A 144179-nucleotide genomic window follows, 5' to 3' on the forward strand; every position below is an offset into this window, starting at 1 on the left:
ACTTTGCTCCTAGAGGTTGAAGTGAAGTTTGAACTAAATTCTACATGACTACAACATATTATTTTCATATCATACTGCCTCTCTTTGGATAATTACTTTGGAAAAGGGGGAATATATAACTGAGGATACCCATGTTTAGAGAAACACTAATTTTTTTTTAACCCATCAGAAGAAAAGCCAAGCAAGAAATAGAAGTAACTGGAAGTTGCTTTCAGACTCTCAAGTAAAGGCTGACATGATAATGCAAAATAGTATTGTATAGCAACAAGCAATTATAATATGGATATACCCAAATCAAATACCAATATACAATACTTTTATTTGGTAAGCTTCAGCACTTCTTACCAACATAACTACACCAACCTTCCAAATGAGTTAGGGTAGGCATTAAAAATGGGGAAATAAGAGAGATCATGTTAGGATTCTTGTTAATCATTTTATTTGTCACATCAGATGTTAGACGTTATCTTAAAAAGTCACATCTGGACATCTTCATGCTTGTAAATACTTAATAATTGTGGAAAACTGCTTAACTATGTAAGTGTTGTTTACGTTATTCAGCACGATGCTAGCCACCAAATTTCCAAGAGAGAGAGAGAGAGAAAACAAAAACCCTAGCAGAACTAGAGGAACTCAGTTGCAGCTCTTGTGGGATTTACATTTTAATTTAGGGTTTCCTAAGGAGAGGTAGAGTATGCTATAGATTATAGTACATGGTCTTTGGAACCTGGGCTGTGAACTTGCCTCTCCACTTGCTATATGTCTGACTTTGGCATCTCGATTTTGGACTCAATTTCCCCAGTTGAACCATAATTGTTGGCCTCGAAAAAGCTCACGTTATCTAAGTTTCAATTCAGGTGCACACACCATGGGATGACACTAAGGAAATGTTACACTGACACAGAGGAGGTTTTTTCCCAGTTTTCTTCCCCTTGGTACCTGTCATGATTCAATACATGATTTTACTCCCTGTTCAGCGAGGAACTGGGGCATGTTTTTCACTGCAGCTTAGTTGTCTGGGTGTGCCTGGGGAGGCGTCACAAAGAGCCTGTGAAAAGGTCCCTACCTACAGCAAGGGAGCTGGAAGGAACCTAGGAAGGGCACTGCGGCCAAACGTTCGGTTTCGGATTGTTCTTTGTGCCAGTAATCATTGAGCTTGGGTTCTGCAACTCGCAACCAAAAGCCCAAAGTCACGGAGCTGTAAATTTTCTGCCATATCTTAGCCGTCCCCACACTCCCCGCCCCACCGCACCCTCAAGCGTGAGTGAATACGCAAATAAGGGTTTTTCAGGCGTCCGCAGGAAGAAAGGAGGGGTAGGCAAAGTCGAGGCTGGACGGGCCCTGGCACCGCTGAAGCGCAGAACGCCCGAGCCCTCAGCCACTAAAGTTAAAAGCCGGCGGTCCCGGGCCGGAGGAGGCCCAGGCGAGATGCTGGACGGGCGGGGACCGATGGGGGGCAGCAGACCACAGACGCGCACCCAGTCCACCCCCGAGGCTTCCTCTTGTCCCGAGGCACCCCCCCTCCCCCCGCGTCTCTTTTGGTTTCGACCTGCCGACTGGGAGGGGCCGCGGACGCCATTCCCACAATGCTCTGGGCGTGCCGCCGCCGTAGCTGCCGCCTCCGCTGCCGCTAGTGGAAGAAGATGGCGGAAGGCGGAGCGGCGGATCTGGACACCCAGCGTTCTGACATCGCGACGCTGCTGAAAACCTCGCTCCGGAAAGGGGACACCTGGTAGGGGAAAGATGTTGAGGTGGTTGCAGTTGCCTGAGGACGGTGGAGGACTGGGCGGGAACGGCGGGCTGGTGTGTTTCTCTAGTGACAGGTGCGGGCAGGTCCGGCGGCGGCCGCCTTAGGCAGCAGGATTTTGGGGCAAAGGTTAGACCCGAGATGAGGGCTAGGGTTCTTGGCTTGTCGGTGCATGCTGAGAGGTATGTGGGGAGCGGCGTCGGTAGCTCGTGCGGGTCCCTTCGTCGTCCTTCCTCCCGTAGTGCCGCTCCCACCTCAGGCCTTCCCGAAGGATAGGTTGTAGTCGTTCGGCGTGGGTTTTACACTATTTTGACAGGTCCTCGTTTTATAGCTTATCGTAGTCTCACTCGCTTTACTTTTCCAATCATTTCCCTTCCCGGCATTGTCGGCATCTAAGTTCCCCTTTATTCTGATTCTAGTAGGCTTCCGGGAGTCAGGCTGCAGGATGTTTGCGGTCTGTACTACACAGGTGGCATATGTCAGGGCTCTACTTAAGAGAAAGAAACCTTAATTTCCAGGTCCTTGTGAAAAGGAGGGAGAGGAGTAGGGAACCTTAAGCTTAAGAGAGATACCACGTGGTCTGGTGCTCTAGTGGAGGCTTGGTAGAAGCCGGCAGTATTTCTGTTAGAAGTGCAGCCCTTCCCTCCTGTTTGAAGGATAACATAGGCCTGCAAAAAGTAGATAAGTCTACTTGAGGCTTAAGTAACTTGCTAATATTCAAACTTGTAAAATACTGTACTTAAAATACTGAAGGAAGTGTGTGGAGATTTTAATACTTGAAGCCACAGCAAGGGACATCCAGAATAACTTGAATACATGAATATTTAACATAAAGGGAAAATACTTTTTGGAAGAAGGATAGTGTGCTTCTTCATTATAATAAAAAATTTTCACGTCCCTCTGTCATCAGAACAGTGATATATAATTCACAGTGGTTTTTTTTTCCCTCGTACTCCAGTGTGACTTAATGGAAGGAGTATAATAAGATTTAAACTTATTTCACTTAATTTATTCCATCACTTAACTTGCAATATGACTTTGAGGCAAATTCATGTAAGTCATTGCACCACAGTATCTTCATTTATAGAATGCACCTTAACAATTTTATTACAGGGGTTATATTTAGATTCAATCAAATATTCCAAAACATGTAATACCTATGAAATAGTCTCAGTTACCTTTTTATCTCTGCCATTGACTCCTGACCAAATGCTGTAGTATTGGAGTAGTTATCAAATAAGCTAATAGTTGGCAGATCTGGGACTTGAATTTAAGTACTTTGATCTAAGCCTTAGTACTTTTTTTCCTACTTTGTTATGCTACATACTGTGTTTCTGTAATGAAAATCCCTAGGGGTGCAAATATACACTTGTTGCTATACAGCAAATGTGGACTTACAAATGACTTAATAATCATTTTTGTTCATACTGGAACGTTGTTCCTAAGATGTTTATTTTTGAGGAGATTTTGAGCATTTCCTAGGACACCTATGTTTACCTTGGCCTGTGAATTTTTAAAGATGAAATCAGGCCTTCTTTATTGTGTGCAAAAGAATATCCTTTTTAAAATTTTTTTAAATATTGTTTAGTTGTCAATGGATGTTTATTTTATTTATTTATAAGTGGTGCTGAGAATCGAACCCAGTGCTTCACACATGCTAGGCAAACGCTCTACCACTAAGCCACAAACTTAGCCCTGCAAAAGAATATCTTTTAAAAAATTTAATTCACTCACCCTGTTACTGTGTCTTAAAATATAAATGTGGATATCCATAAAATATAAATCTTTGAATTATAATATATATTAATGTCATGTTTTGGGTATATTGAGTAATGATTGGTTGTGTTTACAGTATGATAGAAGCAATAGGTTGAGGCATTGAAGTCTGGTATTTTTCAAATGAGTGTATTTTTGCTTTTTGGCAAAGTTACTGAAAATCATTTTTAGAGTAGGTCCATATTCGAGTCATTTCAATGCTTTTATTTTAAAGAAAACAGGGCACAGACATTCAGGTATCTGTGGAAATTTTGCAAGTTTGATCCACACATTAGTTTTCTCTTTTATTTAAAGGAAAAAATACAGGCAAAAAAGGTATTGGGGAATTTCAGAAACCAATTTGGTTTATCCATGAGCCACTTTACTCGCCAATTAGCAGGTGAAACCTGTCCAAAAAAAAAGAGTGTAAAGTAAAAACTTGATTATAAAGGAAAATAATCTGATAAATAGAAATTATATAATGAACTCATGAGTACAGAACTGATAAGAATATTTAATAAAAATAATTTAGTTGTTAGGCAAATTTTTGAAACTCATTAGAAAGTTTTTATTTTTAGGGCCACTCTGTAAGTCTCTGGATTAATCTTTTATAGGTATTTGGGCAAATTCTGTCATATTAGAGCTGAAACTACCCTTAACAAAAGTGGAATATTTTCCTTACCACATACATAAAACCATCTCAGAAAGACTGTGCTGCTAATAAAAAATGGTAGGTTTATCATAAAGTTTATTTACTCTTGAGAGATTGATACAGGTATTTAGAGTTAGAATCAAATGGATTAAATTAGTTCTTGAGCACTTTGTAAATAAGACTTTTTCCTAGACCTCTAGTAACTAACTCCAGTACCTAGGCAAGTATAAAGATTTATTTGCTCTTGCATGAATACCAGAATTCTGCTCATTTGTAAGCAGTGAATGATTTTTATATATAAACCAATATTCTACAGGTGAAAGTAAATTAGGTAAGTCTGAGATGAAGAGGCACATACCACTGTGAAGTAGTAGAGAGAGGAAAGTAACACCAGTTAGCAAGGGAAGTAAGTCAGTAGTCTCATTATGCTATTTGTTGATCTGTTTGCATTATAATGAGATTCAGAAAATCATGAACAAGATTAAGCTAGAATTTAGGAACTATATAAAAAAAAGACTTAAAAATCTCAAAAATGTTAAGACTGATCTAGGTAAACAGATGAGTTACAAGGAAAGTTACTGGTTTGGAGGTTTCTTTTAAAATAGACCTATTGAGAACAAATAAACATTTATCAAAATGAAATCACTGCTTTATTTTCCCCAATTTACTAACTGGCATTCATCTACCAATCATTTTCAGTAATTTTTTGTTCTGTTTTGTTTTCGTTTTTGGTGCTGGGGTTTGAATTTGCTCAGACCTGAAAGGCAATTACTGAGCTACATCCCAGCCTTTTATATTTAAATTTTTACTTTGAGACAGGATCTCACTAAGTTGTCCAGGCTGTCCTTGTACTACTGGTCATCTTTCTGCCTTAGCCTCCTGAGTATCCGGGATTGCAAGTGTGTGTGTGACCTTGCCTAGCTTCATTTTCAGTAATATTTATGTCTGATTATATTTAATGCTAATGTGTAGCTAAATATTATGTGTCATTTTTGTGTAACCCATAGTAACTCTATTAGGTTTTAGGTAACTTTGGAAAGTAATGTTTGTTAACTTGTATTTAGAATCATTTAATATGTCTTTATTTTTGTTTCAATAAATTGCCAAAGAATTTCAAAGATAAGTGAAGTTTTAAATAGGAACCCTTGATTTCAGCTTTTAGAGCTTTCCCTCTATTTTGCAATTTTACTTAGAAATCTTTAAGGTTTTATTGTTCCCTTATGTTTATGTCACTTTGACACAGAAAATAACTTTATAATCATAAATCAGTTAATAATGTAAAGGGAAATTATACACTAACATGAGTTCCAAATTGTTTAGTATGTACTTAAGAAAATTATACATTACTATTTAAATTAATTTTAGTTGTGCCAGGGTGTTTACTATTAAGTAGGATACTTATGCTATTTACAGGAAATGAAACAAGACAGCAAAACTTTTTAATACTGGTAAATGGGTGAAACTAAGGACAGAAATAATGCCATTAAAACACATTTTTTCACAATTTAGTTGTTTAAACATCTAGAAAAGCATTTTTTTCATACTTTAAGCGTTTTCTGTAAGTTCATTAGTGAATCAAGGATTAATATACCCTATTTAGCCAAGAAAATTCAGTACTAGTCAGTGATTTCATTTATGTAGTTTGTGACATTCAGGCTTGATTTTGTACTATTTTCCTATTAGCACACGCAAGGTATTTTTACAAAATAGTTCTATGTTAGTTACTAATCTTGCTTGTACATAAATATAATAAATAATAAGTTTGTCAGGCATGACCTACAATGTTACATTTAAGAATACTATGTGCCAATTACTGTTATACACATAGAGACAGATTTGTTTACTCTTCATCACAATTCAGGGCACTTCATATTTGACAAAATAAGAATCCATGGCTCAGGGAGGTGTTCACATGGTGGTTCAGCTGGGATTTGACCCTAAGTGGTCTGGTTTTTTTGTTCATTCCCTTAACTTGCTGAACTAAACTTGCTCTTATTTTAAAGATTCATTTAAGAGAGTTTTAACTGTAAAAAGAAAAAGAAGGACTTTTTTTCCCCCCTCTTTAAAGGAAGTCTATTTTATATTTAGCTGCAGAATTCTACCATTTTATCCCACACTTGTCTCTTGTGACTGTTCAATTTAGATATGATGGAGTATGTGGGAAATCTTAACATCTTGCTTCTGGAAATTAAAACATATTTAAAGACTGATAGGTGAATAACTGAATATATAGAACAGATATAATCTTGTTCTGAAAATACCTTCAAACAAAAGAATCTGGGATCATTTATTGTTGAGCTTTTAAATTTTAATTGTTTTATCAATAAGCATAAGCTTTTATTAGTGGCAATATGCCTTTTTCTCATAGTATTTTACAAAGATAACACAGCAAGAAGGTAGTAAGATCTTTAGGGTATTTTATTTTAGTATTTTGTTTATAATTTAAAAGTATTGGCTTACTGTAAGCTATAGGTACATGAAGTTCTCTTTTTGGACTACGAATCCCTAGAATTAGTCCAGTATGAACAACACAGTTATTAATATTTGGTGTTTTATGTTCCATGTTTATCAACTGATATTTTTCAAAAATACTTCATATAATGAATTTTTTAATTTGAAGAACATTTTTAAGACAGTGGAAGGTATAGGTGTAGTCTTAGGATCTTAGTTTTTCTAAAAAAATGACAGTCTCAGTAGCATTACTGCTGATATAACAATTTTGTTATCTTGGTCATTGGATATGTTCATTTTGTTTAGAGAGATTTTTTTTCCTCACTTTGAGAATCACTTTATTAATAAGCATTAATTATTTGGTATAGCTCAGTAGTAGATTGTAGTGAGATACCAGGTTCAATCTTAGCACTGCATAAAAATAAATGAATTAAATAAAGGTATTGTGTCCATCTACAACTAAAAAATAAACCAAAAAAAAGCCTTTATTATTGATGAAAATGAATTGGGATGAATGTGTTCGTGTACTCCTGTAATCCCAGCTACTTAGGAAGCAGAGGCAGAAGGATGGCAAGGGGATGTGGCTCAAGCGGTAGCGCACTCACCTGGCATGCGTGCGGCTCAGATTCGATCCTCAGCACCACATACAAAGATGTTGTGTCCGCCGAAAACAAAAATAAATAAATAAATATTAAAGTTCTCTCTCTCTTAAAAAAAAAGGGAAAAACTCATTGAGTTTATTTAAAAAAAAAAAAAAAAAAGACGAGCCTGGGCAGGTTTAGTGAGACTCTGAGAGAAAGAGGGAGAAGAGGGGAAAGGACAGGAAGGAAAAAAAGAAAAGTAAGTTGAAACTACTGGTATATTGGCAGAGAAGTAAGGGGAAGGTTAAAAACATCTTAGGTTGATTACACATATTATCTGATTTTATCCTCAAAATAAGGATCAAAATATATGTTTATATTTCTTTCTTATAGGTGAGGAATCAGAGAAAAAAATTGGCTTGCCTGTGGTTCACTATTGATAATACCACTATCAGTAAACATTTTTGAATGTTTATTCTGTGCTAGTCACTATTTTAAATGTTTTACACTTGTGTGTCCTTAAAGTACATGTCCTTATTTACCTCATTTTTTGTTTGATGATTTCAGAGCTAGTATGAATACCTGGTTATAATCTTAAAATTATAAATACTGTCAATTTTCCCTTAGTATTAAAAATGGTTTTATGCTATCACTACTCAAATGTAATTCAAACAATATTTCACATCCTCCTTAGTCTCCACATAGATTTTTTTCTTTTTTCTCCCCTGAGTAATGTCAGTTCAATTTGTGCCTTTTATTTTCATTTCCTCAGTTATCAATGTAGTTCACACTCTGGCTCATTTATTGCCCTGAAATAATTTCTCCAGATTCTTTCTCACATCTATTCTTTAAACAGGAAATGTATTATCCAGTTTACTATTTAGAAAAAGTCACTATTTAGAAGCCACATCATAATATTGATAGATAGTGACCTCTCTTTTAGATACAGATTAAAATTAAGTATCTGAGGAAAGGATCAAGAACATGTCTCCAAGCCAAGTGCTGTGGCGCACTCCTGAAATCCAGTGGCTCTTGGGAGGCTGAAACAGGAGGATCCTGAGTTCAAAGCCAGCCTCAGCAAAAGCAAGGCACTAAGCAACTGAGTGAGACCCTGTCTTTAAATAAAATACAAAATAAGGCTGAGGATGTGGCTCAGTGCCCCTGAGTTCAATCCCTAGTACAAAAAAGAAAAAAAAAAAAAAAAACAGGTCTCCAATAAGAAGGAAATTTATTCAGCTTGTGTTCTAAGATAGAAAACCCATCTTTCTTTCATTCATTTATATATATATATATGTATGTATATGTATATATATGTACGTATATGTATGTATGTATATGTATATATATGTATATGTATGTATATATTTGTTGGTGGACTTTTATTTTCTTTATTTATAATGTGGTATTGAGAATAGAACACAGTGCCTCACATGTGCTAGACAAGTGCTCTACCACTGAACTACAACCCCAGCCCACTTTTACTACATTCATGACTAAGATTCCACATGTTTTCTTTATAGCTTTCCAAAAAGAAAAGGGAAGTAATTACTAATTATTCTGAGAGAGCTAAGAATGCTAACCATCCCTTCCACTCTCCTTTTAATTTTGACAAGACCCAGGTATTAGTGTGATAATTCCCACCCTTAGAGACACACCCATAGAAAGGACTTCTTTTGTGAAAGAAGTCAAAGGATCTCACTAAAAAAGCCCCAAAGTGTCTCTGAAGCCAGGCTAGTCATAGTTCCAGGGAGTCAATTAAATCAAAACCTTAGAGCATTAGAGCCAAAATTAATTGCTTGTGTAAAAGAGCATTAGGTTTCTTTATTATGGTAAAATAAACTTTTAATGACTTATTGTTTTCTATTTTCAATTGTGTTTTTAGAACTTATTGAAGAGCTTTATCTTTGATAAAGATGGAAAATGTTGTATCTATAATACCTATATATAGATGTAGGTCTATAGATATATTTTGTGGTATGGTATCCGTGTTACAGGGGATTAAACCCAGTGGTATTCTACCTTTGAACTGCATCCCCAGACCTTTTTTAATTTCTTATTTTGAGACAGGGTCTTACTAACTTGCCAAGGCTGTTCTCAAACTTGTGATCCTCCTGCCTCCCTAGTAACTAGGATTATAGGTGTACACCAATACATCCAGCTTTATGTTCATTTATTTTTATGGCTTTCAAGCTGAAGAATTTTTCTATTCTTGTTAGAAAGTACAGCTAAGTAGTTACATGTACCATATAGCTGTGGCTGTGGTTTACAAAAATATTGCTCATTTACTATTTTTTGGTTTAGATCTGGAATGTCCCCCAAAAGCTCAGGTGTTGAAGACCTAGTCTCTAGTGCAGCAATTTTCAGAGTTGGGGCTTTGGGGAAGTGATTGGATCTTGAGGATTCTGACATTATCAGTGGATTAATCCATTAATAGCTAAATAGACTGTGGGGAAGATGGGACCTAGTTGGAAGAAGTAAGTCCCTGGGAGTGTACCTTGGAAGGATTTATCCTCCATCTCCCTCTCTTTCCCTGCTTAAGTGGTAGTATTGTACAGATACAAAAACAGGTTGCAGAGTTAAGTATACATGGTCATATACTTGGTCAGTGAGTTTCTAAGTTAGGCAGTCCAACTCTGAAACCTGCATTTTTAGTAAACTGTAGCTATATTGCCTTCCTGTGCATGAGAGATTTATATCCAGATTATGGGAGCAACTTTTTGAGCAATGAATACCCAGAAGTATTGAAATCAAGAAGTAACAGGTTTGCCATACTAGATAAATATTTTTATCTGTTATGAGAAACCTATAGAATTTCTAAGTCTCCTTGTCTGTTAACCTATGCTTTCCTACTTCCCACAAATTATTTACCTTTTCTTGCCTTATTGGCTTTATACATCATTCCTATTATTTCATATACATTTTACTGATTCCTGATTTTCTCTTACTTCAAAACTGAGCTCAAGCTGGGATCAGCGCATGTGTAATCCTAGTGGCTAAGGAGGCTGAGATAGGAGGATCACAAGTTCAAAGCCAGCCTCAGCAACTCAATGAGATCCTGTCTCAAAATAAAAAAATTAAGGGAACCTAGGGATGTGGCTCAGTGGCTAAACACCCCCAGGGTTCCATCCCTGGTACCAAAACAAAACAAAACAAAACCCACAAAAAAAAAATCTCAATAAAGTCATTCTCAATAATTTCATCCAGATCTATGGCCCCTTCACTCTTTGCTTTTTAAAGAAATACATACATGATAACAAATTATATATACATTTTCATATGTATATAAACAGCTTTATTATGATTTAATTCACATACAATACAGTTTACCTATTTGAAGTATTCATAATCAATTCATAATCAATTCTAGAATATTTTCATTATCCTAAAACAAAACCTCCTACACACCAACAGTCATCTCTCATTTCTCCCCAAACTCTTATACTGTAGGCTATCATGAATCTTAATTTCTGTTTTTATGAATTTGCCTATTCTCGATATTTAAATGGAATTATATGTGTGATTTTTGTTTCTCAGTTCTTTCACTTAGCATAATGCTAATGTTCATCTTGTAGCATATATCATTTCTTTTCATTGCTGACCATTGGTTATATAAATTCAATAATTTATCATTTTTATTTCAATTTTTTTTAAGTTCAAATTTTTTAGTTGTCAGTGGACCTTTATTTTTTATTTATTTATATTTGGTGCTGAGAATCTAACCAGTGCCTCACACATATTAGGCAAGTGCTCTACCACTGAGCCACAATCCCAGCCCTCAAATTTTTGTCCATTGTGAATAATCCTCCTATGAACGTCTCATGTGCAGGTTTTCATTTCTCTTAGGTATACCTTAGAGGAATTGCTAGGTCTTTATGTTTAACTTTTTGAGGAACTACTATACCATTTTACATTACCACTAGTAGTGTATGAGGGTTCCAGTTTTTCCACATTCTTGTCAGCACTTGTTAATATCTGTCTCTTTTATTATAGTCTTGTTAGTGGGTGTGAAATGGTATCTCGTGGTATCTCATTGTAATTTTGATTTTCATTTCACTGATAATTAAAGCGTTGAGCATCTTTTCATCTCCTTCTTAGTCATTTGTATATCTTTGGATGAATATCCAAATCCTATGACTATTTTAAAAATCTGATTTTTTTCTTTTTATCATTGAGTTGTAAGAGTTTATATGTTCTAGATACAAGTTACTTATTAAATAAATGATATGCAAATTTTTTACTATTCTGTGGGTTTTCTTTTCACTTTGTGTTCATTGAAGCACAGAAGTTTTTATTTTAATGCAGTTCAGTTTTTTTATTTTGTCATCATCATGTTGTGTGTCATGAATTAGAAGCCTTTGCCTAACTCAAGATCATAAAGACATATTCCTTATTTTCTATAAATTTTATGTTTTTAACATATATAAGTCTATGATCCAGCTAAGTTAATATTTTGGGAGTGTGGTATGAGGAAGTGGTCATTTCATTTTTTTGTATGTGGATATCCATTTTTATCAGCTCCATGTATCAAAGACTATTCTTCCCTGTGTACTTGTCTTGACACTCTGCTCAAAAGTCAGTTGATTATAAAAGTAAAGGTTTATTTTTAACTTTCTACTCTATTCCATTAAAATATGTCTATCCATATTTTTGAAATTTGAAAGTAATGAGTCTTCCAACAAGTTATTTTTCAAGTCTGTTTTGGCCTTCTTATTATATTGAAATGTTATTTTTTAATATTCTTAAATATGTGTCAACATTTCATTAGCTCTTATAAATAGCATCCTCCTCTTTTTAGCAATTTGTCTTATTATTGTCTCTCATGGAAATCTCCTCCACTCTTTTCTTAGAGATATCTGGTATGGTAATATTTACTCAGTGAATGTTGTATGTCATTTAACCCACAGATCTCTCACCAACTCTTATCCTTATTCCCCAAAGGCATAAACACTATCTTAAGAATATAGGTAAATATGTTAATTATCAAAAAGACATTTACAGTGTGTATGGAAGAAGGTAGTACAACAAACTCTGCACCTAGAAAATGGCATGGCATGCTACAAGGGGGTTAAACCTAAATTAATCTTTCAAGTGGAAAGGCAGTCAGATACCATGTAAAAATGTCTGAAAACATTCAAAATGAATCAGGCATGATGGCACATGCCTGTAATCCCAGCTGCTTGGAAAGCTGAGGCAGGAGGATCCCTAGTTCAAAGCCAGAAGCCAGCCTCAGCAACTAAGCAGGGCCCTAAGCAACTTAGTGAAAGACCCTGCCTCAAAAAAAAAAAAAAAAAAAAAAAAAAAATTAATCAGGGGACCTAGGCATTCAGCTCCGTGGTTAAGCACCCCTGAGTCCAATCCCTGGTTTAAAAAAAAAAAAAAAGAAAAGAAAGAAAGAAAGAAAAATTAAGCTAATATGTATATTGTTCATGGAAATAGTTATGTAAGAAAAATATAAAAGGTAAGTGCTAAATTCTGGGAAACAGTTGCAAAGAGAGGGATGTGTAGGTATCTATGTATTTGTAATAATTTTCTTTAGCTACATAGTTTGGGTATGCACATGAATGTTTATTATTCTCAGAATTATAATATGTGCCAGCATATGATACAATTTTTTCTTAAAGCAAATTTGGTTGTAAGAACATTTTGTTTTGAGAAATTCCCAATTTTTCTTAGTGTTTTCCTTCCTCCCTCCCTTTTTTTTTCATTATTTTCTCTTCCTTCCTTATTTCCCTCCTACCCTCCGTCCCCCATTCTTCTACTGTAAAACAATTAAACACATTAGCTCAGAAAATTTATATAGTAAAAATCATACATTATTAATTACTGTTTCCTTCTTGATTCACATATGCTTATCCAAATTTACATGTCAGATAGAGGTACAGGATATACTTAGTAGAGGGAGGCACACTTAGCTATCAGTGATCACATATATGTAGTCTGGATGCATAGTTTATAAAACAAACGTACTCTGACCTCCTTCTCAAGTTGCCTATTTGTCTTGCTTTAGATTTGAAAAGAGGTCATAAAAATTAGTTCTTGCTAACTGATGAAGTTAATATGGAGAACAGAAAATAGGTTAGAAATGCTTGAAATCTGACAGTTGAAGATAAACCAGGCCATTGGTTTATTTTAAAATAATTCAGTTTTCTTTGGTTAAGTTTTACTGAAACAATGAAATTCAGAGTTTTAGATATTTTATTAAATAAGGAAATTAGTCAAAAGAATGAATTAATATCCCAAACTGTTCATGCTCTTAATTCTACACAAGGTAGTTATATTTTTTAAAGTTAAATGTGCTACATTGTATTAGGCTGAGATTGTTGTGTATTTTCTTATGTATAAGAAATTATAAACTAGATCTTATATATAATATGCCTACTGTGCAAAGAGAAAGGTAGGATTTTTAAAAATAAGCAATATTATATTTATGTGTTAGTTACCCTGGAACATCTATCTGGAAGCTGTCAGCATAAACATGTACAAATTAATACACACATACACACAGTGTCATATATATCTAAAAGTAAGGAAGCAAAGAAACCCCGGGAAGGAAGAAAGACAGATGTATATATCTTCCTTTTATACCACTCTGGCTTCTTAAATCCTGCTATTGGGATTTCTTCACATTGTTTTTTTTTTTTTTTTTTTTTTTTTTTAAAGAGAGAGTGAGAGAGGAGAGAGAGAGAGAGAGAGAATTTTTAATATTTATTTTTTAGTTCTTGGCGGACACAACATCTTTGTTGGTATGTGGTGCTGAGGATCGAACCCGGGCCGCACGCAAGCCAGGCGAGCGCGCTACCGCTTGAGCCACATCCCCAGCCCCTTCACATTGTTTTTAAACTGTTATATCCAGGACTATTTCTGAATCATTTATTGGTCCCTATGTATCTTTCTTACATTTGCTTCTAGGGTGATATTCTTCTGTTTTGCCCTCCCTTGCCTCCACAATAAAAATCTTAACTTTTTTAGTTCTTATGATAGCTTTACTGCATTTAAAGAATGTCTTAAGGGATTCCACCTCTTGGGTCCCCTTCTTCTTCCTGGAGAAGTCTTTTCTGCTGTCCTTTAATAAACTTCTAATTTCTCCTCTGAAAAAAAAAAAAAAAAAAAAAGAATGTCTTAAATTTGACTCGGATGCCCCCAGCTTTTCTGGAGCCATTGAAAATTATTTCATCCAGCCCACAACAAAACTGTGATCTTTGGAGGCCTTTTAAATATTCAGCACCATACCATTTAGACCTTTTTACTCTTAGTAATATAACTTTATGTAGATTTGTTATTTACTAAGCTTTTCAAAAGCATGTGATTCTCCCAGTAATCTTGTGAAGTATTCCCAGTGATCTTCATGAAATTTAAATCAAACATATCTCTTCACTGTTGAAAATCATTCAGTAGTGTCTAGTACACTTAGGATAAAATCTTTTATCATTTCTTTAAAGATACTTAAAGACTGTATAGTCTTGATTTTAGTCTACCCTTTCAGTCTTATGTAGCTTTTACCTCTTATTTTCATAAATACCAACTTGATGTAGTCAGTTCCTCCAACATAGAAAATTCCCAGAGTCCTTCTGACTGTAGCATATGATGTTCATCCAGTTTAGATAGCTTTCTTAACTTTCCTAGAGTAAATTTCATTCATATGCTAAAAATGTTATTGTTTGGAGAAATTCTCCTTTATTTTAAAGAGCACCCCTATTACATGCTTTCATTGTTTTGGGTTCTTTCCTTCATAGTTTTTACCACATTTACTGTATGTCTCTTCACTGGACTCCAAATTCCACAAACATAGGGACTTTGACTATTTTACTTACCACTTTATATGTACTAGCACATACAAAGTAGGCCATCAATATTTTTTTTGAATAAATGAATTCTCATTTCTAAGATAAGCAATTTAAGGATTTTATTTTAATTGTGTAAGATGTCACAGCAAATAATGTCAGAATCTACTGGCCTGGTTTCAGGAGATAAGAAAATGTATAAACAAAAGAAATTGTGAGAACAAGTTGAGATTGGGTTTGAAAAAGTTCATCCACAATTTAGTATATATCACAATTCTAGAAAAGCTCGTAAAAGAAAAATAGTGGGTTTTGTGGGTTATCTTAAATAAAACAAAAGCATGACTTTCAGATAGCCATAGCATTGAACACTCGGGCTTTTTGTACTAAGTTCCTGATAGGTGAAGATCTAACATTCACCAAAGATACATTGCTTTGAAAATACTTTCTCAAAATAAGTAAAATGGATAAAAAAGTTAGATTTTGCCTTTAAATTTAAATGTGTTTTATTCTTACATATAGCTTAGTAATATATCTTCTTTATAAAAAGAACTCTGTCATAATGAGGGAAAGTTGTATATGATTTTTTATAGTATCTGTTTTCTATTTAAGTCTTTCTAAATTAATGAAATTTAATCCATTTTGTCCCACCATCCCATATATGAAACACCTATAAAAATTTAATATAGTATATAGTAGATATATAATATATAATGTAATTATATAATATATTTATATAATAAGAATATAACTATAAATTATAATAATGTTAACTGTATTGATATTATATATATGCTCTAGATTTTAATTTCCAACCTCTTTTAATGTACCTATATCAGTTGTATTGAAATATTCCCAGAATAGGAAAGTTGAAAATTAATGGGTTTAAATGAGTGTTAACTTTTTTGAGGGCACATTGAAGTAGGAAGACCTATTTATTGTACTAGATTGGGAAGTAAATGAGAGTTGAGGAAGAAGATTGTAAGACCAAGTCAGAAAAACGAGAACAGAGGAGAAAATGAGTATGTGAGTTTAAAGATGGTGTTGAAATATGCTGAGTGGGAATAGTCAGAAGAAGGAGAAAGAGGGGGGATAGGAGCTGTCTGTGGAGAAAGTTTCCAAAGAGGCAGAAGGAAATTGGATCCAAAGCAAAGAAGCAAAAATTTTTGGCCTGGGATTTAAGAAGAATTATATTGTCCACCAATATATAAGGGAATCTCTTGAGATTAATGTGTGGTACCGTGGAGTTATACAAAAAAATCAAGGTTTGCTTTCTTGTATGGAAGACAACAAGGTAACAAGATTGTTGAAGTTAGAGATTAGTGAAGATTCAAAAAATTATTGGGAATGACGGAGATTATGCCATAGTCAGACAGGAGGATTGCAGGTAGTCTTTAAAGGACTTGATAGATTGAAAACTATAGATTTTTAGAACACATGAGATTTTCTTTAATAATTTTGAGCCCAGAATAGTATTGATATCATATTTTCATGTTGATGTACTAGTACGGAAGAATCAAGATAAATGACCACTGAATTGTTACCCACTGAAATGGGGAAATGATGGTGATTAAGCCACAAAGGTCTTAATCATAAATGAAATGATGTTCTTGATTATATGTTAGTATATTGACTTCATAACTTTTTATGTGTTTCAGTAGTATACAGAAGTATTTCACCTTTGATCTCATCTGTGAAGCACAGACTCCTGTATAGAAAATTAAAATTAGTCTCTTAGTCACAAAAAAGTTAATTATTACTTGCATTTTGGACTATTCTAGATGTTTACATATTAATAATTAAAATTAATCTTTAAATTTTAGATGATTGTAAGCTATAGTCTATTGTAATATTTGCTCCTAAAGTTTGATCAGCTTCAAGTCAGTAAACATGTCAATTTTAGGATTTTTCTATTGTTTATAGTTTTCCAAGATATCAGGAATAGTAATCTCTACTTTATATGCTTCTCCTTTGTTATGAGCAGTCACTCCATTTTTATTTTTCTGGCTTATTTACTGGTTGTTCTAGTTATCAAAAGGAAATAATTTCTCACGACTGAATATTCTGATAAATTAAAAAATGATCACAAATGAATCATACTTTTCTAGTGACAATTCTTCAAGCCTCATAGGGATTTTTTTTGTTACAATCTAATACAAGTTCATCTGTTTAGAAAACAATAAAAATATAAAAGATAACATAAATTCTTAATGTCTTTCAAAGTAAATAGTTGTAAGCCAAAGTGATATAAATTTTATTAAATTTACTGTATTTTTGATCCCAACTAAAAAGAAAGCTAATCTGCTATTTATAATTGTTTTTCTTGCTTTTCTGCTTAAAATTTCATCTAATTGTCATTTAACCCTATCAGTTTTGGTGGCCTTAGGATTATTCATAGTTTATAGTACGTGTGATTGTACATATGTGCCGTCACTTCGTGTGCATATAAACTTATTATTGACATTAAACAGAAAAGTTTATTCATTCTTAATTGTAATATTTTATGAAGACAGAAGAATATAAAGAAAAATACAATAAAACACTTGTATATTAGTTTAAAAATGAAGTATTATAAATACAGTTGAATCTCCCTATATGTTTCCCTAATCTCATTCCCTTCCTTTCTTGCTGAGGAAGCCATTATTCTGAAACTGAATTTTATAATTCTCTTTATTTATACTTTACTACTTATGCATTCATTTATAAATAATATGTAGTATCTTTTAAATTTTCACGTAGTTGTACTCGTCTCATATACTTGTATTGCATGTACAATTTTACAGCTTCCTTTTTTCATTCAACATTGTATTTTTTTTGGATTTTTTTCTCATGTTATATGTAGTTGTAGTTCTTACTTCAGTTTTTATTTAGTATTTCATGGTATGAATAATGCATATTAGATTTTTCCAGTTTTCATTCTTATATATTATGGTGCAGTAAATATTATTATAGTTTTATTCTTGTAAATGTGTGCAAAAGTTCTGTAGGGGTAGAATGTAACAATATCAAAACATGATTGTATGGAATGCATATCTTCATCTTTAATAGATCTTGCCAAATTGCTTTCCAAAGTGAGGGTTCTTGCGTAACCCATGAGCCCACCTACTGGCAGTATAAAAATTCCTGTTAGTACACATCTTCTACACGTTTAATAACATATGTGCATATATGTGCATCTCTTTCAGATATTAATTTGCATTTTCCCCATTGCTAATGAGGCTGAGCACCTTCTCTGGTGTAGAGAACATTCTGATTAGGTAGATGTTTGAGATGTGTTTGTGCATTCCTATGAAGCTCAGTACAGATGGGTAATTTTCTGTGTTTACATAGTATTTGAGGTAGAGTTAGGACTAGGATAATGCACCAAGGCGATATTCATTCTCAGGGTCTCTAGACCTTTTACTTGCCTCACCTAATCCGGCCTTGCTTGTGAATTAAATAGTGCTTAAGCACACAATGTTCATTGTAATTCAAATTATTCCCTAATATATCTGTTTTTATTGTGTTAATACTTGGTACAAGAGCTACACTCCATTTTTACATCATTGTTAACTATAGGCACAATGTTATACAATAAATCTTTGGGGCTTATTCATCTTGCATTACTAAAACTTTATATCCATTGAACAGCAACTTATTTCTTCATCACCCCCGCCCCCCCAAGTTCCTTCCCTATTCTGCAACCTACCATTCCACTCTGAGATTTGAGAGTAAGACTATATTAGATGCCTCATATAAGTAGAATCATGTATATTTGTATTTTTATGACTGGTTTATTTCATTTAGCATAATGTATTCCAGGTCCATCCACATTGCTATATATACGGGATTTCCTTCTTTTTTCAGACTAAATACTGTTGCATCATATATATGTGCCTCATTTTTCTATATCCATTCATCTATAGGTAGAATTTTTAGTTCATTTTCCTCTATTGGCTATTGTAAAAAATGCTGCAGTGAACATGGAAGTGTGTATATGTCTTCCAGATCTTGATTTTAATTATTTTGGATGTTTTGTTTTTTGTTTTATGAGGAACCTCCACTTGTTTTCCATAGCTAATGCACCATTTTACATTCCTACCAAGAGAACAAGAATTCCAGTTTCTCTACATACCACCAACAGTTGTTAACCTTTGCTTTTTTAATAATAGCTATCCTAACAGGTGAGACAAACCTCATTGTGGTTTCCATTTATTTAATATAACAATTGCATTCTAACACATTCAAGTTTTCAAAACAAGCATTAGAGCAGAGCTGACTGCATGTATAAAGTAGAGCTGTAATTTGTTTTTTCCCATGTACGTGGTTCGTTGTCTCAGTAGTTTTTAATTTGTTTTAATTAGTTATACATGACAGTAGAATGCATTTATGTACTTTGATATATCATACGTAGATGGGATATAATTTCTCATTTTTCTGAGTGTAAATGTTGCAGAATCATATTAGTCATGTATGTGTGTGTGTGTGTGTGTGTGTGTGTGTATATATATATATATATATATATATACACACATACAGTAAAAATGTCTGTTTCATTTTACTATCTTTCCTATGCCCACATCCCCTTCTCTCCCCTCCCATCACTTCCCTCTGTCTAATCTAAGGTAATGGTGTTCTTCCCTAGTGCCACCCACCCCATCCACCCCACCCCCAGCGCCTTATTGTGTATTAACATCCGCATATTAGAGAAAACATTTGGCCTTTGGTTTTGTGGGATTGGCTTATTTTGCCTCAGCATGATATTCTCTAACTCCAGCCATTACTGGCAAATGCCGTAATTTTAGTCTTCCTTAAAACTTAGTAATATTCTCATTGAGTAGGTGAACTGAGCTGCTATAAACATTGTGGCTGTGTCACTATAGTATGCTGATTTTAAGTCCTTTGGATAACTGGATCAAATGGTGGTTCCATTCCCAGTTTTCCGAGGAATCTCCATACTGCTTTCCATGGTTGTACCAATTTGCAGTCCCACCAGCAATGTATGAGCGTACCTTTTTCATCACATCCTCGCCAACATTTATTGTTACCTGTATTCTTGACGATTGCCATTCTGACAGGAATGAGATTAAATCTTAGAGTAGTTTTGATTTGCATTTCTTTAATTGCTAGAGATGTTGAACACTTTTTCATATATTGATTGATTGATTGCCAGCCCATGTTTTTTGATTTATGAGTTTAGGCCTTAACATTCAAGGTTATTATGGAGATGAGATTTATATTCCCTGTCATTTTGATTTATTTTTGGTTTTTGATTTGTCTTAGTTTCTCATTAGGTTGAATATCCCTTTAGTGTAGATCCTTCCTTTTCTGTTTTTCACTTTTTTTTTTTTTCACTTCATCCTCATGGAATATTTTGTTGAGAATGCTTTGTAGTGTAGACTTTCTAGTTGTGAATTCTTTTAATTTTTGTTTATCATGGAATGTTTTAATTTCAGTTTAAAATATGAAACTTAATTTTTCTGACATAAAATTCTTGGTTGGCATCTGTTTTCTTTTAGAGCTTGAAATATATTATTCTAGGACCTCCTAGCTTTGAGGGTCTGGGTTGAGAAATCAGTTAAGAGCCAAATTGATTTCCCCCTATAAGTACTTTGATTGTTTTCTCCCCCAGCCTTTAAGATTTTATCTTTATCCTGTTTTAGTCATTCTCATTATAATGTGTGTTGGTGTGGGTCTGCTGTGATTTTGTTTGGGGTCCTGTAAGCCTCTTGTATTTGGTCTTCCATTCCGTTCTTTTGGTTTTGGGAAAATGCTGCTATTATATAATTGAAAAGATTGTACATTCCTTTGGTTTGTATCTCTGGTCCTTCATCTATCCCAATAACTCTTAAATTTGGTCTTTTCATGTTATCCCATAATTCTTGGATGTTCTGTTCATGGTTTCTTCTCTGTGTTCTCAACTCTGCTTTCAAGATTACATATTTTGTCTTCATTGTCTGAAGTTCTGTTTTCCAAGTGGTCTAGTCTGTTGATTATGCATTCTATTGAATTTATAATTTGGTTTACTGATTCTTTCATTTTGAGAATTTCTGCTTGGGTTTTTTTTTTTTTTTTTTTTTTTCACGATCTCTCTTTATTCAAGAGGTCTTTCACTTCCTGTATTTTTTCTTTGATTTTATTCCTTATACTATCCTTTACTTCTCATATCAGTTTAACTATGTACAATCTGAACTCCTTCTTAGACATTTCTTCTACTGTGTTATCAGTAGCTTCTGTTGTTGAAGCATCATGGTTTGTTTGGGATGCTTAATTCCCTTGTTTTTTTTTAATGTTGTTAGTGTGTTTTCCCATCTAAAAGTATGGATCAAAGGCAGGATAAATTCTACCCTGTAGCCCTATAGTGTCCCTGAAGGTTTCCATCACCTCACCTTTACTGGTAAGACCAATATCAACAGCACCCAGTGTACACAATATATAGCCTTAAACCTGATAGCTCCCACTAAAGCCTCTACTGCTTTCTCACGTTAAACCAAAATGATGAGTTCAATAACTATCCACAGTATAAACAGAATATTTGTTAAAACGATTTACAATTTCAAATGGTGGATGAGAAAATAGGCAGTGTAGTATGCAATATTCACGAGGGAGCAAGAGAGAAGTTAGAAGTAAAAATTCACAGGAAGAGTGGAAGAGGAGTTGACAAAGATTGGCTGTTGGTTGGAGAAAAATTGGAAAGAAAATCCAAGAAAATAGACGAGAGAGGAAGAATACAAACAAAGAGAAAATATTAAAGACAGAAGAATATAACAAGAATGCAAAACACCCTTCATATATCATTGTCCTCCACACACTGATGCATAAAAAAAATCCTGTTCCAAATATGGTAGAGAGATTAGTGAATCAAAAAATAAAGTAAATCTTGCTGGAAAGTCGAACCTCTCTGTCAGTGTTTAGCAGTTTCTCAGACCTGTCTCTGACATCTCTCAGGATCACCAAACTCAGATCAACCCTTGCAAACCCAGTCTCTATACCACCAATCTGTTCTTCAGATACCTCAGGCTTGGCCATGCTGCAGTCCCAAGATCTCAGTGTTGCTCCTACTTGCAGAGAGACCACCAGGGATATACTCATGCAAAGGAGCAACCCTGAGATGCAGCAGCAAGACAGGGGCCACCAGCACTCTCAGGAGGAAGACCCCAGGCTGCTCCAAACCCACAGACACCCCCACACTGGACTTGTAGGTCCCAGATGGAGTCCCCAGACAGAGGCTGGTTAAGGTAAACCTACTGTCACCCAGGCCCCAGGCCCTGGCTGGTGTCCCAAAATGGGTGCAGCCATGAGCTCTCTCCTGAAGCAGCATGAGTCTCTCCTGAAGCAGTCCTCTAGGCCATGGTAGCAGTGTTTGTGGCAGGAGGCAGCAGGTCATCAGTAGCTGCAACTGCAGGTGTGGGGGCAGCATCACCAGGTGATCTCTGGGGGTCAGCAGCAGTGTCAGCTTCAGTTGCATCCGGAGCAGCGGTTTCTTCCATGACAGCAGCACCCAGAAAGAAGACCTCCAGGTGACCTCAGGTTGGAAGCAGTGGAATCAGAGGCCCAGCAATGGCGGTAGTGGTGCAGGTGGTGGTTGTTTGACAGGAGACTTCCAGTTCAATGGCAGTGACCATGGAGGTAGTGTCAGAATTCGAGTCCGAGGTGACCAAGGCTGTGCCCAGTGAAAAGACCTCGACAGCCCAGGAAGACCTCCAGGCAACCTCAGTCTGACAGCAGCAATGGCAGTAGCAGTGCAGGCCTGTCTCAGTATTTTTTAATAGAGGTAGTTCTTCTTTCCCCACTAATCTGTAATGATGCTTTTGAGATCTATCATGTCTTCACATATATGCAAGTCTAGTTCTTATTTCTTTGTGCTTTTTCACTGGTCTTTTTCTGCTTCTGTGTATGCCAATATCACATTTTCTTAATCACAAGCTCTTGTACTTTGTAACCTTTGATATGTTAATTTCTGTGGGCTTGTGTGCTCCACCTATGAAATTATGATAATAGTACCTAAATCATTGGGTAATTAAGGAATAAGTGAAACAATATATTGAAGTGCTGAGAAGTTTGCAGGAATAAAACTCAAACTTTTATTATTAAAACTAATTTTTATAACCTAATAAAGAGTCTTGGTATGTAGTAGAGATTGCCATCTTCCAAACTCAGAGGAAGTAGGTAGAAGCTTAGAGAAGTAATCCCTGAGAATGTGTCATTTAGGCTGATTTGTGAAAGTCTGTAGGAATTAGCTAAAAGAAAAAGTCTTGGCCCATTCAAGCTCCTATAACAAAGTATCAAGAAGAGACTTTAAGAAACAACAGGGAGTTATTTCTCATAGCTGTGGAAGGCTGATAAATCCAAGATGGCAAAATGCTGACACATTCAGAATGTGGTGAGGGCCCACTTTCTGCTTCATAGGTCTTCTTCATAGGGTGGATGGAATGAGGTATCTCTCTGAGACTTTTTTTTATGAAAACACAAATCTCATTCAAGAGAGCTCTACTCAGGCTAGGATTGTGTCTCAGCGGTAGTATGCTCACCTAGCACATGCGAGGCCCTGGATTTGATCCTCAGCACGACATAAAAATAAATAAAATGAAGGTATTGTAACCAACTACAACTAAAAAATAAATATTAAAAGAGAGAGAGAGCTCTGCTCTTATTACCTTATCATCTCCTAATATCTTGGGAGTTAAGACTTTAACATACAGATTTTAGCAGGAGGACCCAAACTTTCATGCTATTTGTGTTTTGTGTTTGGGGAAAAGGGAGAGTATTTTAGGCAAAAGGAGCCATGAGCCAGAAAACAGTGTGTTGAAGAACTGAAAGAAGGCTCTTTCTTATAGCAGGAACTTAGCACAAAGAAAAGTGGTTCCAGCTGCAACTGAAGGAGTAGGTAGGGGCAGATCACCCAAAACCTTTGAAGCAATGTTAAGAATTTTATAACTATTCAAAATGAAACACAGAAGCAAAAATTTGGTTTGTCCAGACCCCAAAGGCATACTGAGTGCTATTGAGAAGGTATAAATTCAGCTTTGTTCATTTATTTATAATCTTTGTGATTCTGTTTTGTTGAGACTATTGAGATTTTAGCAGATTTCATAGATTGAGGGGTAGAGTTTTTATGGGACAACAAATTTACAGAGATCTTGAAATATAATTTTTTAAATTTACTTGTCTACTTCATCTAATCTTATCTTACTTGTGTATACCTGATAAGATTTCCATGGTTTTGTTTTTGTTTTGTTTTTTTAAATAGATGCCTCTATTATTTCTGTTTCTCTCATGTTTCATTTCCACAGAATGTAATAGAATATAATGCCCATTTTCAAGTGAAGGTAGTACTGAATGCAACTCAATATCATTAAATGAGAAAGTAATACTTTACACTTCATATCATTATAGAGAAAGTCACTTCAAGAATCTAGGAAAGAGAGCTGATCTACTGATGTTGTGACAGCAGATAAATACTGCCAATTCCAAACCTCCAGTATAACTGTAAAGGATTCATTAAATACTTTGGAGATAAGATCCCATCTTTAAGAAATATCTCTTAAGTAAATATACATTGAATTTTGATACTATTCCACAAATAGTTTGCAACATAAGGTTTGGAAATGACATTTGTAATTATAGTAGTAACATTATCTCAAGTCTATTTCTATTTTTCAAGCATGTGACATTAGCTATTTAAGAAAATGAACTGGGAAATCTGTGTTTCCATTTTAAATGCAAAAGTCAGTATTTAAGAAAATTAACTACCCTCCAACAGCTTTTCATACAAGTACACCAAATCATAACGGAACAGATTAATCTGTCCTTTCAAACTACTTTTATAAGCTAGTTCTGGGTATGGTGCTACAAACCTTTATCCCAGCATTTGGGAGACCAAGTGAGAAGGATCGCAAGTTTAAGGCCAGTCTCACAGTTTAGCAAGGCCCCAAGCAACTTAGTGACTCAGTAGTTAAGTTACAAAAAAAAAAAAAAAAAAAGGAAAAGGAAAAGCTACCCTAATTTTGTTCAGTAAGGGGAAAAACATTAAATGCAGAAAAATTTCACACACTCAACAATTAATCATGGTAGTCTACACAAATGTTAAGTAGAGAGGAACTTCTCAAACTTATTTAAGAAAACAAAAAAACAGGCTAGGGTTGTAGCTCAGTGATGGAGCGCTTGCCTAGCACATGTAAGGCACTGGGTTTGATCCTCAGCACCACATAAAAATAAATCAGTAGGGCTGGGGTTGTGGCTCAGTGTAGAGCACTTGCTTAGCATGCATGAAGCACTGGGTTTGATCCCCAGCACCACATAAAAAAGCTAAATAAATGAAATAAAGATATTGTGTCCATCTACAACTAAAAATGTTTTTTATAAACCTACAGCAAAAATTATCTTACCTAATGTGAAACTTTAGATATTACTATTAACGTTATTACAAAAATGTCTTGTCTTCCTCTATATTATTTTTGAAGTTCTAGTCAGTGATTAGACAAGGAAAGCAGAAGTAGAATTAGAAAGAAAAAGGGAATACACATTGTTATAACAAAATGACTTTTTATAGAAAAATTCAAGGAAATGTACAATCAAATAGAGCTATTAATAGGGATGCTGGTGTCTGTTTTATTTTTATTTACTATTTTAAAGATTAATAACTTTAAAAAAATTAATCATTTGTTGGAACAACACTGTGCCCATCAACTGATGAATGGGTAAAGAAAATGTGGTACATATTCACAGTGGTGGAGTACTTTTGAGCTATTAGAAAAAGGATAAAATCCTGTCATTTGCAACAACATGGGTGGAACCACAGATAATTTTGTTAAGTAAAATAAGCTGGGTATAGAAAGGTAAATACCACATGATTTCATTCATGTGAAATCTAAAACAAGTTTTAATTTCATAAAAGTTGAAAGTAGAATGGTAGTCAAGGTGGCTGGGAAAGGAAGAGTTGGGGAGAGATTGTTCAGCATGTAGTAAATTATAGTTAGGAAGTAAGAAGTTTTAGTGTGCTGTTGCCCTAGGGTGACTATAGATAATATACTGTGTATGTCAAAAGCTAGAAGAAGGGCTGGGGTTGTGGCTCAGTGGTAGAGTGCTTGCCTAGCATGTGTGAGGCACTGGGTTTGATCCTCAGAACCACATGGAAATAAATTGTGTTCATCTGCAACTAAAAAATTTTTTTAAAAAGCTACAAGAAAAGATCTTGAATGTTTTCACTATGAAGAAATGATAAATGTTTGAAAAGATGTTTACCCTGATTTTAACATTACACAGTGTATACTTGTGTCAGAGTGTCACATGTCATGCCACAAATATGTAGTATTTTTATGCATCAACTACAAAGTTGTAAAATGTAACGATTAAAAAAGTAAAATTCACGTAGCAGAAATACTGAGGTTCCTAAGAATAAATTCAACAACTTAAGATCTTTATGGGGAAAAAATAATAACATTTATTGAAAGATGTTAAATCGTACCTAAATAATGGGGAGAGATTCTGTGCCTATGGATCAGAAGGCTTATCATTGTAAAGAAGCCAATTCTCCCAAATTAATCTGTCAGTTTAATGCAGTTTCAGTTGAAACTAATCAACTGATTATAAAATTCATGGGGAAAACATGTATTTAAATTTCAGGGAAGGACGAAGTCTAAAAATGTTTTAGTGAGTTGATTTATTTTTTCTTGTTTTGAAGAAATGATAAATGTTTGAAAAGATGTTTACCCTGATTTTAACGTTACACAGTGTATACTTTTTTTCAGTAGTAGGTATTGAACCCAGACCTTGCACATGCTAGGCAAGTAGCATACCACAGATAGGGAGTAATTTTCAACCAAGTATGATTTATTTCATTAAAATTTTTTTTTCCAAACATGATTTTAGAAAACAGTGTTTTCTCAAGACTTAGTGCCTCATTTCCTTTTTCAACAAATCTTAAGTTCCACAATTCTTCCAGTTGCATAACTCTGACAGTGGATTTGGAATACTGGTACATAGATAATTCTGCATATTCACTTTCAGGAAGTTAAAATGCTTATGAATATTCTTGAAGAATTATGGGGTTTTGCTACTTGGGTGCCTTTGCTTTAGTTATTTTCAGACATAATTGTGGAGTTTTATTCCTATAGTGTTGTATGTGATAAGCCCAGAAGCATTAGGATGATGATCTCCTGAAAAAATCTGTATTATTACACACATGAGCTATAAACATTTCAGAAACCTTCACTTTTGCTTTTCTTTGCAGCTGAACCCAGTTAAATATGAGGAAAATGCCCCAGCAGATTTTACTGCTGTATAAGAACAGTCAGGGATAATATTGTTACTAATATTTTTTGTTAGTAAAAAAAAAAACCTTATTTTTAATATTTTTTAAGTTTAATTATAATTATTCTGATCAACTTTGCAAGCTCTTAATAACAAGGTTTTCCTTCCCTCAAAAAAAGCAAAACACATTAAAGTATATGAAATACTGTATAAGTTTCTGGAAAAGAGCCATTTTTTAATATTTCTTTTTTACCACATTGAATTTTAAAACTATGTTGATTGATTCTTATAATTATTTGAACTTTTGTTTAATAAGTATTTTCATGAATACCTATTACTTGCATCTTTGTAAAATGACATTTTCATGTCAATACCTATCCTCAAATAGCATAGAATAATAGAAATAATACTTATACAGATATAAATGAAGTATTTTTCTTCCAAATGCTGAGTGGTATTACAGTAATTCTCAGTAATCCTTTGAGATAGGCTTGTTCTTTAATACAAAATGAAATATCAAAAATAGATAGCTCTTCTGCTGTTCTTGTGTTTCCAGGTATTTTCCTAAACCAATTTCTTTTCTTTTCTAGGTACCTAGTCGATAGTCGCTGGTTCAAACAGTGGAAAAAATATGTTGGCTTTGACAGTTGGGACAAATACCAGATGGGAGATCAAAATGTATATCCTGGACCCATTGATAACTCTGGACTTCTCAAAGGTCATTATTTTCTTCATTAAGTTGTAAATGTGTTAAATTGCAATATGGAAATGTCAATGACTATAATATGGGAATGTAAATAAATGAACAAATTAGAACTCTCTTTTTGTATTACAGAGTTGACCTAATGAGCTCAGATTATTCTATGATAATTAGTTACTGTTATGTATTATGACAAATTTTGTTTTTCATTAAGGTTTATTGTTCAAACCTTGAAGTGAAGAATGTAAATTATAAAGCACAGTGTTATTTAATGTTTCAGGAAAATGATATATATCACATGTATTTTTCCTATAGTATAGGAAACTTTTTTTTTTTTTAAGTTGAGAGAACCAGTATATGTTTACCTTCTTTGATTTTTGCATTATCCTTCTACACCCTCACCACTTGCCAGCCCCTCTGTATCTCATTACATTTAAAGGGAGTGAAACGTAAGTACCAGAACTTCTATTTCTGGCCAAAATGAAGAAACTTCAAACTTACCCTTCTGACAAAAAATAAATGAGATAGTGATTCTCAGAACACTGGTTATCAAGTACCTAAAAACAGTGATCCCTGAGAGATGTAAATATCAGGTGAGTTAATTACTTTCAGCTTTCTATATTGAAAATTTCCAGGAGGCAGCACAGAAAGGAGAAACCCAATAAGACTCTCGAAGTATCCCTTAGTTAAAGAGACAAAATTTGAGTTCAGGAAGACCAGGGAAGAATGACCATCTCTAAGAGAGAGACCTAGAGATCTGCAGAGGATCTATCTTCTGTCTTTTAACTGACTATTGATCTGCATATGTGTATGAGGAAGCTGTTAAGGCCAGGAAAAGAACCATCCAAAAGAATCTGAGGGAACACTCAGTCAGGACTTAGGACCAAAATCAATGGTATGCCCAGCAGCCGTGAAAAACGTAATAATTCACAGTGTAAACTACTGAGAACAGTTTTATCCTTACAGTTGGGTGAAATTAATTTTCTTGCACTGCTAAACTGAAAGCATCAAACTGTTTCCAAGTAACTTAAGCAAATTTTTGGATAAAAGAATATTTATGGTAATACAAAAATATCCAGCATATAATATAATATTTATAATATCTTGGATTCAACCAAATATTTCCCAGTGTGCAAAGAAGCAGGAAAATATGACCCACAGTGAGAAGAAATATCTTAAAAAACAAAACAACCAAAAAAATGCCTCACTCCAAAAAGTGGACAAAAAACAGATGAGACAAGTGCAAAACAAATAAAGGTCATAGATTTAAACACAGTTCTGTGAATGATCACACTGATTGTAAACAATCTAATTAAAGGTAGGGACCATAAGATTAGATTAAAAAGTTAAGACCTAAAAGAAAAAAGTCAGAAAAAAAAAATGTGCCATGCTGATAAGACTGACCTCCAACAACTGTCTGGTATAATCCTCTGCCCTTTGAATAGATGGAACTTGTAAATAGGATATCACTCCCATGATTGATCATAAGGCAGAGGGGAGATTATCCCAAGTGAGCTTTATCTAATCACATATGCTCTTAAAAGCAGAGAATTTTTTTCTGGTTGTGTCAGAAGTAGTTAAATTCAAAGCAAAAAAAAAAAAGAGTGCATCATTGCTGGTCTGTAGGAACAAGACAGCCAGCAAAGAAATGGTGATCTCAAACATGCAACCATGAGTAAATGAATTCTGTCAACAACCTGAATGGGTTTGAAGACAGAATTTTTCCCAGCGCCTTTAGATAAGAGCCTAAACACAGGTGACAATCTTGACTTCAGCTTCATGAAACCTTAAGGACAGAGCCCACCTAAACTTGAGCCCACCTGAACTGCTGACCCACAGAACTGTGAGTGTTGTTTTAAACCACTGTGGTAATTTATTATGAAGCAGTAAAAAATTAATGCTTATGCTAACACTATCAAAAGAAAACTGAAATGGCCATATTAATACCAAATAGTAAGTTTCAGAACAATGCTCACTTCATAATGCTGAATGGGATGGGACAATTCATCAAGAGACTTATTTATCCCTAATATCTACCTTCCTAAGGGCATAATTTAAATAATATGATGAGGAGTGATATCAATAATATAGTAGAATAGAAAGGTTCCATCCCTTGTTCCCCGACAGAAACACTGATTTAATAGTGGCATATGGACCAGAACACCTTTATGGGAAAACCAGATCCAGTAAAGTTACAATACTCCAGATGAGCATAAAACTGAAAACAAACATTGAAACAGGAAAGAAGAATAATTTTATTTTATTTACATGGACTCTTCCTCCAAGCTGGCCTGTTAGAACAAGAGAGAGACTGTGTTGGTGCAGGACATCTTCCTTTGGGGGAAAGAAAAAGGAAAGTTCAGGTTTAACATCCCACTTTTCAGTGTGCTGCCCAGGAGAATAGTTCTGATACCTGATGGCAGTTAACAAAAGAAAAGGTGTGGGTGGTTGCTACAGTCAGAAGTCTCTGTGAGGTTGAGAGAAGGCTTAGAACCTGAGTCTTCTCCCAGGAAAGGAAAAGAGTGGAGCATCCTGCCACTTAGTTCAGTAGCTACAGGGCTAGTTTCTGCTTGTTTCACTATGCCTGACTGACCTAGCATAGTTTGGATTCCAGAAGTTAAGAACAAAGCAAAATGAGTCAGTAACTTGCTTCAGGTGTGATAGCTCTACAATGTTGGGAGAATATGCAGAACATTCCCTGGGGATTACCCCCTAGGGAAAAGGAATGGAGTATGCCTTTATATTATTTTGACCTGTGGTATGGTAGTCAGTTATCAGAGGGAGGAAGAGATTATGGGTTCATAGAATAAAAAGAAATCAATGAATAGTTACAATTAGGAATTTACATATTCTGGTACAGAAAAGACATATCCAGAGAAAAAGTTCTCACTGATCCCTGACGGTATTTTCCTGTCAAAGCTAATCCATAAAGACTAAGAAGGGGTGGTTGGCTTTTTTTTTTTTTTTTTTTTTTTTTTTTTTAGTTACACAAACACCAAATGCAAAACTACAAGGAATATAAAGAATCAGGGAAGCTTGTACAGTGGTACATACTTGTAATCCCAGTGACTCTGGAGGCTGAGGCAGGAAGATTACGAGTTCAGTTTACCAAGACCCTCAGGACTTAATGATACCTGTCTCAAAATAAAAAACAAAACAAAGCTGGGGATGTGACTCAGTAGTTAAACAACCCTAAATTCAATCCTTGATACCCCTGCCACACCACACACAACACATTTAAAAAAAGAAAAGGCATCATGGAAAAATGACAAAGAAGCAAAGTAAATTTCCAGAATTGGAGATCTGCATGGCAGAATCTAAAGCAGTTGTCTAGAAGAAGTGCAGTGAGTTGCAGAGAACAAACAACAGAGTTAGGAAAATGAAAATATCAACCAAGAGATAGAAATTATAAAGAAGAACCAAACTAATTTTAAAGCTGAATGATAAAATAACTGAAATATTCGATAGAGATCTTCAAAGACAGACTTAATCCAGTAGAAAAATTGACAAACTTGAAGACTTATCATTTAAAATTATTCCACCAGAGAAACAAAAAGAATGAAAAAGTAAAGAAAACCTGAGGAATTTATGGGACACCATCAAGCAAACTAATATATGCATTATAGCAATTTCTGAAGGAGGAAGAAAAGAGAATCTGGGAAGGAAAATAAATATACAGATCTTAAATCCCAAAGAAAAATTGAGTAATGCTGACTGACCTAGCATAGTTTGGATTTCAGAAGTTAAGAACAAAGCAAAAGGAGTCAGTAACTTGCTTGTTTCAGCTTGACTCGGTTGACATTATAGAACATGCCACTGAAAAATAGCAGAATAAAAGTTTTTTTCAGGTATATATGCAGAATATTTACGAAGATAGACTGTATTCTGGGCCATAAAACCTGTCTCAGTAAAGTTAAAAGCATTCAAATCATACAAAATTTATGTTCTCTTACCACAATGGAATAAAACTCACTTTGAAGAAAACGTACAGCACAGTGGGAAAGGTAGGCAAATGATTCAAACAAATGCTTTACCAAACAAGGGTTAAAGTTTTAAAAAAGCACATACAAAGATGCTCAGCCTCATTATTATTAAAGGAATGAAAATTAAAACCACAACAAGGGAGCCTGGAGATATAGCTCAGTAGTAGAGTGCCTGCCTAGCATGCTTGAGTCCTTGGGTTTGATCCTCAGCACCACAAAACAAATGCACAATATGGTACTACTACACATGTATTAATATGACCAGAATTTAAAAGACTAACCCTTACAAAATGTTGACAACAATAAAAAGCAAGTGAAATTCCAAGTTAAACATACATTTACCATAGTATGCATTCATTCTATTCAGGCATTTACCCAAGTGAAATAAAAGCATTTATCTGTATGAAAAATTGTACATGAATGTTCACACAGTGTTATTTGTAATTTAAAAAATTGTGAACAGTTTCAAATGCCTATCAACACTTGGATAAACAAATGATAGTATATCCATATAATGAAATCCTACTTAGCACTTAGGAAAGAATGAACTGTTGATAGGTAATAATATGGATGATCTAAAAATAATAACAACTTGACAAAAAGCAAAAACAGGTCATATTGTTTTTATGTATGATTCTAGAAAACGCAAGTTAGTCTGAGTTGTAAAACAGATCAGTTTTCTTAGGACAGATGGGCAGGAAGAAGAAATGATAAAGAGCCACAAACTTGGGGTTAAGAGAGATTTTCATAATTTTGCTAGTGGTGATGATTTCACACTTATTTTGATAACGTCAAAACTTACCAAACTATTTTTTAAATGTATAGTATATTGTATTGCAGTTATATATCAGTATACAGAGACACAGCAAATATCAGTTCTGTATTTAGTTTAAATGTGTTCTCTCCTGAACATGAGTTGATTATTTTATTTTATTAGATATGAATTACTTATTAGATTCTGGCACATAATTTTAAAACTTTCTAAGTTTTTTTCAAGGCAGTGTATTATAATGCTGTGTAAATTGGTATTCAGTAAACAAATTTATATTTTAATTGAGTCTCTGCAGTTTTCTCTGTGTGTGATTTTTATCATCCCTAAATCTACATCCCTGAATTTATTTTCTAATTAAAATGGAGATACCTTCTTCATACTGTTACTTTGAAAATTAACTGAGATAACTTGATTTTCTGTAAGAAAGCATTTTATAGTATCTGTATAAAAAAACATTTTACAGTATATGTAGTTTCCTATAATTACTTTGGGCAAATTACTCAATATCCCTGAGTATATATTCTAATCTTTAATATTAGAGATATCTCTCTTATAGGGCTGTTTTGAAATTGACAGATATTTCCTTTTTGAGTGGTAGTATGTCTCATAGTACATGATGTCTAGTGAGACTATATTTCTTTTACCTTCAGAGAGTTTTTGGAAATGTATTATAAAATCTTCTCATCAACAAAATAAAATCTTTTCATCAACCAAATAAATGATTAAATAAAAACTGAGCTAAAAAATTAATACTTGGTTTATATCTGCTCTTGAAATTCATAAGATTCAGAGTTTTCTCAAAGTTTAGAAATGTTGTGACTACAGATTAATTCTGAGTAAGTGACATTCTGTTTATATCTTCATTTTTCTTGCTTGTTGATTCAATCATTAGACCTTATTAGGTCTAATACACTTTTATTATTGAAATGCTGCCAAGAACAGTATTGCCCCCCATATCTATTAATTAAGACTAATTCAGAATAAGAAAATCTCCTTTAAGTTAGCTAAAACCCAGTGAGTTATTTCTGTACTTTAGAAATTCAAATGACCAATTAATAAATGAGTCCCAGATTAGGACTGTGAGGTAGCTACAGTTTAGGAAATTGCTTCTAGATTTGGCTGCCCTGCATTTAATTTTTTGTTTTAACTAAAAAATTGAAAGTAGATCACAACATTGGAAGCATGTCAGAATAACTCACCATTTTAGATCTTGGGAAGAACCTGAGCCTTCTGGGATAATGAGACGGTTCACAAGATACCTCTTTGTGATTTCTATTATAGTTCATAGCCCATTTGTCTTGGAATCATTGTAAAAGGTTATTGTTTCTGAATTTCCTTCATTCGTTAATGATAAAATGAACCACGTGGAGATTCTTTGATGCTCAAAATATTACATTCTTCTTTCAGGTGTCTTGGCTAATAATTATGTGAGTATATTTTAAAGCCTAATGGATGAAAAATTACATTTTTAGAAAACTGACTAATCATACACATTGAAAACTTTTCAAGCAACAGTGGAATTTGAACTGCTCCAGTGCTTTTTTTTGGAGTTCTCTCTTTTATATACTTCAAAGTAGTCTTCATGAGTCTAAATAATGTTTGATATGTATAATCAGAATACTAGGGTAAAAAACTATTGCTTTGTTTATGTATTGAGTTTATTTTTCATTTCACAGATGGTGATGCCCAGTCACTTAAGGAACATCTTATTGATGAATTGGATTACATACTGTTGCCAACTGAGGGCTGGAATAAACTTGTCAGCTGGTACACATTGATGGAAGGTCAGGAGCCAATAGCACGAAAGGTACATCTGAGAATAACTTAATTATTAGTTTTCTTAAATAATTCACATTTTATTGTTTTTTTAATATGTATTTTTTAGTTGTAGTTGGACACAATGCCTTTATTTTGTTAATTTTTTTATGTGGTGCTGAGGATTGAACACAGGGCCTCACACATGCTAGATGAGCACTGTACTACTGAGCCACAACCGCAGCCCACACATCTTATTGTTAATATAATGAACTATGAAGCCTCATCACTTACTCTGGCAAAAAGGTCTAGCAAAATGTTAGTCTACATTGTATTATAAAAATGATACAACAGCTAACACATAGAAAGTATATATATATTCACTGTTCTAAGGACATTACTTTTTAAATAAATAATCCTTATGGAAAACTCTGTAAGTAATATTCCTACTTTATTGGTAAGGGAATGAAGACCAAAAGTTAGAAGGGGCCAGGGTAGAAAGTACACCAGTATACAAACTCAGGCAGCCTAACTCCATTTTCTGTACTGCACTACTTTTTTTTTTTGCAAATAAAAATCTTCCAATTTAAAAATGTAGATTTTTTTGTATCTTTTTAAAAATTATTTATATATATATATATATATATATAAATAAAAAATATATTTTTTTTGGGGGGGGGTACTGGTGATTGAACCAGAAGTGTTACCTAATGAGGCACATCCTCAGTGCTTAGGTCTTTGCTAAATCACTTAGTCTGGCTTTGAACTTGGGATCTTCCTGCCTCAGCCTCCCAAGCCTCTGGGATTACAGGCATGTACCACCACACCCAGCTTCATATCTTTATTTTAAAGTTTCATAATTGTAGTCCAGAAATATTAAAAATTTCCAATTTTCCTTTTTTTGCAACTAATGAGAGTCATGAAATTGAGGTTATTCCTATATTAGAATACCAGATACTCAAGATAAATTAGCTAACCTTACATTTATATTGATAATTTATATAGATAGAGATTAGTCTAGGTGCTTTATCATTCCTGGAGAATTGAGTGTTTTGACCAATTGAAAGATTGCCTATTTAGCTGTGTAACCATTCTAAAAGAACTTATTTCCCAGGTTAAAGGAAAATCTGTGATCAAAATATCTTCAAATGTATTAAACTATATTATTTTTTTCCTTATACATGTATCATATTATACCCTACAAATTTTTACTGTGGTACCAGGTCACCTAACAGTTTCATTGCCATTACTCTTTTTTATTCTTATTTTCATTACTCTCTTTTATTGTTAATTTTTTGGAGTGATAAAATTGACATCTTTGGCCATTACTCTTTAAAAGAGGCCTTACTGATATTTCTTAAAATTTGTTTGATAAGCAAATTAAAGTGAGAAAAAATAAAATAATAAATTTTAAAAATACATAAGTAAAAGGAAAGAAATTTTAGAAGTCTATTAGAAGACCCTACTTTTATTTTTAATAAGGTGACTGGAATTCCCTGGACCTGAAAAATAGTTTTCAAACTTTAATTTGCACAAAACTGCTTGAGCCCTTATTAAAGATGAATCTTCCCCCAAAATTGAATCACTAAATGTAGGAATTGACATTTTTATTATACCCATGTGACTGATGCAGGTGAACTTCACTTGAAGTAAACAGACAGCCCTTGTAGAGTAGAAAGTTCAACTTGGAATTATAGAATGATTACTTAAAGAATCTAGAGTTTGTAATAGCCTTAGTTATTATGCAGAAACAAAGTTACACATCTTCTCAGGCCTCAAATAATCTCTGAAATGTTTCACTTAGAAATTTGGACACTTAATTTTAATAACAAGCTACTATGAAAACATATAAACAAGAAATACACTAGGACCAAAATCCAAGAAAAACAATAAGCAATAGAAACAGACCCATAAGAAATCCAATTAATGGAGTTATTAGAAACTTTAAACTACATGTGTTATGCTCAAAAAACAGGCAATAATTGAAAAGTAGGGTAAGATTAACAACCAGATGTAATTCTAAAACTGAAAATATGAAAAAATATTGAACTTAGTATTTGGATATTATGCTAAGTAAATGAGAATTTGTAGACTAAATGATAATGTCAGTGGACCATATACAATCTAGAAATTAGGCAAAAGAATGGAAAATTTAGACAAAAGTAAAGAATACATGGAATACAGTGAATTAGTTTAACACACAAGAAATGCTGTGAATCCAACCTGAGAATATATTAACAAAATCGTACCTAATAAAAAATGTTGAAAATGTAGAAATATAATTCCTAACAGTAGCAACTCCAGAAATGAAAGGGAAAGGAGCCATTTTCAGACAAATATAAACTGATAGAATTTTTTTATCAGCAGACATGTAGTAAATATTGTGAATAAATGTTAGTATGGATTGTTTAAAACATTAATAATTTATTATGAAGTTGAAAATATATATAAAACTATGTAACTTATAGAAGTTTCTAAAATGACCCCCTATATTCTTCAACTCCTCATATCTACATCTTTGGGTCCCCTTCCGTGTTGTATGATTCATTTTATAATTATTAATGACTATAATATTGTGACCATTGGTATATAGAGAACCAATGGTATATTACTTCAAGATTCGGTTATAAAAGACACTGCAGCTTACATCTTGAGTGTGCATGCACTTTAGTTCTCATATCTCACTTGGGGGAATTCAACTGCTTATGGCAAGGTCACTCAGAAAACCTATGGTGAGTTACTGAGATCTGTGCTAATAAAGAGGAAGGAGGCCTAAGTTGTAAGCTTGGAAGTGGATTGTCTGGGCCTAGTTGAGTTTTCAGATGATTAAAGCCCCCGCCCACAGTTTTTACAGCAACCTCCTGAGAGATCCCAAACCAGATCAACCCAGCTAAACTGCTCCCAGATTCTTGACCCTTAGAAGTGACATGAGCAAATGTTGCTGGATTAATCTGCTAAGTCTCAAGGCAGTTTTTTATGCAGCAAAAGATAACTGATATTGATTTTGGTACCTAGGTGTAGGGTGCAAAAATTGAAATGTGATGACTTTGGAGGTGAGCAGTGTAGGTAGAAGCTATAAGACTTTATGAATATTAATGAAAACCTAAAGGGCCTTGAATACTGTGAGAATTTTAGACAGAGCATTGAACTCAGGGGTGCTCTACCACTACATCCCCAGCCCTTTATATTTTTATTTTGAGATAAGGTTTCACTAAGTTCCCCTGGCTGGCCTTGAACTTGGTGACCTCCTGCTTCAAATTCTGAAGTTGCTGGGATTAAAAGTATGAGCTACCATGCCCAGCTGCTTTTATAGATTTTCCAATGACTTTCTGACAATTCAATGACTAGGTTCTTTTCAGAAAAAATATCTATTAGTATTCTGAAAATTGATTCTCAATTAAAAACAAAAAATAAAAACCTGTGCTTATTTGTAAAATATATTCCTCAGTGTAATTCCTAATGAGGGGTTTTCTTATTTTTTATTTATCCTATTTCTCTCTTTTTTTTTTTGTTTTTGTTTTTTAAATATAAATGAGGCCTGCAGTTTACCTCAGTTTTAGCAATCCAAAAATGTTTAGTAAGTAATACTATTTTAGGATTTTACTCAGATATTGAGTCCCAGAGCCAAAATTTCTGTTTGATAAGAATCAAATATGATTCCTAGTTTTTCTCTGCTTAAATATAGCTACCAGTAGTCTTATAAAATTATTAATTTTATAAAATAATAATTTATTAATTTTATAAAATGAATTAAGTTTATTAACAGAGGGAGAGATGTAGGCCATAATCTGTTTTAGAAATTTGTAACATAATTAACAGAATTTAATATGACAGTGTAAAAATTCATATTAGATTATACAATAAATAATAGCTAAGCTCTTTTAATTTTTTGAGCTGAAAACAGATTCCCTGAAAGTGAAAAATGAATTTGTAAGTCACATATTGAATTGATGTCAGCTTGTGAGTACATCTAAGTTATTTTGGAGCCTCCCTTTCACCATATTTGTCTAATGTATCACATATCAGGCCTATTACTATTTTCAGAAACAGTATTCATGACTGAAATCCTACAGTTAACCTTTAGAAGATCAAAAGGAATTATACTTATTTAAAAGGTGACCCTAATATATAAATATTTTCTCTCTTTATACTTTATTGCTTGCATGTGTGACAGCTTCTTTTTTTAAAAAAAATCAATTGCATAGAATTACTAAGCATGCATGTAAAGGTCAAAGAAAGTCATTTTAGAATGAAACTAACATATCAGTTACAGAGCAATGGCAGAGTATTTTGGCAGCAGTAATTTTGAGTTACCATTTTAAAATATTTATTTTAACATACAGAGTGATAATATAGCAGTTGTTTAAATTGTATAAAACTTTTTAAAGGTTTTCTGTTTGGGGATTACTACTAAAAGCTAGATGTATGTTTGTGTCTTTAATCAGAGGTGCATTTGTATACTAACACGTATTACCTAGAGAAAAAAATACATGCAGTCATTTTGGGTAAACTTTCTAATCATAAAAACTAAATGTATTCACTGTTTATAGTGTACCAAAGTTTCTTTATAAACCAGTAGGCTGCCTTTCCCAATGTTTTAAATCATAATTATTCATATTTTGCTAAAATTTCCCAAAATGTGTTTTTTAACTTTCAGCTATAACAGTATCTTTTGTTTTATATTGACAAGTTTTAATAGTTAATTTATTTCCATTAGATATCTGCAGCTTGTTTCTAAAGCCTTTTTAGAGAAATATATTGCTTTAAGAATGAAATATTTTGATATAGGTGAAACTGATTTGTTCCCATTCTTTTAGGTGGTTGAACAGGGTATGTTTGTGAAGCACTGCAAAGTGGAAGTGTACCTCACAGAACTGAAGCTCTGTGAAAATGGAAACATGAACAATGTTGTAACTCGAAGATTTAGCAAAGCTGACACAATAGGTAATGCAAGATCCTATCTCTTTTTTTTTTTTTTTAAGTTGTTGATTCTTTATTTTGCTTATTTATATGTGGTGCTGGGAATCTACTGCAGTGCCTCATGTGTACAAGGCAAGCGTTCTACTGCTGAGTTACAATTCCAGCCCCAAGATCCTATCTCTTTTTAAACCATTGCTATTAGATATTTAGTTATAATTCTCTTTTTATATGCAACTAGAATGATAACCATTTTAAAGGCTTATTCATAAACATCACAGATTCCTAACCTTGACACGATATATCTTAGCTTAGAGATGAATTATTTATTATTTCTTACTCTTGTTTTCCATTTGTTTAATGAGCTTAACATTTGTGTCACTTTGCTTAACATTTGTCACTTTGCTTTAAAAAAATCATATGGTTATTTTTTTAATTTAGTACTTAAAAATATATGTCATGTCTTCTATAAAATGTAAATTAAGGTAGAACTTTAAATAAAAATTTGGTTAAGTAGCAGTGAAAATGGCAATGGCCTATTTCCATTTTTCTCTCAATTTATTTTGTATTCTAAATACAATTTAGTAGTTAAAGCAACAGGCTTAACATTATTATGACACATTGATATTTTTGTTGTGAATGAATAACTTAGGGAATCATAATCACAAATATCAGTGGATTTTATTTCTTTCCTTATCTTTATATATCTTTATATCTTTATATATATATTTAAAATATACAAAAATTTTCATTCTATTTAAAAAGCCATGTTTTATTTTAAAATCAAGAATACATTCAATAAAGTTTTAAAAATAAATTGTGAATTTAATAAAAATTATAAGTCAAAATAAAAACAAAAAATGATTGTTTCATTTTAAATAATGATTTTATAAAACAAGATTAGTGGTGATGATATTGATCTTTTTGGAAAATGTAAACAATGGAAAAGGATACATGACATGTAGAACTCAGCATGGAAGAGAGATTAGCACATTTATTAATTATAACACTGAATAAGATTACCTTATCCGAACCTATCATTAAGAACATTAAAGTAAATAAGGGCTGGGATGTAGCTCCCTGTTAACAGTGCTTGCTTAGCTGGTGAGGTCATTTGGCTTTTACCACTTTCAGTTTCATAGCAGGAAAGTACTTTTAATCTGTATATTTTATGAAATAGTAACATTCTTCAAAACATTAATTCTAATATTTTTACCAAATAAAATATTATATTATGAATTCTTTATTCTCCCATCTTTATTTAGCTGGAACATTTATTTATAAGTTCAAGGTTGAATTTCAGTAAACTCATTATAATTTATTATGGATAAGTTATTTCACATTTTGAGTTTCCAGATTTTTAGAATATATTTAAGATAATAAAACAGTACTACATATTAAGAACTAGATGTTTTCAAATTGTGAAAATTATGTTAATTATGGTGATCTGTGCACAATCAGAATCTGTCTTTCTAATAAAATTTGTTCATTAAAATTAATTCAGAAACTAATCCCTGCAATCTGCAGCCAATTGGAATATAAATGAGGAGCTATCTCTAAAATTAGTTGATAAAGTTTTCTAGATATTTTTAAAGTTTGATATTTTCTTCATAGTTTCATATTTACATACATAATATTTACATATATCCAAGCCCAGCCTCTGCAACTTGGTGAGACTATAGATAGTTTCATATTTACATACTTTTTTTTGTTAAAGTATCTAAATAGTTTGACAGGAAAATTAGAAATGAAACCATAAGAAACGTTATTTTAGATGATTTATTTAATGCTTTTAACTTATGAAAATTAGTAAATGGTTTAATTTCTGAATTCATAGCAAGCATTTTATAGTTCTCATGTTAAGTACCAAGTAAGAATTTGTCAGGGAGAAATTCAATTTGTAAAGGATCTCTGCTCCAAAAACTTTATGAACTAGTATAGATTTTAATCAGCAGTCTGAAATATTCTACTTTTCAAAATGCCTCATACATTGAATATATTTCTTAAAATTGAATATGAACTTAAATTTTCTATACAAATTCTTATCCTGTTAGATCAATGTTTTTCCAACTGGCAGTCATTCCTTTGGTGTCTTTTTATACAGTTTTGAGAGTAAATAGAATTGAATGAAAAGTATCAGAGTATAAAATATCAATGCATATGTATGTCTGCTAACTCAATTTTTTACTATAGGTTTTAGTTTAAAAAGTTCTGCAAAAATTAAAGTTAATTGAACCAGGCATTTTAGAGGCTTCTATAGTTATAGTTATCATACAACATAACAGCTATTGAACACTTAATATGGTTTTAGGCACTTTTCAGGAATGCTGTTATTTGAACCTTAACAACCATAAAGCCTCATGTTAAACATGATGAAGCTTAGGCTTTCATCTACTTCAGTTCACCCTGATAGCAAATGGGAGAGCCATTTTTTTTTTTAAGTTGTAGTTGGACACAATACCTTTATTTTATTTTTATGTGGTGCTGAGGATGGAACTTAGTGCCCTACATGTGCTAGGCGAGCACTCTACTGCTGAGCCACAACCTCAGCCCTGGGAGAGCCAGTTTTTAATTTCATTAACCAGGGCTCTTATCTGAAAATCTTCTTCCTAACTGGTACCTTACAACAGTTTGTGCATGGTAAAATAATGTTCATTTTAATTGGACTGATTTTTACTTTTCTAAAGAACATGAGTTTTGAAACAGAAAATTTGGATAATAAAAATGAATGGAATTTTCCCTTTTTAAAAATCTTGGTTGAAAATGATCAAAAAAGTCATGTACATGAAATGGTTACATTAATTATATAAACAGGATTAAGAAATATAATTTCTGGTACACACTTGTAATCCCAGCTGCTCAGAAGACAAGTCCAAGCCCAGCCTCTGCAACTTGGTGAGACCCTTTCTCAAAAATGAAAAGGGATGGGGATGTAGCTTAGTGATAGAGTGCCTCTGGGTTAATCACCTAGTGCCACAAGTTTTATTTTTTAAAAACATAATTTTCTGGCTTTCATTATCACTAAATTAATAAATGTTCTGTTTTCAGCTAATACTGTCTATATTGATTTATAGTAGAATGATAGAAGCCATAGTCAAAAACTAAATAATCTGCCATATGAGGGTTTAAAATACTTGCCTTTGAATATTTTTCTCCCTAAATTGATATCTTAGGGTAGTGAACATGCTCCAGTAAGATAATAAAATTAGATTTTATATTTCTTAAAGGCTAACCACTAAAAGCAGAATTTTTGTTCTTAAACTTTTTGAAAAATACTTTGTAAAATTTATTAATAAAATTGGCTGGCACTCTTATTAAATATTCCTACTAGAAATGTTTGTCATAATTTATTTCTATTGCCTATTTGTTTATTTCCTCTTTCTGTAGCTTTTCATTAACTGGCTAATAGAATCCAATTAATATATGGAAAAAAAATGCTCTCAATCTCTGGGAATTCTCAACCGCAGTGATCTTGACTTGCACTTAACCTCAGCTACCAGTTCCCACAGTTATTGTCTAGGCTGTCATATGTAACTGTACTTGTCCATCTCAGTTTCTGTATCTTGCTTTCTGGCTCATCTGCTCCCATTCTCTCTCTAGCCAGTCACATTAATGTTACCACTCCCTAGACATTCCTTCTATCATGGTCTCTGATGACCTCCCTATTTCTAAGTTCAGTGGTAATTTAGGAGTCTCCCATCTTCTTAACCTGCCAGCCAACAAAATTTAGCACAGTAAACTACTTTCTGTCTAGAAACACTTTATTTTCTTGTGGTTTTCAGGGCACAGTTTCTTCCTAGCTGCATCTTGTGAGAATCCTTTGTAAGATTGTCTTCATATTCCTGATCTCAAAATATCAGTATCTCCATGCTAAGTACTTGGATCTCTTTTCTTTTTCTTGGTGATTCATCAGTATTTTCAATATCTTTTAAATTTGTATGTCTTGCCCCTAATTCTTCCTAATTCTAGTTTCATCTACTCCAGATCTTTACTTGTATATTCGTAAGATCCTCAAGATAATTATCATTTATAAAGTGAAACTCTTCACCCTCACTCCAAAATCCTGTTCATTCTTCCTCAACTCAGTAATGGCCACTTCTTCAGGTTGCTAAGGTCAAGAACATTGGTATCATTCTGATTCCTTTATTTTTCACCCTCAAATACTTTACAGTCTATCCTCTGTCTCATCACTTAAATCTAAACACTTCTTCCATTTCTACCACTTTGTTTTGTATTACTCCATAGCCTTGTCTCCGACCCTTGAAACTCCTGCCATCTATAAAAGTGAACATGAAGAATGTCAGTCCTGTCATTTCACTTATTTCTCCAAAGCTCCTCCATGGCTTCCTTGCTTACTCAGAATGAAATTAAAATTCTCTGATAGCCCACAAAATTCTATGTAAGGTACAGAAATACCTTTAGGTTTCATTTCTATCTCATTCATTATACCTCAGTGCCTTGCTCTTCTAAAACATGCCAAGCACATTCCCATCTCAAGGCCTTTGGATTGCTATTCCTTATACCTCTTATGTCCTTTCCCTATATAGAACTAGATTACAAAACTTAATGAAGAGGAAATTTCCATGTATTATTGTATATACTATATATTGTGTACATAAATATCTGTGTGTCGTAATAGAAAAAAATGTCTGGAAAAGACATTAGAATGTTAACAGTGATTATTTCTTGGTAGATGTCAGTATTTTCAGTATTTTTGCAATGAACAAAAACTATTTCTGCAGTCAGGAGAAATGTATTCATTTTTATAGAAAGACGAAACTTAACTTCTTTGGCTTCTTTCTTTCCCTTGATAGGAATAAGGGGAACATAGTGTTCTGTTTTTTGATCTAAGCACTATTTATACTGTCATTTATGTGTCATTTTGGAATCTTAATCCAAAATAGTGATGATGAATGTGTTTTTCTTACACATTTCTATTTTAATAAGAACAGAAAAAAATATAGAAAGACAGAAAGCAGTACTGATCATTCATTTATATTATGTCCTTTTTAAAATTTCTGCTTAATGTGCTTTGTTTTGAGATGCACTGCAATATTTACTACTAATTTAATACCCTATCAAAATTTCATTGATTACAAGACTATTACCGAAATTTAGCTGCTAAATAGAATATAAATATAAACATTGGGATAAATTTATGTAGAATAGGTATAGCTTTTTAAGTTTCTTAAAAGAACATACATTATGAAGTTGAGTGTTTTACAAACAATGTTTTTCCCCAAACTAACCAACTATTCTAAATTTTATATTATTCCATATTTCATCATATCATTAAATATTTTATTCAGATTTCTTGAGTCTGTTAGGCAAGTTATTAACCAATTAACTGTGATAATTCTGTCCAGTATTTCTTTCGGTTATTTCAAAATCTTAAAAGATTCATTTAACTATAGGTACTGAAACGTAATTACATTTGTACCTTCAGATACAGAGATAATCTTATATCTTATGTTATGCAACTTAAGCTACTGGTATAAAAAATACTCAAAAATAATTGATTTAGGATTAAGGAAAATGTATAGTTTTACCTTGAATATAAGAAATTTTGACAAATACACACTTCCCATCAAGCAAGGGACATTCCTTTTCATTTTGTGTCTGTATGATCTAGTTAGCTATTCAGACTATAAATTATTTTCTGTAGTATAAATTATTCTTAAATTTTTTATGTAGTAAATTAGTAGCATCTTTTAATCATACTTTAATTTGTACATATCCACAGAAAATATTTTGATTTTGTAATTAATCAGAAATTCAAGTCCATCTTGTAAAACAAATTATACTTTAGTGTTGTGTGAATGAACTTTTTTACCTTTTGAGGTCTTTAATTTTTCAAGTAATCATTTGTCCTAGTTACAATTATTTTTTTTCCCCTAAAAACCACAACTGGTTTTACAAACTTTTTTTGTGTATTTATTGTGTTTTTCTTTAAATATTTTTCACATATATGTTCATCTGTTCTTGCTATTCTATTCTTATTTTAAGCTTAAATCTTGTATTCAGGTAAACATCTAGCTTTTCATGGTATGTTTTTAAAATATATTATATTGACATATCTTTCCTTCTTAAATCTAGATACAATTGAAAAGGAAATAAGAAAAATCTTCAATATTCCAGATGAAAAGGAGACCAGATTGTGGAACAAATACATGAGTAATACATTTGAACCACTGAATAAACCAGACAGCACCATTCAGGATGCTGGCTTATACCAAGGACAGGTATTGTTTAACAGTATTGTTTATTTTAAGCATATTACACATGAAATTTGTTGGATTCACAAACTTTAATGAATATCCTGTAATGTATAGTGGGTTCTACTGTCTTCACCTTCTATCTCTTCTCATTTCTACCCATGTTGGTCAGTAACTATAACTTCTGATTTCCTTGAACTTATGAATAATCTACTTGTTAAGAAGAAATTATTAATGTTTTTTTTAAAAAGCAGTTAATAGTACAAACTGGGTCAGCAGACTTCCTCTGAAGTTCAAGTAATAAATATTTTAGTTTCTACAGGCCATGAAGTCTTTGTAACTGTAACTGCCCTTGTAATAGCATGAAAGCAGCCATAGCCAATATATAAACAAGTGTACATGACTCTGTTACCATAAAACTATTTTTAGCAGTATAGCACACTAAGTGGACCATAGTTTGCCAACCCTTACTAGCAGGTATCATCTCCCAACTTGGTCTTTCTTTAATGGCATAACCCAAGAAATGAACATATTGAGAACTTAAGATTTTAATCATAATCAGCAATTGATTCTTTTAAACATCTCTTGAGTTAATCTCTTTATTCTATTCCCAGCCCTTATCTTTCATATTCTCTTAACAAATGCTGCTACTTTCAGTCTCTTATATGTCCACACTCATTCTTATTTGTGCCAGAATATTCATTCTAAAATGTAAATCTGATTGTTTTCCTTTTTTATACCTTTTCTCATTCCTTAATGACTATAAAGTCCAGAAACTTTAACTTACTCATGGTTTAACCTCTTCTCTATTCTTCCAGCATCTTTAGATTATACTTTGTCTTATGCTTTTTACTGTGGCAATACCAAACTGAACTACATCTGAACACAGTATGCTGTTTCATACTACTAAACTTTTGCCTACATAATTTATCTGCCTGATGTACCCTTCTTCCCGTTCCCTGCATTCTTCTGGCAAAAATTGCTTTTTATCATCCAAATATTCAAATTATCCATCCCATCCCATCATGTAGACACACCAGATCAAATTATTCATTCTTCAAATTCCTACTCAAATATTATATTTTCTCTTAGACTTTACTCTATTTCTCAATATCCCCTGATTTTTCTACTTTCAGGAAAAATTTCTCCTTCCATGATGATTTACAAATATGTCTTTTGTATTATTCATTTTGGTACTTTAATTATATATATAGTATACTTATTTAGACTATGAGGTTCTTCTGTTAGTTGGATTACATATTTGTAAAAATTTTTATTACTTAACGTAGTGCCTGATGATCCAATATATAGAAGTTTAGTTTTGTTCCGTTTTATTAAAAATTATTACTAACATCACTAATATATTACTGGATTGTGAAAAATTTAGAGAAACCAAGGGAAATTAGTTTTTAATAAAAAAACAGTGATTTTCAATCTTAGCCATGATATTTTAAGTAAAATCTTATAAAATTCAATATGTAAGGATTAAAAGAGAAATTATCTGATGAAACTGAAGTGAGGACATTGGAGCTCTACCAATTAATCTACACTCCCTTCTTTAGCTTCTTTTCTGTTTTCCATTGTTTACCACTAGAATTTAAGGAGTATAATTTGAAGTTATATAGAATTATTTTTCTAAATTTTTTAAGAAATCCTATGTAATAGGATATTATTTTCCTCACTGTATACATTAGAAAACTGAAGTCTTAAAAACTCAACCCAGAGTGGATCAAGGACCTAGGCATTAGACCAGAGAGACTGCAACTCCTAAAATAAAAATGTAGGCTCAACTTTCCATCATGTGAGCTTAGGAACCAACTTCCTTAATAAGACTCCTAAAGCACAAGAAGTAAAATCAAGAATCAAAAAATGGGATGGTATCAAACTAAAAAGCTTCTTCACACAGCAAGGAAAAGAACATGAAGAAAGAGCAGAATGGGAGAAAATCTTTACCACCAGTACCTCAGCTAGAGCATTAATTTCCTATAAAGAACTCAAAAAAACCCCACAAATAATCCAGTCAAAAAATGGGCAAAATAACTGAACAGTCACTTCAAAGAAGAAGAAATACAATCGATTAACAAATATATGAAAGAATATTCAACACCTCTAGCAATTAGAGAAATGCAAAGCAAAACTACACTGACATTCCATCTCACTCCAGTCAGAATGGCAATCATCAAAAATACAAACAACAATAAATGTTAGCAAGGATTTTGGGGAAAACATACACTCATACATTGCTGGTGGAACTGCAAATTGGTGTAGCCACCCTGGAAAACAATATGGAGATTCCTCAGAAAATATGGAATGGAACTACCATTTGACCCACCTATCCCACTCCTCAGTATATACCCAAAAGACTTAAAATCAATGTACTGTAGTGATGCAGTTACATCAATATTATACCAACTCCGTTCACAATAGCTATAATGTGTGTCCAATCTAGGTGCCCTTCAGTAGATGAATGAATAAAGAAAATGTTCCTATACACAATGGAATATTATTCAGCCATAAAAAATGGAATTATGGCGTTTGCTGGTAAATGGAACTAGAGACTATCATGCTAAGTTAAATAAGCCAATCCTCCCTCAAGAAAACAAAGATAAAATGTACTCTTTGTTATGTGGGTGCTAATATGCAGAGAGAGGAAGAACAGAAGTTCACTGAATTAGACAAAGGGGAAGGAAGGAAGGGGGATGAGAATAGGAAAGACAGTAGAATGAATTGGACATAACTTTCCTATGTTCATATATGAATATACCACCAATGAAACTCCACATCATGTTCAACCACAAGAATGGGATCCTAATTAAATATAAGTTATAATCTTAGAAGACATAGAGTCATACCAACATAAATAAAGTTATTTCATATTAGACAGAGGTGTCATAAGCGTACATTGTAGAAAAGATAGCCTCTTCAACAAATGGTGCTGGGAAAACTGGAAATCCCTATGTAGAAGAATGAAATTGAACCCTACCTCTCATCCTGTACAAAACTAAAAGGGGGTCAAGGACCTAGGCATTGACCAGAGACTCTGTGCCCACTAGAAGAAAAACTAACCCCACTATGTCGGCTTAGGAACCAACTTCCTCAGTAAGACTCCTAAAGCATACAAGAAGTAAAGTCAAGAATCAGTAAATGAGACTGTGTCAAATTAAAAATCATCTTCACCACAAAGAAAACAAGCAAGAACATGAACAGAGAACTTACAGAATGGTAGAAAATATTTACCAGCAGCACCTCAGATAGAGCATTAATTTTCAGGATGTACAAAGAACTCAAAAAACCTTACATAATAATAATAATAATAATAACAAAGGGATAATGTTCTCTCTGATATGTGGATGCTAACTCACAACAAGGGAAGGGAAGGGGAAGATTAGAAGTTCATTGGACTAGACAAAGGGAAATGAAGGAAAGAGTGGGAGGATGGAAATACAAAAGATAGTAGAATGAATCAGACATATCTTTCCTATTCTTTTTTTTTTTTTTTTTTAAAGAGAGAGTGAGAGAGGAGAGAGAGAGAGAGAGAGATTTTTTTTAATATTTATTTATTTTTTTAGTTCTTGGCAGACACAACATCTTTGTTGGTATGTGGTGCTGAGGATCGAACCCGGGCCGCACGCATGCCAGGCGAGCGCGCTACCGCTTGAGCCACATCCCCAGCCCTCTTTCCTATTCTTATATAGGAATATATGACCAGTGTAACTCCACGTCATATATAATCACAATAATGAGATCCTAATTGGAACAAGTTATTCTATGTTGTATAATATGTCAAAATATATTCTGCTATCACATGTATCTAAAAATAACAAATTGAAAAAGGAAAAAAAACCCTGAAGTTTAGAGAAGTTAAATAGTTTGATATTCTTGCTATAAAGATATGCATTTACTAGGCTGAAGAAAAGGAGAGTAAGTTCATTTAATAATAAGATTGAATATCTTTAAGGATCCTTGAGTTGAAATGTTTCAAAGAATATTCATTAAATATTCTAGATCTTTTAACAGTTCTTTTTTTTATTTACTTTTCTCCACCAGGTTGTTAAGATACAATATTAATGTTTAATAAAATATAAGATTCAGTTGCAAATACCTTCATAGACAAGGGAGGAAAGAGCTTGGAGAGAGCTCTTAGGAAGAATTCCTGAGTGTATCTAAAGATGTTTAGGATGGGGAGGGAGGGACTTTGGGGGAACACCAGAAGGAACCTGGGCTTCAATCTGAAGACAGTGTCAGATACTGTGAAATACCCTCACACTATGTCACCTCCACACCACAGGCAATTTATGAGAACAGGAGGGGTAATTAGCTTCCCCCTTCTCCCAGACTTAGTCTGTCTCCTTAGTCAAGCTGTCCTGCTTTATTCCTGCCTTAGTCTTGGGCCCTACCGTGGAATGTTAAAAAATATAGCTTTTCCGTCTAATTAGCAATTCTTTCTGTGATAAATGAACTAAACATTATCCTTCTTTTAATAAAACTGAAAGTATCCTCATTAGAAAGTAAGGCAAAGTGTCTTTATTAGAAAGTAAGGCAAAGTAAGTGTCCCAAAAAAGGTAGATTTTCCCTTTTTTCCTTTTGTGTATGTGATTTAAAATTTGAAAATTTTCTAAAAATATCTTCATTTTGATTTAGTTTTAATATAAGCAGAATTCTATTCAGAGAATAATATAGAGACATTTGAATAAAGAAATGAATTTTATTATTTTTGATGATGACCTTTTAACATTAACATCAGTTGCTGTAAAAACATCAAGTTTTCAGTACAAATACTGTTAGAAATGAAGGTATTGTGACTAAACAATGTTAAATGTATTATTTTGAAATTTTCTGCAGCTAAAATCTCTTGTTTTATAGCTGATTTAAGTTTTCCAAATGACCATGTTATATGTGTCACTAAAATTACAAGTTGTAGTAAAGAAAAACTTTATTCAGAAATGATCAATCATGGGGCTGAGGATGTGGCTCAAGCGGTAGCGCGCTCGCCTGGCATACGTGCGGCCCGGGTTCGATACTCAGCACCACATACAAAGATGTTGTGTCCGCCAAGAACTAAAAAATAAATATTAAAAAATTCTCTCCCTCTCCCTCTTCCTCTCCCTCTCCCTCTTAAAAAAAAAGTGATCAATCATAAATTCTATAATATAAATCTTTAAAATATATAAAAACATATTGGAATGATAATTTGAAATTGAAGCAATGGCTAATTGTCTCCGGTAGATAGGGAGAGGAATATGACCTGGAGGGGACCAGAATGGTAGGTGGACAATTTTAGGGTAGCTGGCACAGATATCCAGGAGACACATCTCTGTGTTCAAGCAAAAGTTTATTAACAGAGAATATCTGCCAGGCTGCCCTTTTGCAAGGCGCAGTAGCCAGTGTCACTTGAATGGAAGCTTATATATCTTTTGGACAAGGAACAAGAGCAAACTAGAATTGACCTTGGGTGTAGGTGGTTGGGTAACAACAAGTTTTTTTGTGTTTAGGGACCTTGCAGTGGGCGGGGGTCAAGGGGATAGAGTACCTTAAGTTTCTTTTTCTTAGCAGTTTATAAGTTTTGGTTTCAGGTCAAGATGGAGTCCCAGAACCAAAATGGAGTTACTAATGTTTAGGGACCTAACACGCAATGCACTTGTTCTTTATGTTTTTTATTACAAATACATCATACAACTTTAAAAAAAGACAATTTTAATACATTTTAATATTTTAGCATTATCTTCCAACATGGTTTCATGAATTGTTTAATCAGTGTTTTATTCATTGCATGTTCTGAAATAGGTGTATATTTTACATGGTTAGAATCAAAATGCCAATTTATAAATGACCTGGAATCATATAGTCCATAAAAGTATATTGTTTAAAGTATGTAGAATAGGTTAAAAATTACAACTATGAGGAAAATTAATGAAACTGAATATATAGAATGTATCCATATAGACTGGGTTATCTTATTATCACAAATTTCTTTTGGTAATTATTTTAAAAGTAAATTTTTCTTCTTTGCACAAACTCATCTACATAGCAAAAACTAGAAGAAAGACTTCCTTTTTATTCTGGAATATATAAGGAAGAATTGGGGATGTTCAGATGAAGTGCAGCTCTGCCTCACCCTTTCACTTTATTTATTTATTTATTTTTATATTTATTTTTTGGTTGTAACTGGACACAATATCTTTATTTTATTTACTTATTTTTATGTGGTGCTAAGGATTGAACCCAGGGCCTCCCACGTGCTAGGCGAGTGCTCCACTGCTGAGCCACAATCCCAGCCCCTCACTTTATTTTTTTTTAATTTTTAAAAAATTAATTAATGTATTTATTCTAATTAGGTATATATGACAGCAGAATGCATTTTGATCCATTGCACACAATTGCAGAACAACTTTTCATTTCTCTGGTTGTACTCGATGTAGCATCCCACTGTATGTGCAGTCATAGGGTAATGATGTCCATCTCATTCCACCATCTTTCCTGTCCCCAAGCTCCCTCCCCTTCCCTTTGCCCAAAGTTCCTCCACCTCCCCCCATTATGGATCATCATCCACTTATCAGAGAGAACATTCGGCCTTTGGTTTTTTAGGATTGGCTTACTTCGCTTACTGCTTAGCATGATGTTCACCAACTCCATCCGTTTACCTGAAAATGCTATAATTTCATTCTCTTTTAATGCTGAGTAATATTCCATTATGTATATATACCACAATTTCTTTATCCATTCATCTATTGAAGGGCATCTGCACAATTTAAATATTATATGAGTTGAGCTGTTATAAACATCGTTGTGGCTGTGTTACTGTAGTATGCTGATTTTTAAGTCCTTTTGGAATAGATCAAGGAATGGGATAGCTGGGTCAGATGGTCATTCCATTTCAAGTTTTCTAAGGAATCCCCATACTGCTTTCCAGATTGGTTGCACCAGTTTTCAGTCCCACTAGCAATGTATGAGTGTGCCTTTCCCCCATATCCTCTCCAACACTTATTGTTGTTTGTATTCTTGATAACTGCCATTCTGACTTGTGTGAGATGAAATCTTAGCACATTTTGATTTGCATTTATCTAATTACTAGAGATGTTGAACATTTTTTCATATAATTGTTGACTGATTGTATATCTTCTTCTGAGAAGTGTCTGTTCATCTCCTTAGCCCTTTATTGTCACTCTTTCATTTATTAGATGCAATTTTTATCTACCTCAGGTGTGCTGCAACAGGGAACTTCAGTTTGATTCTCATAAATGTGACTTATTTAAATATTAAAATATTCTATAAACTACATAATGACATAGTAAATGATTTAGCTAAGATCAGACTGTTTAACAGCTATACCCAATGGTTAAGCATCTGTTATTTGCAGTGTATGTTACAAGCTACCAATACAAATGGAAAACATACCTTCTGAGTTTATATTCTATTTACTTGGTTTAAACTTTCTTAAAAGTTATAGAACCAATGATTTTCTTTATTTGCCTTCTTTTCTCATTATCATTACTGACTTCTGCTTGAGATCTTTTTATCTCCCTTGCCTAGTTTTGGAATCAAAATGCAGATATATCTTTACTTTGTCTATTGTATCCTTTGAATAGTCACAATTATTTTAGTTCCTTAGCATATGTAGCTTATCTTTTAACTTATTTTAACTTAAAAATAATGGGAAAATGCCCTTTATGTGTCGTATTTGCAGGTATTAGTGATAGAACAGAAAAATGAAGACGGAACCTGGCCAAGGGGTCCTTCTGCTCCTAAGTAAGTGCTTCCATTCCTTATGACTTAATTGCATGATTTTGTTGCCTTTGATTTCAGATAATGAAGTCCAGAATGATAGAAGAACCTAGTTGTGTATTGCAAAAATACATTTTTTAACTTTTTGTCATCTAAGTTTACAATTGAATTAAGGTATTACAATTTAAAAAGCTTCCAGTTCAGATCTCTTATAAGGTACAGTGTAAATTAATGTTACAAATGGAAAAGTTGCATTGTCTAATATACTAAATGTTTAAACATTTTGATTTTCTCAAACTATTTTTGTGATTTTTAAGAAAAGTATCTGTTAAGTTAGTACTTATCACAATGAATCTGATGTGAAAGTAATATTTTTATTTATTTAAATAAATGTTTTAGAATATAAAAACGTAAGTAGAGATGTATCTAGAGTACTAAGAAAGAGATGCTTTTAATGGTAAATGAGGGAGGAATTAAAACTCTTTTTAAGTGTTTTTAGAATTATGAGAGCCACACTCCATTATGACAAACACTTAACTCTGGTTGTGTTTCAATATTTAGACTTTTCAAATCTTTGAGAAGTAATATGGTACATTTGCCACCTATAATTGCAATGGAGAATAAATACAAGAGGGACGCTCTATATTCAAATGTGTTATTTTCCTCTAGCAAATATTTATTCCAAGTGAGATAAGTGAGAATTATGAATAGCTTTATATCAGTTCTGTTTAGTTGCTGCCAATGAATTATGAAAAATATCTATGTTTTTAGAGCTTTAGAATTTCAGATTTTCTGATGAGGGATTATGACATTTTGAAACCCTTAAAATATTGATTTTTAACTAAATTACTAATTTAGTAGATGATAGCACATCAAATTTAAAATAAAAAGCCTGCTACTTTAGTTTTTTTCAAGACTAAAATGTACCTTCAGTAAGTGGTTCTCTATCCTTTTTATCTTGCATGAAGTTTTTTGGTTTAAATTTGTCATGAGAAGATGCCTAGTAGATATGTTAATTACATTGTCATGACTTTTATTCTTTTTTAAAAATACTTTTAGTTGTAGATGGACACAATACCTTTATTTTATTTACTTATTTTTATGTGTTGCTGAGGATCAAACCCAGTGCCTCGTACATGTGAGGCAAGCGCTCTGCCACTGAGCCATAATCACAGCCCCTGATTTTTATTCTTTCTTACCCTATTTAGTTGAACATAATTCAAGGGTAGAACTTAGTACAAAAGTAGAGCTTTTAGCCACTGGGGTTGTGGCTCAGCAGTAAAGCATTAAAAGACTATGAGTTGAATCATACCTGTTAAAGATTTAGAAGGTAATAATATTTTTATGAACATTTATTTATAGTCTTTAGATCAGAACCATTGCTTTTTTTTTCTAACTTAAATTGTAGTATACTTGCTATATCTTTAAATAATTTCTGAAATTACAAAACTGGCTATAGATTAATATAAAAATATAAATGAATTACAAAGATTGAGAAGTCTTTGGTACATAAAATTACTGATTTTCTGCTAGCTCAATGCTTTATTGTGGTATTGTTTTGCTTTTCTCTCTTTGAGACAATGTTTTGCTATGCTACCCAGATGGCCTCTATCTACTGGGCTCAAGTATATTCCTGCCTCAGCCACCTAGTTGCTGGTATTGTAATGCATGCTAACACACCCAACTCAGTATACTTTTTATCCACTCAAACAACTATACTTTGTGTAAAAGAAAAAGCAATTTCTTATATAATATCTATCACACACATGCAGTAAATTGCTGTGACCTCCATGGCTGAATTTTAGAAACTGGCGAGGGGCGATAGGGAATTAAGAAAGACAAATACGGAGAGAAAGGTGGGACACTGTCCTCTGATGGAGGAACAATGACCCAGATTTAGTACAACACATAAGTTTTATCATCAAAAGATTTTATGGGAAAGTTTCTACAAATGATACAGACTTTAAGTTCGCAGCACTTGGAGACTTTATGCTTAGAATTCTGTATCCCTGGCAGTTGGTGTCTGAGCTCAAGATCAAGACTGTTATGGGTCCATGCCTTTGCACAAAGCTTCCTCAGGCAGGGCATTACCATAACAACTGGACAATCTTGTCCTCCCACCTTTACACAGAAAGTTCCCAGTGCAAGCTCAGTCACAGCCATGATGCAGTCAAAGACCATGATCCAAGTCACTGCTATCTACAGTAAATATCGATAATGAAAGTACAATATTAGACATGCATGGAAGTAAAATTCAGAGTCCCAGGCTACACTAAAACTGCTGGTTTAATAAGGATCCTAGATAATCAGCTTACTGGGATGGAGAAAATTCAGCAAGACTGCCTAATATAAATGAATAGACTCTTTCTATACCCAGAGGTCTGCAATCTTTATACAGGAGAAGAAAAATATTTTTAGTTTTGTAGTCCACATGGTCTCTGTCAATACTATATAACTCTGATTTAGTGTGAAATCAGTCATAGACATTATGTTAAAAAATAAGCATGAGTCTGTTTCAATAAAACTTTATTTATAAGAGGCAAAAGGCTTAGATTTAGCCTGCAAGCCACAGATTTCTGACCTTTCCTATAATACCCATAGTAAATCATGTCGGAATTAATATAATAAAAATTAGCCTAATTATGGTAACAAAAACATCATGACACTGTGACGAGGGAGGCAAGTAGACTAAAATAAACTAGTAAGCTCACAAAGATTTAATTATATATGAGAATGTGATATATGATAGTGTGTACCTAGGCAGTGAGGGTGTTTAAAGCATTTGAATACTTAGATTTTATTAGAACTAGATATTTGGAGAAAAGATTAAAAAGATTAAAGACCTAAATTAAAAAAAAATAAATTTTAATTTAGAAGAAACTTTGGAGAATATCTACATAAGAATCATAGAGTATAATGTGAAAAATTGATTTGATGATATCAAAATTAAGACTTTCTGAGCTGGGACTGAAGCTCAGTGGCAGAGGCTTGCCTTGCATGTGTGAGCATTGGGTTCGATCCTCAGCACCATATAAAAATGAACAATAAAATAATGGCATGCTGTCCATCTACAACTACAATTTTTTTTAAATTAAGACTTTCTAATGAAAAACCATATACAAAATTAAAATGTCAATTTTGGAACATCTGTAACTTACAAGTAAATAATATCTGTAATACATAAAGAACTGTAACAAATTAATAGAAACAAAACAAAATTGCCTTAAAAATAGACAAAAGATAGGAATAGATAGTTTAAAAGAAGGCCAACTGCTGATGGTAGATGGGGAGACAAACTCACTAGTAATCATAAAAAGAAATAAGATACAACCTTACATCCATTAGAATGAAAAAAAAAATTTAAAGGTTGCTGATGCAAAGTGTTGGGTGGTATATGGAAGTCTTATGTACTGATGACAGAAGTGTAAACTAGTATTGCCAGATTCTATAAATCAGTCAGTATTGAATTAAAATTAGAGTACCATAATCCTCTGACCTAGTACTCTGAGGAATTTCTATGGTCCTTAAAGGGTATAATCTTCGCAGCTGTATTTTTGGTAGTAATGGAATGTTGAGGCAACCTTGCTCAATATCTGTTACTGGTAAAGTGAATAAGAAAAATGAGGTGTTGGTTAATAGTGGTAAAATCTTCAAAACATACAGTTGAAAGGAAAAAAATCAGAATGAAATTTACAGTTTAGTACCCTTTTTGTACATTTTAAACAATATTATGTGAAATAAAAATATTACTTAAGAACATAGAAAAAGCACAACACAGGAGGGGAAAAAAGGAAAAGGTGAAAAAGTATCACTTGCTTTTATTTGTATTTATAAATTGAAGCAAGGATACAGATTCTTTTTTCTAGATGAATGTCAGCTTTAAAAAAAATCAACTCAGGGGGCGCATAGTGGTGCACGCCTGTAATCCCATTGGCTCGGGAGGCTGAAGCAGGAGCCCAGGAGTTCAAAGCCAACCTCAGCAAAATCGAGGTGCCAAGCGACTCAGTGAGACTCTGTCTCTAAATAAAATAGGGCTGGGGATGTGGTTCAGTGTTTGAGTGCCTGTGAGTTCAATCCCCAATATCCCCCCACCACCAAAAATAAATCAAGTGGAATACTTGTGTATTTACTGAATCACATTGTACATTTATGTGACTTGACACTAGCATAGAGAATATTTTAGATTTTTCAAGAAGAAACTTCCAGATAAAGATTTGGTATAAAAATGCTAGTTCTAATAAACATCACAAATATCCAGTAATCATACCACATAGCACATAACCAGTTCCTACCGGAGGTGTTAAAGGCAAGGAAAAATTGAGTTGTGTTATGGTAGAAAGAATAATCACCTGTAGAGTTTAATTAAAACAGTTTCTTATTCAGTGGATCATTTCTAACGAATTCACAAGTGATGCTAATGCTGACGCCTCAGGATTACACTTTGAGATATTCTCTAATGTTTCTTGACATGTACTATGAGTTTCCCACCCAGATCAGCAGAGTATGTCTTTATGGTGTGCCCAGGAATTTGCATTTTAGGTGTTTCTTATGAACAAGAAAAAAACTTAAATGTTACTGTAGAGGACATATATTAAAGCATTTTACTTGTCTGACTTTTCTAAACCACTGGAAAAAAAAAGGGATGTTGTTGAAAATGGAAATGAACTGAAACCATGTGTGCTCATCTGAAGCATAAATTTTGGGAGTGGTGGTTTTTACTTTGAGAAGAAATACTAAATATTCAAAGGTGTTAAGGGTAAAATAATTTTTTTAAAAAACATGTAGTTCTGTAGTTACTGTGTGTATTCTTTTAATTAGCATATCAAACAATCCATTGTCTACATTAGAAATCTAAGCACTACTCAAAAGTTTTCTAACTGAATTTTTCTGCTAAATATCAACATAATTTGAATTTTTCATCTTTATATTTATGCTTATTTGTTTTTTGAAAGCTTGCATTTCTAGTTTCTAAGTATCAGATTTCTTACAACCTCTCAAAAGCATGGCCTCTTCTAATGGTACCTTAAAATTTGACCATTTATTTTCCAAGGATATTTTCCTAGCATTAAGTGAATAGTCTAATTATTCTGTTGGGGATGTTTGGCTAATTAAATCTTGAATTTCTAAAAAAAAAAAAAAAAAAAAGATTTTAAAGTAGAAAAACTGTAGAAGCCTTGAGGAGGGGGTCCTAAAGAGTAGAAACCTACACAATTAGTTTAACTTTTACTTTATCAGAAAAATTAAGGTTGATAACTCATTTCTTAACTGTGGCTTCTAGCTGAAGTACAACCTATTAAATAATTATGTTATGGTCAAAATTCCTTTTTGTGAGGGTAGCATTTGAATTTAATCCATTCATTTTCATTAATTCTTCAAGAAATATTAAAAAAAAATAAATGATTAAGGTTTTGGAGAAAAGAAGCTAAAGAGACAATGATGACTCTAAAGACTGTTTTTATGGACTAGAAAGCATCCAGAGAATTTACCATCAACCAGATAAAGCAGTGGCTGAAAAAAAAAAATCTAATGGAAAAATACTGCTGATAATTACACATTGTCTCTCTGCCATTTGTAGAGTTCTGATTAATAAAATTCCAAATTGATGACTGAAACTCTCAAGTATAAACTTAATCTAATGCCATAATAGTATTTTTACAGCATTCTATTCCTGAGAAATCTGCTTGGACGGGAAAGCACTTTGTGAATAAAACTATTGCATACTGCTTTTTTTGTTGGCACATATAATAGGAATCATTGTAACTGCAATAGTCTGTTTCTGCTTTTCTGTGCTGTTTCAAACACTTCTTTAGATTATTTTGAAGACTAATTAAGCCCAGTTCACATATGTAACTGCAAGAATTAATTGATTCAGAAATGGTGCATAGACCTATTTGGTTAAAAAATTATTAAAATACATATTAGGAAACCTTACATAAAGTGTTGATTTCATTTTAACAAATTGTACTGAAGCTTTTACATTTTATCTTATTGTTCCCATTAAGAAACAGTCACGGAATAACTTTTTCTGAGACTTGTAAAATGTGAGATAGTGGAACAGCCAAATAAAAGTGTTATGATACAATTAAAAGATATGGAACTAAAGTTTGGAGAGTAATGAGCACTGCAGGGATGCAGTCACGTTCATAGATTTGGGAAGTTAAAGTGTATGTGAATTATCAGAAAATGTAGAGAACAATATACAAAATTTAAAGGGTATCGCAAAGTATTGATACTAGAGTATCAAATAGAATAATCATGAAGGTTCAGAAAACTTGTTTCTATGGTCAGCAAAGCTAAAAGTTGAAGAGATGGGAGGGATAGAGAACAGAGGGTTAATGAACTTGACAAGCAGAGACCATTGTTTAAACTAGCATGTAAGTTCAGGCAGCAAGATGGGAGTGGTAAGTAGATGACTAGGGAAAAGATGCTAGTCAGAAAATGGTACAACTGGTGTACAAGTACTCTTCATGAAATATACTTATTTATCAAAGGTGGTCCTTGGTTGGAGAGGAAGGATTCCCAGACAGGAAGATAAATCTGTTTGTTATTTAAGTATATACATTCTAGGTATTTGTTGCTTAAAGGCAAAGGTATAATGATAATATTAAAGTAGAATTTCTATATACTGCTATTTACCAATAAATTTACGATTTTAAATGTTTATGTAAATTTTGCATTGCTAAAAATATATATGGACTAAACAGATCATTTCTACATCCAAACTTCTACAAAAGTACTATTCCACTTTCTGTTGTGAAAAAATAGTGTATAACCTAGTACTAGATCTGTTTTTATCAAACAAACCACATGGTCACAGTCATGATTAGCCAATGTTAGCATCAATACTTAAAAGCAGTATCTAGGCTTAGTTGAAATTAGAAAATTTAGACAGTGAAATACATGTGTAAATAAATATAATTTTAAGTGTAGACTTCTCAGTAAATGCTTGACAATGTTGGTTCATAGATACCCAGGAATACTTACAGGTTAAATATATCTGAAATGCTTGGGGGACTGGAGAAAGAGCTCAATTGGTAGTGTGTGGGACCAGAAGTGTTTCAGATTTCTGAATATTTGAATAGACTTCACCAGTTGAACATTTCTAATCCAGAAATCTGAAAAACATCTAAAATTTGAGAATTTTTGAGTGTCAAGTGCTCAAAAAGTTTCAGATTTTACAACTTTTCAAATTGGATATCTATCATGTATTGGATACTTTCTTTCTCTTCTAGTTAGTTCCAAAAAAGATTTGAGCAGTTTATAAAATTTACATTAACACATAAAAGTCAAGGTTACCTGTTTAAATAGGTCAGAAATGAGGACAAATGGAAAATAATAGTATTTACATTATAAGATGAAATCAAAGAAAATAAGTTAGCTGGTAGAAGTATTAAGGGCCTTTTTTTATTAAAATTGATATACATAGGTATGAACTTTTTTGGATCTCAAGTCAAACTTACCAACTGAAAGAAAAATAATGCATTTTAGATAGTTGGAAAAATGAGCACAAAACTATATTAGGTTGGGACTGATAATGGTATGTGGTGATTAAAACAAAAAGATCCCTATCTGTTAGGGATGCATGCTGGTATTTATGGGTGAAATTATAAGTCTTTGGAACTTAAATTAGTCTACAAAAAGAGGGGAGAAGGGAGGAAAGGGATGCTTAGGGAATTATAGTTAAAACAAGAATGGCAAATGGTCATTGTTGAAGAAGAATTGCTGATATTGGGTAAATGAGAGTTTGTGTATGTTTCAGAATTTCTGTAATAAAAGTTTAAAATAAAGTATATTGTGAATTTGATGCTGAGCATAATAATGACTGAAGAAATGACTGCAGCTTCATCTTTTAAAGTGGAAAGATATATATTACAAATACTTTCTGTAAAATTAAGCAATTAAAATATGAAACAAAAATAAAACTATGAAAAGCAATGTATTGTAAATTCTTGCATATCGTCAAGTACCTAATCCCCTGCCTGTCGTGCAGGAGGCTTACAGAAAACACTTCTTGAACTGAACTATCTGTATCTCACTTAGAAGATGATATTTTTCAAGAGATTTTAAATTTTTTCTTTAAGAACTTGGCTTATGATGGTTGTTAGAAACAGTTTAAAGTTGGTCTTGCTTTTGTTGATAATTTTTGCTTTGTCTAGCATGATTAGATTTTATAAAGTTGGGTTGTTTTACAATGTTAGGTTTGAAATAAATATTTTTAATAACTATTTTGCTATGTTAGCATTCAGACTTCTACATTTTGATTGTTCAGTATCATGGCATTCAGTTTCCATGTATGATAAATATTCAGGTCACTTACCAAGAAAAACTTTGTTTCTGTTGAAGCAAGAAGCTCAATTTAGCCTTGAATTACATGCTTTTAGTTGAAACATATTGGACATAGAGGAATTCAGATACTATAAACATTCAGTTGTCAGGGGTAAGGTTTAATTTTCTCTGAAAATTAAATTGATGTCTTGCCTTTTTTTGTCCTATTTAAGAGATTAATCCCTGCCTTATATTACAGCTAGACCAAACTGGCCAAGATTAGCTTAACGCTAGGTAAGTGGCTTGGTATCCAGTCAGTATATCATATTTCAAACATTTCTTTTCTCCCCTCTAGAAAGCCACTAGAAAGTGAAAAATATAATTTCTAAATTACATCATGGAAAGAAAAAAGGGACTGATTATTATCTGTAGACTTATGAGTCAACCCTTAAACAACCTGACATTAATTCCACAAATTTTAACTAGATTGGACTACTTAACTGATCTGTAATCATTTGTCAGTAATATCGATAAAAGCATTTTTAAATTGTCTTCCTTCAACTTCACCTGTGGACAACATATATTTTTATCTCTCTGATCTACTTGCTATTTAAGGACAACTATAGTTTTTATATCATTTCATCCTAGACTTTGCCTTTTCTTTCATTAATTCCCCCTCTCCTACATGTATAAAATGCCTACCATACTGTTTTGTTTCTTTTCTAATGTCATCATCCCTTTTGACCTGTGCACATAAACAAATCTCTCCCACATTGAAATATAAAAACATTAACTTGCTCCAACTACCGCCTTTTTAGTATCCAACTTTTTGCAAAATGCTTTACTTAATGTTCATTGCCACCCATGCATCATTTAACAAAGTCTTATTTGTTATTTTTATCCAGTTTGACTTTAATACTTCTTTTTGATTGCTGTCTCCCAGAGTTCCCTGAATTTTAATCCACATTACAAATGTTTTTCAAGAACTATTCTCACCTCTCTGACCAATCCTCTCTTCCTCTTCAGTGTCACCACATTTGATTTTGCAGATGGTGTATAGCCTCTTGCATTACATGTGAAAGTCTCTCCCTGTCATGGTCCATTAAACAAGTTCACTGACTATCAAGAGCAGCTGTGCTCAGACCTTAAATGCATTCATAATATACAAAATTTGTCTGAAGATCTTTTCATACCATAGTAGGTACTCAAAGGTTATAAGTTCTATGTTAATCCTCCCCCACAACTCAAAACTAACACAATTATGCCATCCTGTATTCTTGCCTGTAACTCTTTTGAATTCGCAATTTTCTCTAAATGTCACATAGAACTTGGAGATTTCTTAGAAAATTGGGAATGGAACCACCATTTGACCCAGCTATCCCTCTCCTCAGTCTACACCCAAAAGACTTAAAAAAGCATACTACAAGAACACAGCACAATTCACAATAGCTAAACTGTGGAACCAACCTAGATGCCCTTCAATAGATGAATGGATAAAAAAAAATGTGGCATATATACACAATGGAATATTACTCAGCAATAGAAGAGAATAAAATCATGGCATTTGCAAGTAAATGGATGGAGTTAGAGAAGATAAGGCTAAGTGAAGTTAGCCAATCCCAAAAAACTAAATGCCGAATGTTTTCTTTGAGATAAGGAGGCTGATTCATAGTGGGATAGGGAAAGAGGGAGCATGGGAGGAATAGATGAACTGTAGATAGAGCAGAGGGGTTGGAGGGGAAGGGAGGGGGGGCATGGGGTTATTAATGATGGTGGAATGTGAGGATCATTATTATCCAAAGTACAGGTATGAAGACACGATTTGGTGTGAATATACTGTGTATACAACCAGAGATATGAAAAATCATGCTCTATATGTGTAATAAGAATTGTAATGCATTCCGCTGTCATATATAAATTTAAAAAAAGAACTTACCACATCAGATTGAATAAAATCTATTTACTCTACTTCCTATCCCCTCAACCTCAAAGTATTCATTTCCTGCATTCCTTGTTTAACTACTACCTCAGAACCATCTTGAGTTCCTCTTTCCACCTCACTCCTTTCAAGTTAGCAAGTCTTGCAGTTTCTATCTCCTAAATCTGAAATTTTTAAGTGTTTTGTCTCAGTTCCCGTTTACATGCTTAAAAATTATTAATGAATCAAAAAAAAAACTTCTGTTCAGGTGGGTTTTTAATCAAGTGTTTATCATAATAGGAATTAAAATTAAATTTTAAGATATTTATAAATAACAGTGCTGAGCCATTATCTTTTGATGTAGCTTACGAAGGATAACTTTTCTTTAAAAAAAAACTAGGAAAAATAGCATTATTTTACATTTTTGCAAATTTCTTTACTATCTAGATGAATAGAAAACAACTAAATTCTCATGTGCTTCTAAATTTAATTTATTGTGGCACACTATTTGTATGAAGTACATGAAGGAAATTTATCTTCATATAGCTACGTAGTTGAAAATGGGAATAGTATTTTCTGATATTTGATACCTTATCAAAACTTGACCAGAGGTGGTTTAAGTATTAAAGGTTAATTACAGTGTGGATCAGAAACCACACTGTACAATGAATCTTTTGTACTTTTCCATTAAGACCAATCATTTGTAATTTTATGCATCTTGGTTATTTGAAGAATATTGATTCACTGAATTAGGCAAATCTTTCTTATGTTTTTTATTTTGAGACAGTGTCTCACAAAGTTGCTAAAGGCCTCACTAAGTTGCTGGGGCTGATCTTGAACTTGTGATCCTCCTGCCTCAACTTCCTAAGCTGCTGGAAATACAAGTATATGCCACCACACCTAGCTGTAATTCACATTTTTAAAAATTTTATGAGAAATGTCTGGGATCCAACAACCACATGGTGGCAGAACTTTTTTCAAAAATTCTCTTTTTTGATTGAAAACTCAGATTTTTTATCGTTGGCAATACTTTTAGTTATTTTCCTTGAAATAGTAGGTTCCCTTAATTCATTTTTGAGAAAATGTGTACTGGATAACCAAGTCTTAGTAGCCACCGGAAGTTGTGTTGTGGTGTTGTTTGGATTTTGGTTTTGTTCGGATTTTGGTTTTGTTCTTACAATACTGAGGATTGAACATAGGGCCTTACACATTCCCACCTCTGGCCTTTTTTCTTCCTTCCTTTCTTTCTTTCTTTCCTTCCTTTTCTTTCTTTCCTTCCTCTTTCTTTCTTTCTTTCTTTCTTTCTTTCCTTCCTTCCTTCCTTCCTTCCTTCCTTCCTTCCTTCCTTCCTTCCTTCCCTTTCCTTTTCTTTCCTTTTCTTTCCTTTTCTTTCCCTTTCTTTCCCTTTCTTTCCCTTTCTTTCCCTTTCTTTCCTTTTCTTTCCTTTTCTTTCTAAGTTTCCCAGGCTGACCTGAAACATGCAGTCCCTGCCTCAACCTCCAGTTGTTCTTCTGTGTAGGAGTGAAGAGAGGTGCTATAAAAACAGTGACTGGTTTCACTTGCAGTTCAAACAATTACACAAATTTTTCCTCATGAAAGCCATGGTACTTCATGTGTCGCAGATGTGCTGCTTCCTGCAAACTTCCCAATTTGTCATATAATATTAAAAAGTAGCATAATTAAGAGTCTAGATTTAATAAAAATCAATAATTTTTATTTTTCAACATGATTTTCATCAGTGAAATTTTGTTTTCTACTGTGGAAAAGTGAAGAGTATAGCATCACTGTTACAGCTTTGATTGATGTTAATGTGCCATCAGTTTTATCCACCATTGTTTTTGCATTATCAGCACAAATACCCACCCAGTAAAAACTGTCAAGTAATATTTAAATAACATATTGGTATTATAATGAAAATAATTTTAACACAAATACCATGAAAGGGTCTTAAAGAACCCTAGGGTCCAGGTACTATACTTTGAAAATGCTTCCAAAACATCAAAGACATGTTGCAGTTGCCCACACCATTTTCTTAACTTCAGCCCTTTTAAATTTTACCCTTTGTTATCTTTATAGTCTCCTACTGACCTTCCAGCCTTCATTCTATTTTTCTTCCTGAGTTATCTTTTCTAGAATGTAAATATGATTTTGTTGATCACCTATTAAAATTTTTCAACAAGTCCCAGCACAATTGGATCAAATCCATTTTCCTTCACAGAACATAGTGGCCCTTTATTATCATACCTACTTTACTAACTTCTGTTCCTATCACTATATATTGTTTTGCTGGATTTACTGATAATTTCCTAAACACATAATATTTTCTACGATCTCACATTTGCAAATGCTTTTTTTTCTACCTGGAATATTTCTAGTTCTCACCTGTTCCTTTCACTGAACATCATGTTATACCTACAGAATGTTGTATTAAAATCTGTTATCACATTTATATTCTTTTGTAGGTATTTTACTTATGTGTCAATTTTCTCTGAACTGTCTGACTCTTTTGTATTCCTAGTTTGAATGAATTCCACAGAAATTGTTATCAAAATACAACTTAATTCTTTTTCTTCTAATATCCATAGGTAAAGTTAGTAATGAAGAGTATTTTTTAAAAACACGGATGGACAGAAAAAGGAGAAAAAAGTAAATAAATACACATCTATATGCTCCTCAGCCATTTTTAAATTTTTTTAATATATTGATGGACCTTTATTTTATTCATTTGCTTATATGTGGTGCTGAAAATCAAACCCAGTGCTTCACATGTGCTACTCAAGTGCTCTACCATTGAGCCACAATCCCAGCCCTCCTCAGCCATTTTTATTAGAAGTAGTAATATATTTTTTATTTCCATATTTCTTACTGATTAATAGAAGGGAACAAACATTTCCATTAATATATGTGTTCCTGAAAAATTGTAATGAATCACATTTTGAAAAATTGACATCCTTAATCCATAACTCTAATCATAGTAGGGTTTTTTCATAGTTTAAAAAACTCTGAATATGGCCACAAAAATGCCAAGATATTTCTGTTATTGAAAATAATAGTATTCTAAAATTACTTTTAAGTGTGTTTTCTACATTATTTTCTATTAAAGCTTGGTTGATTGTATTTTTTGTTTTAACTTAATATAGTAAAATGACATTTTATTAAAGATATTTCTGTCAGAAAGTTGCCTAAAGAGAAGTTTTACTTAAGTAATCCTTAAATACACAGCCTTCACAAAAGAAGGTTTTTTGTTTTGTTTTGTTTTGGTGGTGCTGGTGATTGAATCCAGGGTATTATGCATGTGAGAAAATGAAAGAAATTTTTGACAGATTATATAATATATAAAACTTCAAAAGTTGAATTTTTCTTACATACCATTTATTATGTGTAGTACATTTATACACATGCACATGTATTTTTTTTTTCTGAATCCAAATTATCTGAAAGTAGATTTTGTAAATTAAACTATCCTACCCATTGACCATTTCATAGTTCCTTAGTAACTTAATAGAGGAAATAAAATAATTTTTAGAAACTTATCTGTTTGGGCCTCACTAATTTATAATTAGCAATGAATTAGTTAACTGGCTTGAAACCTAATGTTTTAGAGCCCCTGGACTAGATATTGCCTGGTGAATTGAAATTGTGTACAAAATTTCAAAGGAAACTGAATCTTTCAGAGACCTTTAAGTAATTTAATCATTTCTATATATAGTAGGTTTGTTGGTTATAAATTATGCCTTTAAAGTGTACTTATTAGTTAAAAGCCAGAGTGATTTTGGGCAAATTTTACTACTTAGGTTTGATTGAAACTCTCAGTGCTCTTAGGTCCGCCTTGCCTTAAAATTTTTAAGAATTGGTAATATTCTCTGTTCTCTGTCAGTGTATATATAACTAGAATGCCAGTGGTACCTACGTGAGAAACAAAAGTGGAAAATTTTCATTCCATTAATTTATGGAAAGTGATTATAAAATGTTAATAATTGTTACCTTAACTCTGAAATGGGTATGTGTACAGTTAGTAAATTTATAGGAATAACAAGGTGTATATTTAATTTGAAAATAGCTCCCTTTTTACTATATATGAAAAGGACAAATACAGTACAAGTTAAAAACCAAAGGATATATAGTGATTTTGCTCATAAATCTGTTTTCCAGCATTCATTTACTACAAACATTGTCATCTGTTAGTTTTTTTCTTTATTTCATAATTATTTTCAAAATTCTTCATTTTTTATCTAATTTAACATTTTCATATTTTTAAAGGTCCCCAGGTGCATCCAATTTTTCAACTTTACCAAAGATCTCTCCTTCATCTCTATCAAATAATTATAACAACATCAACAACAGAAAGTAAGCACTGAATCTTAAAAACTCTTTGTTTAATTGATCGCCCTATTTTGGTTGCAAAAAAAATCTCTTGTATCTAAAATTTAGGATAAAAGCTTAATGCATTAAACTGGTTTTCTTTTAAATTACTGGTCAGTTCTTCCATGAGTAATTTTCTAAGAAAGCAAGCACATTTATAAACTATTTCTTGATTTAATATGAATACTATAATAGTTAACTGAAAGAAATGAAACATTTTTGGAATTTTATATTCTAAATATTATTGAAATATATAGAAATTTGTTATAACTCATTTTTGTAGGACAGATATCAACTTCAGGTGTCATTTTGGAACTAGATGTATAATCACCTAAAATATAATATTTTAAAAGTGTTTATCAGTGCTTCTCAGCTGGAAAGCACACACAAATTTTTATGTTTATGAAAAAGACAATTACATTTTCTTAAAAAGAGGTTTAGAAAAACAATCCCTCCCCCCCACAATTAGTACAATGTGGAATCTTGGAATTTAGAGAAGTTATGTGAAAGTATGTGCTATATTGCTATAATAAAAAAGATTGAAAGTCATCTGAGCTTTAAATATAATACCTGACTATGGGTGTATTACCTTGAAAAATTGTCATATCTATTTTATTGGAAAAAGTAAAAAGAAAACCTCATCATTTGTAGTTAGCCCAATCAGTTTACTAAAAGAACTTTGATCCAGAGATGAATATTTTCCTTTTATTTCATGGATCTGTGTGTGTGCGTTGTGGTTTATGTATTAGGTTAACAGTTTAGATAAATATTTTGACTATTTGTCCAGTTCATAAATGGCATCTGATAATTCTTATCAATAAATTCAAAAAGACTAACTTGTGAAATAATCTTTGAAATAACACCAGTAATTAAATTCATAAATTTAATTTTCCCTTAAGATTAATATCTTTAGTGGGGGACTTGGTATCTGGATTATAAATAGATGACAATAATTAAAATAATTTTAGAAAGAAAAAATGACAAAGGATTAATTTTACGTATCACAACAACATGTTATAATGATATAAAAATTTAGTACTGACCAAAAATACACATACAGATTGATGGATTCAGACAATCCAGAAGCATACCTTCTTATATAAAAGAAGTTAATGTGATCAGAAAGCATTCTAGACTAATGGCGAATGGGTCAGATTATCCAGGAAATTTCATTGAGAAATTGGATAACTCTTTTGTCTTTTAGAACTTTAAATATAAGATAATTACCAGACATATAAAAAGGGGGAAGTAAATGGAAAAAAAATACTCTTACAAGTAAATTTTTTAAAAGAATAAATATCAAGCTCTAGAAAATAAGAAAAATGGACAAATGATATAAATGTGTAATAAAATAAAGGAATTAAACGTAAGATAAACATTTTAAACGTCATATTTATCACCAATTAGAGTTTTGTAAATTAAACCATAAAAAAAAAACTTTGTTTACTTTCTCCTGCCTCAGTCACATTGAGAAACTTAAACACAATCATATTCATTCTTATAAGATTCTCTTTCATGGTTGGAATATTAGTACAGCTTTTCTAGAAGATAGTATTTACATCTTTATATCAGTAATTCATAAAGATACATGTATTTTGTGTATTACCATTACACTACAATACTGAAAACACCATGAATATCCAAAGTTAAAGTGTAACATTTTCTTTTCTATTGAAAATTATATATCCACAGGCAAAAAGGATGAAACAGTATTATCCTGTAATTGTTTGTATTTTATGTAATATCTTTTAATTCATCAAAAGCAATTCCTGTATGAGATAAAGTCTTACTTGTGTTCCTACCAATTGTAAATCACTCCCACATTTGTTGTAAAAGAATTTATTTACAAGTATAACATGTATTTATGGTCATTCTTTGGAGAGCTTTTTAACATTGTTTGTATACTGTATTGAATATAGACTGTTTTGATTGGAATCTGTGTGTTTCTGTTTTTATCTCATTTCCTCCCCAACATAATAAAAATGGTAATACAATCTTATGTCAAAACCTCTGACTACAGGAGTTTTAAACCAGGTTTAATGATTTTATTCCTATGACTAGATTTTATTTTTAGCTGACTAAATTCAAGACAGTAAAACAATCTTTTGTATTAGGAAATTTTAATAGTGAAAACCTAGTGAGAATCCACATGCTGTGCTTATTTTTGAATTTAAAAGTAAATTTTATTTATGTATTACCTTTCTTAGGCACAGAACTTAAACATTCATAGAATGGAAGGGAGTTTTTGTTGTTTTTACCTTTAAAACTCTGAACAAAAAGTTATTTTATATGAAAGTCTATTCTTATATTTCCATTCTACTTGTGGAAGTTTAAAGCTTCAAATGGAAATAGCATCGTTTCTCTGAAAGTATGTTAATAGATAATGAATGGCCTTTTTAAATTAAGTGCATTCTTGAAAATTCATGTATGTGGAAATATTCTATAAGTATAAATTATATAGTAAAATCAGTAGTTATAAGCTTATATGAAATTACAAGTTCAAGAATTGAACTATCCTGTACTTATACATTATTAAGATATAAAACTTTCATTTCCAGAAATAAGAATATTATAAAGATAATACCATATGCTTGGAATTATTTAAAGTTAAAAAAGTTTTTATTAAAACTAACACTGTGAAGAGTCCATTGGTGAAGTACAGTTTGTTTACTGTATGTAATTTTATCTGTAGGTCCATAGTTGTTATAATTTATGTGCATTTTTTAATGTCTGTCAAATTGTTTCTCTGGTTATAAGTTTATCACCTGCATAGTTCTCTCCTGCTATATTTGAGTTGATATATTACTAACACTTTCTTAAAAATGTTTTAATGTATTTGTTTTCTGGACTATGGCATTCCACATGAGAACACATTTCTGTTTTTCTAAATTTATTTAAATCTCTCATTTGAAATGGAAATGATTCCCTGTATAACATTAATGCATAAACAGGAACTGTGGATTTGGAGACAGAAGAGTTAACCATATGACTCTTGACAAGTTCCTTAGCTGAGACAATTGTTTCATAGCTACAAAGTGAGCATAATTATGGTTATTAGTATTAAAATATATATGATGTCAAGATAAGTTTTGATTTTATAAAAATCTGTTGCATTTTTAATTTATCTTCATTAAAGAGGATAGATTTATAATATAGAATTAATCTAGCATTGTATTAAAATTCCCATATACTTCTGTAAATTTATTTTTGCAAAGTAGCATAAGCTTAAAAGATGATAACTAGATTTTTTTTTAATGAAATAATTAGCAGATATGGTCATAAAATACTTCCGTTGAGGCTTTCTTTAGGACCTAGGTTCCATGTATTTTTTTTGAAGTATTGTAGACAACTTCTAGTTTTGGTATTTTCCATGATGAACTTTAATATATAATTTAAAGTGCACATAACATATGAAATACAAGTGATGAATCAATAATATTTAATTTAAGTATTTTAAATTGATTGATTTTCATTATTATCATTGAGTATCTAAACTATTGCAGTCTTTGGGCAAGTTTTATACTTACCCTGTCATTTAAAACAAAGACATAGATACCCTTTAAAGAGTCAGAAATCTAAATATATACTTTTGGAATGAGCATGTAAATGTGTTTTTAATGTTTCCATGGGAAGGTGGGTAGGCATGAGCCTGTGTTAGGGCATTCTTCCCTGTGTGCTCTGGCTACTTACATCTTACTATAATTTTACCATCAGACCCATATAGATACATATTATTTTTTCTTCTCTATGATGTGTACAATGTACAGAAAATGCAGTTCTTAGACTATTTAAGTATACAAAAGACTTGATTTTTTAAGTTTAAAACAAATTTCTACAAATCTGAATTTGAATTGATCAAGGTTGCATTTCTTTGGGCACTGCTCTTTTGTAAGGTGGATTGTTTTGAGAGTTGGGTCTGTCTTTTTGTTTAGAGAAAGGAGCTTTTTTGAAAAAATGCATAATATTAATGTGTGTGATTTGGGATTGATTTGGTTTTATATTGTGTTTTACTAGTTCAGTTTGGAGGGGTATGTTTACATTTACTAAAGCCTTTGTTAAATATGCAATAGTATAGTTCACTTAAATTATAATAATCTAGGGATAGTATAGTGTATAAAATAATACAATGAATTATTTTAAATTATAAAAAATTATATTGTTTTAAAATAATATTAGAGCCAGAGGAGATAAGTGGAGTTACTGATTCATCACATTTATTTGTAAACTGTATTTTATTTACATCATTATTTGCTTTTAGCACATGACCTTGATTCTCATTCAGGTTTGTTCTAATGAGTAAAAAGTAATGATTGAAAGTATGCTTTTCTGAATTATGTCCAAACTATCCATCATAAATATTTTATAAGATAGGTAGGCTATTAAAAATTAAGGGAGAATTCATTCTTTTCCACAAAATTTATTTTTTATTACGTGTAGAAAAAAGGAACCATTTAACTTATTTATGGACTTCTTAATTTTTTCAAAAATTATCCTGATTTTTCTAAATTTTTGATAATAGCTTTTTTAAGATTAACATTTATTACACTGAGAGTACAAATTATCCTGAGTTAATATTTATCTAGTTAAATAACCTGTATTATTCTACCAAGCTAAGAAAAACACAAGGTAAATAATATAGGAATGTACTTGCTTAGAATCACTTTTTGCATTCCTGATCACCTAGACTTTTTTCTGCATTTGAATACTAGATTTTGCTGGTCTAGCATAGAATTTATAAATAGAATCTTCAGTGCATCAGAACAGTGATGTCACAGTGGCCTTGGAAATCTCTGCTCTCACCTGTAACTAAAGCACAACTCTTCCTATTTCTACTGTTCTCACTCTACTGGATGCAAAAGGATGCAAAAGGAACATAAATGAGATGATTTATTGCTGCGGGTGGTGTTTAAAATCTGAATGTTTTAAATTTGATGGAGCAATGAAGAATGGAGCAAGCTGTGATGCTGCTCCTGTTAATCAATGGTAGAAAGATATAATAGTGGTTTGTATTGGTTGGTGTGGTATTTGATTGCAGTAATTTTGTTGATTGGATAAAGAGTACATTAATTTAGAGGTGTTAATTGATTTGAGAATCGTGTAAAAGTACCTGAATTGTGTTTCTTAAAAGAAATGTAATGACTAACCATCTCAAAAATAAAATGAAGTATTCTGTTCTTTACAACTATATTGTAATGTAATTGGCTGCATTTTAAATTTTTTTCTTTCTTCCAGTGTGAAAAACTCAAATTATTGTCTCCCATCATATACTGCTTATAAGAACTATGATTATTCAGAACCTGGAAGAAACAATGAACAGCCGGGCCTTTGTGGCCTAAGTAACTTGGGAAATACGTGTTTCATGAACTCAGCTATTCAGGTAGGTCTTGTCAAACAATGTGAAACTCATGTCTCGTGGAATTTATTGATATAAAAATAATAGATAGGTTTTTCATATCAGAACATGAGTATTAGATGTATTTGGGGAATTTATGTACACACATTGACTCGTTCATTATACTACTAGTGGTAGAATATTATTTTCTTGTTCCTCAATTAGGTAGCATATGATTGATGACCATTTTGTAGAGTAGATTAAATAGTACTTCATGCAAAATTGTGGTTCTTAACAGAAAGCTTAGGCTCTGTAAGGAAAAAAGTAAGCTAGTGAAATCTCTCTCTTCAGTAGAAGTCTATTGCTTTTTTTTTCCCTTGTCACCTCCTGTCCCTGCCCTTAACCTTAATGGGAAATTTTCAAAATGGGAAATTTTTGTGGACCTTTTCTATACATATTTTAACAAATCACTTTGCCTTCAATATCTTTTAATTTGGGGATGTATGAAATTACTGCCTTTATCCCCCACCCCACCCCATTTTCATGGCACTTCCCTTTTCTTTCTATTCTATACCGCCTTCTGACTTAATTTGTTAAATTTTTACTTTGATTCTAAAGTAATAAAAGATGTATTTTAATATCACTGTCACTGTGTGTAAAATTAGAGATAGTTATTTCATTCCCCTTTTACAGATAAAATTCTGTGTTTAAAAAAGCCTAGGATAATGGTAAACTGACTATTCTTGATATTTGAATTTTCACCTCTTTTTGTAAATCTTTTTGGTGAATTCTGAATTTTTAGTTTTAAGTCTGAATATTTTGTTCTACTCACATTTTAATATTGAATCTCCTCTGCATAGGAATCAACCTTCAAATATGTAGATAACATGTAGATCAAGAATTGATGACATTATAACACATCTTTAAGTGAATTATTTTGTACATTGTCATTAATCCAGTTGTCTCCTAAATTAACCATTGTCTTTATAGCATTCTTGGAAAATTAAAATTTAACTGGAGTAACTGTAGGCCAGGAGTAACCTTTTAGAAACTTGGGAGGAGGGGGAGACCTAATTAGTAATTTTCTGATTTCATTGTATAGAATTGAGCCACTCACAAAATAGCATATCTGTTTAAGTGGATATAATATAGATTAATAAACTCTTCTTTAAATATTCTTTGAATGAGTAATACTGTTCATTCCTTAATGTGAATTAGTTTATTTAAAATTATTTTTCTAGTATTCCTGTTCTAGCTAAACAAAATAAGTTTTTTTGTTTGTTTTTTTCTGGAAGTTAAGAAGGGGGAACTCATCTGAGAAGACCACGCTAAAATTATTATTATCCTGATAGCTCTTTAGATAACAAAAGTAAAATACTGAGTACTAAACTTTCAGAGAAAGGGACAGAACAGGCATTATAATTTGGTTTGTGTTTGGACTACCCTCCCTGGCCATAAAAATCCTTTCATATAATCTCTGGAAAATATTTTATACAAAATGTGGTTGCACCAGTACCAGAAAACCTTCTTTTAGGGTCCCAAAGTCATGTAATTTTTATATAACTCTTTACTCTCACAATAGCAAAATTACTTTGACTCCTGAGGCTTGATATTAGCTTGATGTTTTGTTTTGATAGTCTGGTATAGAAAATCGATCTCAGTGCTTTTTCATAAAGATTAAGAAAATATTTTTACAACATAGACAATAGAAATTTGAGTCTATCAGAAGAGAACCAGAGTGTTCAAGCTAATCATTCATGGGAGGCTCTGGCCAGCCTTCAAATTAAATTCCTTATAAGGCAATAATGCTCTCTAGTTTCCTGTGTTTTTAACATAGTCTGTGTTTAGTTAATTTCCATATGATTAACTGCAGTTTTTCAAAATGGGTATTAAAATTAAATCATCTAACCAAGCAAGTGAGCTAGATTTAGCATTTGAATAGCTTTCTTATATGCTGTGTTTAAGGTGTAAGAAACTTCATTTTATTCATTTTTGCTTCTGTTCAAAGCTATTTTATTACAATAAATTTGCAGATCTACCACTTACCCTGTCAATATTTTTCACCATCCTATCTTCCATTTTAATTGAGACATAGACACAAGAGTGATGTTTGTAATTTTTATAATAGTAATCATAAAGATTTTTTTTATGAAAATTTAAGCACTCATTATTTTAAGCAGTGGATATTATTTCATGCCTGTATCTTTTGGAAACTGTACTTTCTCTAAAATAAAATTCTGCAGACAAGTCAGAGAAGAAAAAAGTGACTTTTGTTTTGCTGCTTTTGACTTTTAATACAAATTTTGAGAATTAGGAAAGCTAGGACTTTAGTTTTGTTTTCTTTAAAATGCTATGGTTTTAAATTGATTTAGACATCAGCTCTCAAACTGAAAATTCATTGTAAAAGGAAATACAAAATAATGCCTCTGCTTCACAAACATCCATGTTCATAGGTCCATAGATGAGAAGACTAAGAGATAACTAATAAAATAGATTTTATCAATAATTGTTTTCAAATACTGTTACTCAATTATGCTTTTTCCAAGTTTTCTTGTAATTTCTTTAAAATTGAAGACATTCATGAGCTTCTGAAAATAGTATAAAATAACATTTCTACTGATAGTATATTTTAATATAACCACTTAAAATAATTCAGTGAACCTAAAAAGTGTGAGTGGTCACTTTAGTACATCAGCTGGTCTTATATATCTACAAAAAATGGTATGTGTGAAGAGCATACCAATTTTGTATGTGTTTGAGAATGAGTGATGCTTAGTCCATTAGTCGCTTTGAGATAGTGAAATCTTTTAGTCACCCATGACTGAAAACTAAGCTAAATGTCATGTAACATAATTGTTATTATTTAATTATATCAGTACTCAGTATTTTTCTGATGTAATAATGGTATGAATATTAACTTTTTTTAGTGGATAAAGTATTGCCATGTAGTTTCAGTTTATTAAATTAACATTTATTTAACATCAGATATATGAAATATTTTTGGACTTGTATCCTGACCTTTATGAATGTTATAATCTAGACATTGGGTGACTTTTAAACTTTTTGCTTTATAGCATCAAAACCTTTCTTTAACTTAAAGTTTAATTGTATCCCCAATTAATTGTATCCCCAATATTTAAGCAGTGGTAGTAGTGAAATTGCTTTGGTTGGGTGGAGTTCCCAGAACCCCATCTGCTTATCTTTATTTTCCTTAATTTAATGGCCCCAGAAACATTCTCATGGAATCCCAGGACTCTGAGGGACAGTTTGAAAACCAAAGTCTAGCTTTAAAAAATGAACAGAAAAACCACATAAAAAAATTACAAGTTAGAGGAGTCCTAAGGAGTTATATACCGGGATTGAAAACATGGATGTCCTGCTTATTAACTGTGTTGCCCTAGACAAGTTATTCCCCAACTCATTTTTGTCTTCAAATGATAAGAAAATAATAGTATCCATATTTTAGGAGTTTTGCAATGTTTAAGTGAGTTGATAAATATAAAACTCATAGAATAGTGATTAGGTTGATACTATTTTTGTGTTAGTCTTTTTTTTTTTTTTAATTAAAAGAGTTAACCAGAATGACTCCTGAAATATTCTGTCTTCCATGGCCCCAACATTTGTTTTCCTTTCTTAATAATCTCTTAATCCATTTTGACTAGACCTTGTGAATGAGAGAAAGGAACTTGTATTTTTTTTTCCACTTAGTGTTGCTGCATTCATGGTTATTTATCATCTGCTCCATTTCTGAGCTGTGATAGGTTAGGTTACCATAGGCAAACTGATAAACAGTTATATTTTATTATATTCTTTGTCTATTTATATGCAGTCTTCAGGGTGCTCCAAAATTCAAAATTCTTCAGTTCAGGTTATCCCGGAACTCAGCCTCTTGAGTAGTTACCACCATGTCCTGAAGGTACAAATAATATATTTAAAAAATAGTTTTCTAGTGCCCCAAATCTATTACTTCATCTAAAGAATGTCCAGTTTTACAGTTTGCATTTTTGGAGGTAATTTGAATTAGTGTTAGTTTGGTAGATTCAGGAGCACTCCAACCCTTGTCTTTTTCATTGTCAAGGCCTACCTAGGAGGCTCATGATTGGCTTCCTGGAAGAAGCAGCTCTTCAGATGGATTTGAAGCAAGGGAATGATATGGTCTTTTCCACTGGAAAGCAGCACAGCGTAAGATGGTTGTTTTAAAACTCTTTACTTGATAGGGCCCCTTAAATAGATTGTAGGAAGTCATTGAGAAAAATGGAACTAATCAAGGACTTGTTTATTATTCTTGTCATAAAATAGAAAATGAATCGAGATTCCAAGCATTTTAAAAGTTATCTTTTTTTCTGTGATTTGTTGAGTTAGAAAAAAATTTATTAAGTTTAGAGAATGCAACACTAGGTCTTTATTACATAGTAAAACTTTAAAAGTCCTTACTACAACTGTCATTTCTATGTTATACTACTTCATAGCTTGAATATGATTAAATATAACACTACCCTACTCTTACCTTGAGAACTTCTTTTTGCATTTATTGGAACACAAATTCTCAGAAGTCCACTTAAACAAATAAGCAACCTTATGTTAAAATACGTATATATAGTTTCCATCAAAAAAAAATTTGAGTTATATGACAGTTTTTTTTTTTTTAAGTTGAGAATCTTCTAGAGAATAATTTCTTTTGATAAACTGAGAATGTGGCTAACTAAAACTTCAAACTGTTTCTTTCCAGGCCAAGTGTTTAGTCTAATCCAGGATATTGTTTGAATTTCTTCCATGTTATGTGCCAAATCTTGCATAGCAAACTATCATTTTAAAAAATGTTAATCAGGCTAAGAATATACTGGTAAAGCGTTTGCCCTGCACCAATCCCTGAGTTCTTTCCCCAGCGCTACCAAAAATTTTTTAAAAAAGTGTTTCTGTGTGTATACACACGCATAGATATATTTAAAAATCTATTCAGTCATCTATCAGATGAAAAATCAAGTCTTCTTTCCATTTTTACAAAAGCAAAAAAAGAAAAAAAGTGGAGGGACAATCTTGCATTAGAGCCATTCGCTTTCTCAACATGGACACCAAAGAAGTATCCCTTCCATTTAGAAAGAAAGAAGTGGGTGACGAAGGAGAACCTGTATTCTCAGGCAGATTATTTTAGGAAAAAATTTGTATAGTATAGTTCTGTAGGAATTTAATATTTACTACTAGGAGAGAAATGGTAACTCTAAAAGAATGCCTTTGTAGTTACGTAACTTGGTTATTAGGGATTTCTTCTCATGAAAACATGCCTTTCTTAAATGGGGGAAGGAAATCGGATTCATCTGCTCTTCACCTTCTCATTTAATAAGTAGATCTCTCTAGGACTAATGCTTTTATTTTTCAATTAATACAGACTTTTAAGTATTTTTTCTGTCCCTCATTCTATGACAGGAAAATGACATGAGTGTAGATCACAGAGAAATAAGTTGTTTTAAGGATTTATAAATAATTGCATCTGATTCTAACATACAAAATGGTTTTATATTACTCTGGCTAAAAAAAAGCTAACACCAAATAATAATATAGCTGGCCTTCCCTGGATTCAATCACTGCAAATAGAAAAAAAAATTTTTTTAACACATCTATACTTTTTTCCTTTCACTACTAAATACAGTATAACAACTATTTATATGGCATTTATGTTATATTAGGTATTATAAGTAATCTAGACATGATTTAGAATATATAAGAGAATGTGCATAGATTATATGCAAATACAGCACCATTTTATGAGACTTGAGCATCTGCAATTTTGATATCCATAAATATCAAGAGATGAGTATATACTTATTAGATAGTATTATAGTCATCACATCTTACAATACACATCTTGTATTGATTGTGATAATTATTATTTTAGTAAAACATAAGGAAAAACCTAAGAAATGTCAGTCAGTGATCTATAGTGAGAGCTCAGTATTTACCTCCCCACCACAAGAAAGGAAAATTGGTTCCAGTTTTACTTCTGTTACTTAAATCACACAGCTCATTTTCTTTTTTCTTTTTTTTTTTTTTTTTTTTATATTTATTTTTTAGTATTTGGCGAACACAACATCTTAGTTTGTATGTGGTGCTGAGGATCGAACCTGGGCCGCACGCATGCTAGGCGAGCGCGCTACCGCTTGAGCCACATCCCCAGCCCCTACACAGCTCATTTTCATAATTAAAATAATACATCTCATTTACTAAATGTATATTAATATCATTCAACACTTTTTTGATTGGAAGATTCTAAAGTGTTTCGGTTTTATATTCTAAATTATAAATTGGTATGATTGAATGGTCACTAGAAAATTTAGGAGATTGGACTGAAATATTCTTGAAAGAATGAAAGTCATGCCAGATCTCTCTTGGGGCTTGCTTTGATGTCCATTGCTTATTTCTTTTAAAAGTATACTTTTATTAAATTGTAGCCAGTCAAAACTGTGCTTATTAAAGGCTCTTTTCTACTGAATTTTGTTTCTTTTAAGACAGTTGATCTTGAGATCATCTTTCTGTTTTAGTTTATAAGTAGAAATAGTTTTATGATTATGCTTTTTTTAACATGATCAACTTTCTAGGTGTCATTGTCACTTTCATAGTAAATGGATTTTTCAGTTTAGTATTCTGTTAGTTAAGAAACATTACAAATATTATTATTAATCACTTTTTTACAGTGATTTATAAACAAAACTATTTGAGACAAGAAAGGGTTAATGGTTGCTGAAACCATTGTAAATGGTAATATCTAAATTACTAGCTGTAATACCTTTATTAAAACATGTAGCCCAGTGTTGAAGTTGTAGTCTCTGATAATAGCAGTATCCTTTTTTGCATAGTACAAGTTGTTTTTCATATCATGTTTAGTTTTTTAACTTTCTCTTTTCAGAGATCTGTGATTTAGGGCCTAAGCATGCCTATTTCACTAATAAAGAAATTGAGGCAAGGAATGTTCAAGTGACTTTCCAGTTACTAAGATAACTTAATAAATTGAAATTGAGTTGTTATTCAGAACATTCTGAGACAATGTATTTTTTTCAAATTATGCTAATCAACTGTTAAGAAATACTTTAAATACATTTTATTTTATGGTGGTAAAATATACAAAAAAAATTACCATTTGAACCATTTTAAATGTATAGTTTAGTATATTCACATTGTTATACAACCATTAAAAATAAGTTTTTTAGTTGTTTTTGTTGTGCTAGGAATTTAACCCAGAGCCTTGTGCATGTAGGCAAGTGCTCTACTGCTAGGTTATATCCCCAGCACTTGTTTAAAAATGCTTTTGAGGCCGGGCATGGTGGCACACACCTATAATCCCAGTGGCTCTGGAGGCTGAGGCAGGAAGATTGCAAATTCAAAGCCAGTCTCAGCAAGGGTGAGGCACTAAGCAACTCAGACCCTGCCTCTAAATAAAATACAAAATAGGGCTGGGGTTGTGGCTCAGTGATTAACTACCCCTGAGTTCAATCCCTGGCACCCTCTGCCACCAAAAAAAAAAAAAAAAAAAGCTTTTGAGGTGAGGATTAAACCCAATAGAATAGTGTTTTCCTGACTTACATGAGACCCTGGGTTCAATACCTAGGATCACCAAATAATTTTTAAAACCACCCCCCAAAAAAAGTTTTTATATTTATGCCAAGAGAATGGTCTCTATATTTCATGATACTCCCATAAAATAGCATTATTGTTTGGTTACAGCTCATCAATTCCCTTAAGAAGTTATACAAACATTTATTTAATGGTAATAATGTTCAAAATATAGTTCAAGTACTCCTTTTTGAAATTGTTTCATTCTTCTGAACATCACTGGTAGGTATTTTTCCTTCTTGAATAAGTTGGTTTTCAAAACTAGAAATTATTGAGAATATTAGGAATATTGTAGGTAATCAAGCTAAATAATTTTTCCACTAAGATACACTTATGATGTTGTTCATTTACTCAGCAAATATTTCTTGAGGCCCTACTAAGCGTCTTTTTCACTCTGAGCACAAATTACAACATCATGAACAAAGCAGTTTCTATTTCCACAGAGTTTATAGTCTAGCAGGAGAGATAAGCATTAAATTAATCATAATTGCATTAGGCATCAAGAAGAGGAAACAATGGAATGCTGTGAGTGAATGACAAGAGCCCTGAAAACACCTAATTTACACTGGGCATCTTACTCAGCAGAAGTAACATGTGAGTTGGGCATAGTGGCACACACCTATAATGCCAGCAACTTGGGAGACTGAAACAGGAGACTTGCAAGTTCAAAGCCAGCCTGAACAACTTAGCAAGGCCCTATCTCAAAATAAAAAGTAAAAAGGGATGGGGAGGGCTGGGGTTGTGGCTCAGCGGTAGAGCGCTCACCTAGCACGTGCGAGGTGCTGGGTTTAATCCTCAGCACCACATAAAAAATAAATAAACAATATAAAGGTATTGTGTCCAACTACAACTGAAAAAAAAAGGTGGGCTGGGGATATGGCTCAGTAGTTAAGTACCCCTGGGGTTCATTTGAGCTATGACCAAGAAATAGGTAAATTTGGCAGGTGAGAATTAAAAATGATATAAAAAATGCTCTAGGAAGGGCCAGTTTGAGTAACATATAAAATGACAAAAGGAGAGTAGGACAAATTAAATTTGAAGATATAGGCCAAAGCCAGAGCATACAAGGAGAATTTAGATTTTAATGCATTATAAGGGTATTGAATATTTCAGGGTACCATTATCTTACCTAGGTTACTGCAGTTATCTTAGCTGGGTTGTTTGGGGGATTTTTGTTTTGTTTTATTTGCTTTTACCTTTAATTCCTGTAGTTTGTCCCTTAAAAGAACAGCCAGAGAGATCCTTTTCTGTTGTTATTGCTGACAACACTAAAAGCTGAAGCCTTAAAATAGTGGAAGGCCTTATACGATCTGGCCCCTGATGTATCTTATATTCTATTATTTTCCACCAAGCTCATTTCATTCTATCTTTACTAGCTTCTTCTACATGCCAAGAAATATTCCTGCCTCAAGGTCTCTGATCTTGCAATTTCCTATACTTATGATGGTATTTCTCTAAATATTTATTTATAGCTTTACTTTCTTATTTTTGTTAGATATTTATTAGCAGTCAAATTCTTCTCCATTCACCCTATCAAAAAAAAAGAAAAATGAGTAACTGCCCTTTCCACATTCCATTCAGCACTCATCACCTACTGACATGCTTTACTTATATTTGTCTTTTTTCTTTCTGTCTCCCCCTACTCCCAACACACACACACACACACACACACACACACACACACACACACACACACAAGCTCCATGGGTACAGGGATTTTGTGTTAGTTACTACTATAGCTTCATTACCTAGAATAACACTTGGCATTAAAAAAAATTAATGAAAGGTGAAGTTTCTAGTTTCTGTCTTATACGTCATGATGATGGATATAACCATTTAGCAAAATCAGGGTAGTGGGAAAGGAGACATGGTAGGAGGACTAGATTCAGGGTGGGGAGAAGATATGAATTGATTTTTGGCATGTCTGTTTTGTGTTGCCTATGAACCATCTAAGTAGCTAGATCAGAGGTAGGTGAATATTCTTGTATGGAATATAGATCAGAGCCTAGGCTGGAAAAAAGAAATATGTTATTATAGGTGGTATTTGAAATCATGGAAATGAATGTATCTAAATGAGGAGGTCTGTGAAATAGAGGTTCTAGAACTAAGCCCTGTAATGCAACATTTGAACCGAGAGAAGACAATGTTTAAGTAGGAGAAAAGAAAGATTATGGATGTCATTTCTAGATTCTGCAGTGACTTCCCATTATCTCCAAAATATGAGACCAGATCATCAGCTAAGAATTGAAAGGGGAAGATTGCTCAACAATATTGAGATCTCATTTGAGATTGGGAAATATCAGTTTAGAATGATAGATTTATTCACTTAAGATTTTCTCCAGCACTGTTTACATGGTGCATAAAATAGACAACTGAGTTCATCTAGGGTTGGACAGAGAAAAGGGGGAAAGGATTGCTCTTAAATCAACTAATGTTCTTGTTTTATATATTTAGCTGACCCAACAAATATCCACTGAATCTCTACTATGTACCCAACATTGTTTTAGACAATGATAAAAAGAGAGTGGCCATCTTTAGAAGTTCATAAACTAGTGAATGAAATAGACATAAAAACAAACAAGATATGATAGCATGAGTAGCAAAATGTTATGGAAGCAAAGAGAGCCATTCAGAAATAAGTGAGGCTTCACCAAAGTGACATTTGAATTGAGTTTTAATTTTATTTGGTGGAGTATGTAACTATCCATTATGACATATTTTATTCATCTGGTCATAAAATAGCAGAGAATTACCAGAAATACAAACTATATCGTTATAGCTTATGTATGTTTCTACATATTTTTTTCGCCATAGAAATCTATACATAAGAAATCTGTTTTATCAAAGTAAAAACATTGTTCATACATTCAATAAATACATACTTGAATTTCCTACATGTTAACTGTTGATGCTTTTTCATGTATGCAAGCTGTAAAAAGAGGAGTACCTAAAATATTTTGAGCTATATGTAATGCTTATTCATAATGCTTCGCTTACCAGGTTTGGTATATACCAGACAATACTGCCTCACTTGCATACTAGATTTGATATATAATTGATGCATTATGAATAATGCTTAGGGCTTTTTAAAGTATAATATGCTTTACCAGGAGAAATCAATTTTTAAAAAATAAATTTTTGACAAAAATATTACTAGTAATTAAGTTAAAAAATACTTTGAGATTCCTCTTATGCTTAATAGCATACAGTATATTGGGTATTGCACAAAAAATTTCTGTTGCCACATTTATATCACTGTCTTTCTGGAAGCTCCATTACCTTCCCCAAAACTTGTTCCATTGTTGTTCATTATTTGTTCCTTTAAATTCACATTTTTACTGCTCCTTTCAGCTTATATACATGTCTTTTTTAATAAATGAGGAGTGGTGCAAGGGGGATCCATGACCTTGTAAAGAATAGTCTGTGCTCTCTATCTGCTTTCTTATTTTTCTTCAATCCACATCTTATTTAAATCTATCAAGTGCCTAGCAGGATAGGTAAAAGCATGGATTTGAAATCAGATTGCTTGGATTCAAATCTTAGCTCTCTCATTTGCAAATTGTATGACGTTGAATAAGAAACTTTCTAGTTTCTTCATCGGTAAAGTGAAAATTTAATTTTTTAAGAAGTGCTTGATGCATAGTAAACAGTATATAAATATCAACTCATGTTGTCACTGTGATATTATACCACTCCATAGAAATTTTGATAAGGTCACTCTTGACCTCCTTGTTTGCTAGGTTTTCTGTAGCCCCTTTACCTTTGAGAATTTGACGTCCATTTTTACACTGACAAATCCTGAAGCTGTGTCACCCATAATTCTCCCTCCTCAGTTTCCCTCCAGTATGAATCTTTTAAATGGACATTGATACAGATATAACCTACAAATAACTCAACATGTTTACTAAGACTAGTCCCAGTCCTCTTTATTTCTTATACTTACTCTTGTAACTACAATTGTCCACCCAGTAACCCACATTAAAACATGAGATTTATCCAAAGTTCTTTTCACTCTTAAATAGCAGTTATATCCACTGTTTCCTCCAACAGGACATTATTCCAATACTCAGCATTTTTAAGGTGAACTATAAAAATATATGCCAGGTCATTCCTGTTGCATTATTTATCCTCTTCCAGCCCATTTAGTACACTGCTTCCAAATACATTGATTTGAAAAGAAAATATGATTAAAATATGTTTAAAGTTTGTTTACCATCCTCTGAAGGATAAAATTCATACCAGATCCTGATTACTTTTTTATCCAAAATTACTTTCAATTCTTAGTACTCATTAAGTTTCAAAACTCTTTGCACATATTATTACCTCTTCCTTAGTTGTCTTTCCTATACTTCCCCCTTTTCTTCTATCCCTTCCTCCTAGACAAAATATCCATTACACAGAATCATGAAAGCAAAAGCTGTCTTTGGTTTTCTTTTATATCCCCTATATTTAGTATAATGCCTGATGTATATTAGGACATTGTTTCTCATGATTTGCCTGTGGATTTCACAGTGTTGATCAAATGAAATAACTATAGAAATTGAAAATGGTTAAAATTTTCTATAGCAATTTGATAGAGCAATTTTATAGCTATTAAATCTAATAATAAAAATCAGACTTGGCTTTTGTATATTGTTTTTTTAGTTTTATTTTCCTAGTGGTTTGTACACAAAAGTACCAATCTTTGATTCAGTAATTAAAAAAAAAAATTAGTCCTTCCAACACAAATGTTTTGAGAAACACTAATTAGAAAAATTATTACCAGAAATGTTTGGAATTCAACCTGTACCAGATTTATGATATTTTTAGAGCTGCCTAAACTCCAAACGAACTCAATAATTTTAAAAAGAATTAAAGTATGTAATAAACAACTAAAAACTGAAACTTCTTGCAACTAAAAACTGAAAAAAAAAATACCAACATAGAAAGTCCAAGAAATCTGATAATACTTGGATTGGGTCACCACGTTAGTCATAATTTGACAGGTCATACCAGCACTGCAATAAAAATAGTTCCTTGAATAATTTTACAGTGAATCATATGAGAAAATCCTTTTAGAACATATTTTATATACTTTCAGAGGCTTTTGAAATAATGATATTTTCTTAATAAATACTTGTTGAGTGATTAGGTAAATTTGAAGTTTTTAGATTATGAAAATAGACATCTTCATAGTTCATGCTATCACATGATGTTTAAATTTCTATTTCACTTCAGTTTAATTATTATCAATTATGGGCCTAGTGTAATGAAATGACAAAGAAATATATGGCTTGGTTATTTAGAGTGTAATAAATCAGTAAAACTTAAAAAAATTCTGCTGCCCCTTATATGCCCTTGCAAGAAAATTAAAGATTAATAAATCATATAATTCTTAAATATTAAGTTACTTGAAAACATTTTTTATTGAATATTATCTGCAAGGGATTGAATACCAATATTACGTACTTGTGTGTGCACGTGCGCATGTTTGTGTGCGTGTGACTGTATGTTTTTCCCCCTTAAAACTTCTATCTTGCCTGCCAAAAAGTTAATATTGGCATTTATTTCATTGTGAGCCTGTTTTGAATTATTAATGGGCTAAGAGATGGTTTCTAAAACATTAAAATTATTTATAAACTTTAGTTTTTAAATGTAGATGTAACTTAACATTGTTTCTTAATGTTATTATAGAAACATTTGGTTTTAGCATGCTTTCCATAAAGTGAATACCTTAACATAAAATCACTCATAGTCTGTTGCTAAAAAGTAAAAAAAAAAAAAGTTTAAAAATCAGAATTGCTGTCATAGTCTAGTGGTCTAAAGCCTGATCTAAATACACCTTACCTGAAGCTTATAGCTTTGTTGGTATAATAATAATTTATAGCCAAAACTTTCAAATTTATCTTTATCACAAAGGATCTTCTATCCAATTTCTTTCAGCTTTCAATATGAAAATCAGTGATTTTTACATAATCATGACGTTTTTAACAGGGACATCTATAGTTACAGGATTACAAGGTAATCTTTTTGACAAACTTAGAATTAGTTTTCCTCAATCCTATAGATGAAGGGGAAAGGATTGACATTTCTTTGCTGACCAACAAAGTGTATCCCATCATTTTTCGTGTTTCCCAGAACTTTGATAATAATTATTCATTGAATTCAAGTAACATATAAAGAAGATATATCATAGAATTTGAAGGAAGGGGAAACAGTGGGTCTTTTGTTTAATTTTATTCATGTTGTTAAACCTAGGGAATGAGTAATTAAATAAAAATGATAGAACAGCATCTAGAGTATGTAGTTCTTGATTTTTACCAGTTGTATAGAGAAGAAAACACAGCAAAAGTTTTTAAAAATAGATAAGAGGAAAATTATATCCATCTTTTTAAAAAGCTCAAAGAATAGAAATGTAAATCAAGATAGAGCAATAATTTTGTTTACTCTCACAAAATATTTGGAGATCTTCAGAATTAATCTCAAATCTCATATGAGATTTGACTTTTCTAGAAAAAAATTAACAAAAATAAGATCATTAAATTACCAGAAAACTTATTTTTTAATCTATTTGATGATGGCACAGGCCTATATTTCAGTTCCATTGTGAATTCTTACATCAGACTTTCTAGTATCATCCACTGTTTTGGTTTGGTTTGTTTTGGTTTGATTGGTTTTTTGAATTTTACAAAACTAATGCCAGTATCCCAATATTAATAGAATGCTTTTAAATTATGGCAGTACCTTTTCAGAATTCTGATACTGTTCTCATGACAAATTGGAAAACAACAGGCAAATTTAAAAATTCTTTATCCATCTAACCTTAAAATTCAGGGTGGAAAAACATATTTGAGGGTATTCTAAAATGACATTTACTGTTAATTACTTTAGGTTTTATTTTTTAAGTCATAAAAAATAAGAATGAATCCCTTATTTTAGATTGGGTTTTTATTTTTACGTTTGGTCAGTTTGAAGGTGTAGCTATTTTTTAAAGGGTTGTGAGTGGCATTACATTTTTATCAATTACAGAATGAGTTGCACAACTCAAAAACTTTAGGTAATCAAAAATTAAGTTTGTTTTCTTTCCTATTCTAGTTACCGGTTTACTAAATAGTGAGCATACATGATCACTTGAGAATTGGGCTTCTGGAGCACCTGAACAGAAAGGGAGTGGTTCATATTCAGCATTACAAAAGACAACTTTCTCTTTTTGAAGGGGATTACTTTGGCTATTTTCCAGGTACTGGGGAAATTCCAGTTCATTACAAGTTATGGGATGGCTATTAATTATTCATTTCCTAAAATATGTTGATTACAGACTTGAGATTTGGTTATATAGTAGGACTTTGTCTTCATCAGTTTAAAACAACAACAAAACCTACATTGAAGTTTATAGTGAAATACAAAATTGAGACTCTTACTTGTCACTTATATTTTTTTAGAAATATCAATCTTAGTGATCAGAACATATATAGTAAAAGACTAAGTCTTTTACTTTCAAAAAGTAAGAACAGTAAGATTTGTGCATGTGTATGTGAAGAAAATGTATAAGATGCTTTGCATCTTCAAAGCAATTAAACAATGAAAGAAAATTATATTTCCCATATATATTAAAGTTTTAGGATGTTGGGTTAAGGAAGGAAGTTTATAACTAGATAGTTTTTATGAAGAATTAATACTTTATGAACAATTTGAATGTTTATTATTTTTTAACATAGTTCTTCAGGGTTGCAGTGGATGAAGGTGTGTATACATTTGAACCATAACAGCAGAATGTCTTTTGATGAGACATCTGATTATTTAAGAGAATTCTCTTTAGAATTTTCATGTCTAGTTCCAGGGTGAAGATTTTAGGGAAAAGAAAAAAAAACTGCATTTCAAAATATATTTTTTTCACTTATCTTTTACTTATAGAGAGTTACCTTATAGTTTTATATATATATATATACACACACACATATATGGGGTATATACAGTAGTTATTTTCTTTCACTAGGGAAATCTCTCAGGAATTATTTGGACTATAGTTATTTTTGAACTTGTAGAATTTTGGTGTAGAGTTATAATGGGTCAATTTAGATGTCCTTTTTAGTCTGTTGTTTTCCCATTGCTTTCTTACTTGAGGAATGTTTCTTAGTCTCTCTACTGTACAGGTTTTCATTTACTCAGCACACTTTAATTGAGCTATATGTCAGGTACTGTGCTAAATTCTGAGGTGTAAATTATAAGACATGGACTTAAAGTTGAAGATGGTATAGTTTTAGCCCTGATGATGGAATATTAGTTTTTGTTTGTTTGGTTGCTGGTTTTTTGGTTTTTGAGGTGCGGAGGAACTTGTAACTTTGAGAAGATGTTAAAGTAAATTTAAAGAATTTTAAGTGTGAATTTCTTACAGGGGAAGAAATTTCTAAGGAGAGGAATGAATACATGTGAAGGTGCAGTCTTAATACATTAAGCTAAGACATGTATCTTAAGATTCATAATTCAAATACAAGGATAATCTTAAACTTGAAATTTATAATGTGAAATACATATACAATATAAAATGCATGTAGAGAAGAACCCCATAGCCACTTAAAAGAATAGATATGTAGCAGTCGCTTCTCACTAAATGTTTAGCTTGTGCATACACCAACCATTCTTACCATTCTTCGTAGATCAACAGCCTTTCATTCATAGTTGCTTATTTCCTGAACCTTACCTCTAGTCATTCTATCACAAATGCTAAATTAGTAAATTCCAAAAGCCTACCATCTACTAAACATGAAATTTCGTTTTTTAATCCCTAAATCTGCAAGTGCTCTTGCCAGTTTTGTACACAATAAACTTGCATTAAAAATACTTTACCTGGTTAATAGTACCTATTCATTAATAGAAATTTTTTACTTTTTAACTTTTGCATTGAGTTGGAATGTAGGTACAGAACCTTTTTATTCTGTCTGGTTAATGCTTTAATTGTAACATGCTGTTTGACAAAATGAGTTGAAATTTTAAGACCAACTCTAGGCACAAATAATGATAGAAACAAAATATGGCTTAAACATAAAAGCATTTTATGATCAGTCACATTGCTTGATAGGTAAAACTCATTTTATTAGAGTTGAAGTACAAGATTTAGTTCTCCCAAAGCACTGAGATTTTGACATTCATGTTTGTCAGAGAGTTGACTTCAGTAAATTAACAAGAGACATAGCTCCAAATAACATGAGACTAGTAGACATGTTTAAAACTCGGAAGTATTTACAAACATAGCATACTTACAGTGTATCCACAAACTAAATCATACTGTTTATATATTTATTTTTTATGACATATTTATACATATTCTCAGTTTTTGCTAAGAACAATTGTGTTGTTAAGAAAGGGTGAGTTTTGTTATTTTACAGTCCAAGAAGCATTGAGAATAAGAGAGATGTTCGCATAGACACAACACATGTTAGATGACTTTTATATCATATCATTTAAAGTATCTTACAAACTAAAAGGAAAATGCCCTACAAACAAAGGACTTTTAAAATATGTGTCTTTAAGAAAGGAAATTGTTTTAGGACAGTCTAATCTAATAGAAAATGATACTTGTATAGTAGAAAAGCTTAACTCTGATTATGGTTTTTATTATTGAACTGTATAGAAATTACTATTCTGTAAAGCACTGTGTTTTATGGCAGCCAGTCCAGTTGTACAGTTTTCTTGCAGTAGTCAAAGATTTTCATCTTTCCAAGATAGCTTACATAAAAAGGATTGAATAATGAGTTACATGAAGTATTACAAATCAAATTATATTATAAAAATATTTTAAGAAACTGACTTTCTTCTTCCAGAATGGTGGTACTGAATACTAGTAGAACATCACCCGGGGCATGTAAATATTTTAGTTGTTTGATCTTTTTTCCAATTATGTCTTGAAATTTGTACCAAAAATTATAATGAAACTTTTAATATTTTAACTTCATCTTATGCTATTTCAAGAATTTATTCCTCATTTAGTGGTATTTTCAAAATGAGGGAGGAAAGTCTAATATCACCTTAGTTTTTAAATAAATAATTATGTGTTAGTATGTATATATATTTATACTGACTATTGAATTTCCATATTTATGTGTGTTTTTGCAAATTGTTAGAGAATTGTAGCTTGAGAATTTCTTAAAACATTAAATTCCAGAAATAAGAGGCTTGTTTTGGCCCATTTAGGACTAAATAGCTAAAACGTAGATACTAGTTATGGTATCTTCACAGGTAATTTGTAAAATTACTTCTCATTAAAACTATTTTTGGGCTGGGGTTGTGGCTGCATGGTAGAGCACTCGCCTAGCACACGTGAGGCACTGGGTTCGATACCACATTAAAATAAAATACAGTATTGTATCCACCTACAACTAAAAAATAAAAAATAATTTGTGTTTCTTAAATAGTGTGTTAACAGTGAATTATAATCAGTTTCACACCAACATGTGTCACTGTGAAAATAATTGCTAGTCTAAAAAGTCCAAATACAGAAGTTCATTGCAAAACAGATCATAGATTAACTAAAGATCAAATAAAGAGTGGACGTTTTTAACGTGCATTGCCCTTCTTTTGGTTTCATATTCAAGTACTTGGAGATTCTTTTGAGATCACTCATTACAAGTAAATATATTTTTGCTGCATCTAGTAATATTTTATTTGAAAATAAATCATTGAGCAACTGAACCTAACATTGAAAGAAAAGAGTAAATCTGAGAAAATAAATGCATTAGTAAACATAGGCAAAAACATTTTTATTAAGCACATATTTACTATACACATTCTAAGGGCCAAGTGAAGTAGTGCTCAGTGCTAGAGGTGTAAATATAAAAGTTATTGTGGTACCTGCTTTCCTGGAGGCAGACCATTTGTCAGACCATTTTGTTTGTCTTTCCTTGTCAGATCATTTGACAAAACAGGCAAACTAAAAATTAAAGCTATAGTTTATTATAAAATCAGTGCGGAAACATACAGGAAGAAACAAGTATTATGAAGGCTTCCCAGACACAATATCAGAATCTTGATGGATTGGTAAACATTAAGTAAGGCAAAAAAAGGTACATTTTCAGATAGCTAAAGTTGCAAACTTAGGATGTTTAGAGGTCAAGGAACCACAATTAAACTAAAATAAGGCTCAATAAAGTGGAACAGAAAAGATATTGGCGAAAGATTGAGGGTACATAGGTGGGCAACAGACCCATTTAAGGATTTGGTATTCTAATCTGAAAGCAAGGAAAGCCATTAAACAATTTGTAGCAAGGAAGTAACTTGGTAAAAGATCATCCTTGGGCTGAGGTTGTAGCTCAGTGGTAGAGCACTTGCCTTGCACACGTTAGGTGCTGGGTTCGATCCTCAGCACCACATAAAAAAATAAACAAAATTATTGAAACAAATCACCCTTGATGATATATGAAAGCTAAAATAACTTTTTATCTTTGCAAAATAAGGATATATGTGAATAATTAAGTAAAAATAACTCAGGAATTATTTATATTTACACAACTTGGTTCTTTGAGATATTTGGTAAAATGTAAATTATGTTGTTGTATGATTGCATTAATAGATGATAGTGGAATATGTTATATTCTTATTATAACTCTGAGCTGATCAAATATAAAGACTTGAAAACTAATTGATAATTGTTGGAAATTGCTATTCAATCTCCCTTCACTTAATTGTCTTTTAACATTGATCCTATCTGTGCTATTTCGGTGATATAAGATGGCATTTATGCTCTTTATAGCTGTATTGTATTCTAGATTGCCTGGACCTCCCTCCCCCAAAATGTTTTACACTAAAAGTTTTATACTGAATTTGGGTTTATAATTAAAAGGATATATAATAAAAAAAAGAAGAGAAAATTAAACTCAAGAGGAGTATGAGATAAGGAGAGGTGTTGAGATAAAAAAGAAATTAGAAAGGATAATATCCTTTCCCTTAGTTGCCTCCTACAGTGTAGCCTACTTCTGTCTTCCTCTTGCTAATATAAATAAAAATTTTTACTCTGAAAGTGATATGTAAATGATCTTGAAAACTGTATAGCCCATCCTAGATATTTTTAACTGTATAAAAATCTGATAATACAAATTTCATGGCACTGTAAGTAGTTCTCCCTTTTGCCTTGAGAATAGGGACTAGACTACTAATTTAGACAATATTATTTTTATTATATAGAAAATTCCTAAATAGATACTACGATTACTTGAGTAAACATAAATTGATTTATAATTGAAACCACAAAATTAAGCTCCATAATTTACTTGAAAGACCTGAGTATAAGTTGAACAAGTTTATTTTACAGTTTTAGCTCAAAAAGATAGTTATAATTCACAACATCTGAGTTATCAAAAAACCCAGCAGACTGAATCTTTCACCCTAAGTATATTTAGTTTAATAGCAAGCACTCTTTGAAAAACTTTGAAAATAAAATGTTTTACACTAAATGTTTTACACTGAATTTCCATTAATGTAAATCCAGGCTCTCATCATACTGGGCCTTTACTATTTTACATGCAAGCAACTAACTCCTTATGTAGCAGTTTGTCATTTGACTCCAAGACAAATATTTTCCCTGCAGCAGGGGAAAAAGGAAAAAACTAATTACCTATATGGCTATATGTCTATAGCAGACACTGCATTTTTTAGGCATCTCATTAATTAAGTAGTAATATTTGTATTAAAATCAAATTATATGGTATCATCAGCTTAAAATTATTCCATCTTGAAATAAAATATTGTGGAAACTGTACTTTCATCTATTTTTAAAGAATATATTGTTTTATTTAGAATGGAAGAGAGTTGAAGAATTAAATTACTCATAGTTTTTATTTTGCCATAGAAGAAAACTGGATTGTATTAAAACAAGAACTGAAAAAAGTGAGAATACACTTACCCAGAGTCTACATAACTGAAATTTATTTTCTCAGTTTCAGCTAGTTTATACTATTCCTTATAAAGGTAGTTGGCCAGATGGAAGGCCTAAAGGCTGCTCTTTAATGATAAGTAACTAATAGTCGAAACAGTAAATTTAGTCATCCCTCAGTATCAATAGTAATTGGTACCAAAATCCATGAATGCTCAAGTCCTTGATATAAAATGATGTATTATTTGCGTATAACCCATGCACATCCTTCCATATGTCTTAAATTATCTCTAGATTACATAAATTCCTGATATAAATGCTGTGTAAGTTTCTGCTATATTGTAATGTTTAGGGAATACTGAAAAGAAAATAGTCTCTATATTCATTGTAGACACAATTTTTTCCCCCAAGTATTTTTCTATCTATGTTGGTTGAATCTACAAATAGAGAGCCAGCTAAACCTCTTTTTTAAGTTAATTTCTTGCTTGCACTCTTATCTTAGTTTTTACCTACTCAGGCTAATTTTATAGGTTCCTGGGATGAGTAGACAATCCATAATTTCTACCAATCAAGTAAAAGAAGGAAAGAAAACTCTGAGCTTCTCTCCCAGTTAACAGGTAGTTTGCTGTGTTTAAAATTAATGCAGATTTCACAGCAACAAATATTAACATTTCACTTATTATAAATAATTGTTTTGAAATTTGGGAAATGAATAGTTGAGTGCATCATTTCAGTGTTTATTTGAACAGTAACTTCTTAGTGCCAGAGACCATCTTATTTTTTTCTGATTGCTGTGGCAAACAATTTGTTTCCCTTTAATTTTAGCATGTTTTAAAAAAAGTGTGTGTGTGGTTACTTTTACTTGAAAATATATTTTATTCTTTGCAGTGTTTGAGCAACACACCTCCACTTACTGAGTATTTCCTCAATGATAAGTATCAAGAAGAACTGAATTTTGACAATCCCTTAGGAATGAGAGGCGAAATAGCTAAATCATATGCTGAACTGATCAAGCAAATGTGGTCTGGAAAGTTTAGCTACGTCACCCCAAGAGCATTTAAGGTTAGTATGATAAATACATTCTCAACAAGAGTGATATCATCCCCAAGAGGGCAAAAACTAGTTCCTAGAAGAGAAGGATGAAAAATAGTAGCTATCACAATGATTTATAGCCTTTCAAAGGAGTACAGTATGGATGGTACAGTGGTAAAAAATTTCAGACAGATGACAGAGTGGATGATTAGTTTTCAGAAAGTCTAAAAAGGATTTAGGAGGGGGGAATAATTTTAAAAGACTGAGAAAAACACTGGTATGATAGAATTACTCCAGAGAAATAGCAGTGAGCATTTATTTGCATAGTTATTTTAGAATACATCTCTGAAAAATCTACATGACTATTTCATATTATACAACCTTAAAAAAATAAATTTGAATATTTCACTAAAGTCTAAGAACCCAAGAGTATTTCAATAGTCATTGCGAGTTTGAAAAATTAAAACTAGTCTGCAAAACAGTCACTAAATATGAATGTGCTTTCAATGTAATTCTTAAAGTCAAAGTTTATTCAAATTTGTGAATAGATTGCTTTTTAGAATCAATAAAATTACAAATGATTTTTCATTCAAACAAGAATTAAGTTAAAATTTGGCTTTATGTGTTAAAAAGTTTTCCTAATTAATTGTAATAGGAGTAGGATGAGAAAGTATGTACTTTTGAAGAATAAGCAATTATAATAAGCCATAATTTTTACAATCAACTTAAATGGTATTCATGTAGGACATGTACTAAGTAACCGTATACTACTTCCTAAAAAGTAAGAATCAACTAAAAAATCATGTACCCCTACATTTGGACAGACTAGTCTAGACAGACCATCTCAACTCAACCCTCATTCCAAGTAGTTTTGTTTTGTTAGATTTTTTTTTCCTCTTTAAATTTTATGTAAAAATGCAGGCTCTTGATATTTGACTTCTTTCATATTATGATTTATTTATTATTTTTTATTTTTATTTTTTTTTTTAGTTTTAGGTGGACACAGTATCTTTATTTTTATGTGGTGCTGAGGATGAAACTCAGTGCCTCGTGCATGCTAGGCGAGGGCTTTACCACTGAGCCACAACACCAGCCCCTCATATTATGATTTATATTATTACATTTCTTTGTAGTCCAATCAAAAAATAGTATTACAAAACTAGGAAAATTGAACATAAATATTATTGTTATCTTTATGAGATTCTTCCTCTTTTTACACACAGAAACTAAAAGATTTATAGTTTTTTCCCCAGTGGACCCAAAGCAATAAGTTACTAAATTTTTTGAGTCTTCAGTCTTCAATTTTTTGTACAATATTTTATTATATGTTCTCCTTGTTCTTTTCTCATGTCAACATTTCTCTATTTTAGAGAGTAGTTATTTTCAAAATTCTTTTAGATGTATGATTATCTGTATGATAATAATAGCCAGAATAAAAACTTGTCTTTAATTGTCTGCCTGACAAACATTTACAGGAAGAGGCAATAGGAAAACCAAGAGCTAAAAAATTAAGAGTGCGGAAAACTCCTTTGACAAATAGTGAAATGGCAATTAGTAACAAAGAAATATAGGACCCATAATGATCAATACACATTTTGGGGGGTTTTGTTCGTTTTTCATCTATACATTTTTTTAAGGAGTCCATGTTCTGTTCTGTTTTGGCCTAAATAAGCTTCATTGAGGACTGGGATTGAAGCTCAGGAGTAGAGTGCTTGCCTAGCATGGGTGAGGCACTGAGTTCAATCCTCAGCACCACATTAAAAAAAAAAAAAAAAAAAAAAAAAAAAAGAATAAGATAAAGGTTAAATTCTAAAAAAAAAATAAATAAGCAAGCTTCATTGAATGTATACTGGAATGCAGAACAAGATATATGTTCCTATTTTGTATATATACATTTTCATTATTCACAATAGTTATATTCCTTAAATTTATTGCAAACACTGAATAACCATACTAAACTGTTGCTACTAGGGAAAATATAGGTTTTGATTCTATCAAACCTTCTAGTTGTAACATTTTCACATTTTCACCAACCAACCAGTATGTCATTTTGTTTTATGTGTATTTTAGTTTAAAGACCCTTATTTACCATGTGTGGTGGTGCATACCTGTAATTCCTATGGCTCATGAGGCTGAGGCAGGAGGATTATGAATTCAAAGCCAGCCTCAGCAATTTAGGCCCTAAGCAATTCAGCAAGACCCTGTCTCTAAATAAAATATAAAAAGGACTAGGGATGTTCACAGTGGTTGAGCGCCACTGGGTTCAATCACTGGTACTAAAAAGAAAGAAAGGAAAAAAAAAATCTTGTTTAATATTTGTTGTTGATTCATTAACATTGAATTCATAGCCAACAGTACTGTAACTTATGTCTGAAGGAAGCTTATCTAACTATGTTTTCTCCAAAAGGTACATCACAGCCTCCTTCTAGCCAACACTTCAGCACTATGTATGGGGGGGCTCTTTAAACACTGAAATAACCAGAAGACAGCACAGAAGTGTGAAAAAAAAAATAGCACTAAATCAACTACAAAAAGACATTTGTTTATATAGTATGAGAGCTAAAATAAAAAGGGGAGAGGATCACTTTGTTCCCCAGCTGAGAATGTGCATGTTAGATGACTCAAATTTTTCACCTCTCTGAGGATATCCACAATGACTGCTAAAGTGTTTAAATTTTATTTGAGGGTTACAAATAAATTTTAGCAAGTAGGCAACTCATAGATATGGAGTCCATGAATAATAAGAATCAACTGTAGAATTTTAAAGGAATCCTGACTCTTGCTGAGTTCATGGTTTTGCTTTTCTCACAGACACAGGTAGGACGTTTTGCACCCCAGTTTTCTGGATATCAACAGCAAGACTGTCAAGAACTATTAGCTTTCCTATTAGATGGACTACATGAAGATTTGAATAGAATTAGGAAAAAACCATATATACAATTGAAAGATGCTGATGGAAGGCCTGATAAAGTAAGTTTCATGATATTATTGTCTGCATTGTTGCAATTCTATAATACCTCTATAATTTGATCTTATTTTCTTTATAGGTGGTTGCTGAAGAAGCCTGGGAAAACCATTTAAAAAGAAATGATTCTATCATAGTAGATATATTTCATGGCCTTTTCAAATCAACTTTGGTTTGTCCTGAATGTGCTAAGATTTCAGTAACATTTGATCCTTTTTGTTACTTGACACTTCCATTGCCCATGAAAAAAGAACGTACCTTGGAAGTTTATTTAGTTAGAATGGATCCACTTACCAAACCTATGCAGGTAAGTAGTGATTATTTTCTTTACATTTGTTACTTTTTATCAAATATTATAGTGTTGAGTACTATATAAAATTAGTTTTGAAGCTGGGCCTGGTGGTGTGTGCAATTTAGGAAGCTGAAGCAAGAGGATTATAAGTTCAAGGTCAGCCTGGGCAACTTGGAAGACCCTGTCTCAAAATAAGGTTTTGAAAAGGACTGGGGATGTAGCTCAGTGGTAAAGCACTTGACTAACATGTGCAAGGCCCTGGATTTAATCTGTAGTACTATATGTAAATTAAAAATTAGTGTTGAATCCTAAAGCACAGTTTAGTAATAATGTTTGTGTAGTGTACTATAAGCTTAACACTTTGGAAATTAGTATAATTTTTAGAATCTTGAAAGGATGAAGGATGTCATGTAAAAAGTATTCTCAAAGACTTTTTCTCATCAAAGAAAACAGACATTGTTTTACAGTGTTGAAGAATATTAGCTTACAAAAATGAGAAATGGAAATTTAGTTAGATTAAAATATTTGATTCAATAATGTTTTAATCTTTAATACTTTGTTTTATCACATATTGTTTATCCTATGCAAAATCACTGGTAGTAGGCATTAATGATCATGTTTGCTTAATTGCATAGTGTAGTGTTATAATTGGACTATTTTCTATTTTGTGAATAAAATCCTATATTTTCTCCCTTCTTTATCAGTGCTTTTCTGAGACTTGACGCCTCCCATCGAAAGTATCTCCTTTCTCTTCCTACCTCCCCTAAATTCTGTTAACACAGCACTTAGCAAATTTTATTTTGACCTTTATTTGCTCTTGTTTTTCTTCCCTAGACCATAAGTTATTTGAAGATAGGAGACTTATAATCTTGTTTTCAATGCTTAATTTGTGTATGTTAATGCAACAGTATACAAGCTGGGCATGGGGATACACACCTGTAATTCCAGCAACTCTAGGAGGCTGAGATAGGAAGACTCAAGTTCAAGTCCAGCTTTTTAGCAGTTTAGCAAGGCCCTGAACAACTTAGAAAAAAATTTTAAAGGCTGATAATGTAGCTCAGTGTTAAAGTACTCCTGAGTTCAGTCCTCAGAACCCCTCCCCACCAAAAAAAGTATTCACAATGCTGTATTAGGCACAAATAGTATAAAGTTTTTGTTCACTAAACAAGGCAGATATGGTCCTACTTCAGAATATTGTTTTCTCTAAATCCTTAGAGTTCCAGCCAGATAGCTCAACTTTGTTTGGTGCCTAATAGTCACAAAATCTATATGAAAGTTATGCTCTGAACACAATTATGATTTTACCACTCAGGCAGGAAAGTGAGTTTACTCTTAACAAGAAAAGGATATTTACAACATTCTGAAAAATAGTTATTTCATTCAAGGTAACTGAAGTCTAGTTGTAATAAATAATGCAATCCCATATAAATTTCACCTTTTTTTTTTTCTGCTTCTTTATGTTTCCTTCATGAACTAATCAAACCTAGTGGCTTTATGTCAGTATTTTGTCAAGTAGTGTTGAGAACTTACCCTTATCTATGAGCAGGATCAACAAAGACCTGCTTTTACTTTTTACACTTTTTTTTCTGTTCATACTTGATAATAATATATATTCTTTAGGTACTCACTTATTCATTTTTTTGTAAATGCAGAATTGTCTACATTATTTTCAGTTCTGTCAGTGTTAAACTATACCCTTACCTCACTAGCTTGTAACTTTGCAAATACATGCCAATGGAGCAAAAGAATATGAAAAATTAGTAAAAATGTATTACAACAACAACAAAAAAGTAGATGTTTTATTTATGTTCAGCACATTTGTTAAAGACAATACTCTTCCAGGCTAATATTATAAAATAATATGTATTATATAGTGACAGGTTACATTAAAGCTACACATTAGCCCTTAAGGTATATGGTGAATGTTCTTCTGTAATTTGGCTTTAAATCATTTTTTCAGCATTGTGAATTTCATTGAGTTACTTCTTTACTCACTTGGTGACCAAGAATATTAATTGTGAGAGTTAGGTCCACAATCAACACAGGAATTGGATTTGGGTGGTGTTTATGTTCTTTTTTAGAGGGATGGGGGTGCTATTTTTGTTGTTTTGTTGTTGTTGTTTTTTCCTCTTAAACACAGCTTACGTAATCAGCTGGTAAGGAAGTGAAATTAGCTAACATCCTGTTACTGAAGTTGATTTAGATTATATTAGTAATCATATTGAGGATGTATTATATGTTGCTCTCATACTCTGTAAGGGGTTGGAAATATGAAAGTGTTTCTAATCCTAGTTCTTAAGAAGTTTGTCATAGAGTGTGAGAAGTAGTATGACAGTACCACAGGAGCTCACAGAAAGAATAACCTGCACAAACTGATATACCGGTGATGAATCATGAAGAATGATTAGATTTTAAGTAGGTAGCAGCTTGAAATGAAGATATTATAGGCCAAGAAATTGGCATGTACAAGGCCTGAAGACAAAGGAAGTCATGGCCCTACTTCTAAAATTTATAAGTAGCTAAAAATACGGTAAGCAGGAACTTTAACAATGAGTATCACAAAGACCTATCACAAAGATGTTTGATACCATGATAGGAAATTTGGACTTCTTCCTAAAGCTAGGAAAGCTTTTAAAGGTTTTTAATAACCTTTAAAAGCGTAGAGATTATATGGCTGTATTTGTGTTTGAGAAATAAGAATCTGGCTAGCACATAGATTAGATAGGAAAGACTTAGATCAGAACTATGAAGACCACAGATAAGAGGCTTTCGAAGTGTTCAGTTGACAAGGGCTTGAAGTTGTGTCAGTATGGCAGTTTGATTGTAAAACTAGTTTGAATGTAGGAAGTGAAAATGTGTATTCAAAGGTGATTTCACGTTTCCTGGACTAGAGAATTGAGGGCTTAATGGTGCTCTTTGTTTTAATGGGATGTATAGGAAGAATATAAGTCTAAGAAGAAACCTTTTTAGTATTAAACATAATAACATAACCCATTAGTGTTGGATACATTGACTTCAAGATGCAGAAGGAATATTTAGATGGTGATAATCTGATAGGCATTAAGTTTATGTATTCACACTGGAGGAGAAAGACTGTGATTAAGATTTAAATTGAGTAGTGAGCTCTTTGAGAATGATAGTCAGTGGTTTAAAAGGATGAGATCACTTAAGATTAGAGTGACTCTGATTTATCATCTAAACTAGAACTCTCCTAAAAATAAAAAGGGCCTTTGTTAATAATTATACTAGGATAAGAGTCTAGTCCAGGACTGGCCAAAGCAATTGGAGATATATTGTCATTAGTCTAAGGAGTGTATATAGAATCAAGGAGAGGTCTAAGAACAAAATTTTAAAGAACAATATGGAGGGGCTGGACTGTAGCTTAGTGGCAGAACGCTTGCCTAGCATGCATGAGGCACTGGGTTCAATCCTCAGCACCATATAAAAATAAAGGCATTCTGTCTATCTACAACTACAAAAAAAATTTTAATTACAAAAAAGAATATGGAAGAGCTTCTAAGACAATATTATCACAACAATAGAAAAGAATTAAGAAGTAGTGTTATATAAGGAAAGAAACATTTTTAAAGATTGGCGTGGTCAGCAGTCATTCTACAGAGAGATCAATAAAATAGAGTCTGATAAAGAGTGAGTTGTGTAGTAGTTTTGGTAATGTTGGCAATAGGTTAAATAAAGGGGTGAAGACAAAGGCCAGAAAATGGGTTGAGAGTGAATGGGAGATAAGGAAGTTATAATAGTCAGTGTAGATATTGTTAATAAAGTCATTTATAAAGCAGGGGAAATAAGGGAAAGCAATGAAGGACTATTTTTATTTTTGTTTTGTTTTTTGAGATGTTTATTGTATTCCAGTGCTTATGCAAAAAAGTCAAGATAATAAGAAAGTCTAGTTGCTAGATTTAGGTCTTAACAGAGGATAGAATTCAGAGCATATAAACTAGGGTTCTCCCTTAATGGGAAGAAAAATACTTATCTTGTATTGCAAGAGACAGGAAAGAAAAAAAAAAAAAAAAAACCTATATGTCCTCAAGTAATTTTTTAAGGGAACTGGAAGTTACAGATTTTTACCACTTGGCAGCTTCCATTTTCTTAGTAAAATAGATGTTCTTCTGAAGGGGAGATACAGTGAAATAGGAGGCCTAAGAAATGGTGAATATTTTAAATAGTAATTGAGAGAAATGAGAAAAACAGCAAATAAGATTCAGAGAATTGTTTCTGGGCAGTGTTAAGGATCAGTTGAAACTGTGGATTTGAAGTTCACTGGCATCTGAAGTTGGGGAGTTTTCTGCAGCTTATCTGAACTGCTTTGAGAAAGTTCAGCAAGAGTGGAACTGAGTAATAGAGATTAAAGGTTTTATAATGGAATGATTGAATTGATGAAGAATATGGGGTCGGGATGGAAGTGCATGAAGATAGTAGGGAGAAAATCTGAGTGTCATAAGGACTAGAAATCTCTATAAAAGATAAGAATAGGTAAGAATATGTTTCCAAGTGAAGCAGGTAGTGGTAGTTAGACAATAACCTGCTAGAGTTTAAGGTATCAGAAGCAAAGCAGATTCAGGTGGCGACAAGGTCCAGGAAGTTGACTATACTTGAATGTAAGGATAGATCTTTGAATTGAGAAACTGAGGAAAAATAAGGGGTGGGATGAATCATCTATATGGACATTATCTCCTGGGGTAATGGCAAGATTGGAGGTAGACATTATAAGCCAAATGCTGAATACCAAATGAATATAAGAAAACAATTATGAGGTCAGTCTCATCGACTCAGTGTTTTTTCTCCCAGTATAATAAGTTCATTACAATTTTTTGTGTTTGTTTTTTAGTATAAAGTGGTTGTCCCCAAAATTGGAAATATACTAGATCTTTGCACAGCATTATCTACTTTGTCAGGAGTACCGGCAGATAAGGTAAGATGTTTCTGGGATTGAAGAATTTAAATTGGTGTTTAGTTTCTCGGTGTTAAAAAACCAGCTTAATAGAAATTTATTTCCTTTTAGATGATAGTTACTGATATATACAATCATAGATTTCACAGAATATTCCCTATGGATGAAAACCTTAGTAGTATTATGGAACGGGATGATATTTATGTGTAAGTATGAAATTTATTGTGCAGAGTATTACTTGAAAATAATCAAAAGAAATAACAAGATTTTGAGAGTTTATGGTCCATTGTGTTCTTATAGGTTTGAAATTAACATCAATAGGACAGAAGATACAGAACATGTGATTATTCCTGTTTGCCTAAGAGAAAAATTCAGACACTCAAGTTATACCCACCATACTGGTTCTTCACTTTTTGGTCAACCTTTTCTTATGGCTGTCCCACGAAACAATACTGAAGATAAACTCTATAATCTTCTCCTTTTGAGAATGTGGTAAGTGCCAAACAATTCTACTTCAATAAAATAAGCATGGGAATGAAATACAAGTAAAAAAGTAAACATGCAAGGAACTACCAGAATGTAATTGAGCATTTTCTCAACTTTGTTTAGACAGGTAGCAATTTAAAAATCAGATTACAGTCATCTACTTTCATGATCATGAAAAAATGCATTACTGAGGTTATTTTAAACTCAATATTATCAATAACTGTGATACATGTGTATACTCTGGAATCATAGCAAATGGCAGAGTCTCATATCTTTATGCATACTACTAGCTCAAGAACTCATACTAATTGTCTTAAAAGAATAAATATTCACAATGCATAGTCCATTTTTTGCCTTCCTAAAAATCTTGATTTGAATTATATAAGGTAATCATAAACACCATTTGATCCTTTTTAATTTTTTTATAGTTGACATGTTCAGTATTATTTCTTGTATACCTAATTATTGTAGTTTCATAACTCATACATAAAGATCACATTATCCTCATTTTGATCACTAGTGCCACAAAAAATATTATTAAAAATGTTCACATCATATAAAAGCAAGCTTTCTTAGCAATAACATGTATATCATTTAAATGGGAATCTTATAATACTTTAAAGTTGAGAAATTATTTGCCACAAACTTTAATGTATAAAAGACAGATATAACACTCTAGAAGTAAGAAAATATTCTTTTTATAAAGACAAATAAAACACAATTAATTCTACTTATGGAATTGTAAGCTTTGAGTTTTAATTTATTTTTAAATCTACCAAATAACCACTGTTATTGCATTGAAAAGCTCCATTTTATTGGTAGAGTGGAAAATAGTTTTTAGATCTCTGTAGAATTGAACTTGTTTGATTTCTGATTTTATTAAGCCGATATGTCAAAATATCTACTGAAACTGAAGAAACTGAAGGATCCCTGCATTGCTGTAAAGACCAAAATATTAATGGGAATGGCCCAAATGGCATACATGAAGAAGGTTCACCAAGTAAGACTTTCCTGTTAAATTATTAAAATGTTTCACTTGGATTATTGCCTCAGAGAAAAAGTTTAAAAAATGGATATTAAGGAACTAAAAACAAACCATCTGTAAATCTAGGTAAAATAATTATTTCAGAAATGTTAACACTGGATTTATTTAAAGATCTCTAATATCTAAAACTAGGTGAAATGGAAACAGATGAACCAGATGATGAATCCAGCCAGGATCAAGAACTTCCCTCAGAGAATGAAAATAGTCAGTCAGAAGATTCAGTTGGAGGAGATAATGATTCTGAAAATGGATTATGTACTGAGGAAACTTGCAAAGGTCAACTCACGGGACACAAAAAACGATTGTTTACATTCCAGTTCAACAACTTAGGCAATACTGATATCAACTACATCAAAGACGATACAAGGCATATAAGATTTGATGATAGGCAGCTTAGGCTAGATGGTAAGTATTTTTTGTGAAAAATGACTTGAGCATCAAATTTCAGTAAGTGGGTTTTTTAAAATATAAAACCATGAAATTCAGCCCAACCATGAAAAATACCATTTATCTATTTTAAAATGTTAAATAAAAGGCCTTAATATCCAGGTACACTAAAACATGCAAGTGTTTACTAAAGCAGGGTTTAACTTCATGCTTCAGCTTTGTATCTTTTTGTCTTTTGATCTCACATTGTTAAAGGCTTGGAAGCAGTTATTTGTCCTAATCATCTGTGCAAGTAGAAAAAATTGCTCCTTGTTTATTTTTATATATACCCTAATGTTAAAATATACAAATTTTAGTTGTAAAAGACATTGAATTTTAAAGAAAAAAAAATGTTTTTCACCTTAGAAAGATCTTTTCTTGCTTTGGATTGGGATCCTGAATTGAAAAAAAGATATTTTGATGAAAATGCTGCCGAGGTAAGTTATCACTCAAACACTGCTTTTTTACCTTTTCTTGGCTTACTTTATTCTAATTGCTAGAGTTAACCACACTCTTTTGTACACTTTCTGCTTCCTTGAAATTAGTTTATATTTTGCCATTAAAAATTTGGTCACAAACTTTTTTTCAACTAGAGGGGTTTTGAACATGCTTTTTGTTGACATGTTTTAATTATAGAAGGTCATTTAGGAGTTATTAAAAAGTGTGATAAAAATCTCAGCTGAAATGTTTTATGATTCTCTTGAAAGTTTAGGAGTTTTCATTATTATTCATAGTAAGATGGTTTCACTAAAATGAGTTTTGTTTCATTTGTTCTCTTAACTCAAGAAATACTTCTCTTTAGGATTTTGAAAAACATGAAAGCGTGGAATATAAACCTCCTAAAAAACCCTTTGTGAAATTAAAAGACTGCATTGAACTTTTCACAACAAAAGAAAAGCTAGGTGCTGAAGATCCCTGGTAAGAGACAAAGTTAAATAATTGTTTCTAATTATTTTCTTTAAGGCTTTATTCTGAAGTATGTGCTACATCAAGTTGAAAAAATGATTACTAAATATTCTTATTGCTATAAATTTCTGTAATGTAATAGTCTATTAAAAGGGATGGGAATATCTTCAAAAGTATTATCCCAGTATTAGCTTTAATCTCATTACTATATTTTCCCTAATAGTCATTTTACTATTTATAATTACCTTTTTCCTAAGAAGTTTCAGCTGTGTTGGAAAAAGCTTTTTAGGGAAATTATTTTGTGATATCATTCCATTAAAGTCCAAAGTTTTGACATTTTTCGATACCTATGTCTCAACACACATTTGTAATATTATGATACATTCATATCTTTTTTACCATACTGAAATGTAAGTAACCTAGCTCTCATCATTTATTTGAATATTTATTTGCATATTAGTTTATAGTGGTTAGACTTATTTTAAAAATGTATTGAAAATAAAGAGGAGTTGCTGCTAGACTGGTATATATTACTCCTAAAATAATTGCTCACTGAAAATATAGGGTTCCCCCCCACCCTTGGGTTTTGGCTTGTTATTTTTGTTAATGGAGCTAGCCATTTATACCTCTGTCAAACTTTTAAATATTTCTTTTTGGTTTTAGGTATTGTCCAAATTGTAAAGAACATCAGCAAGCCACAAAGAAATTGGATTTATGGTCCCTTCCTCCAGTACTTGTGGTACATCTCAAGCGATTTTCATACAGTCGATACATGAGAGATAAATTGGATACTTTAGTTGATTTTCCTATCAAGTAAGTTAAATTGTATTTAATAAACATTGAGCATTCTAACTTTTTTCAAACTTATTTTGATGTTTTTTGTCATTGTATCTTAGTAAAAGATTTGAATTTATTTTTGAGTAGATATAACCATTTTAAGGGTTGATATTTCATAATTTTTATTCCTAGAGATTTTTCCAAAAACAAAAGTGAAAATATTCTTTTTAAATAAATATAACTCACTGTGTCTTTCATTACCTTATGTGTTCATTGGCCCCATTTATAATTATAAGATTTTTTATGGACTTAGCAATTTTGTTTTTCCTAGGATTCATTTTATCATTATTCATCAATTATTCCTAAATTTTTTTAAATGACTAAAATATTATAAAAATAGAAAAATGGAATTGCTTAGAATGTTGATTTAATAATGAAATAAACTATATGCATTTATCCTTCAGTTTTTCTTGTTGCATGGTATGACATCAAACTTGTAAAAAGGTATAACAAAGTCTGGAAACCATCTTCATAGTCTCTTTTTGTTTGTTTGTTTTTTAGCTTTTACTAAACAGTTAAGAATTCAGGACAAAAAAGGGAACATTGTATTCTCATTCACTTAGTCATGCAGCAGGAAGGACTTCATCACACAGTATTTTGTAATAAAGAGCTTGGCATTATCCTGTATTGCAAAAAAGAACATGTGACAGTATTCTTTCATATTTTATGATATTTGTGCACCAAAACTTACTTGAATCAGTTAGTAAGTGGACAAATGCTGAAGGCAGGTGTGTATACAAAAGGGACTGGAAAGGATATAGGTGATTTTTAAAAACTGAAAATATTAATTATTCATTCCACTTATTGAGCAGGAAGAAAAAGGTTATTTATCAAAATTGTGAGCCATTAAAATTTTCAAGAATATAGCATTTTGACAATGTAAATGCAAGAAAACTAGATTCTAATATAGGTATATTTGGAAGTTAGAATTATTGCTTTTGCGGGGCGGGGGTGATGGGGTTAGAACCCAGGGTCTTACACATGCTAAGGGAGTGCTCTACCAACTGAGCTACACTCCCAGTAGAGTTGTTGCTTTTTAATGATGTGAGTATAAGAACAACAACCAGAAATTATGCAAATGTAAGAACAACAATAATAAACTATTTATAAGATGGTGTGTTCCAAGTTCATGCATATATGATTATGAACAGTCAATTGCATTCAAAGAGTGCTACCCATTTCTGGTCTATAGGTTATCAAAATCAGGAAAATGTGGAATAAAAATGGTCTTCAATTGACTTGATTGATGGATACTGGGAATTGAACTTAGGTGTACTTCAATTGACTTGATTGATAGATACTAGGAATTGAACTTAGGTGAGCTATATCCTCAGTCCTTGTTATTTTTTATTTTGACTCAGAATCTCACTCAGTTGCTGAGGCAGACCTCAAATTTGCAATCCCGCCTCAGCATCTGAGTAGCTGGGATTACAGACATTCTTGATGTTCTAGTGTCTAGCTTAATTTTTAAAAACTCATAAGAAAGTTGTTTTTCACTCTCCCTTTATTTTTTGCTGTGTAAATCATTCCTAAAAATTATTTTAAAATAAAAAGCTGGACATGGTGGCACATGCCTGTAATCCCAGTGGCTCAGGAGGCTGAGGCAGGAGGATCTCGAGTTCAAAGCCAACCTCAGCAATGGTGAGGCACTAGGCAACTCAGTGAGACCCTGTCTCTAAATAAAATACAAAATAGGGCTGGGGATGTGGCTCAGTGGTTGAGTGAGTGTCCCTGATGCTCAATCCCCAGTACCAAAATAAATAAATTAGTTGATTAAATAAAAACAATTCATTGGATCAAAATGATAATGAGTTACTTGATGAAAAATATAGAGAGAGGCAACACTGGCAGAAGGGAATAGAATTCATTGCATTTCAAAGGAAAAAAATGAATTTATTATATTTAGGGAAAACATAACACTAACTTCATTTCTCTTTAAAAAAACAGTGACTTGGATATGTCGGAATTCTTAATTAATCCAAATGCAGGTCCTTGCCGCTATAATTTGATTGCTGTTTCCAACCATTATGGAGGGATGGGAGGTGGACACTGTAAGTTGACATTTATATTTTAACCTGATGATGATGTTCGAATAACTATTGATTTTTTTTTTCCTTAAGGTATTTATTACGTCTGGTAAAATGTCAGATGGGTCTTTCATATAATAGTTATACAATATTGATTAATGAATGAATCAGCTTTTGAACCCTTTTCTTTTAAATCTGAAAAGAAAGGATTGAGTTAATCATACTCCTCATTGTCAGTTGAAGACACTGGAAGAAGTGTTACTGGTCCATTTGGGGTTCCTCTTCTCCATTGTTTTTCCCTTCTCTTTGTAACATGTTTAATGCATGTGCTATAAACCATGCATATTTGCTCACTTTTGTAATTGGTACTGTACTACAGATCTCAGCAGATCTTGCTTGTTTTCTTTATATTTTTGTTATCTATTTTGTCCATTGCTCCTCACTATTCATGGTTTACATTCACCATATTTTATCTCTGCATTCACCATATGGTGGATATCCAACTTGCCTTTGAGACTGGTAAATATTATTGTTTCTGGTCTGTTACATGAAAATTTCTTTGAACTGTGTACTCAGATGAAACTGCCAGGTTTAAATGAGTATTTAAATACTGCCAGATTTCTTTCCATGTTGAAACTAACAAATCCACCCTCTCCTCCACTTGATAGGTTTTTCTATTGAATGATCTTTGCATTCTTGGGATGATCCTACTTGTCTTTTTGTGGTTTTTGATACACAGTAGAATTTTATTAACTAATTAAGATTGTTAAAATTTCATAAGTTCAGTGGTCTTATAATTTTTTATATTGTTATTTGACTTTGAAATCAAAATTATAGCCATAAAATAGATAGGATGCCATACTCTTTTTCTGTATCCTTTTCATCTAGGTTTTCCAGTATACTTCAGAATTTTATCCTATGTTTTTGTCCCTTTTTTCATTCTTTTCTTTTTTTATCAATTCTTCCAGAGGTTCGATTTTCATCTTATTAATTTGTTAATTGTACTTATTGTCTCATTTCATTTTTACCTTGATGACAGTTTTCTTCTTGTTACTTTGGTTCAGATTAACAAACTCAAAATACACAGTGGCAGAGCTTACTTAAATTTAAGAACAGATATAGAGGCTGGAGATATAACTCAGTTGGTAGAGTGCTTGCCTTGCATGCACAAGGCCCTGAGTTCAATCCCCAGCATCACAAAAAAGAAAGAAAGAACACATATAGGAAAAGAAACAACATAACATGGACAAAAACTGTTTAACAGAGGTCCTAGGTAATTGGTTGTCATTTTATGTTGCTATTTTTCTAACTTCTTGGGTTGACCGCTTAACTTTTTGCTTTCCACTGTTTTTGAAACTATATTGAAAGCTATAATTAAAACTATAAACTTCCTACTAATATTCCTTTAGGTCTTGGTGATGGATTTTTATTATCTTTTAATACTGTGATTTTTAAAATTTCCTTTTGATTTTCTACTAGCCCAGGGTCATTTAATTATTTGCTTAATTTTCAAGTACATGGGAGTTTTTGGTAACAGTTGGGAGCTTTGTCTATATTAATCTTTAAGAGTTTGAAGCTTTGACAGTAGCCTAATACATGGTTTCTTTAAATTTTCATACATTTGAAAAAAAACATATGTTACCCATTGAGATATAAATCCATGTGTTTCTTCTTTTAAATATTTTTTTTAGTTGTATATAGACACAATGCCTTTATTTATTTTTATGTGGTGCTTAGGATCAAACCCAATGCCTCACATGTGCTAGGCAAGGGCTCTACCTCTGAGCTACAACCCCAGGCCCCCTTATGTTTCTAAATAGTTTTGTCAGTTGTACCCAAATCATTACACTGTATGATTATTTTTTATGTTCATTCTATTCTGAGAGAAATTTATCAAGACTCCTATTTAAAGTGTTGATTTGGTCTGTTTCTCCTAATAGTTTTATTGGTTGTTTTGCATTAATAGTTATATTCATTTTTATAATGGTTAGATCTTCTCTCTGTGTAGTTCCTTTTACTGGGATTTGGCATTCTTGTCTTTATCTCAGATATTACAAGTGCTGCTCTAGCTTTCTTTTGATTCAATCCTCTAATTGGCTAACTTTTGTTGGAGATTTGTCTCTTATATAATTCACAAGATTGTTCAATCTTGTCTTTTTACTCGGCCTGAGAATATGTTTTGCTTCACAGTGGTCTTGAATTCAGATTAACAAACACAACACACAATATGCTTCATCCAGCAAAGAGTTTACTTAGATTTAAGAAAGGATATAGGACAGAATTCAACATGTACAGAAGTTGTTTGTCAAAAGTCCTAGGTAATTGAAAGGGGAACAATTGGGAGAGGCTGTTCTCAAAGGAAGCTATTCAGTGCATGGCTGTTTTCCTCAACTCCTTGCAAAACTAGTTTTTTATCAGAGTACATGAATGAGTATTGCCACACTAGTTGTCAAACGTTTTGTTAATCCAGCAAGTTTATAAGTCTTGTAAACAACATCATGCCTTTGATTCAGGAGACCTGAGTATTACTGATAATCTCTGACAAAGAATCAGGCAATGGTTGTCCCATGTGTGGAATTTAAAAACATTATTTTAATCTGTCTTCTTATTGCTGCCTCTAGCCAGGTTTTTTTGTTTTATGTTTTGTTTTGTTTAAGTTTGACTTTCACTTACCTCTTACAGCTTTTTTCATGGTTGATTTTTGGGAGGGGAAACAAACAGCAGTCAAAATATGAGACATTTATTTCACATGGTAGGTGCTTAGTAAATATTGTTAACAGAGTTTAAGCTATTGCGTAGATGATTATAGAGTTTTGAGAATTCCCTAGATCATTTTAGTCATAGAAGTGATTTTATTTTCTCATTAGATACTGCTTTTGCAAAAAATAAAGATGATGGAAAATGGTACTATTTTGATGACAGTAGTGTCTCCACTGCATCTGAAGACCAAATTGTGGTAAGTATATTATGTATTTCCCAAAAATTGTGGGATCAACTGTTTTTAAGAAATGAATAAGAATTCGAAAAATGGAAGGGATGATGGTGTAGTTCATTGGTAGAGGACATGCTTAGTTAGCATGTATGGGTTCAATCCCTATCTTGTACACTGCCCCACCACAATAAAAAAGGCAAATTAATAAAAGGGGCCCATGGAACACTATTGTATATATTCTAGCATGCCTAGTAGCTAAGAGACACTTGCTCTGATTTAAAGAAACATAAAATTGTGCCCTAAATGGACACTTGTCTTCAAATTTGCCCATAACAAAAGCACAAAATGCAGTCTGAAAATTTTTCATGTAAATTGTACAATGGAGTTTCTTCAAAGTCAAAATCCTTTAAGTGCCTTACCATACCTATGATCTTTAAAGCCTAAGACAATTAGACATTTAAGTTCAAAATGACATAATCTTTTAAAAATTATTAACTTCTCTTAAACAATACAATTTTTAAAAGATTAACTCGTTTTGTATGCTTGTTACTCTGGTATTCTGTGACTAGTAGAAAAATAAGAATGTTACATCTGTTTATGCTGGCATTCATTTATTATCCACATTTGTTGTGTTTTACATCTGAGCAGATTTTTATTTTCAGATGTTGAGATGGAAAATGACTAGTGTGTTTTTAGAAGAAAGTTAAAAATTGTTTAATAAGGGTTTATTTTTCTATAAATTTTGCAGCTCTATAAATTTTACCCATTGTTAGAATACTACAAAGAGTGAGAAATATTGTATTTGCTCATATGATAGTATTATTCAAAAGGCTTTCTGTTGATGTGAGAAAAACTTACTTTATTTCCCAGATTAAATTATATTCCCTGAGGGCAAAAACTAACTTTTTAGTTTTTGATGCTTTAAAGTCTTCAGTTTATAAAAGCAAATTGATAAATTTCTGAGCCCAATTATTGGCATAGTTTTATTCTGTCCTTGCATGAATAGCACTGAAATGTTTGTTTCTCTCTTCCCTTTTTCTCTCCTTCCCCATGTGTGTGTGTGTGTGTGTGTGTGTACAGTCATATATCACTTAAAATAGGAACACATTCTGAGAATGCATTGTTAGGTGATTTGTTGTACAAATAGCATAGATTATTCTTACACAAACATAGATGATATAGCCTACTACACACTTAGACTATATTATAATCTTACATGATGACCATCATATATACTTTCCATCATTGACCAAAATGTCATTCTATGGTGTGTGCCTAAGTTAACATTTCCAGTTTATATTTAAACTCCTCATTCTTTTGTCCTCAATTTTTTTTCTGTTCTCTTTTATCTCCTAGCCCAAATATCCTAAAATTGCCAACATCCCATCCTTCAAAGTCTCTTTAACATTATTGCCCTAATCTCCCTTTCAAGTAATTTATCTTATTTATATACACTACATGAATTTGATTTTGCCATGAATTTAATAATGATGGTTCTTTGTGTGTGTGTGTACATACACACAATCGTGGGTCACTTAACAGGGATACATTCTAAGAAATGCATCTCTAGGTGATTTGTTGTGCAAACATCACCAGTATTTGAATACCTTACTAATGGATGTGGTGTCTTTTATATGTGGGACTCTATTACAAGCATCATTAAAAGACAGCTATATCTCTTCTTGGTAGTGCACACCTGTAACACCAACTATTCAGGAGGCTGAGGCAGTAGGATGGAAAGTTCAAGGCCAGGCCTAGCAATTTAGCTAGACACTATCTCAGAATAAAAAATTTAAAATGTGCTGGGGTTGGAGCTCAGTGGTAAAGCACCCCAGTGTACAATCCCCAGTACCTTAAAAAAAAAATAAGACAACTAACCAAGTTAATAATTGTGTTATAAGTACCATTAAATATTTTACTATGGTTACACCTGAGACAGCTGTCTCAACTCAGATTTGGAGTTTAAGCAAATAAGACTAAGGAAATCCTCATAGTGAAAGTGCTGTTTGACCTGAGTCTACTAATACAAATGAGTAAATTAAGGAAGCAAAGGGGTTCTAAGCAAAAAGAACAATACTGCAAAAGAAAGGAGACATGAGGGCAGGATGTTTTAAGGGCACAAAATGTTCTTGTAGGAATATGGGGAAGTAATTAGGCTAGAGATAAATTTAAGTCTTAAAGAAAATCAGCATTCCAGTTTTTAAATGTTTCTTTAAAGACTGAAAAAACAGCCAGGTGTGGTGTGGTACACATCTGTTATCCCAGTGGCTTGGGAGGCTGAAGCAGGAGGATCAAGAGTTCAAAGCCAGCCTCTGAAATTAGCAAGGCTTGTCTCAATTAGCAACACCCTGTCTCAAAATAAAAACTAAAAAGAGCAGGGGATGTGGCTCCTTGGTTATATACCCCTGAGCTCACAATCCCTGGTACAAAAAAAAAGAAAAAGAAAAAGAAAAAAGACTGAAACCATTAGATGATTGTTAAGCAGTAGAGTGACATTATTAAATTTGTATCTTAACTTCTCTACAAGAACATTTAGATTTAAAGCACTGAGTAGAGAAAGTAGAAAGTCCATACAGAAGGCTGTCACAATTAACTTAATCAAATTAGTGGTAGTGCCAGTACAGACAAGGGGAGAGTGAATTTGAGAGAGATTTACAGTATAAAATAAATAAAATTTTATAAATAATGATGTAGAGATACAGGAGGGGAAAGTTGAAGGTGACTCTTAATTTAATAATCGAGATTGGGAATTTAGGAAGAAATTTTGCTGTGTAGTTTGAAGTACCTATATGATAGTTATCTTGTAGAAATTTCTATTAGGTAGTTGTATTAATAAGATGAGTTCAGAGGGTGATAACTGGTTTAAATTATAAATTTGAGTTGTCAGCCTTAGATAGAAATTGAAGCCAAAAGCTTGAATTAGTTATCTAGTGAGAGGATACAAATTGAGAAAGAGTTGAGCTGAGTGCAAAACATAAAGGTTAGGATTTAATGAAGCCACAGAATAGTCTGAGAAGAAACCTGAAGAGATAGTAGAATATCTAAAGAGAACTGGTGTCACAGAAGCCAAAAATTGATGAAGGGAAAAGTAGTAGGTAGGACATTAAATACTATAGAGAAATTCGCCATTTACGTTGTTGTTCAGAGGTTATTGACCCAGTGAAAGTCAATTTATTAAAATGGTTTGGGCAAAAGTTAGATTACATTGCATTGAGTTTGTGTGAGAGTGAGTTATGGGTATAGACTACCTTATCAGCCTAGTTGTAAGGAAGAAAGAAGTATGTGGCATCTAGAAGGGAGGTAGAATGGTAGGGGATTTATGATGGGAAAAAAAAAAACTTAAGTATTTTTTAATGCCAAAGAGAAAAAGTCTAGAAGAAAAAGTCTTCTTAAAATACACAATGAGTGGGGCGTGGTGGCACACACCTGTAATCCCAGCAGCTTGGGAGGTTGAGGCAGGAGAATCACCAGATCAAAGTTAGCCTCAGCAATTTAACAAGACCCTGTCTCAAAATAAAAAATAAAGTGGGCTAGGAATGTGACTCAGTGGTTAAGTACCCCAGGGTTAAATCCCGGTACCAAATAAAATAAAAAGATACATAGTGATTGGGTGGAGGGGGATGCGCAGCAATAGAGTGCTTACCTAGTACTCATGAGGAGGCCCTGGGTTGAATCCCCAGCAGCACCACAAGCATACCCCCACCATACACACACACAGAAAAACATAGTGGTAATTGATGGAAAATGTCCTTAATACAGTAGAAGAAGTTGGACTATAGAGCAAACATGGGATGAAACAACTATTAGATAAAAAACTCACCTTTTCCTTAGAGTCAAAAGGAAGGAAGACATAGAATTCTATTTCATGTTAGAGTAACTAGGTTAATCTATTCTATAGTTGTGTTTATTTCTTAATCCAAATAACATGTAGAAATTTTCCTTTACATGTAGAAATCATCTTATATTTACTTAATTTTAGTAACTTCAATTTGACCATGTGTGGTTTTTTTCTATTTGATTTGGGCCTCGTTAACAAAATTGATACCAGGTAAAATACTCATACTATAGTTAATGTGTTCTTTAAGAATTGTGATCATTTTAACACCCTTTATTTGTTTTGACAGTCCAAGGCAGCATATGTACTCTTCTACCAGAGACAAGACACTTTCAGTGGAACTGGCTTTTTTCCTCTTGACCGAGAAACTAAAGGTGCTTCAGCTGCCACAGGCATCCCATTAGAAAGTGATGAAGATAGCAATGATAATGACAATGATATAGAAAATGAAAACTGTATGCACACTAATTAATGAAAGTCCTAGAAGCCATAAAAGAGAGACTTCCTGCTGGTGGTATCTATGGAAACGAAGTTACCCACCACATTAAAACAAGTCTGAGATGGGGAGTTTCAGATAACCGAATGTAAATCCTTTATCAGATTTTAACTTGTGCAGTACTTGAAGTGAAACACAATGAAAACTTTAACAGAAATTGTCTCATAATACATTTACAGTCTTGTATTTACAAGCTAAATATATATAGGAAATCACAAATAAATCCCTTTTAAGTTTGCTGCTGTTTTGATGAATTATGTTTTCTTTAATTTTTTGGATGTGAGTTGATGACAAATGTTAAATTTGTGGATGTTGGTCATTTATTTTGCTCTGATTATACTGCAAGGAAACTATGAACTTAGTTTTTGGATAATCTAGTTCATGTGCATTAGGCTGCCATATATACTACTATAATGTTTAGCTGCAGTATCAATATGGCCTAAATACTGCAGTAGTGCTGGAAAACCAAATTTTCAAATCTATCCCTGGTAATCAATATGGGCCTATTAAAAAACCAAGAAATAATCTTGATAAGTCATTTCCTTTTTTAGTATCATTAAATATCCAGTCTATTATGTTCATCTTATTGCCACTATGGAAACAGGTTCTAGATTTCACACTACATTCTAAAATCATTTTTCAGTTACATGTAAGTATTTTTTACTGATATTGGAATCTTAGATATTCAAATTTTTCTTTACATGCTGTAAGATGCTGTCTTTAATCTGGTGTTGGTCCAAAACTAAATTTTTGCTGCCTGTTTTTCCCCCATTTTTTGGTAATTTGGCAAGTTTTAGCTCTCCCAATTATTGTAATATAAGGACATACTTAGTAGTATTCTGTATCCATAGTAATAACTGCATCAAGCTTAGATGAGAGTTTTTTTTTTTTTCATATACTAGCCTTTAAATCATTAATTGACAATTGGCTATAAAGGTAGGTCTGTTAACTTTCTTTGTGTGTTCCTGATGGAATTCACCATAGCCTTACAGCTTTTCTCAGAAGGTAACTTGTTATAAGAGCAATGGCATTTGCATGTTCCAGAGTCAGAACCTGTACAGTATATAAAGCATACAAACCTTGAATTTGATTTTAGTTCACCACATTCAAGGATCCAGGATGCCAAATATATGTGTGAACATTTGAAGCATTTTCATTTGCTGCTTTTTTCCCTTTGATCTAGTTGAAAGAATGTATTGTCGATTGGCATACAAAACTGCCTTTAATAGAAAATCTAAATGCTGGGGCACATTTCACATATCGACTACCTGAGAAATTGCTTTGTGTCCCACTGTTAATAAAGCAAAAAGTATAATGTTCTTCACTTGAACTAATCAAATACAATAGATTATAAATTGTGTATTGTAAATAAAAGTTCACTCTGTGAGTGCACATTTTGGTAAATTATTTATTTATGTTAGCATTTTAAAGTAAAGGAAAAAAATTGCATTTGACCAGGATAAATGAGGTATGTTAATCATGGCTTTGCTTTATACCTTGATATTAAAGCTGGTTTTTCATCCTGGTATTTTAAAAGCTGCTTTGGGTTTTTTTTCTTTTTTCTTTCTTTATTTCATTTTTTTTTTTTAATGTAAACTAACCTCCTGCATGACAGAGGTTAAAATTTTGTCTGCACTTGGGTTCACTTGAGTTTACATTTGAAATGTGCATGTTTATTTATACAGATTTCAATAAAGCTATTCAAGGCCTTATTTAGTCTTTTATTTCTTACTCTGAATATTTTGATAAAAATTTTTGTATGAGTAGACGACTGTATGCTAGACTTTTTAATTATAATATAGTTAATATTAGACAGGAAAGCATGTCAGAACAAAGTGAATCCTACTATTAAAACATGTTTTAAAGTAGATTTTTTTTAACCAAAATATTCATTCATTAAAAAAAAAATGTGTACCTGCCAATCACTGTTCTGGAGTCTGGAGATAGAGAATAAACAAATAATCTCTGCCCTCACAGAGCTTACATTCTTTCTGCCCTCCACTAATTAATAGATTGTATTTTTTTTTTTAAGTTTAGAAAAGGTCCAAGGGAACTTTTTCAAGACCTAGATTTAGTCTTTACCCTAATTCTCCATAGAGACCACTTCCTTTTTTTATGCCTGTCATTAATAATAATTAATAACACCATTGAATATGTCAAACTCAAATGTCATTTTTAGCTGCAAAAAAAACTTTAAAATTGTGCAAAGGATAATAATATTACATTAAAAGTAGATATCCATAGGTAATACAGGGTAGTACAAATATATCTAGGTTAGAATTCTTCTAGCCTTGCCAGTTAGTAATTATTTACTATGGACCAGGCATTTTAGTAAAGTGCTTACATACATTATCTCAATGCTACAACAGATATGTGGTAGGGACAGTCGTCATCCTCACGTTTCATATGGAGAAACCAAGATATGAAGCATTTAAGTAATATCCCCAAGTTCACACAATTACTATGTGGTACGGTATTCTAAAGATATAAACTACCTCTCACTGTGTTAAAATGTCTGCCTCAGGATTGTTGAGAGTTAATTTGAGATCATGTATTTTATGGGAAAGAGATTTGTAAACTGTGTGATATCCTCATTAAAAGTTTTTTTAGTCTGAATGGAAAATCATCTTGAAGTCTAATGGCTTTGCTTCCAAAAGTATATTCAGTCTCCATCTCTAAGTATTAAATAAGAAGAATACTGGCTAGAATACTGACTAACCTTTGCCTCTTAAAATTAACTTCACAAATTTATGTACATTTGTTACTATTTTAATTAAATGTTAAATATAAGTTGGCTTTTCCTCCTTCATCTAAAAACATGCCCTTCTTTGAACTTCCCCAGATGCAACCATACTTTCCAGACTATTTTTATGATATTTTTCTCATAATTTAGCTTGAATTGATCTCCATGAAAAATCTTCAGTCTCTGATTCTTTAAATATCTTGCTTTCTCCTGTAATCTGTGTACTTTGAGTAGTAATGTATTTATCTTTGCTTTTGTAACAACTGGATATAAAAAACACAAAGCATTGATTTGGGGACAAAGAAAATTAGCAAGTACCAAATTAGATATAGTGTAAAGGCAGTGCATTGTTGTGTATTGTTCATTATCAGTTTTACAGTGAGAAATATGCCATTTTATAAGTGTAGGCTTAGGGCATCACAAGTCATTATGTGTTTTAGGTGCTTAATTCATACTTTATATTAAGGAAAAGAATTTCCAGATACCTCTTGATAACAAAAATTTTCACTTTAAACTGAGTTAAGGAAAAAACCTGTTTTATAAGCTACATAGAATAATTTCAAAATAACAGAATTTGGAATATATAATATAGAGAGTAAGGCCTGGCAAATAGCTTCCTGGCTATTCATTATGCTAGAGCAGGAGGATCCCAAGTTTGGGTGTAGCCTCAGCAACTTAGTGAGACCCTGTCTCAAAATAAGAAGGGCTGAGGATGTGATCAAGGTCGAGTGCCCCTGTGTTCAATACTGAGTACCACAAAAATTTAAAAAAATATATACATATGTACAACAGTTAAAATTCTAATACTCACCAAGGCTTGTTTTCACTAATGGTGGGGTAAAGAATTTTTAAATGGATGGTGTAAAACAGTTCAAAAATTATTTTTGGCAAATATATATATATATATACACATACATACATACATACATACATACATACATACACACACTGGGAAACAAACTTACCAACATCATACCTTGGTCTAATTATTCCCTGGCTCTGTCTCTGGGAGCCTAGAACTTGCCAAAGTAGTGAAAGGGAAAGACTAGGTTTTCAAAGGGACTCTAGAAAGTAAATAAAACCATTTAAGGAAAGTCAAGAATTGATATATAATACTTTGTTCTAAAATCTCAAAAGACAAATGGGTTGGTGGTCTCTTTTTTTTTTTTTTCCTGTCTAGAAATGGGAAGCAAATCTACAGAGTTGCTAAAAATACAGCTATTTCTTGTTCTCTTAAATGAATATGCTGTAATAATAAGACTATACACTTTGTGCACAAAATTTAGTATTTCAAAAGTTTACATTTTTTTAGCTGGGCATGGTGACATACACCTGCAACCCCAGCAGCTCGGGAGACTGAGGCAGGAGGATTGAAATTCAAAGCCAGCCTCAGCAACTTACTGAGATCCTGTCTCAAAATAAAAAGGCCTTGGGGTATGGCTCAGTGGTTAAGCTTCCCTGGGTTCAATCCCTGATATTTAACCTATATTCTACAGTAAAAAGTCATGCTTAAGGGCTGGGGTTGTGGCTCAGTGGTAGAGCGCTCGCCTGGCACGTGTGAGGCTCTGAGTTCGATCCTCAGCACCACATAAAAATTAAGATATTGTGTCCATCTACAACTAAAAATAAAAAATATTTTTAAAATATTTTTTTAAATCATGCTTAACTTTGGCATTTACTGTGAGTTTTTTTCCCCTCAAATCAGAAACTTTTAGGTAATTCTGTATAATTGGGGGGCGGGGGCGTAGTTTCAGCCAGGCACTGAGACACACACCTGTAATCCCATCAACTCAAGAGGTTGAAGCAAGAGGATCACAAGGTCAAAGCCAACCTTGACAACTTGTCAAGACCCTGACCCAATATAAATTTTAGAAAGGGCAGGGAATGGTAACCCCTGGGTTCAATCTGCAGTAACAACAACAACAAAAAAATGCATTTCTGTGACTTTGTTACTAGTTGGAGTTAAATCCACATACACAGAAGTAAAACGATAAGGAAACAACAGTCCTTTCCCATAATGTAGAAACAATCCAATAGTCTTCCCATTTAAAAAAAAAAATTCACTTTTTAGTTGTAGATGGACACATATCTTTATTTTATTTATTTATTTTTATGTGGTGCTGAGGATTGAACCAAGTGACAAGCGCTCTACTGCTGAGCCATAACCCCAGTCCCTTCCCATTTTTCCAGTAATGACAAATTCTTAACATTTCCAAACTGTTGTTTTAAGCCTCAAATATCTCATTTTTAATTCTTAGTTAAGATCTTTCAGAATTCCTAAACTTTGTAACATCTCAAATAGAAGTCTTATTAAAATATTTTGTTTTATAACATTTTAAAAAAAAAGACTATAAAGAAATTCTAGGTTAACAGACATTGTAACTCCTGTTCTGCCTCTGCTCATTTCTCTTAGGTAATGCTGAATTTTAACTACTTTAGATTCATTAAAGTGTTCTGCTTACATCTGTCCTTAAGTGTGTGCTTTCTCTCTTCCAACATTGACTTATCCCTGTGTGTAGTGAGGACATTTAATTTTCTTTAAAGTGAGAACCATCTTTTCATTAGATCAAAGGGATAATTTTTCATCCAAATTAATCTTATCATGACCATCTAACTAATTTCCTCAAGAAGCCCCACGCCCAAGCCTCCAGATTTGAATCCCTGAACTACCTAATAGAATCTCCAAAGATTACCTTTTTTCTAATTGCATTTAGTGGATTATCAGGGACCTCAAAAATTACTTAAGAGAAAGCAAATGCAAAGTATTCTAGAATTGCTGTCACCTGAGGAAAAAAACAATTGTAAAGATGGGGAAATTATTATGCACACACACACTTTTTTTTTTTAAGGATTCCGTTAAATATTGAATGACTCAGGAGGACATGATGGTTCATACCTGTAATCTCAGCAACTCACGAGGCTAAAGCAACTCAGTCACAAGTTTGAGGCCAGCCTTAGCAATTTAGCCAGACTCTCTGCTAGGGGTGTGGCTCAGAATCAGTGAACCTCTGGGTGCAATTCCCAATGCCCCTTCCCCAATTTTTTTTTTAATTTACTTTTTTTTTAGTTGTAGTTTGACACAATACCTTTATTTGCTTATTTATTTTTATGTGGTGCTGAGGATCGAACCCAGAATCTCGGACATGTGAGGTGAGCACTCTACCATTGAGCCACAACCCCAGCCCAATTTTTTTTTTTAATTGAGTGATTCTAGTAAAGCTATTCGATTTGTAAAATTTAAGTTCCTTTTGGCCATGTATCTATTGTATGGCTTTTAATACTGTAGATTCCAACAGTATTATTAATATGGGTTATTTGTATAGTATATTATCTACAGTGAGATAGGTAAGAATATTCTATATTTAGCATCATTTTTCACCACAGCTCCAAATAAGTCATTGTCTGAATTTCAGTTTTTGCAGTCATAAAATGATACCAGTCTCCTGTGGGGATTGAATTCATGGATTTGGAGGTGTAGACTATTATAAATTAATCTACAGTGCAGGGAGACATTTTTTAAACCTACGTAGCATAACTTTGCAACTTTCACATGTAAAACTTTTTCTCTGCCTTCAGGAGACAGTCGCTAAAAGTCATTTGAGTTAATAATCCAAAGGCTGGAGATTATGGTTTTTATTGTGTTTTGGATATTAGTCTTTTCATTCTGACATAACAAAATATCATAGATTGTGGGGAGGACACTGAGACAAGGATCCCAAGTTTAAGGCCAGCTAGGGTAACTGAGACCTGCCTCACTCGTCAAAAGAGCTGGGGGTGTTTCATTTCCCAGTAACACAAAATTTTTTTAAGTCGGGTGGCTTAAGTAACATTTTCTAAAATTTTAGATACTGGGATTCCAAGATCAGGGTGCCAGAATAGTTAGTTTCTGGTGAAGGGGCTTATAGGAATTGAGTCCTCACGTGGCCAGAGATAAGAATTAATTATTTAAGAACAACTTTTCAAAAGTAGGTCTATTTCTTTTGGCAGTGTTTGATTTACAATTGGGCCTATGACCTATTCATTGAAGGTCAATGATTCCAGAAGAGAGGTCTACTAGCATGCTTAGAAATTTTCATGAAATTTAATTTTCATTACTTTTTAATGAAAATAGGGAAGAAACTATCCTTTGTTTTAAACAGAGTCCTTTGTACATATGATTCGTGGAATAGCAAAGTAACATCTTGGGACTGGGATTGGAGTGGGGAGCTGTGTCATTTTAACTTGTTCAATTTTCTTCTGTGTCTGCTATTTAGTATTCTATTTCTCTGGAGCAGGAATACTTCTTTCCATCCCTAAAACCACAAACTTTGACTCATGATATTTGAGCATCAAAAAAAAACAACAACCAAAAAAACAAAAAATAAACGGTTTTTATTCTATCATCTGGCTTTTGCAATTAAAATCCAAGGTTTTGAAAATTATTGATTTTAATGAAAAAAATCATATTACAAGTGAACTTTCAGTGTATGAGCAGCTGCTTTATTTATAATATATGATGGTCATTTATACTATAGATAAATGTATATCTAACTCTGTTGTATATGTGTTTTTTCTGTCACACTGTAATTCCTGCCTCAACACTTAACACCATCTTTTACCACTTAAGGCTTATATATTTTCTCACCATGTTTTATTTTCAGTTCTTCTCATCCTTAGTTGCCCTATGAGGAAAGGCATGTACCATGGATATGGCATAGTAACAGGGTAAGAGTTTTCATTACTACTTGGCAATTTACAGAAACAATGTCAAATTAAGTATGAAATTAAGAATAGGTGGGGGAAGGCCCAGTATTAAAATCACTGGCAAAATGACCACATCAGACTTTCAGCTCTGAGAAAGAACAGAGTAGCTTGTGTAAGACTATCACTCTTGCATGTATATTAAGAAACTAGCCAGGCATGGTAGTGCACATTTGTAATCCCAACTGCTGAGGAGGCTAAGGCAGAAAGAAGTCAGGAGTTCAAGGCCAGTCTGGGAAACTCAAAAGGGCTGGGGATATAGCTCAGTGTATGAGTCCATGGGCTCAATCCCTGATATAGCAAAAAAATAAAAATAAAAAATAAAAAATTGTTCAAAGAAAAATAAAAGGCAATGTAATGCTGTGGGGTGTGAAACATAAGTAGGAATAAAGTGTATGTCACATAGACATATACTTGTGTTTTAGTCAGCTTTTTCGCCGCTGTGACTAAAAGATCGGACCAGAACAATTTTAAGGAGGAAAAGTTTATTTGAGGGCTCACAGTTTCAGAGATCTTAGTTCATAGAAGGCTAGCTCCATTCCTTGGGGCTCCAGGTGAGGTAGAGGGAAGCAGCTCACATGACAAAACAGGAAGCAGAGAGAGGGGTCTCCATTTGCCAGATACTAATATATACTCCAAAGGCACGTCCCCCAATGCTCACTGCCTCCAGCCACACCCTGCCACTTTAGTTACCACTCAGTTAATCCCAGTCAGAGGATTAATTCACTGGTTGGGTTTAAGACTCTTAAAACCCAATCATTTCTCCTCTGAACCTTCTTGCATTCTCTCACACATGAGCTTTTGGAAGAATCCTGACATACAAACAATGACAACTTGTGAAGAAGGGTATAAATGTAATTATACTGCTATACAATTTTTATGTATGAAATAGTATAATATTAATGGCAAAAGATTGTGACAAATTATAAACCCAGTGCAAGCACAAGAAAGGTATAGGTAAAAACCAGTAGAGGCCACAGAATAGAATAAGCAGTAATACTATCCCCCTCCTCCAACCTAAAGTAAAGGCAGAAAGAAAAAAGGAACAAAGAACAGAGGAACAACCTAAAGTAAAGATAAGAGAAAGAAAAGAGGAACAAAGAACAGGGGAAAAGCTAATAAAAAACAGGAATATGTAGATTTTGGCCCAACCATATCAATAATTAAATTGTAAATGGTCTAAATCAACATAAGGCAGAAATTGGAAGACAGGATCCCCCGACACACACACCAAAAAATACACAAATAACTCTTAGATGCTCTTTCCAAGAGGCACCGTTTAAATATAAAACCAGACAAGATGAAAGTAAATAAGGTTTTACCATGAAAACACCAACCATAAAATTTAGTGTGGCCATATTAATATCAGATGACTTACATTTATAGAACACCACACAAAATGAATGTACATGGAATAATCACAAAGATAGATCAAATGTTGAAATGTTGGGCAATAAATTTTTAGTGAATCACAACAGACTGATGTCATACAGAACGTGCTCTCTTACCACAAAAGTAATCAAGTTAGCCATATAGGAAATTATAGTGAGTTAAGAAATCTCAAGGGATTTGGGAATATATTTATAATTGTTCATGAAAATGGTGTCAAAATTCATGAAGTGAGGCCAAAACAGATGTTCAAGGGAGGTTTATGACTTGAAGCACTTGTTTTGGAAAAGAAGGTATAAAATCAATTATTTAAGAATCTGCCTTTTTTTTTTTTTAAGATGGAATTTTACTATGCTGTCCAGTCTGGTCGCAAACTCATGATCTTCCTGCCCCAGCCCCCTAGTAGCTGGGACTACAGGTCTGTGCCACCATGCCCAGCTTGTATAGTAATGGAATATTATGAACAGCTTCATATCTAAATTTGACAACTTAGATGAAAATGGCAAATTCCTGAAAGAAAAAAAAAACTAACAAAGCTCACTTAAGACAGATAACCTCAACATTCCTATCACTACTAACTGAATTAGTAGCTAAGTTTTCCAACAAAAGAAAACCTCAGGTCCAGTGGTTCCACTGATGGGTTATACCAGACTTTTAAGTAAGAAACAAGAGTAGTTATGCAAAAATTTTCCATAAAGTAGAAGATAAATCATCCGACTCACTTTGCAATACCAGCATTACCATGATATCAAAAACAGAAAAACATGTAATGATACAAAAAAAAACACAGATTCATAGATTAATAAACCTCGTGGGCATAGACACAAATACCCTCAACAAATTGTTAGCAAATTAAGTGTACCAATATTTAAAGATGCATTTTTGTACATCATGACTAAGTGGAATTTGTTTGGGACTGAAAGATTGGCCCCATAGTCAAGAAGTAAACAATATAATTTACCAAACACACTGAAAAATAAAACTCCAGATTGGGAATGTAGCTTAGTACATTAGTACAGTGCTCACCTAGAGTACACGTTAGGCCCTGGGTTGATCCCCAGCACTGAAAAAAAGAAAGGAAGAAAGAAAAGAAAATCGTATTGCTATCATAGTAAATACAGAAAAGGCCTTTTGCAGCATCCGAGGCTGGGGCTGTAGCTCAAAGTCAGAGCACTTGCCTAGGATTCATGAGGAACCGGGTTTGATCCTCAACACCACATAAAAAAATTAAACAAAGGCATTCTGTCTATCTACAACTACAAGAATTTTTTTTAAAAAAAGATGCAGCATCCATTTATAATCTTTAAAGTCTCAAAAAATTAGGAAGAGAAATTTCTTCAATTTTACAAAGATGTCTAAAGAGATTCTACTGTCACCACAGTTGCCATTGAAAGATGTGCTTTCTCCCTACAATCAACAAGGATGTCTCCCTCAACATGGTTGTGTTGGAAGTTCTACTCAGGTCAATAAAACATGAAAAAGAAATAAAACATAAATTGGAAAATAAGAAGTAAGACTCTATATTCAGGGAAAGCATAATTGTATGCATATACAATCTCAGGGAATCTGTGCAAATACTGCTAGAAGTAGTTAGCAAGACTACAGGATTTTTAAGGTCCATATTAACATTAATTGTTTTTTTGTATATAAGCAATAAGGCAATTATAAATCATTTTAAAGTACCATTTCTATTTTCAATTTTTTTTTGTAGTTGTAGGTGGACAGAATGCCTTTATTTTGTTTATTTTTATGTGGTGCTGAAGATTGAACCCAGTGCCTCACACATGCTAGGCAAGCGCTCTACCACTGAGCTACAGCCCCAGCCCTAAAGTACCATTTATAAAAGGCTAAAAATCCCAGTAAAACTTTGTAAAAAATGACAAGTTTATTTTAAAATTTACACATAAAATCAAAGGAAATAGCCAAAATAATATTGAAAAAGGAATGTTGAAGGATTCATAGTATCTGATCTCATGACTTACTCTAAAATTATAGTAACTATGACACATAGGTAAATTGAACAGATCAGAGTCCAGAAATAGACCCAGACATATATGACCAATTAATAATAAATAATATTTACCTAGATGCCAACACAATTCAAAGGAAAATTTACATTTTTTTTCCTACAAATCATACTGGAACAAATAAATACCCATAGCAGGCCAAACTTTGTACCTGCTATTTTTTCAATATGGTTTGAGTATGTCCCTCAAAGACGAGATCATCTCAGATACAGAAAAAAGCACTTAGAAAATTCAACGACTTCTTAAATAGCTTTTTCAAGGTATCTTTGATGTACAAAGAACTACACATATTTAGTGTGTACAATTGGATGTGGACATTTGAAAATACCCATGACACCATCACTGTAATCAAGATAATAGATATATCCAATACCTCCCAGAGTTTTTGTCCCCCTGGATTTTTTTTGTTATTTTTATTTTGTGTTAAAAACACAACTATCCTCTTAACAAATTTTATAGTGCACAATACTGTATTGTTAACTATAGGCACAACAGATCTCTAGAACTTATGCATCTAACCTAACTGAAAGTTATATCCATTAAACCATAACTCCCATCCTACATCGCCCAACCCCTAGTATCCACTATGTAATTCTCTGCTTTCACAAGTCTAATAGAGATTTAAGTGAAATCTTGTCTTTCTGGGATTGGTTTATTTCATTTAGCATACTGTCCTCAAGAATTATCCATGTTGTCACAAAAGATAGGATATCATTTTTTTAAGACTGAGCAATATATATATACACAAACACACACACACACACACACACACACAGCATTTTCCTTATTCATTCATCTGTCAATGGAAATGGGCTGTTTCCCTATCTTGGTTATTGTAAACAATGTTTCAATGAACATGGGTGTACAGATACCTCTTTGAGATCCTATTTTCAAATCTAAGAAGTGGGATTGCTAGATTGATATGATAGTTCTATTTTTAACTTTCTGAGGAGCCTCTATACTGTTTTGATGCAACATTTTACATTTCCAACCACAATGTAAAAAAATTACAATTTTTCCATATGCTTGTCAACACTTTACCATCCTAATAAATGTGAAGTAACATATATTAGTTTGGATATCACCACCAAAAAAAATTATTTTACAATAATTCAGCAAAGTTGCAGAACATAAAATCAACTTACAAAATCAATTGCATTTCTATACACTATGAATGAACTACCGCCCCACCCCTGCCCAAAAAAAAAAGTAAATAATTCCATTTACAACATCACCAAGAAGAATAAAATACTTAGGAATAAACTGAACAAAGAAGTAAAAAGACTATATGACACTGATGAAAGAAATTTAAGGAGACACAAATATATAGAAAGATATCCTATATTAATGGATTGGGATTTAATATTATTAACTGTTCATATGATGCAAAATAATCAAGAGATCCAAATCCATTATCATAAAAATCACTATGAAATTTTTTACAGAAACAGAAAAATGATTTCAACATTCATATGGAACCACAAAGGACCCATAATAGATTTTCAGAAAGAACAAAACTGGAAATAACAACTTTCTATTTTAAAATACATTACAAAGCTATAATAGTTAGAACAAGATGTTATTATAATGAAGATAGGCATATAGATCATTGGAACAGAATAAGAAAAACAGGTCAGAAACCATACATTTACCATCCACTGATTTATTTACTTATGTATTTATTTAATTACGCAATACTGAGAGCTGAACATAAGGATCTTCTACCATGAAGATACATCCTCAGCCCTTTAAAAAAAAATCTTTTTTTTTTGAAACAGGGTCTCATTTAGTCACCCAGCTGTCCTGGAACTTGTGATCCTTCTTCCTCAGCCTTCCAAGTAACTGGGATTACAAGTATGTGCCACCATGCACAGCCACCAACTGATCTCTGGGAAAACTAGATATCCACATGCAAAAGAATGAATTTGGACCTTTATTTTGAACCATACACACATACACACACAAAAAAAAAATTCAACTTAAAATGGTGCCGCAGTCTGGCTGGGCACAAATTACGAGCCACTGAAGCAGGAACAAACTTTATTTTTGAACTACAAGAAAACACTTCACACACGCTCCCGGGGAATTCTCCCAAACAATATGCGGATCGTCCAGGAACCCCCAGCCGGAAATAACTCTCCCAAAAATCCCTCCTCCTGCACTTCCCCAACCAATGGGAACTCTCAGGGAATCCCTGGAAATCCCCATGAGAACTCGAAAGTAGCTGCCAAGGCGGATAGTAATGCCTCACCTGTCAATCAATACTGTTGGCAAAATGCCAGGGGCCATACATACTCGGCCATGGCTCTCAGCATCTCCCCCCTTCTGTTTAATTAAACAACAAGCAATGTGGCTTAGGGACTGTGCCTGTTAGGTTGTCCAATTCAACATATGGTCCTTACCCGTCATCGGATGAGCTGACCTCTAGGCGTCAGCCTCCTTCCTGTCTTAGGTTGGTACCACTGCAATTGGATCATACCCATCACTGACTACCAGTCCAGCATACAGCCATACTTGTGGATAGGCCTTTGCACCAGTGGAGGGATGAGGTTCTTTGCCTCACCTCTGTTGGCCCCCAAATTTGGCCTTGGTGCCAGTGGGGGGGGGGTGAGGTACTTTGCCTCACCTCTGTTGGCCCCCAAATTTTAGACCATCACTAGTAGAAGGGAGGAGGATGCAAAATGCCATGACACTAAGCCAATTGAGGGCTCCTTTGAAAAATTGTACCACCGGTGACACCATCAGCAAAGATACACCAGCACTACCACAATTCGCTGCACCAACAGATAGTTCACAATGCAAACAAGTGATACATAGTCCAGGCAAGTTCTGCAAGCAGTTCAAAGCAGAGGAATCCATCAATATGTCCATTTCCTCCCAAAGTAGATCGACTTCTTGATTGAACATCACTTGTTAGGTTATTATTCATTGATTGCATCAGTTTATACAGTTTGTTGTGATAACTATCAAAGAAGCTATAGTTTGCTTTTATCTTTGTCTTCACCAGCACTGGGATGAAGATAGGAATTCTGGCAATGATGCTAAAAAAAAAAAAATTACGTAACATTCCAACAGTCACTAAGAAAACAAGTTTTTGAACAATTTACATTATCCTGAACATAATTATTAAATATAATGAAAAGAAAAGGTGAAAGTAAACAAACAGATCTGTTAACCTCCTTATTTGTTCACATATTAAAACAATTGTCAACAGCTGTTTACCCAATCTAAATTAAACCATTAAAATCATGTGAATAAAAAACTTTGGGTCCATTTATTCATGAGCGCTCCTCATATATGATATATGGACATACGCACATACAGACATACAACACAAAACACAAGTGTGCACACATAACATACAACACATAAGACAATAGTAAAGGCCTTGTAGCTTTACCTAGGTGAAATATCCATTGCAATGTTTAAAACCTCCACACTCAAAAAATAAAACTGATCAGAAAATCATTAACCTAGGTCTGTATGAGCTCAAAAAATAAAATAGAACTTTATGATGTGGGAAAAGGCAATAATAAAATAAATATTGAAAAAAGCATCCTGGTTAATCATTGTCGCAGATGTAAGAATAGCCAAACTGGAGCTCTGGATATCAGCTGTTATGGATTTGAGTCAAATCACCTTTTTTTTTTTGTCTGTAGAATTCGCTTTGGTTAGTTTCTCTGGAATCCAAATCAGCTGTTGTTCTCCCTGTGGAAACACACAAACAGAACCCCGACTCCAGACAATCACTGGGTCAGGACCTTAGTTAATCTCTCTGGAATCCAAATCGGCTGCTGTTCTCCCTGTGGAAACACACAAACAGAACCCTGACTCCAGACAATCACTGGGTCAGGACCTTTCCATTGTCCTGTTAGAATATCCTTCCAAAGTACCTTAGGCTTATGTACATTTTTTGGACACATATGCCTTTCTGTAGCACTGAGCCCTGATGAATCCAAATTTTAAAAGTTTAGAGTAAAAAGGGTTATTTTAAGTTTATCTTTGGGGAATATATACCTCTTTCCAATTCCCTCTTTTTGCTTTAATAAGTACATTTTAATAGTTTGATGAGCTCTTTCAACTATGCCTTGTCCCTGTGGATTGTATGGGATTCCTGTTATATGAATAATGCCAAATGATGAGCAAAATTGTTTAAAAGAGGTAGAAGTATAACCAGGACCATTATCTGTTTTTAACTGTTTTGGAACGCCCACAGTGGCAAAATTTTGTAAGCAATGAGCTATAACATCTTTAGTTTTTTCTCCGGCATGAAGGGAGCCCATCAAAAATCCAGAAGAAGTATCAACTGTAACATGCAAATATTTTAATTTTCCAAATTCTGACAAGTGTGTGACATCCATCTGCCAAATATGGTTAGGTATGAATCCTCTAGGATTGACTCCAAGATTAACTTGTGGTAAAAAGGCACACAATTTTGACATTGTTTTATTATTTGTCTAGCTTGTTCCTTAGTTATTTTAAAACGTTTTTGTAAAGTATTAGCATTGACATGGAACCTTTTATGAAAATTTGTAGCTTCTTCTAGTGTAGAGAAAATATGTATGTCATGTGTAGTTTTATCTGCTAAATCGTTGCCCAAACTAAGGGCTCCAGGCAATCCTGTATGTGCTCTGATATGTCCTATAAAGAATGGATCTTTTCTGCCCCACATTAGACTTTGTATAGTGGAAAACAAAGAGAAAACAGTAGAGGAAGGTGAAATCCTGCCAGCATCTTCAAGGGATACTATAGCATTAACTATATACTAACTATCAGAAAATAAATTAAATACAGAATCTTTAAACATCACAAAAGCTTGTAAAACTGCATTAAGCTCTACCTTTTGAGCTGATTGTTTGGGTACTAAAAATGTAAAAGTTTGATCAGGGGTAACTACTGCTGTTGTACTATTATTTGACCCACCAGTGAATACATTTGGAGCATTCATGATAGGGGTTTTTCTTGTCATTTTTGGAAAAACTACAGGATGCGAAGACCAAAAAGACAACAAAGGATTAGATGGTAAGTGATTATCAAATGAAACATTAGATTTACACATGATTATTGCCCAAGTATTTAACTCAATAGCTAACTCATCAATTTGATCCATAGTATATGGAGTAATAATTTTATTGGGAGAAATTCCAAACACTCCCTTTGCTGCTTTTATTCCTTTGAGTATTAATTGTCCTACAGCCTCAGGATACCTAGTAAGAATAGTGTTAGGAGAATAAGATAAATGTATCCACAATAATGGACCTTCTTGCCAAAATACTCCTGTAGGAATATTTTTTTGTTGGTATTACAATAAATAATAAAGGCAAACTTATATCAATTCTATCCAAATGCATATTTTCCATATATGTTTCAATAATTTTTAATGCCTTTCTTGCTTCAGGCGTTAACATGCGGGGTGAATTTGGATCTGATGGACCTTTTAGGATATCAAATAAAGGTCCCAACTCTCCTGTTGGTATGCCTAGATAAGGCCTTATCCAATTTATGTCTCCTAATAAATTTTGAAAGTCGTTAAGTGATTTGAGTTGATCTACTCGTATGTGAATTTTTGGTGGACGGACCATGGTTGAGGATAATAGAACTCCAAAATAATTAATTGGAAAATTTAATTGTACTTTATCTATTGCTATCTCTAGATTATAATTTTTTAATAAATTTGTAAGTGTGGCATAACATTCTAGCAATGTGTTTTTATCTTTGTGTGCTAACAATACATCATCCATATAGTGAAATATTTGTAGTTCAGGATTTTGATTTCTAAGTGGCTGGATTGCTTTGTTAACATAAATTTGACACATAGTTGGGCTGTTAGCCATCCCTTGAGGGAGTACTTTCCATTTATATCTCTGATCAGGACCTTCATGATTCAGTGCAGGGATAGTAAATGCAAAACGTGGACTATCCTCAGGATGAATTGGAATTGAAAAAAACAATCTTTAATATCTATAGCTAAAACGTACCAGGTTTTTGGCAAAGCAGACAATTGAGGAATCCCCGATTGAGCAGGTCCCATAATAACCATCTCATTATTAATGGCCCTTAAATCTTGCAATAATCTCCATTTACCAGATTTCTTTTTAATGACAAAAATGGGAGTATTATAGGGAGATACGGAAGGTTGTATATGTCCCTCCGCTAATTGTTGTTTGACCAGGTCATGGGCTGCTTGTATCTTTTCTTTAGTCAGGGGCCACTGAGGAACCCATACTGGTCTATCTGATTTCCAAGTAATTTTTATTGCCTCAGTGACCCCTTCTGAAAACCCAATCCATGTCTATTTATTCCTTGATCTATTTGAATTGGTGCTGCTATACCTTGTTCTCCTAATCTTTTTTCTTTCCTGAAACCTTGTCTAGCCCTAATAGTGGGCACATTTGGTTTGATGTTATTTGTTAATGTCAAACCTAATTGATCTAGGACATCTCATCCCCATAAATTTATAGGAAGATGATCCAATACATATGGCTGTATAGTTCCTTCACATCCTTCAGGATCCTTCCAATCTAATACCATTGCACTTCTATGGGGATTAGTTGCCACTCCTAGGCCTCGAAGCGTTTGAGTGGCTTGTTGTAATGGCCAATGTTTTGGCCATTCTTGACGAGATATGATGCTAAGGTCTGCACCTGTATCCAGTAGCCCATTAAATTCATGTCCTTGAATATTTAGTTTTAGCATTGGGCGAGAATCTAAATTTAAAGACAGCATAGCCCAATCCACACCTGTGGAGCCTAATACCCTGGAACCTCTTTCTACAGAACGACTGGAAAATTTATCATGCAGGCTGGGTATTATTAATAATTGTGCTATTCTATCTCCTGGTGAAATTACTGATATACCTCTTGGAGAACTACCTATAATTTTTATTTCACCTTCATAATCGGGATCAATTACCCCAGGACTTACTATAAGTCCTTTTAGTGTAGAAGAACTGCGTCCCAATAATAAGCCTACTGTTCCTTGGGGAAGAGGTCCTTTTACTCCTGTGGGAATGATTTGAACTCCCATCTCTGGAGTTAGTACTGCTCTGGTGGAGGCGCAGATGTCCAACCCTGCGCTCCCTCTGGTTCATCTGATGAGAGGTCTGATGTATAATGTGTCCTGGGCACTACCCTGATGCTGTTGCTGGGTTCCTCCATGGTGTTTCTGGGTTCCTCCAGTACCCCGTATATTTGTGGTTTTGGGCCCCGGAGCATTGGGCCCCCCTGTCCGTTTTTTGGCAATGGAGCCTGATGCCTTTCTCCACGATATCGTGGGTAAACACCTGCTCCTTGTCCATTTTTTGATAATGGAGTACCCTCTATGGTGGTTTGAGAACGGCATTCATTAGCCCAATGTCTCCCTCTACGGCATCGTGGGCAAATACCCGTTATTCTACTCCTTTGATACCTAGCTTTGTTAAACCCTCCTCCTATGGGGCAATTCCTTTTAAAATGTCCTGTTTGTTCACAATTATAGCATGTTTTTGGCCTAGCATCTAAAGCCTATTGTACTGCTGCCAAGACTTGCCCTTGTTCATTAATGTCTCTACATAATTTAATATATGTGTTTAAATCTTCATGTCTCCATGGTCTAATGACCTCTCTGCAGCAACGATTTGCTTGGTCATAAGCCAGTTGTTTTATAAATGGCATTGCTTGTTCTGTATCCCCAAAAATTCTGGAAGCCGTTTGAATAAGCCTATCTACAAATTCAACGTAAGGTTCATTAGTTCCTTGTATTACCTTAGATAATTGTCCTTGTAAATCTCCATGCCCCTGTAGAGTTTTCCATGCCCTAACCGCATCTACAGCAATTTGTGCATATATGCCAGGATCATATTCAATTTGTTGCCATTGACCCTCATAAGGTCCTTTTCCTAACAACATATCTAGATTTCTTTGAGGGTAACCGGCTGCTGCATTTCGCCTAGCTGTCTCCATGCAAAATTCCTCATTGGCAACCTTCCATTACAAATATTGTCCTCCATTTAGCACAGATTTACACATACTAGCCCAATCTGCTGGCGTCATGTCCAAGTTGGTAATGGATTCGACCATGCTTACAGTGAAGGGTGCTTGAGGACCATAGGTTGTTACAGCCTCCTTTAACTGCTTCACTGTTTTGAAATCTAAAGCATGGTGAATTTGCTGCCCTCCTGCCTGCTCAAGTACAGGGCATGCTAATCTTTGAGGTCCTGTCTCAGGATCCCATCTATCAACTACAGGGGTTGAGGGCCACTCAGCTATCTCCATAGGTGGAGCTGTTGGTTGAATTACGCCCTCTGGTGATAGAACGGTGTTAGTAGCAGCCTCCTGTTGTAGCTTTTTCCCTAATAGCTGTTTCTCCTCTAAGCTTTCTTCCTTTAAATTTTCTTCCTCTGTCTGACTAGCTCGAGAGACCTTCTCTTTTGCTTGATCTAAAATGACTTTCTCCATGGTCTGAACCTCTAACAATTTACTTAACAGTCTTTCAGTTTGTTTTTTACTAATTTCTAATCTGTTATAAAGATAATGCAACCCAATAAGATAACACAAAACAAAACCGAAACAGAATGAAACAAAAACGGAACAAAAAATCGTTGTATCAATTTTCCTATTTTCTTGACATGTGCATTTGGGGTCTATTTCTATCTCTTCCTCAGGGGCGAGCAACTTCAAACCTTGAGCCAACCATTTTTCCCAGTCTGCCTGAGAAAGTTCTAGGGATAGGCAGCTTGAAACAAAAACAAAACAAATCAAAACAAGAACACATTTTTTCTTAAAATGGTCACCCATTCTCTTGCCTTCCCTTAGGGACGAGCAATTTCACTTACCCCCAAGCTTCAGACGTTCCCCGCACGGGCCGCCAATTGCTGCAGTCTGGCTGGGCACAAATCACGAGCCACTGAAGCAGGAACAAACTTTATTTTTGAACTGCAAGAAAACACTTCACACACGCTCCCGGGGAATTCTCCGGAACACCACGTGGATCGTCCGGGAACCCCCAGCCAGAAATATCTCTCCCGGAAATCCCTCCTCCTGCACTTCCCCAACCAATGGGAACTCTCAGGGTATCCCCGGGAATCCCCACGAGAACTCCAAAGTAGGCAAGAACTCAAAAATAGCTGCTGAGGCGGATAGTAATGCCTCGCCTGTCAATCAATACTGTTGGCAAAATGCCAGGGGCCATACAGACTCGGCCATGGCTCTCAGCAAAATGGGCTAAAACTTTATGTAAGATCTGAAACTGTAAAATGGTAGAAAAAGAAAAATTGTTGACATTATTCTTGGGAATGATTTCTTGGATAGGACATCAAAGGCACAGGCAGCAAAAGCAAATTAAGAAGAGGGGCTACGTCAAACAAAAAGCTTCTGCACAGCAATATAAGCAATGGGATGAAAAGACAAACTGGAATAAGAGAATATATTTGCAAGCTAATTATCTGATAAAGGATCAATTTCCAAAATATATAAAGAACCTTACAATTCAATAGGGGGGGAAATGAACAAAAACCAAGCAAGCCAGACTGAAAGAGACTTTTCTCCAAAGAAGATATATGAATGGTTGATGGGTGTATGAGAACAGGTTCAACATCAAGAGCTTTCATGATGAAACTCTCAGTGAACTGCAAATAAAAGGAACCTTTCCCCATGAGAGAAAGGGCATCTGTGTAAAACCTACAGCCAATATCTTACTTCATGGTGAAATACTGAATGCTTTCAAAATGCAAATAATATATTCTCTTCCTAGACAGATGGGCAAAAAAATAGAGAAAAGAAGTATCTAAAGGCTTAGAGATTGTAAAGGGAAATACAAATGTGTTTATCTTGGCTTTAACAAATTTCAGTATGATGTATCTTGGTGTCATTTTCTTTGTTTCATGTGCTTAGAGTGCGTGATTATTGGTCTGTGGTCTTATCATTATTTCATCAAATTTAGAAAATTTCAGCCATCAATCCTTGAAAAAAATTCTGTATCCCTGTTTTCTCCTTTGAAGAATCCACTTGCATATATTTATACTCAGAATGTGTCCCACAGTTCATTGAGGATGCTTTCATTTTTAATACTTCATTTTGGTTCATTTCTATTAATGTATTAAAGTTCACTAATCTTTTCTTATACTGTTTAATCTGATGTTAATTTCATATAGTGTATTTTTTAAAAATCTTATACTTTGTACTTTTCTTGCCTCCATGTTTGTTTTGAATACCTTTTATATTTTCCATGTCTCTAATTGAGGATATATGGAAAATAATTTTGCTATTTTAATATCCTTGTCTGCAAATTATAATGTCTGTATCAGTTCAGATCATCTTTGATTGTTTGATTAATCTCTCAGTTATGGACCATCTTCCTGCCACTTTGCACACTTTGTATAATTTGGGCTGGATGCCAGATAATGTGAATTTTAGCTTGTTGGGTGTTGGATAATTTTCTATATTCCTAAAAACACCAAGGAGCTTTGATATAAGATGCACGTAAGTTTCTTGGAAACTGATTGTTTCGGGTCTTGCTTTTATGATTTGCTTAATGGATGTTAAGCAGTTTTCAGTCTAGGGCTAATTATTCCCCACTACTGAAGCAAGTCTCTTCTGAGTATTCTGTCCAATGTCACATGCTCTGAACTATCCCTATGGCTGATGTAAACAGATACTCCTTCTCCATCACATGTGAATGCCTGTCACTGTTTCTATATAATTTCACCCCAAACTCAAGGTGTTTTCTAGTAGATATGCACTGATCAGTACCTTGGTGAATACTCAGTAAGTAACCTCTGCATATTTTCTCTCTGAATTAGTAACTCCTCTCTAGTACTCCATCCTGTAAACTCTAGCTGCCTAAGTTTCCATGGACTCTCAGCTCCATTTCCTCAATTTAGGGTGTTCACCAGTCTCCTGTTTTCTCCTTCTCTGCACCATGACCTAGAAACTCTCAAGGCAGTGAGCTAGGGAAATCATAGGGATAACTTTGGGTTCCATCTCTCAGTATTAACTGTTCTTTGTTGACTAATTACTCCAATGTTTTGAGTAATGCTATTTCATATAATTTGTCTGGCTTATTTGGGTTGCTTTAGTCAAGACGATATATTCAGCCAAGCATAGTGGTGTGTACATCTGTAATCCGAGCAACTCAGGGAGGCTGAGGCAGGAGAATTGCAAGAGAATTGCAAGAATTGCAATTTTGAGACCCAGTCTCAAAATTAAAAAAAAAAAAAAAGGCGGGGCGGGAGGCGGGTGCTGGGGAGACTGAGGAGGTAGCTCATTGCCCCTGTCAGTCCATCTTGAATTGAAACAGAAATCTAAACTTCTTTATGGAAAATTCCTAATTTAATCCAGTTTAATTTTAGTGCAAACCTAATTCTAATCATAACATTTGGATGAAAGGATCAAAGAAGATATGGTAACACGCATTAGTTGTAATGCACAAGAGATAAAGCCTCACCTAACAGTAACTCTATGCATAAACAGTCACTCAATCCAGTTCTACTCTACCTAAGCTGCTGTGGTTTGTGTATGGCTTATTCTTCAAAGTGAAAGCAGCCTGCTTCTGTAAGCCATAATTGAATGAATCGGGTATCATACCAGTTAAGAGCGTTCACATACTCACACAGACCAAGAATGAAGGAGGCCCTCTGAATCTGAGGTGTCTTTCTAAGTTCTTTCCATGATAAGTGGTGGTGGCAAGCCCATCTAACCTAGCTCTCTCTTTTGATGAATTAAATATGCTAGGTTAACAAAGGGTGTCATTATAGCCAGAGATGTTGTGTTTACTATACCAATAAAGCCTTGAAGTTCTTCTTGAGGACTACTGGTGTGCATCTGGATCTATGTTCAAATTTACATCACTGAAAGTAATTTCTGTGATTCTCTTTCACAAGGTTCCAAGATGTGTGAAGCACAGATGATTAGACCGAGGACATATCTTCTGTGAATAAGTCAATGGAGATACCATTACTTCAGAGAGAAAATATTTCCTGAGGCTGATTTAGAAATTCTGATATTATGTAGACTACAAAAGTTCCCAAGTTATACACTGAGTTTCACTAAGTATATAGGATTCAAAGTATTTTATATATGAATAAATAGCATCATTATATCAACCAGAATTTCTTTTTGTTAAAGAAGACCCTGTTTCAGATACTTTATTTTCTTTTTTAAAAATCCTCAAAGTTGGGCTGGGGTTGTGGCTCAGCTGTAGAATGCTCACCTATCACATTCGAGGTGTTGAGTTTGATCCTCAGCACCACATAAAAATAAATTAAAAAAGGTATTGTGTCTAACTACAACTAAAAATATATATATTCTTTAAAAATCCTCAAAGCACTTTCAAATAGTATTTGGAGGTATCTCTAAGGCAGCAATTAATTCCTTCTGCTTGCTGAGTTAGTGATAATTTTAATTATTGGTCTCAAGAACATATGTAACTCTCAAGTTAAAACAAATATTATATGTGCTTTCAGCACTATTGCCCTTTTAGCAACTTAAATTTTTGCAATAATTTGAGAAAAGATCACATTTGTGTTTTCAAACTGGGATAAGCTCCAGAGAAGAACGACAAGATAAACCCAATGCATCCTAGAGTATCAGTTTTGCTCAACAGCAAATGGTAAATCTCAATAATATTTTAAACATTTTATAGACAAACAGATCTGATTAAAAAAACAGTTAATGGTTTTTAAGATTTCCTTCCCTGAGGCTGTTTTGGGTCCTGGAAACCACCCAGTCTACTTTACCCACCCATGTAATTAACTACTCCATTAAGCAATGGATTAATGGAGCTGGTTCTCTGTTATAGTGATGACATCTCTAATATAGTTCATGTTCCAGAAGTATGCAACTTACATGGAATGAGTGGCACAATACTTCTGAAACTACATTTCTCTTATAATTCTGCTCTTTGACTTCAGAGCATTAGTGAGGCAGTGTGCTGCTGTTACAAGTATGAAGTGTGGAGCCAAGTTCTTCACCTGCAAGTCCCAGCTCCACTACTGACTAGCTATTTAGCACTGGGGAATTTAATTTCTTCTTTCTTGAATCTCCTCATCTGTGAAACAGGTAAAATATTATTTTATAGGATTACTATTAGGACTATATAAAAATATTTCTAAAGTGCTTAGGACAATGCCTATTTGTACCAACTTAATTTTCTATTTCCTATGCCTGATATGTACTCAGGGTAATGCAAATATTTCTTTAATAAATCCCTGTTAAATCGAGGCAGGGAAGAACCTTTGAAAGAATATGTCCCCTCTCTCTCTCTCTCTCTCTCTCTCTCTCTCTCCCCCCTCCCTCCCTCCCTCACAGCTTTCTCTCTGCCTCTTGTTCACTCAACAAACAATTACTGAATTCTTTTTATGTACTAGGCACTATTTTAGGCTAATGATTGTATTTGAATTAGAAATGCAGAGTTCCTATCTTCTTTCAATGTAATGAAACAAATCAATACTTGATCAGGATACTACAAAGTAATATGGTGGAGGGGAGGGGGAAGGCAGAAATATAAAGTATTCTGGCTGTTCATTCATCTCTCTCTCTCTCTCTCCCTCTATCCCTCCCTCCCTCCCTCCCTCTCTCTCTCTCTGTCTCTTTAGAAAAATAAACTAAGAAATTTGCAGGCCAAAGTACAAGAAGAACTAATTTTTATCAGAAAAATTGTGAGATTTTTAGTGGTATAGTGGATAGTCTTGAGAAAGTCTGGTTATAGTCAACTCTAGCCACCAGGGGGCAGGAGTGTCCAGCTGTTTAAACTATTGTAGTTTCTCTGATCTTTATGATTTTACAAAGTAAAAAGAGACTTGGTATGTGTGTCTTTGGATTCTTAAATTGTTCATTTGGTTTATAGAAAAAAGTGATTATTGATGTTGCCATGTTAAAATTAGTAAACTGAAGTAAGTTTCCACTGATTATGACTGCTAATTTTGTCTCCCCCGCCCCGCAAATAAAATAAAATAAAATAAAAAATTTAGCCTCTTGTAATTAACCTCCAAGTTACATTTGCCCTTATGTTCAGCATATATTCTCAACTTCAGACAGAGATGGACGAAAAAAAATCTTTCAGTACAGCAGGCACCACCAACTGAGCAGTCTTGACTTGTTATTTAACCTCCTTATAGTTTTTACTTAAGAAGTTTGCAAAGTTTGCAAATTTCTTCTTGCTTGAGTCTCCTCATCTGTGAAACAGGTAAGCTAAAGCCTTAGTCTGGACTTCCCAGGGAACTGTGCCTCTTAGGGACTGTGGAGTAAGGACATGTTCAGGTTAACCGTGAAGTGCTAAGTCAAGGATATCACCTTGGTCTCATCTCTTGGTTTTCTGCACTCAACAGCTTTTACAACAGGACCATGGATTCCCAGAAGTAAGACACAGCTGAGAACTTTGTTTAAAAGTTGTGTGTCCTATATATTTCTAGGAAACATACCTATTTTCCCTTTGTTTAATTCTTGTTTTATGAAAGATACATTTTTATTTCCCACACAACAAATAAATTATAACCTAGCATTTGTTGGGTGATTTTTATAGTTTTCATTTGTGACTTAATTTTCCTTAAAGCAAATAGATTGGGTACAAAACAGTACTCCTTGATTTCTTTTTTTAATTTTAAAAATGTCTTAGTTCTAAGTATCATTTTTAATGTTTAAAAAATGTTCAATAAAAAATTAAGTCATGGGGCTGGGGATGTGGCTCAAGCGGTAGCGGGCTTGCCTGGCATACGTGCAGCCAGTGTTCAATCCTCAGCACCACATACAAACAAAGATGTTGTGTCTGCTGAAAACTAAATAATAAATATTAAAATTCTCTCTCTCTCCTCTCTCTCTCTCTCTCTCTCTCTCTCTCTCTCTCTCTCTCTCTCTCTTTAAAAAAAAATAAGTCATATATGGTTAAAAGTAAAATTTGTCCAATATCCCACCAACCCATGATAACTAGTATGAATGCTTTGCTATATATCTTTCTGTTCTGCTTTTTGTCTTTGAGAAAAACGGAATCTTTACACTGGTTGTGGCAGAAACTGAGAGTTCTCTGCCAGTATTTTTTCTTCCTAAGTAGTAAAAACACAAACTTCTAGCTCAGCACCATGGTCTATATTGGTATAGACATGTGACTTAAGTTCTAGGCAATGGACTATATGTGTAATAATGTGCAACATCTAGCAAATTTCCTTAAAGAGGAGTCATATCCTTCCTTCTCTGCCTCCTCCTTCCTACTGGTTAAATTCTTTTAGTCAACTTTTTTTTTTCTACTGTGACTAAAACAACTGACAAGAACAATTAGAGGAGGAAAAGTTTATTTGGGGGCTGATAGTTTTAGAGGTCTCAGTCCATGGATAACCAGCTCTATTCCTTGGGGCTTTAGATGAGACAGAATGTCACAGTGGAAGAGTATGGTGGAGGGAAGCAGCTTACATGGTGATCAGGAAGCAGAGTGACTGCTCTTGCCAGATATAAATATATACCCAAAGGCACGCTCCCAAAGACCCACCTCCTCCAGTCATACCCTACCTGCCTTCAGTTACCAGTTAATCCCCATTAGGGGATTAATTTTTGTCATTTGAAGGAAAATGGATGGAACTAGAGAACATTGGGTTAATGCTTTCATAAACCAATCATTTCTCTTGCGTTGTTTCATACATGAGCTTTTGGGGGACTCCTCATATCCAAATCATAACAAACATGGAAGGGCTTTGGGACCCTAAATATCCTAGAACCACCATCTCAGACTGGACTTGCACATTAATGAGAGAGTAAAAATCAAACAAACAAAAAATACAAAACAAAACAAAAAATAAAAATTTATCTTGTTAAAGCCATTCGTTGTGTTTTTGCTTTGTGTAACTCATAGCCAAACCTTATTCCAACTGATATACTAGGTAAAATCTGTATCTGTTTTACTAAAATGTCCTGTCTCTTCTCTCTGTGTAACTATGATAGAAAAGTGTCATCATACTGAAAAGGCTTTTACACTTCACATTACACAGTGAGCATATGCCCACATAAATACCTGAGAAAACGTGGTTTTTAGTGTACATATGATAATCTAACCAGTTTTCTAATTCCACAATGGATTAATTTATTTCTAATGAGGAAAAGTAAATCTCATTTTTATGCCCTAAATATTTGTGCACATTGCTAATTATTTTAGGAAAAAGTCCTACGTGTAATTGCAGTTATTATAGTTTTGCTTTTACCTACTGTTGGGATTTTATTATTTTTTTAGGAAAAATTATATAATCTTTGATATTTATAAAAGAATATACATGCATACATACATATATATGGATACATATATGCATACATACATATATATATATATTACATAAATAATATGTAAGTTTGAAGAAGAAGAAGAAATATTATGGAACCCTTCGCTGAATCTCAGCATTAAAATACTGTCAACATTTGAAATGCTTATGGGCTCCTCCTTAGTCTTAACCCCTGTGAACCTCCAGAGAAAATCACTCTCTTGAGGATTAATATCCAGTGTATATACAGAACTCAAAAAACTAAATACAAAAAAAAAAGGAAAAGCCAATCAATAAATGGGCACATGAACTAAACAGATACTTCCCAGAAGAAACACAAATGACCAACACACATATGAAAAAGAATTCAACATGTTTAGCAACCTGAGAAATGCTAATCAAAACTATACTGAGATTTCATCTCCTTGTAGGTAGAATGACAATCATCAAGAATACAAATCCACAATAAATGCTGGTGAGTATGTGGGAGAAAGGGAACAATTCTATACTCTTGGTGGGGTTGTAAATAGTACAATCACTATGAAATCAGTACTGAAGTTCCTCAAAAGACTAGGAAGGGAAATACCACACAATACTGCTATACTACTTCTCTGTATTTATCCAAAAGAATTAAAGGAATATAGCAATACATTCATATCCATGTTTATAACAGTACAATTCACAATAGACAAAGTATGGAACTAGCCTAGGTGCCTGTCAACAGATGAATGTATAAAGAAAATATGGTGCATACATACACAATGAATTTTATTCAGCCCTAAAAAAGAATAAAATGTTGTCATTTGAAGGAAAATGGGTGGAACTAGAGAAAATTATGTTAACCGAAATAAGTCAAACTCAGAGAGTCAAAGCTCATATTTTTCTCTCATATGTAGAAGCTAGAGAGGGAAAAGAAGGGGGGGAAAAGGAGGAAATCTCGTGAAATTAGAAGGGAGGCCTGTACAGTGAAAGAAGATGTCTTGGGGAGAGAGGAGGAGTGGGGAAATATTGGTAAATGAAATTGCCCAAATTATGTTATATGCACAATATGTTCCACTATTATGTGTAATTATAATGCACTGAATTTTAGAAACTACAGTTCTGTATTTTGTGTTATTAACCCTTTCCTTTTTGTTATTGCATTAGTCTTAGTGCATATATTCAAAAGACATGATGAAAGCAAAGTTCTTGGTGCCATCCCTGATTTCTTTTTTCCTTAAATTCAATCTGTGAGAAAATCCTATTGGTGCTGACTTAAAGAATAAATCCAGAATTCACCACCACTGCAACACTG

General features: G+C 33.0%; 1 protein-coding gene across 6 annotated transcripts; it reads left to right on the forward strand.

Annotated features, from left to right (window-relative positions):
- The first annotated feature begins 1575 nt into the window (after positions 1–1575).
- Positions 1576–117485, forward strand: USP15 (ubiquitin specific peptidase 15). 6 transcript variants are annotated; one of them, XM_081309955.1, is made up of 22 exons: positions 1576–1732; positions 27786–27913; positions 34327–34457; positions 39223–39349; positions 45419–45564; positions 53222–53283; positions 67703–67789; positions 73037–73181; positions 94474–94647; positions 97429–97587; positions 97665–97889; positions 102721–102804; positions 102895–102989; positions 103084–103275; positions 104154–104269; positions 104447–104719; positions 105107–105177; positions 105543–105658; positions 106310–106459; positions 108431–108534; positions 111378–111466; positions 115567–117485. In XM_081309955.1, exons 1-22 carry the CDS (start codon positions 1644–1646, stop codon positions 115747–115749), a joined length of 2946 nt encoding a protein of 981 aa, XP_081166081.1. In that variant the 5' UTR covers positions 1576–1643; the 3' UTR covers positions 115750–117485. The 6 variants fall into 6 exon arrangements, with proteins under 6 accessions (XP_081166081.1, XP_081166082.1, XP_081166086.1 ...); XM_081309956.1 differs by lacking the exon at positions 67703–67789; XM_081309957.1 differs by lacking the exons at positions 1576–1732; positions 27786–27913; positions 34327–34457 and adding an exon at positions 38414–38520.
- The last annotated feature ends 26694 nt before the right edge of the window (positions 117486–144179 follow it).

Source organism: Spermophilus citellus (genome assembly GCF_964194105.1).
Source record: "Spermophilus citellus genome assembly, chromosome: 10".
Taxonomy (NCBI): Eukaryota; Metazoa; Chordata; class Mammalia; order Rodentia; family Sciuridae; genus Spermophilus; species Spermophilus citellus.

Bases quoted from the DNA above. Each gene is read 5' to 3' on its own strand.
- USP15 (XM_081309955.1), top strand. From the start codon at position 1,644: ATGGCGGAAGGCGGAGCGGCGGATCTGGACACCCAGCGTTCTGACATC. The intron at 53,284-67,702 runs GTAAGTGCTTCC...ATATTTTTAAAG, and splicing joins AGGGGTCCTTCTGCTCCTAA to GTCCCCAGGTGCATCCAATT. The intron at 103,276-104,153 runs GTAAGTGCCAAA...GATTTTATTAAG, and splicing joins CTTCTCCTTTTGAGAATGTG to CCGATATGTCAAAATATCTA.